The sequence below is a fragment of the Bos indicus genome, chromosome 11, assembly GCF_029378745.1.
Source record: "Bos indicus isolate NIAB-ARS_2022 breed Sahiwal x Tharparkar chromosome 11, NIAB-ARS_B.indTharparkar_mat_pri_1.0, whole genome shotgun sequence".
Classification (NCBI taxonomy): Eukaryota; Metazoa; Chordata; class Mammalia; order Artiodactyla; family Bovidae; genus Bos; species Bos indicus.
In genome coordinates, this window is record NC_091770.1 from 51,424,326 (window position 1) to 51,568,504 (window position 144,179).

Here is a 144,179-nt window from a genome sequence, read left to right on the forward strand (position 1 = left end):
AGGGACTCTTTCTTTTGTCTCTTGTCTTAGTCCCTATTACAGTGAAATTCTTCCCATTGCATGTAATTAATATTAATTGAATTAAACAATAAATAACACAAAGCAGACCATTCAACTAGTTACCCAAATTAGCTCAGTATAGACTGGAATTCCAATTAACAGGTAGATGAATTTATTTATCAGAAAAGGAAAATGAGAAGAAAGTAAGCAATGCTAAAGAAGAAATGCCTGGATAAATCCTTCAGAGCTCAGTTAAAGCTATTATTTTTAGGATTTCCATGAGGTCAAAAGTAGGGAGGGATTCATTAAATCCGCTGACCTATCAAAATCGCTATCTTGAAATCTAAATTATATTTATGTTTAAAAATTCTGCCTACATATAACTGGATTTTTCTAGTCTCTTCCCACAAAAATATCATCTCTTCTTTTAATTTTTCTATTCCCAAAGACTCACATACTGATCTTATCTTGCCTCTCAAAGTAAGTATAAGATCTTTGAAGGCAATCTTTGTGGCCAATTGACTCTTGCTTTTTCCTGTTTCTTTCCTCTACAGTGAATGGTTAGATGCCTGCCCAATAATGTGGGCACAGTCAGCACTATTGAAAATGATTGAGTTGTATGGCTACAGACCTGAGGTGGAGAGCCTGAAGACAATGCGAGAATGGGAATGGAATAGAACAAGGCAGCTTCCTAGGGAGATATGCAGTCTAGCTGCCAAGTGACCTTCAGTTACAATGATCTCCTTCTCCCCACACTTTGAACCTGAAAGGAAATATACTACCTTTGATTAGTTTTTAAGGAGTAGTCTCATAAAAAGCACGTTATGTGTGCCAAATCTTTTACATGAAACACAGTGTAACTGATGGGTTTTCATTAGCATTTTATTGATGCTCTTTAAAACTCTTACTGGACAAAACATTTCAGAGGTTCATTCTCTCTGGTGTATATCACTGCTGTGACATCGGCGTTTCATATCTCTGTAAGAATTCCTTTATCTCTTTTTCTTAGCTGGATAGATTTGCCGTGACAAGACCTCAGTGTCACTTCTAAGACATGCAAACTTACATAGAGCTAAAAAAAAAAAAAAAAGAAAATCTGTTCAGGCTATTACTTGTAAAATAAGCAGAAAAACAAAGATCTTGTTGCTGTTTTTGAAGAGATAACAAAGACCATTTACCCGGTAAATCTCAAAATAACTGAGTGTATTTTAAAGCTATTTAGAAAAAAAAAAAAAAATAAAGCTATTTAGGCTTTCCAGGTGTCTCAGACAGTAAAGAAATCTGCCTACAATATGAGAGATCCAAGTTTGATCCCTGGATCGGGAAGATCCCCTGGAGAAGGGAATGGCTATCCATTCCAGTATTCTTGCTTGGAGAATTCCGTGGACAGAGGAGCCTGGTGGGGTCACAAAGAGTCAGACAACGACTGAACAATTAACACTTTCACTGTACACACGTAGTGAAACACTAAGACTGTGTCCTTTCTGAACTTCAGATCTCCTTCACCTTATTCTTCTAGAAAGCTCAATAATACAGTTGTACAAGTGAATGAGAATTTATTTACATACTTTTGTCTGCAGCAGATAATTTTTAAGGCTCTTTAGGAAAAGAAATGCAGTGCCAGTGTCCAGGAAAATAACAACAGTGATGACTCTTGAGTTCCTTTAGATGTTTTGCCACAAGAGTACTGCCAAGCAAAATGTGCTTGTTTTATTTTATCTCAGTCACAGATCCAAATGCAAAATCCTCAAGGGCATCTTGTACATTTGCATAAATCTCTTGAGAATATAAGTGTAAATATTCAAGAGAGAATTGTTTTGCTGCTTTGATAAAATGACTGTGGATTCCATGCAGATTGAAGTAGAGAGCTGGGGTAATGAGGTTTCAAACATTAATCGAGGTTCATGCACGCAAAGGGAAGAAAACTTCCAGAATCTAGTTTTCAGAGTACATATCGGGTACTTATTTGGAATACATAGGCTTTGGAGGTACACACTGAATACTTATTCTGTTCCAGGATCTCTGTTAGAAACTTCCAGAGGTTATCTGGTGCCACTTCGACACAACCTTGTAAATCCTTTAGCTTGTCGAAAGGGCACCCAATTCTTAAGCAACTGAAGCAGATTCTGAATGTAGGAACTCAATTTCAAATTCCCCACCACTGTCTTTTAAATGCATGTCATGTCTGATTTTACTTTGCTTTTGAAGCTTATGTTAGGTAGATTCCCAACACTTAAAAATTAGATCCAACTTTTATTGTTTTTTTTTTCATAGTATCGAATGTCATCCTGGCTAAAAAATGAAGTCTAGTATGAACTTATTTCACCTTTTACTGGTTGGCAATTACTTGAATTTACTCAAATACTGGACTTTCTCATCCCTGCAGATCTAAGTTTTTAGATTTACTAATAGTTGGAAATTGCCAATTGATAACATATGTACAATAGTACTATGTCATCAAGTGTTTATACATTGCTAGAGGGTTGTTCAGCTTCTTGTAACAATATTAGAGCAGTGATTCTCAAACTTTTTCACGGATTATAATCATTTAAACCTCTTGTTTAAACACACATAGCTGGATCCTACCCAACTTTCTAATCAGCAGGTCTGAAATGGGTCCTGAGAATTTGCCTTGTAATAAGAGGTAATACTGATGTTGCTGATCCAAGGACAAGGTGTTAATACCAACTGGTATAGGACATTAAATAAATGGTTTCAAGCAAACTTTTTTTTAATCTATTTATTTTAATTAGAGGTTAATTACTTTACAATATTGTATTGGTTTTGTCATACATCAACATGAATCTGCCTCATTTTTTTAATATGGTGGGAGGTCAGGTTGATGTATGGCAAAACCAATACAATATTGTAAAGTAAAAATAAATAAATAAAAAATAATTAAAAAAAAGAAGAATGAATTGCACAAAATAATCAAAATGTCAAATCTCTCATGGACATACAGAAGTTATACTGTGTGTTGTGCCTTTGTTTAGGTCAATGCAAAGAAGTGAGAACATTACCAGCTAAAATAATGTATGTTTACCATCAATGGCTTACCTCTGAACGAGTGCCAGTTATGACAATATATGTGTTTTGTGGTGTGAACATAAGTTTATGGACTGTAGCCTGGCTAGCTCCTCTGTCCATGGGATTTCCCAGGCAAGGCTAAAGTGTTGCCATTTCTTTCTCCAAGGGATCTTCCTGACCCAGGGATCAAATCCCAGTCTCCTGCATTGCAGGTGGTCTCGTGCATTTCAGGTGGATTATTTACTGACTTAGCTACCAGGGAAATCCAATGATATCACAGAGATGCTTAAATTTAGAAACTACTACTAAATAGTTCCTGGACCAAAGAGATGCTCAAAATAAGATATTCAGTTATGTGAATGCCTGAATGACCTATGATACTGAAATAAGACCTAAACAAACTGCTCTCACAGGCAACACTATAATACAGTCTTGGCAGTGTTTCTGAGTTTCGCTAGGATTTGTTCACTCTCTGAAATCCTATCAACACTTATGGGCTCAGGAAAGAACAATATAAAATCAAGTTTCCTACTCCATACTTTCATTATTGTTCCCCCTTAAATGAAGCTTAAGAATACAATACAGAGGGACTTCCCTGGTAGTTCAGTGACTAAGGGTCCTTGCACCCAATGTAGAGGCCTGAGTTTGATCCCTGGTCAGGAAACTAGATCCCACATGCCACAAATAAGAATTTGCTTGCTGAAACTAAGAGTTCAAATGCCACAACTAAAGATCACATATGCCACAACTACAACCCAGCACAGCCAAATACATAAATACTTAAAAAAGAAGAGAAAAGAATGCAATACACAAAGTAGACAAAATTGTAGAACTTTTCCCCTGCTGAAATCAGTTCTATTTATTGAAATTCTGGGTTAAAAATAAAATATTTAGAGTATTTCTCTCACTCCCCCTACAAACATTTCTTTTCAAACAAACTCATCCCTAGGTTACAGGTCTTCTGTTTCACTTCTTATGTGAGCATAAAAAAAGTCATAACAGGACTTCAAGCCTGGTGGTCCAGTGGTTAAGAACCCATGCAGGGGACACGGGTTTGATCTTTGGTCATGGAGGATTTCACATGCCGTGGCACAATGAACGGTCTACAAGCTGCAACTTCTGAAGCCTGAGCACCCTAAAGCCCATGCTGCACAACAAGAGAAGCTGCTGCAGTGAGAAGCTCATGCCCCAAGACCAGAGAAAGCCCGTGAGAAGCAATGAAGGCCCAGAACAACCAAACATAAATACAAATCATAAGAAAACAATTCCCAATTTTCAAATACATAATGTTAACATGTCTATCTCTATAGAGAGGAAGAATTAGAACTATAATATAGGTCATTAGAAAATTTTCTAGTAATTTCCCATAACTGCAATTCCTCAGGGTTCATGTTTAACAGAAAAAGAAGCAATTCATTCAAGTCTTCATTTTCTTTATTATTTTTTTCCAATCGTATTTTCTGATTTTCCACTGTTTCTTTTGGGATATTATACCAAATGATCAAGAACACCTAGCATATAAGACAAAATCCATTTCCTCCCTTCCTGCAATCTCTTCTGGCTGCATCTCAAAATAAGACAATAAAATGTTCCTTCAAATTTTAACCTATTAAATGGCTGTTAGAAAGAGCATACCATCCATATTCAAAACTCTTTTAAAGACAAGATACATCCCAGGATAATATTTGACATTAATCTTATTTAAGGCATCAGTAAATATAGGGGAAAAAATATGCTATTCAGGTAGGAAAATATAAACAAGTAAATTAAAAACCTGGGTATTGGAGGAGATCTTAATGTACAGAGGCATTCATATGTATTTTAATGTAGAAATTATATACTAACTAATTAGAATTATGATTAGAATTTGACCTCCCAACTGCATTATTCTGTAACAAAAAAGAAGGCCTGATTAGTTAATGAAGAAAAAAATTTTCATTTCTTGAAGTTGTATTTAGCTATTGCAATTAAATTTTGAGGTCTTTGCATTTCCGTTTTTTATCTACTTTGTAAGCTTGAATCACATTGTACCAAAATTAGATTATCTAAACATATACTCTTTCTGAACTTGGAATATGATGAGCACCTAAAGGTGAGTTTTCCCCTTTTTGTACACATGTGAGTGGTCAGTTAGCAGATCTGAGATGACAAACCACTTCCCATTTATGCACCTTTTTCATATTTAAGAATTTGCAATAAATGCTTGTAATATATTGTGACTATGCTATAAAATGCTTCTTAAAATCATTTCTTTACATCAGGAGGAGTCAGGAAAGCTCTTTTAGAAAGAAATATTTTTACTAGCAATAAACCTGAAGGAAGTAATGAAATCAAAGAGAAATTCAAATAAGTTGAATTATTTAGGAAGTTTCAGGATCCAAACACACAGAGAATTTGTGATGTATTGAGAGAAGATAATGACCATGAAATAAGGCAGTAGAGAATTAAAGACTAAACTTTTGAACATTTTCATATCTAAGAAGTGAGACACAGAATAGGAGTTAGTAAAAGACATGAGATGTGGTCAGAAAGGTAAATGTGAAGGTGCATACTGCAGTAATAAGGAAGAGAGAAGGAGAGAAAAGTTAAGAAAAAATAAGTACCTTATATTACAATATAGAAAGTTCTAAACCAAGTAGATCAAAAGTGAAAAAGAAAAAAAGAATATTAAAAACTGAAAAACAGCTAAAGGAGAATATATGAGAAATCTGTACACCTTTCCCTCAGTTTTGTTGAGAATCTAAAGCTACTCTGAAAAACATTAAGTGTAACATACAAAAACACACAGCAAAACCCAAGAAAACCAGAGCCAATAGCATCCATGCTTCAGTCTTCAAAAGCAAATCACTCTCATAATATGTACTAGATGTATGCATTCAGAGAAAAGACTATCAGACTATAAGAATATCTTGGGGCATACTTTTGTAAAAAAGGGATGTGGGCAGCCATGTGAAGGATAGCCTACTTTATCTTTGTCCATTGCACATGTATTAAATAAATTTCTATTTTAAGATTTTAAAAGGCAACTACATGTTGGAGCTGTAGATAATTACTGGCATTTGAAAGAAAAAAAAAAGTATCAGTATTTGCCTCTCAAAATATAATACAGAGCTGGCAGGGGTCCTCATATTCTTTGTACTCTTATTGCTTTTCCAATCTTAATTGGGAATGGTTGCCCTTACCTTTATTCATTTTATGACATTGAAATCAACACCACTTTGAAAGTGTTCCAAAAATAATTACATAATGTAGTATCAAGTGGGAAAAATGATCTATAGGGAACATTTCACAACTTCTCTTGGCAACTGTAGTCTCATTATCTTGAGACAGAATTTCATTTACTTTCATAAAGTATGTCTCACTCAGCAACTGCATGAAAAAAAAAATCAATTTCTCAAGTATGGTTGATTCCCATTTATAAAACTTTTGAGTCCAATGTGGAATATTCTTTGCCAGAGACTAGTATTTTACTTTCCAAGTAAACAGAGCATCAGATTCAGAAAATATTTCCTATTCATAGTTGTTTCTCCTGTGAGTGCAGAAAAATGGTCCTTACCATAGCTTTGATTTGCATTCTTGCTTTCTGTCAGTAATAGAACTGGATTTGGTATTTCCAAGTTGTTAAAATGTTTATCTCTAAAAGCTTCAGAATATACTACAACTGTATCTGTAGGCCTGGAACACAAGCTGTTTTTGTTCTAAGTCTAGCCTCCAAGCTCTTGAAAAATCCCCTTGAAAATTCCAATTCCAAATTCAGCAGTCTTTTTTCTCTTTAAGACTTGTCTCCTGTTTTCTGAGCAGTTTTACCTGTGATCTTATGCCCCAGTCTGAGAATGTTATAGTTCTAAAAACTTGCAGATAGATAGAAAAGAAAGCTGGGCTTCCCTGGTGGCTCAGTGCTAAAGAACCTGCTTTTTGGTGCAAGTGTTGTGGGTTCAATCCCTGGGTCAGAAAGATCGATGCCCTGGAAAAGGAAATGGCAACTCACTCCAGTATTCTTGCCTGGGAAATCCATGGACAGAGGAGTTTGGCGGGCTCAAGTCCATAGGGTCACAAAAAGAGTTGGACAAGACTTATCAACAAAACAGCAACAATATCAACAACAGAAAAGAAAGTCCTCAAAACTGTCCAGCAGTGCAATAGTCTAGATGTCAATTAAGGGTTAGTGGGGTAGGTGGGTGCCTGGGAAGTGAAGTTGTAGGTTTGGGCATGAAGATATGGCCTACTAGTGAAGCCCAGGACAAACTGATGGTTAAGAGAACAGTGATACTCCCCCTACAAGAGAATCTGATAACAAGAGAGGTGGTAAGTCTGATGCAAACCCAGAGTAGAAAAGGAAAAGATTACAACAGAATGGTGAATAAGTACCTTAGTCATTATGACCTACTAAAGTGCCAAATAGATGCCAAATAGTGGTCTAAATTAAGACTATAGTTAGTATATGTCTGACAAGGATATTTAGTGAGGGGGCCATGCAGGCAACATCAGGCATTCATATCCTGTAGTCTTGTTTGTATGAATAGATGATTTGAGATTATTGAAGACAGAGAGGAATATGCAGGGATGGGAAAGTGGGTGGGCAGAGTAGTACATGTCTAACCTGTTATTATGGGTGGTATTTGAATTTCACAGTAAGAGGAACTTCAGATAGAAGGCAAAAGGTCTCTATTTGTGAATGACCCTGAGAACCAAGTACACAAGTGGCACTGCTTACCTTCCCAAGTAACAAAGTATGATGCAGTGAGATATAGACACCAACCTGTACATGTTTTCAAGGATATCTTTAAACACTCCTGTTCAAACAGCAGCCCTGCCATTTTACCTGGGTCTTCACCACAATAATAATGGTGAAGTAGAGCCAAAAAATTCCAAAGACCAAGAACAAGGAAGCCAGAAGATTAAGGGAGGACACACTGTTTACTCATGATGGTTATTTCTGGTGGAAGGTGAAATCTACCAACAAGTATATTTTTCAAGGCTGGCAATGCCTAGAGGTGTAACAAGTCATTGCTCAGAAGAAACTCCTTTCTATAGTATCTTCCCATTGACTAGAGAGAATAGCTCAATCTTAGCTGTATGGCATTTTCTTCAGGAGAGAGATTGGATGTTTGGGAGGGGATAGGACAGGTCATAAACTGTGATCATAAAGTAAATATAGTTTGATGCTGCTCTGACCTGTTGTTTGTGTAGGATTAGCATGATATGTTAATATTTTCCCTGCAAACACTTATTGATGATACTTGCAAGTTGAAGTTTGTCAGCTAAAAATCCAGAATGGAGTAATATGGGAAACTCTTCTCATAAGCCATCCAATATACTTTGTGAGTTTAGTAGGGTATAAATCAATGAGTCAGTTAATCCTAAATTTTGTTTTTTTGGCCACAAATATTGAATACATTATTAAATCAATATGGGATTTAATTTAACTTGAAAGTCATTCAGAGAAAATATGTATTGACTAGAACAAAACAAGTAGCTCTTTTTGGTGAATGAAACCATTTATAAAGAACTGATAACAAAAGAAGAGCAAATGACTTTAGACAGCTCAATGCACAAAACTTATAAGTTCACACTCCATAAATACTAGAACCAATAGATTAATTTTAAAATGTCAGGGAGGAATTTGAATTGAAAAATAGAGAAACAGATAAAGAGAAACAATGCTAGAGAATTTTGCTGCAATTAATGAAGATAAGTTAAAACATGAAAGAATGGTCTAGATAAAGCAGAAGAATGCATAACATATGCACTAGTGTTACAGTTTTTTGTTTGTTTGTTTGTTTTTTTAATGCTTCCCTGATGGCTCAGCAGTAAAGAATCTGCCTGCAATGTAGGAGATGTGCATTTGATCTCTGGGTGGAGAAGATACCCTGCAGAAGGAAATGGCAACCCACTCCAGTATTCTTGCCTGAAAAATCCCATGGACAGAGAAGCCTGGGAGGCTACAGTCCATGAGATCCCAGAAAGATTTGGGCATGACCTCTAAAGCATACACATACACATACACACACATACATATCTTTAAATAAATCAGGCATCCCAAGAGTTAAGGTAAATTCCTCCCCACAACCAACATATGTATTTCCTCTAACACATTAAAGGTCTTTTTCTTTTCTTTTTTCAAGTGTAACCTAGAGATGAAGAACTTATTGAAATTCACATTTTACTTACATTTTCTAAATTTTTGAAATTGTTTTCTTTTTTTCCAGGCAGTATGGGGATCAAAGGCATCACAATATTGTAAAGCAATTATCTTCCAATTAAAATAAATAAAACTTTTGAAAAATTGTTTAAGTAAGTGGATGACATTCTTCCAAGCTATGAAATTGCTATCATTTGTGTGAGGGAAGAACCTTGCTTTGTTCAACCTTTCAGTTCAGTTTAATTCAGTTCAGTCACTCAGTTGTGTCCGACTCTTTGCAACCCCATGGATCATAGCACGCCAGACCTCTCTGTCCATCACCAACTCCCCGAGTTCACTCAAACTCACATCCATAGAGTCTGTGATGCCATCCAACCATCTCATCCTCTGTCATCCCCTTCTCCTCTTAAAGATAGTCAATTGCAGTGGATGGGACCTATGAGGAAAATTTTTTCACAAATTTTAGAAATGTAGTTTTTATTTGCTCTTTTAAAAATACCTTTCCTACTTGATCATCATGATGTATGTTTGTTGACTAAATAGGCAGTCAGAAGAAACATGTTCAAAGAAGTAGCATCTTGTTTAATGGTGTCTCAGCAAATTGGTTGTCTGGAAGGAAAAAATAAAAAATGCTTTATTTTAGAGTGTTTTTCCATTTCTGTGATGGCAATACTCCCAGCATGGCAAATTTTAAAAACTCAATAGTTTAACAACCAGCTTACAAAATTTCTCAAAATTTAGCAATTAGTTTATTTCAGTTTGTATAATCCAGCTCCAGTACACCACTGTGTATGTAAGCATATTGTTGAACACCATTTCAGAAATCACACAATGGCTCATGCTATGTTAATAAATAAATAAAATTTAAAAATAAGTTTGTAAGAAAGGGCATCACGTTTTTTAAAAAGGAACATGGAATAGTTAGTAAAACTCAGATTACTGTTTAGTAACCATGAGAGCAATGCTGCCTAAAATTACCAGGTAAAATTAAGAAAAAACATTATGAAAATGATTAAGCTTTTGGTGTCATCATTTTAAAAATGTCCATATTATTAAGCAAAAAGGACTGCTTTTCTCAAATGAACAAAGTTCTTAGAATTTTAACACTTCTTTCAGTTAAGTTCAGTTCAGTCACTCAGTCATGTCTGACTCTTTGGGATCCCATGAATTGCAGCACGCCAGGCCTCCCTGTCTATCACCAACTTCCGGAGTTCACTCAAACTCATGTCCATTGAGTCGGTGATGCATTCTAGCCATCTTATCCTCTGTCATCCCCTTCTCCTCCTGCCCCCAATCCCTCCCAGCACATTAGAGTTTTTTCCAATGAGTCAGCTCTTAGCATGAGGTGGCCAAAGTACTGGAGTTTCAACTTTAGCTTCAGTCCTTCCAAAAACCCCAGGAATAATCTCCTTTAGAATGGACTGGTTCGGTCTCCTTGCAGTACAAGGGACTCTCAAGAGTCTTCTCCAACACCACAGTTCAAAAGCATCAATTCTTCGGCGCTCAGCTTTCTTCACAGTCCAACTCTTACATCCATGCATGACTACTAGAAAAACCATAGCCTCGACTAGACGGACCTTTGTTGGCAAAGTAATGTCTCTGGTTTTGAACATGATCTATGTTGGTCATAACTTTCCTTCCAAGGAGTAAGCGTCTTTTAATTTCATGGCTGCAATCACCATCTGCAATGATTTTGGAGCCCCCAAAAAATAAATTCTGACACTGTTTTCACTATTTCCCCATCTATCTGCAACGGAGTGATGGGACCAGATGCCATGATCTTAGGTTTCTGAATGTTGAGTTTAAGCCAACATTTTAACTCTCCTCTTTCACTTTCATCAAGAGGTTTTTTAGTTCCTCTTCACTTTCTGCCATAAGGGTGGTGTCATCTGCATATCTGAGGTTATTGATATTTCTCCCAGCAATCTTGATTCCAGCTTGTGCTTCTTCCAGCCCAGCATTTCTCATGATGTACTCTGCATAGAAGTGAAAAAAGCAGGGTGGCATATACAGCCTTGACATACTCCTTTTCCTATTTGGAACCAGTCTGTTGTTCCATGTCCAGTTCTAACTGTTGCTTCTTGACCTGCATATAGGTTTCTCAAGAGGCAGGTCAGGTGGTCTGGTATTCCCTTCTCTTTCAGAATTTTTCACAGTTTATTGTGATCCACATAGTCAAAGGCTTTGGCATAGCCAATAGCAGAAATAGATGTTTTTCCAGAACTCTCTTGCTTTTTTGATTTCCAGCAGATGTTGGCAATTTGATCTCTGGTTCCTCTGCCTTTTCTAAAACCTGCTTGAACATCAGGAAGTTCATAGTTCACATATTGCTGAAGCCTGGCTTGGAGAATTTTGAACATTACTTTACTAGCATGTGAGATGAGTGCAATTGTGGGGTAGTTTGAGCATTCTTTGGCATTGCCTTTCTTTGGGATTGGAATGAAAACTGACCTTTTCCAGTCCTGTGGCCACTGCTGAGTTTTCCAAATTTGCTGGCATATTGAGTGCAGCACTTTCACAGCATCATCTTTCAGGATTTGGAAGAGCTCCACTGGCATTCCATCACCTCCACTAGCTTTGTTCATAGTGATGCTTTCTAAGGCCCACTTGACTTCACATTCCAGGATGTCTGGCTCTAGGTGAGTGATCACACCATTGTGATTATCTTGGGCATGAAGATCTTTTTTTGTACAGTTCTTCTGTGTATTCTTGCCACTTCTTAATATCTTCTGCTTCTGTTAGGTCCATACCATTTCTGTCCTTTATTGAGCCCATCTTTGTGTGAAATGTTCCCTTGGTACTCTAATTGTCTTGAAGAGGTCTCTTGTCTTTCCCATTCTGTTGTTTCCCTGTATTTCTTTGCGTTTATCACGGAGGAAGGCTTTCTTATCTCTTCTTGCTATTCTTTGGAACTCTACATTCAGATGCTTATATCTTTCCTTTTCTCCTTTGCTTTTCACTTCTCTTCTTTTCACAGCTATTTGTAAGGCCTCCTCAAACAGCCATTTTGCTTTTTTGCATTTCTTTTCCATGCGGATGGTCTTGATCCCTGTCTTCTGTACAATGTCATGAACCTCCATCCATAGTTCATCAGGCACTCTATCTATCAGATCTAGTCCCTTAAATCTATTTCTCACTTCCACTGTATAGTCATAAGGGATTTGATTTAGGTCATACCTGAAAGGTCTAGTGGTTTTCCCCACTTTCTAAATTTAAGTCTGAATTTGGCAATAAGGAGTTCATGATCTGATACACAGTAAGCTCCTGGTCTTGTTTTTGCTGACTGTATAGAGCTTCTCCATCTTTGGCTGCAAAGAATATAATCAGTCTGATTTCGGTGTTGACCATCTGGTGATGTCCATGTGTAGAGTCTTCTCTTGTGTTGTTGGAAGAGGGTGTTTGCTATGACAAGTGTGTTCTCTTGGCAAAACTCTATCAGTCTTTGCCCTGCTTCATTCCGTATTCCAAGGCCAAATTTGCCTGTTACTCCAGGTGTTTATTGACTTCCTACTTTTGCATTCCAGTCCCCTATAATGAAAAGGACATACTTTTTGGGTGTTAGTTCTAAAAGGTCTTGTAGGTCTTCATAGAACCGTTCAACTTCGACATCTTCAGCATTACTGGTTTGGTGTAGACTTGGATTACTATGATATTGAATGATTTGCCTTGGAAACAGAGATCATTTGTCATTTTTGAGATTGCATCCAAGTACTGAATTTCAGACACTTTTGTTGATCATAATGGCAACTCCATTTCTTCTAGGGGATTCCTGCCCACAGTAGTAGATATAATGGTCATCTGAGTTAAATTACAAATTTTTATATTTTTTTCCAACCATGATTATTTAAATTATTGAATCATTTTGCTATAGTCATGTGACATCTTTGTTCATTAACAATGATTTTATGATAATTTCTCCATTCCTGGATTTAAAAAAGTAATAGTAATGTAATTAACCTATTGGTTTCCTGGATTTTATCACTGCTGCTGCTGCTAAGTCACTTCAGTCATGTCTGACTCTGTGCAACCCTATAGATGGCAGCCCACCAGTCTTTGCCATCCCTGGGATTCTCCAGGCAAGAACACTGGAGTGGGTTGCCATTTCTTTCTCCAATACATGAAAGTGAAAAGTGAAAGTGAAGTTGCTCAGTCGTATCACTGATGAGTTTTATTTTAATTTTTTTTTCAAGAAAGGATGATGTATAATTTTTGCAATTATACTTAAATGATATTTAAGAATTAATATCTTTTCTTCATATTTTGATTTCCCCAGAATTTTGTAGACAATGCATATGTGATTTTCTCACACTGGAAATCCACGTATTATATGAAGTATTTAAAATGAAAAAATTCAGTTATTTTTTCCCTGAAAACTCAAGTTCCTGACACTAAAATCATTCCACAAAAGCTGTATATCTCCATTGCATGAAATCTGGATTATATCCCCGCTCATTAATACACTTGAGCAGATAACACATCCAAAGAGTCTTAATAATTTTATAACATGGAAACGTTTCATTTTATAATGTATCCTTTGGTATTAGTAAGTTCTACTTCAATATATAAACATATTTTAAAAATGAGAATTTTCAACGTTTGTTATTCAACATCTTTCCTTAGTGAATCTGGTGGTACTAGTGTGAAAGTGTTGCTCACAAAACATTGCTGCAGGCAATCATTTTCCACATCAAAATCTTTTTTGTTCTTTGGCTATTACTTTTCAAAGGGCATGAGACCTCTCCCATTTCCAGGTTCTCTGTTGCCAGTTAGTGTTTGAATTAATTTAACTACTCTTTTGTATACTAATGAATTTAATTACTATAATTTTTGAAACTACTTTCTTTGGCCACCTTTAAACTGTATTTTCGGAGAAGGCAATGGCAACCCACTTCAGTACTCTTGCCTGGAAAATCCCATGGATGGAGGAGCCTGGTGAGCTGCAGTACATGGGGTCGCTAGGAATTGAACACGACTGAGTGACTTCACTTTCACTTTTCACGTTCATGCATTGGAGAAGGAAATGGCAACCCACTCCAGTGTTCTTGCCTGGAGAATCTCAGGGCCAGAGGAGCCTGGTGGGCTGCCGTCTATGGGGTCGCACAGAGTCAGACACGACTGAAGCGAGTTAGCAGCAGCAGCAGCAGCAAACTGTATTTTAAACAAATAAAGCTGTCCCACAATGGGATTTGATGACAAAGACTAATAGGCATGTATATTGCACGTGCTAAGTTGCTTCAGTCGGGTCTGACTCTGAAACCCTGTGGAGTTGGGTTCAAAGTTGGCCAAGCTCTTCTGCCCATGATATTCTCTAGGCAAGAATACCAGAATTGGTAGCCATTTCCTTCTCCAGGGAATCTTTCCCACCCAAGTATCAAACTCATGTCTCTTATATCTCCTGCATTGTCAGGCAAGTTCTTTAACTGGTTTAGTCATTAAGTCATGTCCGACTCTTGACTGTAACCATGATGTGTCACAAGAATCAGATACGACTTAGTGCCTAAGCCACCACTACTGATAAGCTAAAGGTACATTGCACATCCCTGTTCTATGCACATGCTCCATTGTGCCATTGGACTTCACTCAAAAAACACAAATTCTAGAGTAAAGTTACCGACAGTTTCAAGATCCTTAGTTCAGTTCAGTTGCTCAGTCATGTCTGAATCTTTGCGACGCCATGGACTCCAGGCTTCCCTGTCCATTACCAACTTCTGTAGCTTACTCAAACTCATGTCCATTGAGTCGGTGATGCCATCCAACCATCTCATCCTCTATCAGCCCCTTCTTCTCCCACCTTCAGTCTTTCCCAGCATCAGGGTCTTTACCAATGAGTCAGTTCTTCCCATAGGTGGCCAAAGTATTGCAGTTTCAGCTTCAGCATCAGTCCATGGACTGATTTCCTTTAGGACTGACTGGTTGGATCTTGCAGTCCAAGGGACTCTTAAGAGTCTTCTCCAACACCACACTTCAAAAGCATCAGTTCTTCAGCCCACAGCTTTCTTTATAATACAACTTTCACACCCATACATGACTACTGGAAAAACCATAGCTTTGACTAGTTGGACCTTTGTCAGCAAAGTAATGTCTCTGCTTTTTAATATGCTGTCTATGTTGGTCATAGCTTTTCTGCCAAAGAGCAAGTGTCTTTTAATATCGTGGCTGCAGTCACCATCTTCAGTGATTTTTAGAGCCCTAGAAAATAGTCTGTCACTGTTTTGATTGTTTCCCCATCTATTTGCTGTGAAGTGAGGGGAAACAGTGGAAACAGTGTCAGACTTTATTTTTGGGGGCTCCAAAATCACTGCAGATGGTGATTGCAGCCATGAAATTAAAAGATGCTTACTCCTTTTAAGGAGTAAGAAGGAAAGTTATGACCAACCTAGATAGCATATTCAAAAGCAGAGACATTACTTTGCCAACAAAGGTTCATCTAGTCAAGGCTATGGTTTTTCCTGTGGTCATGTATGGATGTGAGAGTTGGACTGTGAAGAAAGCTGAGCACCAAAGAATTGATGCTTTTGAACTGTGATGTTGGAGAAGACTCTCAAGAGTCCCTTGGACTGCATGGAGATCCAACCAGTCCATTCTAAAGGAGATCGGTCCTGGGTGTTCTTTGGAAGGAATGATGCTAAAGCTGAAACTCCAGTACTTTGGCCACCTCACGTGAAGAGTTGACTCATTGGAAAAGACTCTGATGCTAGGAGGGATTGAGGGCAGGAGGAGAAGGGGATGACAGAGGATGAGATGGCTGGATGGCATCACTGACTCGATAGACATGAGTTTGAGTGAACTCTGTGAGTTGGTGATAGACAGGGAGGCCTGGCATGCTGCAATTCATGGGGTCGCAAAGAGTCAGACACGACTGAGCGACTGAACTGAATTGAACTGAACTGAACTGATGGGACCAGATGCCGTGATCTTAGTTTTTGGATGTTGAGTTTTAAGTCAGTTTTTTAACTCTCCTCTTTCACCTTCATCAAGAGGCTCTTTAGTTCCTCTTCACTTTCTACCATAAGAGTGGTGTCATATCTGAGGTTATTGATATTTCTCCCTGCAGTCTTGATTCCAGCTTGTGCTTCATCCAGCCTAGTATTTTGCAAGATATACTCTATATATAAGTTAAATAAGCAAGGTGACCATATACAGTCTTGATGTACTCCTTTCCCAATATGGAACCAGTCCCTTGTTACATGTCCGGTTCTAAATGTTGCTTCTATGGAATATAAATTGTATAATTTTGATGAATCCTCATGTGAGTTCAATGCCCTTATATTTGGTTTCATGATGGCTAAGATGGTAAAGAATCTTCCTGCAATGTGGGAGACTCGGGTTTGATCCTTGGGTCAGGAAGATGATGTGGAGGAGGGCATGGCAACCTATTCCAGTATTGTGGCATGGAGAACTCCATGGACAGAGAAGCCTGGCAGGCTACAGTCTATGGGACCACAGAGTCAGACAGACCTGAGTGACTAATATTTCATTTCATATTCATATTTGGTTTAAATCTGACATTGTGCAATATAATGATGAACAGAAAATTCACTAAAAATTAAAATATTTTGTTTTGACTTTTCTTGGAATTACATTGAATAAATGCCATTAAAATGTATTTTTAGCCTAATAAACAATTATGTAATTCTTTTAAGCAATAAATATATTTTATCTCCTAATTTTTTTTATTTAAATGTTTTTAATTAATTAGTTTTTTTATTGAAGGATAATTTCTTTACAGAATTTTGCTGTTTTCTGTCAAACGTCAACATGAATTAGGCATAGGTATACATATATCCCCTCCCTTTTGAAACTCCTTCCCTTCTCCCTCCCCATCCCACCCCTCTAGTATCTCTTCAATATTTTAACATGTTTATTCCCCCAAAGTTTGAAATAGTTACGTAGAAACTCAAGAGAGGAACTTACATAGCAAATACTAGGTCATGAGTTTTAACATGATGGTAAAGTTTGGACTATAATTAAATGTCATATGCTCTTCATATTGTTATTTAAAGTGTTTATAAAGTTATAGAGTTTGTTAGTGATTGAGTTCATTTAAGAGATTAACCTTAATATTTGAATTGCTACATGTATCTATCCTCATAGATTAAAATAATTTAAATATTCTAGTTCAGTTCAGTTCAGTCACTCAGTTGTGTCCGACTCTTTGCGACCCCATGAATCACAGCATGCCAGGCCTCCCTGTCCGTCACAAACTCCCGGAGTTCACTCAGACTCAAGTCCATCGAGTCAGTCATGCCATCCAGCCATCTCATCCTCTGGCTTCCCCTTCTCCTCCTGCCCCCAATCCCTTCCAGCATCAGAATCTTCCAATGAGTCAGCTCTTCACATGAGGTGGCCAAAGTACTGGAGTTTCAGCTTCAGCATCATTACCTCCAAAGAAATCCCAGGGCTGATCTCCTTTAGGATGGACTGGTTGGATCTCCTTTCAGTCCAAGGGACTCTCAAGAGTCTTCTCCAACACCACAGTTCAAAAGCATCAATTCTTCAGCACTCAGCCTTCTTCACAGTCCAACTCTCACATCCATACATAACCACAGGAAAAACCATAGCCTTGACTAGATGAACCTTTGTTGGCAAAGTAATGTCTCTGCTTTTGAATATGCTATCTAGTTTGGTCATAACTTTCCTTCCAAGGGGTAAGCATCTTTTAATTTCATGGCTGCAATCACTATCTGCAGTGATTTTGAAGCCCAAAAATATAAAGTCTGACACTGTTTCCCCATCTATTTCCCATGAAGTGATGGAACCTATTTTAATAATCTAAAATAACTCTTGAAACTCAGTCTGATATAAATAAGAAGCTATCTGGTTTTTCCAGTTCCTTTACACTATTTAGTAGGTAAAAGAACTGCTGCTGCTGCTGCTGCTAAGTTGCTTCAGTCGTGTCCGACTCTGTGCAACCCCACAGACGGCAGCCCACCAGGCTCTGCCATCCCTGGGATTCTCCAGGCAAGAACACTGGAGTAGGTTTCCATTTCCTTCTCCAATGCATGAAAGTGAAAGGTGAAAGTGAAGTCACTCAGTCGTGTCCGACTCTTAGTGACCCCATGGACTGCAGTCTATCAGGCTCCTCTGTGCATGGGATTTTCCACGCAAGAGTACTGGAGTGGGTTGCCATTGCCTTCTCCGAAGTAAAAGAACTAGTGCTCATTAAATATACATCTACTGAACAGATTCAATGAATCTAGCAAGATGCAAGGGGTCATATATAAGTATGGGCATCATAACATAAGTATGGAACAAGTTAGTAACTTCTAGCTATGACATAAGTAGCAATGAATAAGCATGCAAAATTGTATATACTACTTCAAAAGAGTGGTTTAATTATTAAGTGATGTGAGAATTCAAAGAGGTTTGATCAGGACATGAGTAATTAAGGACTTTAAATCTAATGATTTGAATTTATAATACATCTTGCACTGCCACAATTTTCTAATAGTGGAAAATTGAGATTACTTTTATGACTGCAACCTTGCTAATTGTTCTAAATATACTGACTGAGCTCCTTAAAAACAACATAGAGAGATTTATTAAGACTGAATAAGAAACATGCATTTATGTGAGGTGGATTTGGGAAAACAAAGAGGGTTGGAGCAGTCCAAGGATAGCAAGACTAAACAGCTAGGTATTGTAAAGTTTCACGTTAAGTTTCCATAGTAGGACATAGAATCTATATTAGGAGTTGAAAATTCTAACTTAGGCAAGTTAATATGAGTGTGAAATTAACCTTAAGTCTCCATTGTTGTTGTTCAGTCACTACGTTGTGTCCAACTCTTTGCTATCCATGAACTACAGCACACCAGGCTTCCCTGTCTTAAACCATCTCCCAGAGTTTGCTCAAATGAATGTCCATTGAGTTGGTGATGCCATCCAACCATCTCGTTCCCTGTTGTCCATTTCTCCTCTTGTTTTCAATCATTCCCAGCATCACGGTCTTTTCCTATGAGTCAGCTCTTTACCTCAGGTGGCCAAAGTATTGGAGCTTTAGCTTCAGCATTGGTATTTCCAATGAATATTCCAGGTTGACTTCCTTTAGGATTAACTGGTTTGATCTCCTTGCTGTCCAAGGAACTCAGGTTCGATGCGCGATACTGGATGCTTGGGGCTGGTGCACTGGGACGACCCAGAGGGATGGTGTGGGGAGGGAGGAGGGAGGAGGGTTCAGGATGGGGAACACATGTATGCCTGTGGTGGATTCATTTTGATATTTGGCAAAACTAATACAATTATGTAAAGTTTAAAAATAAAATAAAATTAAAAAAAAAAAAAGTTTTTCCAACCCCACAGTTTTAAAGTTTGTAACACAAGAGGACATGTGAAGAAAATTAACAAAAGATTCGAGTCTTGTTAGAGATTCAAGGATTCTTATAAAATAGAGATTGGAACCCAACACATGGATCTACAATAGCTCAGTCACTCTACATTAGTAAATAGTGCCAAAATGTAGTTAGAGAAAAGGAGATACCAGAGGGGAAGAGACAGGATTGAAACTACAGCAGAAAGTTCAATTATCACTGTAGGGAAGATAGGTAGGATTTGCATTAGAGGACAGATTATGTATTACCCAAATTGACTTCTTGGATAACACATAATAAATTTGGAGTATTTATTATCTCCATGTACCCGAGTCTAAGTTGCAAAGCAGGATCACAAGCCAGAGTTTTAAGTAGCTCAGTTTTCTGACTGAATAGTATGAGACAAGAGAATAAAAGCTGAATTGGCCTTCAAAAGAAACTATGAGGCCTTTAGACTCAACTAATCCAAAGACTTGTGAGACTAATTTGCTGAAATCCTTGGAGATTAATTATGAAAACCTTCATTATGAACCATACGAGAGGTTTGGAAATTTGGTAGACTTTGCAAGTCGAGAAAGTGATGTCTAATATGTGGAATTCATAGTGCACTGGAGCACTCAGAACTGGGTCATGAGCATAAAATCTATCTACTGCTACAGTAATCCAGTGGAACCAGTGAGGATGTTCAGAAGAGGATGGACATGAGGCTGAGGTAGATAGGATATAATGATAGTTTGCAGAATTTTAAAATTGTACTTAAGCATCAGTTTGAGTAAGATTTGCCATATTTCTTCTGCCTTAGTCAAATATCAAAAATGAGTCACGCTCTTTATTACACCAGGCCTTGCTTTTTTAATGTAGTTTGATAGTTTCTATCCTTCTAATAGAATGTTTAGATCATTAGTGTTTGCTGTAATTATGGAATTAAATTGACCATATTGCTTTTGTTTTATGCATTTCTCATTTATTCATTGTTCCCTTTTTATTCTTTTCCTGATTTCTTTATGATTATTTTTAGCATTCCATTTCATCTCCACTACTGACTTCCTGCTGCTGCTGCTGCTAAGTCACTTCAGTCGTGTCCAACTCTGTGCGACCCCATAGACGGAAGCCCATAAGGCTCCCCCATCCCTGGGATTCTCCAGGCAAGAACACTGAAGTGAGTTGCCAGTTCCTTCTCCAATGCATGAAAGTGAAAAGTGAAAGTGAAGTCGCTTAGCCGTGTCTGACTCTTAGCGACCCCATGGACTGCAGCTCACCAGGCTCCTCTGTCTATGGGATTTGCCAGGCAAGAGTACTGGAGTGGGGTGCCATTGCCTTCTCCAACTGACTTCCTAGTGGTTGCTTTAGAGTTAATACTATCAATATTTAGCCCCTCACAGGCTATCTTAAGGAAATAGTATACTGCTAAATTTTTAACATGATGGCTTTACAAAAATGTACTTCTATTCTGTCCTTTAGTGCTATTGTAATTATAGATTTAAGTTCTATGATTCTTATAAATCCATAATAAATTGTTATTCTCTTTGCAATTAAATAATTATATTCTACCAGTGAACAAAAATGTCTTTTATATTTACTCCCCCCCCCAAAAAAAATGTATCTGTCTTAAAACTTTTCTTTCTCTAATCATTTTGGAGAATGCCTGCATATTGAACAAGACATCTATCCACCTTATGGGCTCTTTCTGAATGACAAATGAAAGATTAAAATAAGTGAAGTGTGATGTCATTCATTACCAAAATATTGACACCATTTAGACTGTAAAATAACTCATACATGAAAGATACAGACTTGACATAAAGATTAAGTTTTTATAGTCATTCTGTCCACGTATGTCACACCCAAGTATTACCTATCCTTGAGTGAGAAACTAGAAACTGAACTGGTTAGAAAGATTTCAGATAGTCTGCAATCAGGTGAGGAATTTGTATGGAATCTTAGAATCCATTCTCATCCAGGAGTCTTAAAACAAAACTCATTCGTACTCCATCAGCAGATCTGATTTTGTGATGTTATATCTTAAGAATCAACATGTAGTATGTTATCCAGACTATAAAATGTGTGTTGACTCTTAAGGATGGAAGAAATGAATACAGGATACTCAATCTAAACCATAATTCTAAATTTTAAAAAAGAATTACTGATATCACATTTGGTTTTACTCAAATTTAAAGAAAATAAGAGTTATGTTTTACATGGGTTTTAACAGTTCAGCAAGACTAAAATTAATTTTTAACAAGCTGGATAGATCAGTTGCAGTTTTCTATGGTGTGATTAAAACCTTTGTAACTCTTTAATGGATGCAGTTGGCTCTGTCAATAAAATTGACAAACTCTACAATGGCTTCCTACAGATGTCCATTTATTGACAATGAAGACAATCCAAGCCAACATCCTTCAAAGGGCTTAAATAGCTTATGCCCTGCAGGATATCTGGGTTGGCACTGGCAATATTAAGTGTTCCAATCTTATCTTATGAAAAACATATCATATGCTGAAGTTTCATTTCATCATTTTTCTCCTTGAGACTGAAAATGAGGTGGAGATCATCAGGCCCTTAGCTGTAAGCATAATCATTCTTTAAAAAACAAACAAACAAACAACGGCAACAAAATTCACAGGCAGACTTTCTAAAAGAAACTGGTATTATCAATAAAGTTATTTTAGAGAACGTAGGCTTAAATACAAGAAGCATAAAGGTATCGCATCCATGTGGGCAGAATATCTAGATGTAATGTGATATTTTTAATTAACTTGTTATCCCATAACTATATTTTTTATAATCTTAATGGGTGCAAATTATGTGATTTTGTCCTTTATAGTTTATGATATATATATGAGTCCTAAGCTGACAAGGTGTGGACTTGTCTCAAGATTAATTTAATGTATCAACTTGACTGGGACATGGTTCCCAAATGTGTTGTCAGACATTCTGAATCTTTCTGTGACAGTGTTTTTGGACAAGGTTGACTTTTAAATTAATGGACCTTGAACAAACTATTGTAGGTTACCTTCCATAATGTGTTGTTGTTCAGTTGCTCACTTGTGTCTGACTCTTTGTGACCCCATGGACTGCAGCATGCCAGGCTTTTCTGTCCTTCACCATCACATCCTTAATGTGAGTGAACTTCATCCAATCAAATGAAGGCTTGAGCAGAACAAAAGGCTGATTTCCCCCAAGCAAGAGAGGGTTCTATCAGCAGTTTTGGGACTTTTGATGAAGCATTGCCTCTTCCTGGGTCTCCAGTATGCTGGTTATCCTGCAGATTTAGAATTTACCAGTTTCACATGAATCTATGTATGCATATACACACACACAAACACACACACTTATACCTCCTTTTAATTGTGTTTCTCTGGAGAATCTTGAACTAACATAGGTGGTTCTTAGATTACAAATAGAAACAGCAAATATTTGAAAGATTTGAAATCATGTAAACTTTGGATAGATGTAATCTGTACAACAGTTTGAAATAGCAATAATTTTAAAAATAACTTAAATAACCACTAGAAATGTGTCTTAATAAAAAATGATGTGTTCATATAAATTTAAGAAACAATCAAGGAATAATGTTAGAGATACATGAATATTCAACTCTAATAATGAATTTATAATTGTGTGATTTGGGATGAATTAATTTTTTGAATTTACTATTACTGTATTACTGTATTTTTTATTTGCAGTGATAACATAATACTGGTTTAAATAACTTAATTAAGTAAAGCCTAAAAGAGTCCTATAAAATGACCATTACTACTTGTATATTGCTTTCAAATTTTCATAATTACTTGAAATCTTCATTTTCTGTCCCGAGACTACTTATTTTAAGCTTTTTTTTGGTCACAGTTTCTCCCTTCCTATATTTCCAACACTAAAATAAAGCAGTCTTAAGGTGATGAAGTCAATTTTGTCTTATCTGTAAAATTATGAAATATCAAAAACTGTCACCAGCTTTAAGAAAGTAGACTTCAGAAAATTTTAATTAACAATCTGTTTTCATAAAAACCATTTTCTTTTTACCCGGGTGAAGTGAAGTCGCTCAGTCGTGTTCAACTCTTTTTACAACCCTATGGATATAGCCTACCATGGTCCTCCATTCATGAGATTTTCCAGGCAAGAATACTGGAGTGGGTTGCCATTTCCTTCTCCAGGGGATCTTCCCGACTCAGGGATTGAACCTGGGTCTCCTGCATTGTAGGAGATCTATACAATTAATTGTCACACATAAGGACTACATTTAACCTTGATATAAGGTGTTTTTAAGTAAAATACTTCAATGTAATTAAATGTAAAACAATAAAAAAATCCTGCATGCAAATTTCCATTTTAAACACTTTAAAACTATTGATAGAATCAGAATAAAAATGCATATACAAATCAAGGGAAAGAATGACAGGTTAATTTTTATTTTGATACCTCCATTATTTGTACTAATATCAATTTCTTCAATACTTCTTTCCCAATATATTTGAATAGAACTCCTGGGAAAAGTTTACCATGGAAAACTACATTGGTATTTGAAGATCAGGTGGTTTACCTAAACTTCTCGGGTTGATGTTCTGGTATATTGTCCACAGTATGCTTGTCAGCTCTCCTTACATTCAACCCAAGCCTGACTCTTCCAACACCCATCCTGTACTTTCCACCCTCCTTTACAGTGTTCATTCCCTTCAATGAAAGATATGCTTTGTATGTATCTAATTTAGATAATGCCAGAGAATTTCCATCCTCCAAAGTCCATAGTGTTAAAACTCTTTCTGTTTCCATTCCTGTTCAGTTTTCAGCTTTCCCTAACCATTTCTTTTATTTTTTGTTTGTTTGTTTCTAGGTAAGTTCTTAAAAAAAAAAAAAAAAACACCTCTCTCAAAAGAGGGCCCATAATTCTATCATTTACTGTGTAATTGGTTGATTATTTTCTTGTACTACTCTTTCATTTTTTTTTCCAAGTAGTTAATAGTTAGGGCATGAAAGTGAAAGTGAAGTTGCTCAGTCATGTCCGACTCTCTGTGACCCCATGGACTGTAGCCTACCAGGCTCCTCTGTCCATGGGATTTTCCAGGCAATAGTCCTGGAGTGGATTGCCATTTCCTTCTCCAGGGGATCTTCCCAACCCAGGGATAGAACCTGGGTCTCCCACATAGTAGACAGAAGCTTTACCATCTGAGCCACCAGGGAAGTCCAGTTAGGGCATATATACTGTCAAATGGTCAAGCAACTGCTAAGCAGATGACTACTGACACATTAGTTTGGCTTGCAACATTCCCATAGATTCAAGCAGTAAGGAGACAATGACCCCAAATGGATGCAGGCAGTTTATTACTTACATACACAGACAAGAAAAATCAGTGTGGTGTTACCATCTTGTGACAATAGTCGTATAGGATGACAATGAACCAAAGGAATGAGATAGAAGACTATAAGCTATATGGTGGGGGAGTGAAGGCAGACAGAGGAGACAACCCTGAACTATGGACAGTTTTATAGTCTACAACTGTATCTGTATGGGAAGAGATGGACAGATCCAGGCCTTAATAGATCCTGGGAGATGAATGACAAAATGCTTCACGGGAGCTCCCCATTAGATATGCAGTCAAATTAAAAAGCTTTGAGAACCTCCTCATAAAATTGCTTATCTTGTCATTTTGTATAGAGGTTTACAGGTAGTTTACCAGTGGTTCAATCTGATTGTGGTTGAGTTTTACTTAAAGGCCTACTTAAACGCATGCAGGGTTACATGGCCGCCATGGATGAGCATTTACTCTACTAGAACATATCTGCTGACTTACTGTCCTGGTTTTTTTTTTTTTTTTTTTCTTTTTTACTATCTTCTTTAATAGTAATTAAGAGTGCAATATAATTTCTCTTTTTTAATAAAAAGGAATACTACTTTGTGTTTTTGTTTTCTAAATTTTATTCTATATTGGGGTGTAGTCAAATAACAAAAACAATGTTGTGATAGTTTCAGGTGAATGGTGAAGGGACTCAGCCATATATATGCATGTATCCATCCTCTCCGAACTCCTTTCCCATCCAGGCTGCCACATAACTTTGAGCAAAATACCATGTAGTGCACTATCCATTCTTAAAGTCTGTCATCTTGCATACTATGGGTTGTCCAAATTTTATTTGAGTTTTTCTGTAACATTTTGTCCGTCTCAATAGTAAAGCTTGTTCTTATTTATTTTATTTAAAATTATTAGAGAGAAAGTAACATGGCTTTTTGTGGGGGAGTAGCTTCTGCACCGGAGAAATAAATGGCACCCCACTCTAGTACTCTTGCCTAGAAAGTCCCATGGACAGAGGGGCCTGGTAGGCTGCAGTCCATGGGGTCCCTAAGAGTTGGACATGACTGAGCGACTTCACTTTCACTTTTCACTTTCATGCATTGGAGAAGGAAATGGCAACCCACTCCAGTGTTCTTGCCTGGAGAATCCCAGGGATGGGGGAGTCTGGTGGGCTGCCGTCTATGGGGTCACACAGAGTCGGACACGACTGAAATGACTTAGCAGCAGCAGCAGCAGCTTCTGCACAGAAAACCTTGTAGAGTGCTAGTCATTCAGAAGACTACCATAAATCCTAGTTGTTAATCTAGATAGTATGTTTGAGGGTAAGGGGGAGAAAAAAACAATGGACTTAGAGGATAACTAAGTTTGCAATTGTTCATTTCTATAAATCTTACTTTTTTTATTTGTAACCTGCCTGATGGAAGAAAGGATAGTTGGTCCAAGTGGATACTTGCTGAGTATCCTTCTAACAGTATCCTTCTATGATATAATATAAATGCAACTGGAAAGTTAAACAAATAGTTTTTATTGAATTTCTCTTGAGCATGGCACTGTCACTGGCACATTGAGCTCACAGGTCTGTGTGTGCTCACTTGTATCCGACTCTTTACCATTCCATGGACTGTAGCTTGCCTGGCTCCTCAGTCCATGGAATTTTACAGGCAAGAATACTGGAATGGGTAGCTATTTCCTATTCCAGAGAACCTTCCCTACCTAGGGATCAAACCCACAACTCTTGTGTCTTCTGCATTGGTAGGCAGACTCTTCACCACTGTTTCACCTAGGAAGGCCTATCTTTCAGTCTGGGTTCAGGTTATCATCTAAAGATTTAATTTCTTATGAGATTAAATCTTTTCAAGATTATAAACTGTAGATTCCAAATGTTATGTCTGAGAAAACTAATTCTGTGGTCATATAGAATAGACGATGCTGGCATGGAAACTGTTGAGTGATTTATTTGCTATTGAGTTTATAATCATTTTCAGATCAGATCAGATCAGTCGCTCAGTCATGTCCGACTCTTTGCGACCCCATGAATCACAGCACGCCAGGCGTCCCTGGCCATCACCAACTCCCAGAGTTCACTGAGACTCACGTCCATCGAGTCAGTGATGCCATCCAGCCATATCATCCTCTGTCGTCCCCTTCTCCTCCTGCCCCCAATCCCTCCCAGCATCAGGGTCTTTTCCAATGAATCAACTCTTCGCAGATCTTCTCAAATCTTAACCTAAGAATCCTGAAGGTCATCTGACCCTAGTCATTAAGCCAAGGAGCAAAAGACTCTTTACGGTGAGAGGAACAGAAATAACTTTTACTCTGAATTACAGCCATCTGAAGGCTGGAATTCATTCTCTATTTATTTCTTCATTTTTCACTGTCAATTTGCAACCTGTTAAAATTTAGGCAAAATACCACTTTGTTGAATATCACAAGCTGATTTTTTGGTTTGTTTTAAACATGTGTATTGTACTTTTAATGATAAAGCATAAATATTTGTAATAAATATCCTTGAAATCAATAAGCTGAAAATTCCTGTGTTGGAAAAGCAGAATGTGTCATAGGAGTGGTAGTGGTTGGCCAGAAAGGCATGGGAGGGAACTCTAACAGTGGAGGGCTTTCTCTTCCTGAATTAGTATACCAACCTCTGTACTTGGGATTATCCTGGCAAAAATACTGAAGTGGGTTGCCATTTCTTTATCCAGGGGATCTTCCCATACTAGTGATTGAATTGATGTCTCCTGCATTGGCAGGTGGACTCTTTACCACTCTGCCAGCTGGGAAGACCATCTAGAAGAAGATAATATTATTGTCAATAATGTGTCTTAAGAACATGGCTGTACAGATATTTCTTCAAGACTTTGCTTTCAATTTTGCGGGTATATACCAAGAATTGGAATTGCTGAAACTTGTGTTAACTCCACTTTTAATTTGTGTGGAATAATCATACTGTTTTCCATAATATCTGTCCTATTTTACACTCTCAGTAGTACAAAAGAGTTCCAATTTCTATACATCCTTGCCAACACTTGCTATTTTTTTATTTTTTTTTATTTTTCTGATAGTAGCCATGATAACTGGTATGAGGTGGTACCTCATTGTAGTTTTGATTTGAGTTTCCTTATTGATTAGTGATATTGAACATCTTTGTGTACTTATTGCTTACTGTGGCATATCTTTTTTGGATATCTATTCAAACCTTTTCCCATTTTAGATTCAATTTATTTGATATTTATTGTCAAGTTTTAGGAGTCTCCTGTATATTCCCAATATTAATCCCTCATCAAATATATGATTTGGAAACCTTTTTCTTCCACAGCACAGGTTGCCTTTTTACTCCACTGAGGACTTTACTTTTTTTTTTTTTTTAATGCTTTGCAAGCGGGGCCTGTGAACTGAGGGGAGATGAGTTTTGAGGGGTTAATCAGGACTATATCTCATTTTGCACAGGAAAACAGATGTGTACCACCAGTATGATCAAGGAAAATCCTGTCTCTTATTATATTTAGACTTCTAAAACCCTTAACATCTGTGGGATCCTTAGCTGGGATGAAGCTTAAGTGTTTTTTGATATACAATATTTTTAAATTTTCGTGAATGCAAATCTATTAGATCTAGTTAGTTTATCGTGTCATTTGTCCTCTATTTTCTTTTTTCTTTCTTTAAATTTATGTTTCTTTGTTCTATCCATTATTAACAGTCTGATATAAAGGTCTCTGACTACTATTGTAGTTCTGTCTTTCTTCAGTTCCATCAATTTTTATTCTATATATTTTGGCTTTCTGTTACTAGCTAGTAAATGTTTATAACTGATATATCATCTTGTGATACTGAACCTTTTATTAATATATAATGTTCTTTCTTGTCTCATAAATTTTTCTATTTAAAGTTTACTTTATCTGATGCTTAGCTACTTGTAGTAACTAACTATCTGCATGAATTTATTACTTTCTTTGTATCTAAAGTGAGGACTTTTTTTTTTCTGTTTTGTTTTTACCCATTCTGCTAATCTCTACTTTTTGGCTGGAGAGTTTAATACACTTACATTGAAAAATGACTAGCAAGCTTAAGATTCTGTCAAGATCTCTCTCTGCCATAGCTTGAGATTCTTAAATTTCAACTGTGTGTTCCATTGCTCCTTGAGGCCTTTGGAGCTCCCTTTTGTTTTGTATCACATCTGTTCTCCAAATACTTCTCATTGAGTTCTAAATTTTGCATTTATTTTGGTTTTTAGGGATAATGAGTCCTTTGTGGATCATTTTTGATTATCTGGTTAGATAGAAACGTGCCTGCTACTTAAAAAAGTGCAATCTATTTTACACATCTTTATACATCTGTTTCCCTCATTGTTTGTTGCAATTTCAAATGAAGAAGATTTTAGGGTAAAAGATGGTAATATGTCAAAAATGTCCAGCTCTCAAGATGACTTTGTGGCTGATGACTGCAAAGGTTTCCTCAGAACAGTGTATTTTATTGGTATCTCTTAAGATAATCAAGGGGCTTCCAGGTGGTACTAGTGGTAAAGAATCTGGTTGCTGAAGCAGGAGAGGTAAAACATGCCAGTTTGATCCCTGGATTGGGAAGATCCCTTGGAGGAGGGCATTGGAATCCATTCCAGTATTCTTGCCTGGAGAATCCCATGGCAAGTGGAGCTTGGCAGGCTACAGTCCATGGGGTAAAAAACAGTTGGACATGACTGAAGTGACTGAGCATCCAAGCAAGATAATTAAGATTTTTCACAGGCAATTTTTGTTCTGTCCATGAGAACATAAACCAGGGAGATTTCCTCAAATTTTTGTCTCTGTGAATTTCAGTTTGTTGGATTCAAATAGGAGATGGCTAATTATTAAGTCCAGTAGTCATGTAAAGCTATGGTTTTTCCAGTAGTCATGTATGGATGTAAGAGTTGGACTATAAAAAAAGTTGAGTGCTGAAGAATTGATGCTTTTGAACTATGGTGTTGGATAAGACTCTTGAGAGTCCCTTGGACTGCAAGGAGATCAAACCAGTTCATCCTAAAGGAAATCAGTCCTGAATTTTCATTGGAAGGACTGGTGGTGAAACTCCAATACTTGGGCACCTGATGCAAAGAAATGACTCATTGGAAAATACCCTGATGTTGGGAAAGATTGAGGGAAAGAGTAGAAGGGGATGACAGAGGATGAGATGGTTCAATGGCATCACTGACTCAGTGGACATGAGTTTGAGTAAATTCAGGGAGACAATGAAGGACAGGGATGCCTGGTTGCTGCAGTTCATGGGTCACAAGATTTGGGCATGACTTAATGACTGATCTAACAGAAAAGGTGGTCAGGATCACAAATGATGAACCATTGTTAGATATTCAATTCATGTTTTCTTTTCAGTCTGTATCCATGATCTTTCAGGACAAACTAGTTTCTTACATATAATGACTGTAATCTAACTCATGTGCTTTTTTAAAGCATAATATTAAAAAAATGGATGATAAAGAGAAATTAGAATGTATCTGAAGAAACCCTAAGAGACCCTTAATTGCTCCATAAAAATTTATGTTTAGATAATAGCAACACTCTGCTAAATGGTATACAAGATATTTTTAAGACTTGCTATTTTCAAAGGGTTTTCTGTGAAGATGGTGGAAATTTTAACTTAGAAATTAATTTAGTGGACATTAAAGAAAAATTAGGTATATTTGATACTTCAGAGTAGTCCAGTTACAACATTTCTACAATATTCTAAATTAGATTGCAAATCAAACCTGATTATGTATTATTAGTTGCTAAGTTGTGTGCAACTCTTTGTGACCCCATGGACTGTAGCCCATCCTCTGTTCATGGAATTCTCCAGGCAAGAATACTGGAGTGAGCTGCCATTCCTTTCTCCGGGGGATCTTCCTGATCTAGGGATCAAACCTAGGTCTCTTGCATTTCAGACAGATTCTTTACCATTTGAACCACCAGGGAAGCCCCATCTGATCATAGCTCTCACTTTCTTTCTTTCTTTTTTTTTTTTTCGTATCATCTTGAACCAGAAAAGTTGGGTTTAATGCACAATCTGAAATTTGACTGTCTCCTTGACAGATATATTAGTTTACTAGGACTGTCAAAGCAAAGTACAACAAACTGAGTGATTTAAGACAGAAATTTATTCTCTCACAGTTCTGAAGCAAGAAGTCCTAAATCAAGATGCTAGCAGAGCCTTGTTCTCTTTGAAGGTTCTGGGAAAGGACTGACCTTTGCTTCTTCCTAGATTTTGGTGGCTCCTATCAATCATTGGCATTCCTTGGCTTATAGATGCATTACTCCAATATTTTACCCCAGTTTTACATGCTCTTCTTCTCCTGGAGTGCATGTCTTTCCATGCCCTTTCTTATTCTTATCTTAAATATGGTATAACTGTATCTGTAAAGAATCTATTCTCAAATTCAATTACAATCACAGGTATAGAAAGTTAGGAATAGAATATATTTTTTTGGGTGGATATTCAGTCAGAGCATGATTCAGTCCATTGCAACAGATAGTCAATTCACTGTTGAGCATTTTAAATAGGATTTAGAACAAATCAGAATAAGATTTACCAAACTAATGAATTTACAGTAATATGGGCTTTTACAGTTGGTAAAAAATCTGCTTGCAGTGTGGGAGACATGGGTTTGATTCCTGGGTTGGGAAGATCCCCTGGAGAAGGAAATGGCAATCCACTCCAGTATTCTTGCCTGGAGAATCATATGGACAGAGGAGACTGGCAAGCTACAGTCCATGGGGTCACAAGAGTTGGATAGGACTTATTGACTAAACCACCACCACCAAAATGGTTAAATACTTTGATTTATTAAAACATCAGAGAAACAATATTTTGGTAAAGGGACCACAGATACTGTGAAGAGAAAGAACTGTAGGGACAGAAAAAGAAAAGTATATGTTTATCCAAGTAGGGAGACAAGTCATTCCCACAGAAAGTAAAATTCAAGGAAGACTTGTAGACTAAGATTTGAAAGTGCCCCCAAGACCAAACACACAGATCTTTCAAGAGAGAGTAAAATCTTACCAAGTTTGATGTCCAAATATGTAATAGCAATTATTTAACAAATAAGGGATTCTATTTCATAAATAGAAACTACAAAATTAGATTTTTGAGGTAGCACATACAATGACTGAATAAAATATTCACTAAGTGAATATTTACACAGCATATCTGATGAAGCAGCAATGACTCTTAAGAGGAAAAGTGAAGGTTAAAGTTGCTCAGTTGTGTCCAACTCTTTGCAAGATGAATTCTCCAGGCCAAACACTGGAATGGGTAGCTTTTCCCTTCTTCAGGAGATCTTCCCAACCCAGGGAACTCAGGTCTCCCATATTGTAGGTGGATACTTTACCAGCTGAGCTACAGAGAAAGTCTATAGCTACAAGGGAAGCCCATAGCTTAACAGAGACTCTTAAGAGAGGCCAATAAAAAAGTAATTAATTGAAATAATTGAGAGGAAAAATAAGAAAGACAAGTAGAGTCTCAGAAACCAGTGAAACTATGTCAAGAATATACATAAATGTATAATTGTAGAAGAAACAAAATTGACAAAGCTTTAGCCAGACTTCTCAAGGGAAAAAAAAAAAAAAAAAAGATAAATTCCTGAAACACAATTACAAATGAAAGTAAAGCATTAGAACTGACACCATAGAAATACAAAGGGTAATAACACCCTATTATAAATAATTAAACAAAAAGAAGTTGTACAACCTAGAAGAAATGGATAAATTCTTAGGAATATACAACCTTACAAGTACAAGACATAAGAAAGAAACTCAGAACAGACAAATAAAAAGTAAGAAGATTGAATCATTAATAAAATCTCACCCAACAAAAAGAAACCTTGGACCTGATGGATTTACTGCTGGATTCTACCAAAAAGGAAATAATCAACAAAATTAAATGGGAATCTATGGAAGAGGAGAAAATATTTGCAAACCATATATTTGATAATGGGTATGTATACAGAAATGGTATGGACCTAACAGAAGCAGAAGACATTAAGAAGAGATGGCAAGAAGACACAGAAGAACTGTACAAAAAAGATCTTCACGACCCAGATAATCATGATGGTGTGATCACTGACCTAGAGCCAGACATCCTGCAATATGAAGTCAAGTGGACCTTAGAAAGCATCACTACAAACAAAGCTAGTGGAGGTGATGGAATTCCAGTTGAGCTATTCCAAATCCTGAAAGATGATGCTGGGAAAGTGCTGCACTCAATATGCCAGCAAATTTGGAAAACTCAGCAGTGGCCATAGGACTGGAAAAGGTCATTTTCATTCCAATCCCAAAGAGAGGCAATGCCAAAGAATGCTCAAACTACCGCACAATTGCACTTATCTCACACGCTAGTAAAGTAATGCTCAAAATTCTCCAAACCAGGCTTCAGCAATATGTGAACCGTGAACTTCCAGACGTTCAAGCTAGTTTTAGAAAGGGCAGAGGAACCAGAGGTCAAATTGCCAACATCCACTGGATCATCAAAAAAGCAAGAAAGTTCCGGAAAGACATCTGTTTCTGCTTTATTGACTATGCCAATGCCTTTGACTGTGTGGATCACAATAAACTGTGGAAAATTCTGAAAGAGGAAAGGATTTAAGTAGATACTTTTCTAAACACTTGCACAACCTACAAGTTCCTGCAACGATGCTCAACATAACTAATCAGAGAAATATAAATCAAAGCCACAATATCATCTCACACCTCTTAGCATTGCCCTTATCTAAAAGACAAGACTGATGATAACAAAAAGGAAATACAAACACTGGCAAGAATATGGAGCAAAGGGGTCCCTGGTGCACTGTTGATGGAAATGTAAATTGGTAGAGCTACTGTAAAACATTATGGCAGTTCCTTGAAATGTTAAAAATAGAACTATCATATTATCCAGCAATCCCGCCTTAGGATATATATCTAAAGAAGATGAAATCACTCTTTCAAAGAAATAGTTTACTCCAGCATTATTCACAATAACCAAGATGTAGAAATCATTTACATGTCTGTCTATTAATGACTAGATAAAGAAAATGTTTTACATATGTGATGGAATATTATTAGCCATAAAAAGAAAGAAATCCTGCCATTTATAACAGCATAAGTGAACCTTTGGGGTACTATGACACTTGAAATAAGTGAGACAAAGGAAGATAAATATTGCATGACCTCTCTTATATGTGGAATCTAAAATCATTGAACTCATAGAACTCATAGAGAGAGAGTGGAATGGTGGTCACTAGGAGCTGAAGGTTGGGGGAAATGATGGGATGTTGGTCAAAGCGTTCAAACTTCCAGTTACAAAAATAATAAGTTCTAGGAATCTAATACACAAGGCAATGACACCCCACTCCAGCACTCTTGCCTGGAAAACCCCATGGACAGAGGGGCCTGGTGGGCTGCAGTCCATGGGGTCGCTAAGAGTTGGACATGACTGAGCAACTTCACTTTCACTTTTCACTTTCATGTATTGAAGAAGGAAATGGCAACCCACTCCAGTGTTCTTGCCTGGAGAATCCCAGGGACAGGGGCGCCTGGTGGGCTGCTGTCTATGGGGTTGCACAGAGTCAGACACGACTGAAGCAACCTAGCAGCAGCAGCAGCAGAGTAGAGTTTACAGTGCTGTATTGCATAATTTAAAACTTCTGTGATAGAATTTTAATGTCCTCACCATAACAAGATCAAAATGGTGATTATATGAGATAAAGGATGTTTTAAGTAACCTTATTGTGGTGAACAGTTTGCAATATTTATGTGAATCAAATCATTATGTTAAACATCTTAAAGGTACAAAATGTTGTGTATCAGTTATATCTCAGTAAAGCTGAAAAAAAGATCACCGAGTGACTTATAACATCTATTATTATGTTTTTAAAGTACAATAGTCTATATTTACTACTGCAAGCAAATTGTGTGGGGATGTGTTCTCTCAGTAAATGTATGGCTGCATTCATTGTAGTCCCTGTTATTTCTAAGATCTATTTTGTTTATCAGTTTCCTGTCTCAGAGAAAAAAGATTATTGGATCATTGGATAAGTGAATTCTAAAAAGAAGAAAATCATGTTTCAATTTGTATTCAAAATCTTTAGCAACTTAAGTAGAATTTTTCAAGTTTTCTGCTACCCTAAAGGCTTCCCAAGTGGCTCAGTGGGTAAAAAATCTGTTTGTTATTCAGGAGACACAGAAGACACAGGTTCAATCCCTGGGGCAGGAAGATCCCCTGGAGGAGGGCATGGCAACCCACTCTTGCCTGGGGGATCCCATGAATAGAGAAGCCTGGCGGGCTACAGTCCATGGGGTCACAAAGAGTCAGACATGACTGAAGCGACTGAGCATGCAAGATCTATGAACACAGCATACCCCAAACCCTTTCACTCTCTATTATGAGACACTCAAGTAGGGTGACTCACTACTTGTTTTACTGTCTAGTTGAGCAGGGACATTGAACCATGCAACTAAGGTCTTAGAACTTCTTGCCTGAGTTCCATGACAATATAAAGTACTCTTAATTAAAATAAAAGTAGACTTGTTTAGATACAATGCTGGACTCTCAATAATGGATTTTTGCTGTCTTAGAAGAAAAATGTAGCCACAAAGCTCTCTGGTAACATTTATATTATAAAAATGAATATAGAAATAAAGAGGAAATGGTTAAGGCAGTCTGAGTGCAGAATGCAAAATAATTTCCAGACACAGAGCATTTCAGAAGAGAGAGAGTTTATTAAGAACCAAGAGCAGAGATAAAGTGGGCGCTGTGAGTGTAGCGGGCCGACAACTCCTGACAGACCAGGGAGAGTCAACAGTTTTTGTGTTAGTAGCCAATTTTTATAGCCTAACGACAAAGAATATTCCTGCTGGAAGTTTGTCATTAGGTGATTGATTGGGACACTATAGGGTATTTACTGGAGTGGGCATTTTTGCCTACTTGGGACTCAGGACGCTTGTTAGTGATGACCAGGAACTTTTGGCAAGGTTACAAAGGGACTCAGTCAGCTTCAGAACCTTTGTTCTGGGCTCTGCTTCTGTGGCCATGGAGCAAAGCCTTGCACCTTTTGCCTGGGGCAAGACTCAACAGAAACAGCTAGGGAAATTAGGGTGATTCTGACTAAAACCCTCATTTCTGGTTCTATATATGCTTCAGACTGAAGACATTTAACAGTTCTGTTGGTCTAATTTGGGGACTCCAGGATTTTAAGTTCCAAATTCTAAGCTTATACAGTTTGATTATAATTTCTTTCTTAGCTTTTCTCTGGGGTGCACAGTTCATACATGTAATATGCAGAGTCTTAAATTCTGCTGTGAAATTGCTGTTTTGTCATATGACTTAACAAATCATGATAGCAAAAAAACAAAAACAAACAAACAAACAAACAAAAAAAAATTAAAACATTGACATGATGTTCTAATAACCTGGACCCCAGAACTGAAACTAATATATTTTCTACTCTCTGTGCTAAATAATACTGAAATGCTGTCTCCATGGTGAACAATTCTGAGAGTAAGTATAATAATCAGGCAAGAGTATAGGACATGTTTTTTCTGCTTTAGCACTATTGACCTTTGAGCTTGCTCAAACTCATGTCTATCGAGTTGATGTTGCCATCCAAACATCTCATCCTCTATTGTCCCCTTCTCCTCCTGCCTTCAGTCTTTCCCAGCATCAGGGTCTTTTCCAATGAGTTAACTCTTCACATCAGATAGCCAAAGTATTGGAACTTCAGCTTCAGCATCTGTCCTTCCAATAAATATTCAGGGATGAATTTCTTTAGGATTGATACCTTTGATTTTCTTGCAGTACTTAGGACTCTCAAGAGTTTTTCTAGCACCATGATTTGAAAATATCAATTCTTTGGCACTCAGCCTTCTTTACAGTCCAGCTCTCTAATCTGTACATAACTACTTGAAAAAGCATAGCTTTGACTATACAAACCTTTGTTGGCAAAGTGATGTCTCTGTTTTTTAATATGCAGCCTAGGTTTGTCATAGTTTTCCTTCCAAGGAGCAATCATCTTCTAGTTTCCTGGCTGCAGTCACCGTCTGTAGTGATTTGGAACCCAAGAAAATAAAATATGTCCCTGCTTCCACTTTTTCCCCTTTTATTTGCCATGAAGTAATAGGACCCATTGCCATGATCTTAATTTTTTTTTTAGTATTGAGTTTTAGGCCAGCTTTTTAACTCTCCCTTTTCACCCTCATCAAGAGGCTCTTTAGTTCCTCTTCACTAGTTGCCTTTACAGTGCTATCATCTGCATATCTAAAGTTGTTGATATTTCTCTCAGCAATCTTGATATCAGCTTCCAATTCATTCAGCCTGGCATTTTGCCTGATATACTCTGCATATAAATTAAATGAGAAGGATGACAATATATTGTCATAAACTCCACCAAATTCAACAAGTCTCCTGGCTCTCAGGAGCTTCTTTATTTTTCTAAAATATTTATTTATGTATTTATGTTTATTTATTTTTGTCTGTGTCATGTCTTGTTTGGGGCACAGGATCTTTGTTGTGGCATGTGGACTGTTTGTTGTGGTGCATGGGATTCTCTCTAGTTGTGGTACTTTGGTTCCAAAGCAAGTGGGCTCAGTAACTGCAGTGCCAGGGTGTACTTGAACTTTGGCATGTGTGATCTTAGTTCCCTGACCAAGCATTGAAGTTATGTTGCCTGCACTGGAAGACAGATTCTTAACCATTAGACCACCAGGGAAGTCCCAGTATCTACCTTAAAATCACCCCAAGTGAAAGTGAAGCAGCTCTGTCGTGTCCGACTTTTTGCAACCCCGTGGACTGTAGCCTACCAGACTTCTCTCTCCATGGGATTCTCCAGGCAAGAATACTGGAGTGGGTTGCCATTTCCTTCTCCAGGGGATCTTCCCAACCCAGGGATCAAATCCAGGTCTCCCGCATTGCAGGGAGATGCTTTAACCTCTGAGCCACCAGAGAAGCCCATCCCAACTACACCCTAATTTCATATAAATATCCTCTCCTGAAGTTGGCTTTCCCATGCTGCTGTAATTCGAACAAACTTAGGTTTGATTTTCCAATACTTTTAGGAAGTATCTAGCTGAAAACTCCCAATAGACCTGATGCTAAAATTTGAGTGGGTTAGAACAAAAATTCAAGTGGAGGATCACATAGTATTTGTCTCAAAAGTTAAATGTTGCAAATCAAGCCACATTCATTGTTTGCCCACATTCTCACAGAGCATTGTGAAAGCTACATCCTGGCATTGCTGCCCTGATCTAGAGGCTTAAACACTCTGGCTGTCCCTTAGAATAGCACACAGCCAATCTAGTTGGATATTAGCAGACACCTTCTAGGGGAGGGTAGAAGCTAGGTTTTTCCTATGACTCCTAGGTCATGACTGGGTCTTTCTAAACCTATCATGGGGATTAATCTACCTAGCTATACAGTGATCCAGAGAAGCCAATCCCCTTTTCCAGTTTTACCTTAATTTTATGACTCAGGATTCCTAAGCAGTTTTAAGCATTTAACAAATCTTTACCCAAATTAGAGAACAAAAGAGTACTATTAATTATCTGAGGAAGCTAGTTGGTCTACATTTCCACTTTGGGTGATTTGGAGCATGTAACTTTTAACAAAAACAACTTTCTCTGGTTTCCCAGAGGGAAATATGCCTTATGTTTAGCTCCTTGTGATAAACAAAGCATCCTAATTTCATTTTATCCAAAGTTTGCTCCATAGACTAGCTATATATATATATATATATATATATATATCCTTTGGGAACTTGATAAAAATATGGAATTTCAGGTCAGATCTATTAAATCAGAATTTCTATTTTAACAAGATCCCTAGGTAGTTTGTATTCACATTCAAATTTGAGAAAATTCTCTAGGAAGTCTACCTATAAGAAGGGTACCCTTAGCTGTTTCTTGCCCCCCACCCCCCATGTCTGTAACTGATCAGATTGAAAAATTCACAGATTACTTTAACACCAACAGAATATGCATAAAGTAGGGAAACCCAGGATATAAATTCTGATTGTCATGAACTCATTGAATGTAAAAAAAAAAAAAAAAGCTTTCCTGTGTTTGGTAGCCTTGTGTGTGTGTGTGTGTGTGTGTGTGTGTGTGTGTGTTTTAATTCTCAGGCAAATTATCATGGTGAAACTTTTCAGGGAAGAACAGTATGACATGTTTTTGTAATGTAGGAAAAGGGCTATTGCTAAAATTTCTTTTTAGACAGTTTTATCCTGGAAAAAGAGTATGTCCTGAGACATAATCTTCTGGGAGCCAGCGTGAGGAAATCTGCCCGTGGCAAAGGTCATGAGGAAGGAGGCTCGGTGTACGCAAAGGCAAGATCGAGCCTCAGGAGTCCCCCTGGAAATTCTCGCACATCTACCCCCAAGAACAGAGTCTGCCTGCTTTCTGCATTGTGCTCTCATCTACACCTCTGACTTTATGGGGGGCTGTCCTCCACTACCTCTCTCTGAAAAAAGAGTTAACTTACAGCTCCAGTTAATAAAGTTCCTGGGTATGATAGTGTTTCAACCTACAAACTCCTTTGGAAGTGCTCTCTAGCCTGCCTGAATAGGTTTCTCCAGCCACATGTGATTGCTCAGAGCCTCCCAACTGTGAGAGGCATGAGATGTTCTAAACTGTCTAAATACAGATTCTTTTGAGCAGTTAAAAGATTGATTAGAAATTGTATTGGTGAAGGGTTTTTCACTTCTTGGGCCAATGTTTGTTGCTAAGTTTCCATATCCCCTACCTGCTGTGTCCCTGGCAGTGTATTGATTAATATAATTGGTATAAGTAGTAGCTTTAATGTTTGTAACCTTGGACCCTTGAGTTAATTCTTTTTCTTGTTGTAGCCCACCACACCTTTGCCCTACAGGAATGCAACTTTATCTAATGCTTTTGGAGGGTGGTGCCTGACTAATCACCTTTAGAGAAAAATAAGTTTTCTGAAAAAAAAGATCCTAAAATGTTAACAGGCCTCTTGGCCAGAAGATGATGTAATTCACCTAAACTTTTGCATATAATAAGTTTGCAGGAAGAAAGCCTGGCTTACTGCTAATTCTACCCCTTCCCCCACTATCCTCTATGCACAACTTAAGGTATAAACACTACTTTGGAAAATAAAGTGCGGGCCTTGTTCACTGAAGCTTGGCCTCCCCATGTGGTTCTTTCTCTCACCTTCTGGATGAATTATTCAGCCTCTTTTTTCCACTGAATTTCCTCACTGAGCTATCCTTATTTAACCACTCTTTATATTCTTAATTAAAGTTTAATTAAGCAATTGTTTCCTGATCCTCGCTGACGCCATCCCCTCTTTGAATTCCCTGGATCCACCGGGGCTGGACCCCAGCAATAATCTTCTCTGAAATGGTAAGAAATGAGGTCATATCCATCAACCATACATGAAATGTAAACAGGTCAAGTATTCCAATAATCCCATAAACTTTGATTAATCTGATTGTACCCGTCAGCTGAAGCTGCCATTACAAAATACTACAGACAGAATAGTTTAAAAAATAGATACCACTTTTCTTACAGTCCTGGAGGCTAGAAGTGCACAATCAGAGTGACAGCATAGTTGGATTCTGGTGAGAGCTTGTTTTCTGGCTTTCAGACAGTTGTTTTCTGTGTCCTCATATGGTCTTTCCTAGTCACATGCACATGTGTGCATGCTCAGTTGCTTCAGTTCTGTCCGACACTTTGTGACCCCATACACTGTAGCCCTTTGTCCACTATGGACAGAGGCAAGGATACTGGAGTAGGTTTCCACTCCCTCCTCCAGGGAATTTTTCCCGACCAAGGGATCAAACATGCATCTCTTGCATCTAATGCAATGAAGGTAGTTTCTTTACCCACTGAGCCACCTGGGAAGCCCAGTTGCATGCACATTAGGGAGGAAAAAAAAAAAATCTCTTTCTTCTGCTATCAGGCTGCCAATTCTCTGGAATGGAGGGTGCATGCTAAGTTGTTTCAGCCCTGTCAGACTTTTTGCAACCCTATGGACTATAGCGCAGCAGATTCCTCTGTCCATGGGGTTCTCCAGGCAAGAATACTAGAATGAGTTGCCATTCCCTTTCCCAGGAGATCTGCCTGACCCAGGGATCAAACCCACATCTCTTATGTCTCCTGCATTGGCAGGCATGTTCTTTACCACTAGCACCACCTGAGAAGTTCACATGGGGGATAGGGGCTACAAAATCACATAGATTTCCCCCTCCCTGGGGAGTGGGAGGGACAGGAGTGGCAAAATTCCATCAATGGAACCAACAAAGTTACTCATAAAAATCAGAATTTTCATTTAGTCATAAAACCATGTTAGATAATCAAATTAAATTGTTTTGCCTCAAAAATAATTTGATAAAATATAGCTTCATATTCCTTTCTGCATTTAACAAGTTTAACAATTTGGCTTTAAATAAGGTGATGAGTTATGGTTTTTTCTTTGCTAATTGATTTGGTCAAGCTTGTAGTTTTTCTAGCTCAATTATTATTATTATTATTAGCAAAACTGTCCATTGTGGTATGTTCTTCAAATATTTTAGAATTGAAAGTATATAGTATATAGAAAATATATAGAGATAGTTTACCTGGTGGCTCAGTGGTAAAGAACACACCTGTCAATGCAGGAGATGTGGGTTCCAGCTCTCCTTTGAGAAGATCACCTGGAGAAGGAAATGGCAACCTACTGTTGCCTTGGAAATCCCATGGACAGAGGAGCCTGGTGGGTACAGTTCATGGGGCTCAAAAGAGACAGATAGGACTTAGCAACTAAACAAAGACAAGAATGTGAGAATAAATAAAATACAATAAAGAGATTAAAAGAAAAAAAAAAAAGCCACAGCATGATGCTAAAGGAAAAAGAACTTCCTGTTGTTTTCCCCTTTATTCCTTAAAACTTTTCTTAGATGAAAACAATTAACTAAGTAAAAATGCACCCAGCTGTTTGTCTATAATTATAATTTTGTTGTCGTAAGGAATTGCATCTGTAATAGTTCATGACAAAGTATTATAATTCTGATTTTACAAGCAAAATGTCTCATTTCCTTATGGGGAAGTAGAAGTTTTCTCACATGTATTTACTAAAATCCTTAGAGGGTTTCTTGACTGTCTTTAGCAACAGCATCATGACTTGGGAAATAAAGCTCAAATGAGCTTGTTAAATACTATCTTGTCTTTTGTTCTTTCTCTATTTAGTTGATAAAGTTATCCAATGGGAATTCTTAAGACTTAAATTAAATATATAGCAATTACCAAATCCACCCCTCCCCCTCTAGTTTTTTCATGCGGGCAGTTGCCAAAGAGGCAAAGGAACATGACATGACTATGAGCAAATGTAATTCAGCAAGTCATAGGAAGGGAAATCCCTGTTTTTTTTTTTTTTTTTTAAGTAGCAAAGGCCACAGAAGACTAAAGTGGGAATAAGAGACAGATGGCATAATATCCACAAAAGCCAGAGATGATAAACACCAAGACTGGAATATCACTTCTTTCCTAGATTTCTGAGAGTTTTATCTGTGATAAAACATGACTATTAATTTCTATAGTTTTAGGTACCTAGGTAAGCATGAATTATATTCTTTGTCTATCCACTGTGATGGTAGGTAACAAACTTAGGCAAAAAAATTTCCATATATTTCCTATAAAGTCAACTAACTGACATTCAGGGAGTTTAGAACTCTGTAGCATTTGAAAAACATGAGTATCATGACTGACAGAGAGATAAGTGGATTCATAGTTAGATATCATTGATTCTAAAGTAGGATCTCAAGAAAATCCTGAAGAGTGGTGGGGGAGATAACTTTGTGTACTGCTGGCAGGAAGTTTAGTCTGAAAATGAGACTGGCCCTGCTTTTTGGTAGTTAGCAGAGGCTTAGGTTCTTAAGGTGTCCATGACACAGGGGAGGAAAAACAGAAATAGGAAGCGCAGGACAACTCAAAGATGAGTCAGTGGTTTCCAGTTCCTGGGAAAGGATGGCTTAATGTTTCAGTTTTATCACAATTTTCTCAGACACTAACAAAGAGCTTAGGTCCAAAGATTGCAGCTCTTTGTTCTGTAAAAATTACTTAGGAACCTTAAGTCTTGACAGAAGTATGTGCTTGCTCAGTCACTCAGTCCTGTCAGACTCTGCAATCCTTTGGACTGCAGAGGAGCCTGGCTCCTCTGTTCATGGGATTCTCCAGGCAAGAATACTGGAGTGGGTTGTTATTCCCTTCACCAGGGTATCTTCCCAATCCAGGAATTGAATCTACATCTCTTATGTCTCCTGGTCTCCTGCATTGGCAAGCAGTTTCTTTACCCCTAATGCCACCTGGGAAGCCCTTTATAGGAAGTAGGAGATACCATTATTCGAGACCAGCATTTAAGCCTATTTGTCTCAAATCATTCTCCTACTCACAAGACCCATTCTGTCAGAAAAAAAGAAAAATATTTTGTAAGTAGTCTAAAATTGGCTTTGCAATGTTTGCTCTAAAGCACAGACCTATATGAACCATCCTCAAAATGACTTATCTTCCAAAATTCTCTAGCTGTGTCCTTCACCAGTGGAGGATCCATTTACTTTGTACTTTCTTTCTTCATTACCCAGTATCATTGGCTCTTTTTTCCTTCCAGTTTCATAATGCCCTCAGATTACCAATTTTGTCTTTCTTTCTCCTTTTTCATATGATGTAGTTCTGCCTCAGCCACACAATAAGTATGACCTACTTCTAAGAATCCACTTGCAATGTAGGAGGCCTGGGTTCAATTCCTGGGTTGGGAAGATCCCCTGGAAGAGGTCATGGCAACCTACTCCAGTATTCTTGCCAGGAGAATCCATGGACAGAGGAGCCTGTAGAGCTGCAGTCCATGACATCATAAAGAATCGGACCCGACTGAACATCTAAGCACAGAACTTCTATTGATCTGTTGTGATAAAACAAATCACTCTAAAATTTCTGGTGAAAAAAAAATGCCATAATTTATATTCATGAATTCAAAAAGGACTATGTACTTCAATGTTCAAGAACTCATCTGGCTACAATGCTTCTAAAATGGCTAATCATTTGAATCAGTTGGATGCTTCTCCATTCATATGCTTGATATCTGAGTTGGAATGACACATAATTTGGGCTCATGACATTGCCTGCTTGAGCAAATGCACTTGGATTCTCAATAGCTTGTGCTTATCAGTGCATATGATCCAGCAATCTCACTACTGGGCATATACTCTGAGAAAACTGTAATTTAACAAAATATGTGTACCCCAATGTGCACTGTAGCACTATTTACAATAGCCAGGGCATGGAAGTAAATGTCCATTGACAGATGAATGGATAAAGAACATGTACTACAAATATACAATGGAATGGTACTCAGCCATAAAAAGGAACAAAAGTGGGTCATTTTTGTGAGTTGGATGAATCTATTGGAGAAGGGAATAGCAACCCACTCCAGTATTCTTTCTTGGGGAATCCCATGGACAGAGGAGCCTGGAGGGTTACAGCCCAGAGGGTTGCAAAAAGTCAGTCATGAATGAGCGACTGGTCATCCACATTCAGATGAGCCTAGAGTCTGGCATACAAAGTAAACTAATTCAGAAAGAGGAAATCAAATATCATATATTAACATAGATATATATGGAATCTAGAAAAAATGATACTGATGAACTTATTTTCAGAGCAGGAATAGAGACACAGACATAGAGAATGAACTTGTGAACACGTGGAGCTGGAGAAGGGAAGGGTGGGAAGAATTCAGAGAGTAGCATTGACATATATACATTGCCACATGTAAAATAGCTAGCTAGTGGGAAGCTACTGTATAGCACAGAGAACTCAGCTCAGTGCTCTGTGATGACCTAGAAGGGTGAGATTAGTGGGTGGTTGAAAGGGAGGCTCCAAATGGAGTGGGTATATGTATACATTAGCTGATTCACCTTGCTGTACAACAGAAACTTACACAACATTGTAAAGCAATCAAACTCCAATTTAAAAAAAATAAAATAAGGAGGCTGAGTTTCAAGACAGACTGTCTCAAGGGAGTGAGCATTCTAGGGGAACAAAGCAGAGAAGACTTCTGATTTAGTCTCAGACGTTGTATAGCCTCTCTTCTGACATATTCTGTTTGTTGAAGCAGTTATAACCTTTCCCAGACTCAAGATGGAAAGGACCTAAACCCAAAGTTTCAACAGGAAGAGTGTCAAAAAGCATAGTAAATCTATATCACATGACTCTAAAGATGTGTCTAACTATGCAAATTATTACACTAATGCCTGTTATACAAAGTGAAGTAAGTCAGAAAGAATAAAAAAAAAAAAAACAAGTATTGTGTATTAATGCATATATATGGAATCTAGAAAAATGGTATTGATGAACCTATTTTGCTGGGCAGCAATGGAGATGCAGACACAGAGAACAGACTTATGGACACATTGGGGGCAGGAGAAGTTGGGACAAATTGAGAGACTAACATGGAAACATACATTACCATATGTAAAATAGCCTATGAAAAATTGCTGTATGAGGCAAGGAGCTCAAATCAGATGCCCTGTGACATCCTAGAGTGGGGGGAATGGGATGGGAGGAGGGAGGGAGGTTCAAGAGGGAGGGGACATAAGTATAACAATGCCTGGATGTATGACAGAAACCACAACATTGTAAAGTGATTTTCCTCCAATTAAAAAAAAAAGTCACCATTTTGTAATTTTTAAATTTCTTTTGTTTTATTCCATAGACTAAAACTTCCTAGTTACCAAGAAGCACCATTCTTGAAAGCAAAGGCAGATGATAAGAAAAAAAATGCTTTTGTTAAGTAAGAATGGTTAAGTGATAGAGAATTTAAGAATGTAAAACAAAATGTGGCGTGTGAAGTGGTTAACAATAAAAAGCTGTCTTAAATTATTTTTTATTTCCAGCTAATACTCCATCAGTGTACCATCTCAAGGGAAAAGCTTGGTTAGAAAATAACACACATGGTATTCTAGAAATGAGAGAAAATGGGAGGACAGAACAAGCAAAGTAGCTTTCTCAGTTTAGTTCCTTTTAGTCACTCAGTGGAGTCTGACTCTTTGCAACCCCATGAATTGTAGCACGCCAGGCCTCCTTGTCTATCACCAACTCCCGGAGTTCACTCAGACTCACGTCCATCGAGTCAGTTATGCCATCCAGCCATCTCATCCTCTGCCGTCCCCTTCTCCTCCTGCCCCCAGTCCCTCCCATCATCAGAGTCTTTTCCAATGAGTCAACTCTTCGCATGAGGTGGCAAAAGTATAGGAGTTTCAGCTTTAGCATCATTCCTTCCAAAGAAATCCCAGGGCTGATCTTCAGAATGGACTGGCTGGATATCCTTGAAGTCCAAGGGACTCTCAAGAGTCTCTTCTCCAACACCACAGTTCAAAAGAATCAATTGTTCAGCGCTCAGCTCTCTTCACAGTCCAACTCTCACATCCATACATGATCACTGGAAAAACCATAGCAGAAGCAGAAGATATTAAGAAGAGGTGGCAGGAATACACAGAAGAAGTATACAAAAAAAAAAAAAAAAAGGATTCTACTTAGTATAAAACCCTGACATGGAAACAGCCTGATATGGAATAATGGCATTGATGGCAGAGCAAAAAGGATGAGAACCATGCTTAAACTAATGAACACGAGAAAGAGAATTTACTGATATATTTAAAGTTGAAGGTTCGATGCAGGATACAGGATGCTTGAGGCTGGTGCACTGGGATGACCTGGAGGGATGGTACGGGGAGGGAGGTGGGAAGGGGTTCAGGATGGGGAGCACGTGTACACCCGTGGCAGATTCATGTTGATGTATGGCAAAACCAATACAATATTATAAAATAAAAAAATAATAATAGTAATAAAAATAAATAAATAAATAAAATTGAAGGAAAGTAAATGAATCAATAAAGACTTTAAAATTTCTATCCTTATACAGTAAAGCCTACACACATGTGTGCTTCGTCAGTTAGTCGTATTTGACTCTTTGCAACACTTTGTACTCTGGCCCACCAAGCTCCTCTGTTCATGGGATTTTTTCAGACAAGAATATTGGAGTGGGTTGACATGCCTTCTTCCAGGGGATCTTCTTGACCCAAGGATTGAACCTGTGTTGCCTGTGTCTCTTGCATTGCAGACGGATTCCTTACCACTGAGCCATCAGAGGAGCTCGAAAACCTATATAAGCACGCTAGGATAATAAAGAAATGGAATGTTAAGAAAACATTCAAAATTTGAAAAATGTGGTGTCCTTTAAAGGAAAGCTTTGACATTTTTTAAGAATCACCTAAGAATAGTTATCTAGAAGAACAAAACTGAGTTGAACTTTACTATTTAGTCTTTGACTTGTCAAAACAAAGTTTTATATATATATATATATAAAACTTTAATTATAAAATATAGAAGTTCTATATATAATTTATACAATTATAAATCTATGTTTAGATATATGCTTAGTCACTCAGTTGTGTCTGACTCTTTACAACCCCATGGACTGCAGCCTGTCAGACTCCTATGTCCATGGAATTCTGAAGGCAAGAATATTGCAGTGGGTTACCATATATATGGGCTTCCCAGGAAGCACTAGATCTTCCTGATCCAGGGATCAAGCCTGTGTCTCTTATGTCTCCTGTATTAGCAGGTTGGTTCTTTACCACTAGTGCCTCCTGGGAAGCCCATATATAAATTGGGGGAGGAAATGGCAACCCACTCCAGTATTCTTGCCTGGAAAATCCCATGGACAGAGGAGCCTGGTGGGCTATGGTCCATAGGGTTGCAAAGAGTCAGATATGGCTGAAGCGACTGAGCACGCACCCCACTCCAGTACTCCTACCTGGAAAATCCCATGGATGGAGGAGCCTGGTAGGCTGCAGTCCATGGGGTCGATGATGGTTGGACATGACTGAGCAACTTCACTTTCACTTTTCACTTGCACGCATTGGAGAAGGAAATGGCAACCCACTCCAGTGTTCTTGCCTGGAGAATCCCAGGGACAGGGGAGCCTGGTGGGCTTCCGTCTATGGGGTCACACAGAGTCGGACACGACTGAAGTGACTTAGCAGCAGCAGCAGTGTGTATAATATTTATATATATATACATATATATATATGTGTATATATATGTTTAGATATGTTGATCTATATAACTTGTATATTTCTTCCTAGAATAAATAATTCTAAAAATTTTGCTTTATTGCTTTTAGAACACTGGCGAATTTTATTTCTAACTTAGAACACTCATTTGCATATTCTTATTTTTATTCCTTCTTTGAAGATTGCATAAATGTTTTTGGAACCAACTTTACCATTCTACTGGTTCCCTCATTCAATAATACATTGAGTAAAAATGTTGCTATATATTCAATTTATGTTTGTAGAAGCATTTTGACCACATTTTCTAGTTTCTGAATCTGATGTTTGAAATATGGGGTCCTACTGACCAGGGATGTTCTGCCTCTGCAGGGATCATGAGACTTTGATAGGCAAGCTAATCTATCCAAGATCTCCATTTCCCACACCTGCTTTTTTTTTTTTTTTTGGTGTGGCGGGGGTGGGGATGGGAAGTGGGGGGATACTCTGCCATTCAGAAAAGTATTTCATGTCCAAACCACCTTGGGCCTTGCACTAGAAAACTAGGGGCAACTCCTGTACATTGAAACTCACTGAAATTGTTCAAACTAACCAGTTCTAAACCTGCTTGGCCTGTTTATGAAAACCACAATAATAACTTCCTAATTCCTATAGCTCCCTTGTCAAAGAGTTCTTTTGCATGACTTTGCCTATATGTGGCTCTCTTCTTGGTAGCTGTGAGTAATAAATAAAACATTTTTTGTTTGTTATTTGTTTAGCAATCCTACCTTGACCAATTGACCTCATCATGCCTAAACAGAAATAAAATCTACATTTTAAAACAAAGAGTATTCTATTTTTAACATGTGAATGAATTATTTGGGGGAAAAAAAGAATTTTCCAATGCATGCATGCTTAGTTTATTAGTCTTATGCACTTCTAACTTCTCTAAATAGAGATGTTTATATAAAGCTTTCACCATTTGTCTGGAATATTGTTTTGATCTGACATTTTTCTACTGTAAAACAAGACTTTGAGATTCCTCCAATTGTGTAGTCTATGCATCTATTTAACATAAATATTTGTTGCCCAGTTAGAGTTGATCCATTTCAACAGTGGTGCCAGTGGTAAAGGATCCACCCTCCAATGCAGGAGACAGAAGAGACACGGGTTCAATTCCTGCATCAGGAAGATTCCCTGGAGGAGGAAATTGCAACTCACTCTAGTATTATTGCCTGAAAAATTCCATGGACAGAGGAGCCTAGTGGGTCCATGGGGCTGCAGATTCAGACACAACTGAGCACACAAACACATACATTAGAGTTGATCCATTTCATTGTATTAGCTATTAACTCCCTTATCTCTCCACTATTTTTCCCCATTTCTTCTAATAACAATAACATAAAACGAGTATTAAAATTTTGTCTGTAAGAACAGAATAAGCTCACATGTGAAAAAGTTGAGTTTCTAAAGATAAAATAGTTAACCTAGGCAAGCATTTATTATATACTTGTTTTGTTACAGGCATTGAGAATATAAAGATAATCAAGGCACAGTTTTTGTACTCAAGCAGTGTTGGGGTACACATAATCCCAACTTTTACATTTCCTCACCAGAAACTTTAGGTACCATCTGATCAGTTCTTTTTGGAAACATGCTATTTTCAAGACATTTATTATCACTCATCTTATTGACAGGGGTGGATCTTGGCTCCTTTATCTAAGAGCTTGCTTTTATAAATTAATAAAAAATAAAATAAATATAAACCCCTTTTTTATGACTGGTAAGTCTTGAGAGGTCCACATATTAGCACACAGTATCTTTATTTAAAAACTTGGTAGATAAAGACTACTTTTCTTAATCTAAAGAAGACTGGTGATAGAAATTTCAAGAAACTTGATGGACTTACAAGGGACATGATTCTGGTAACATGGGCAAAAAAAGCAAAAATCTGATAATGTTTTGCAGTGGTCACCAACTATGCTATTTGGCTGAGAGACAATTGTACTGAGATCTAATGAGAGCTGAATTGGAAGGCTGTGAATAGGTAGGAGAGACCATGTGGTTGGCAAGGAACAGTGAAGTCAGGATTGAAATTCTGTGATTGGGCAAAATGAAAAAACCAGTATAATTTGTTAAACAAATATGGTATGCAATAGTTTTTCTTGTGTATCACATAAGGGTAAATAAGAAGGAAATAAAAACAAGTACAAGAGATAAGGCAAGAAGGTAGCAATTCAGATGGCCTTGGGTTCTGATATTCAAATTTGTGTCCCACTTTCTTCAATAGACATTTTTTCATGTGTCACAAATTTAAGAAGGTCTTTAATAAAAAACATAAAATCATTGAAGTCTAGTGACTAATATTTCCATTGGTTAAAATGCATTTGTTTTGCAATTTATAGGCAAACAGAAACAGTTCTGTGTCTTAGATGAGATTTGCTGTTACAACTAATCAGATGTAAAAGCAAGTAAAATGCCACTCTGTACATTGGTTTGGCACTACACAGGGCAAATAAACTAGATTACACTGCAAAACTTTATTTTTCTACATTCCATTCCCCATCCTAATAGCAAAAAGGAGCTTTCTATCAGAAACTATCTATTATATAATTTGAATGTGATTTTCCAAAGCACCATTCTATTTGCAAAAATAAAAATAACTAACATTTTTCCACTTACCTGCTATTTCTGCTTTATTGACTATGCCAAAGCCTTTGACTGCATAGATCACAATAAACTGTGGAAAATTCTGAAAGAGATGGGAATACCAGATCACCTGACCTGCCTCTTGAGAAACCTGTATGCAGGTCAGGAAGCAACAGTTAGAACTGGACATGGAACAACAGCCTGGTTCCAAATAGGAAAAGGAGTACGTCAAGGCTGTATATTGTTACCCTCCTTAAACGCTGGGCTGGAGGAAGCACAAGCTGGAATGAAGATTGCCAGGAGAAATATCAATAACCTCAGATATGCAGATGACACCACCCTTATGGCAGAAAATAAAGAAGAACTAAAGAGCCTCTTGATGAAAGTGAAAGAGGAGAGTGAAAAAGTTGGTTTAAAGCTCAACATTCAGAAAACTAAGATCATGGCATCTGGTCCATCACTTCATGGCAAATAGATAGGGAAATAGTGGAAACAGTGGCTGACTTTATTTTTCTGGGCTCCAAAATCACTGCAGATGGTGATTGAAGCCATGAAATTAAAAGACACTTACTCCTTGGAAGGAAAGTTGTGACCAACATAGATAGCATATTCAAGAGCAGAGACATTACTTTGTCAACAAAGGTCCATCTAGTCAAGGCTCTGGTTTTTCCAGTGGTCATGTATGGATGTGAGAGTTGGACTATAAAGAAAGCTGAGTGCTGGAGAATTAATACTTTTGAACTGTGGTGTTGGAGAAGACTCTTGAGAGTCCCTTGGACTGCAAGGAGATCCAACCAGTCCATCCTAAAGGAGATCAATCCTGGGTGTTCATTGGAAGGACTGATGTTGAAGCTGAAATTCCAGTACTTTGACCACCTGTTGGGAAGTGCTGACTCATTTGAAAATACCCTGATGCTGGGAAAGATTGAGGGCAGGAGGAAAAGGGGATGACAGAGGATGAGATGGTTGGATGGCATCACCGATGCAATGGACATGGTTTGGCTAGACTCTGGGAGTCAGTGATGGACAGGGAAGCCTGGCATGCTAAGGTTCATGGGGTTGCAAAGAGTTGGATATGACTGAGTGACTGAATTGAACTGAACTGAAAAAGAACTGAGAAAATTTAATTTGAGGTCCAGCTGTTGTATCATTTTAACACAGGCATTTATATTTATTTGTTTTTGATGTGCAAACAGCCTCTTGAGGAAATCATTTATTTGGTTTACTTTTTTAAAAATAAAATCATGCAGGTTTTTTTTTTTTTTAAATTACCTATGTTAGCTTTTGAGAATATTTGATTCCCTTTCTCACTCCATTGAAGTGGGCACCTATGTGACTTCTCGGGCCTGAGTATAAGGATGAGTAGAAGAGATATTTGTGCCTTTCAATTGTAGTCTGCAAGAGCAAGTCTGTGCTTCTCCATATCTTTTTTCCTTTGCCATAGTCGTAATAATGTTCTGTCAATTAGGGTCCCTGAAGTGAGGATGATAATGTGTGATAATAATTTCAAGGCAGCACAGAATAGTCTGATGTTTGGCAGGAATAATGGACCTTGGTTCTTGTAAGACTTAGAAGTGAGAGGTATTAATCTGGTATAGACTGACTAATACAGTACCTATTGGTTTAAAGTAGCTTTTTCTATTATTAAAAAAAAATAACATATATTTAAATGACCTGCCCTGGTGGCTCAGATGGTTAAGAGTCTGCCTGCAATGCAAAAGACCTGGGTTCAATACCTGGGTTAGGAAGATCTCCTGGATGGCAATGGAATCCAGTGTTGGCATACAATGGCAATGTACTCCAGTATTCTTGCCTTGAGAATTCCATGGACAGAGTAACTTGGTGGTGGGCTACAGTCCATGGGGTTGCACAGAGTTCAACAAAACCGAGCAACTAACACACAAACATGTACACACAAGAGAAAAGTCAAACTTAAAATGAAAACCTGTCTCTATCTAGATGGTTAGGGATAAAGGAACGTTAAACAGATCAACTCTGTGAAGAGTAGGCATTACATTCCAAGGGACAAGAAGGAGTGCATCATCTAGGTCAGAGCTTCAATCATTTCTGAATTATCTACATTTCTGAAGTGTTCATCCACTATTTGTTTATTCATTGCTGACCTTCTTTATTAGTTTTTCATAGCATTTATTTCTTCATGTCATTATTCAATAAGAATTTATAGAATGTTGGATTTACCCAACATTCTTTTAAACAAAACAGTAGGTACATATCTCAAGCCACATAGATTCTAATTATTGTGAGAGGATATGCAAGCGTTTGGACTTCCCTGGTGGCTCAGATGGTAAAGAATCTGCAGCCAAAAAAAACTTTATGACATTAAAATGTAAAAAAAAAAAAATAAGTTTCAATTACAAATAAAGGTCATAAATAATTTACTCCAGAAAACAAGTGGTTTAAAAAAAAAAAAAAAAAGAATCTGCTTGCAATGCAGGAGACCTGGGTTTGATCCCTGTGTTGCAAAGATCCCCTGGAGAAAGGAATGGCTACCCCCTCTGATATTCTTGCCTGGAGAATACCATGGACAGAGCCAACCTAGTTGGCTACAGTCCATGGGGTTGTAAAGAATCAAACATGACTGAGCAACTAACACATACACACATTTGAATTAGGAGGCAAAATAACATGCTGACCCTGTTGAAATGTGGAAAAATTATTGATTATAATGAGAAGATGAGAAGACATAGTATTTAGAATAAATATAGTAGAGGAGGATTTTGGTGGGAAAAAAAGAATGCTGCTTATGTATTGAGAAACCATAATCAAAGAAGAGTAATAGCTTTAATTCACAGCTAGTCTAAGGAATTGTGAGTCATTTGATTGTTTAGTGTATAAGATAGTATTGGAAAACATGTGGTATAAAAAATGCCAGGAGAGTAGTGCAGTTCCAGGGAACTAGAGAGGAATTGTCTCTAGTTACAGAGAGTAGAGACTAATTAAAGTCTCAAACTTCTGTTGACACACAATCTCTTGTAACTTTTTTTTTTTTTTTAAGAAAAGATATCTGCAGTGGAATCCAGTCCTATCACTTCATGGAAAATAGAAGGGAAAGAAGTGGAAGCAGTTGAGAGATTTTCTTTTCTTGGGCTCTAAAATCACTGCAGATGATGATGGCAGCCATGAAATTAAAAGATGTTTACTCCTTCAAAGAAAATATATGACAAACCTAGACAGTGTATTAAAAAGCAGTGACATCACTTTGCCAACAAAGGTCTGTGTAATCAAAGTTATGATTTTTCCAGTCGTCATATATGGATGTGAGAGTTGGACCATAAAGAAGGCTGAGTGCCAAAGAACAGATGCTTTCAAATTGTGGTGCTGGAGAAGACGCTTGAGAGTCCCTTGGACTGCAAAGAGATCAAACTAGTCAATTCTAAAGGAAACCAACCCTGGATATTCTTTGGAAGAACTGGTGCTGAAGCTCTGATACTTTGGCCACCTGATGCAAAGAGTTGACTCACTGGAATCTTTCCTGATGCTGGGAAAGATTGAGGGCAAGAGAAGAAAAGGGCAGTAGAGGATAAGATCTCTGGATGGCATCACTGACTCAATGGACATGAGTTTGGGCAAACTCAGGGTAATAGTGAAAAACAGGGAAGATTGGCATACTGAATTTCATGTGGTTCAAAGAGCTGGACACGACGTAGCAACTGACCAACCACAATTTATTTTATACACATATGATACAGTTTATTGAGTGCCATTCAACCAAATGGCACAGTAAATTTTATTGATATCCTTCTCATACAAATAATTACAGATATATGTAACACCCTAATCACTTTTTCCTCACTGTGTTGAATTTTAAAAGTATTTCATTATGATGTATAATCTTTGAAACTTTAAGGATTATAATTTTAAGCTATAGAATGTGTCTCCAGAAAGAATTTGACTTTTAGCTCAGTAATTGTCAAGCTTTAACTTGCAAATAGCTATTATACTAATCCCTATGTATAGGGATTAGTAACAATAAATTCTTGTTAATATGTTTTCTTCCTATTGTTATCTTTTTGCATGTGTTAAATGAACACATACAAGCATTTTGTATTTGGGGGAAAAAAAAAAAACAATAACACAGGAACTAAATATAATTATTTTCTTTAGCAGAAAAGTTTGTAAAACTCTATTCTGTACTGTGAAATGGATTTTCAGCAAAATCCCAAAAGTGGTTGCAGTTTTACAAAAATGAGAGCAACCTTAAACAAGAGGCATTTGTACAGGCTGTGTGTAGAAGTCAATCTAAGTGTCCAGATCAAAACTGTATTTTTGAAAAGGCTTTATGAAGTAAGACTCCTAATAACTGGACTATTCTCCCTTTAGATGCTATGAATACAAAAATACTCCTGCTGTGTAGACTATGAACAATTTACGCACTTGAGCTGAACTGTGTGTGATTACTAGCTTTCCTCAAATCTCTCAATGCTTTACCTAAAATAAAAATAGTTTAAAAAAATAAAATATCTGAATAATTTCCTTTTTATCAAGTTATTCCGGATAACTTTAATGATAAACTAAGAAGTGTATATGATTATAATCTGTGAAATGCCCTTTTACATTTATTATTTCCTTCTCTGTTATTGGTAGAGTAAAAATTTCATGCAAGCCATCCTTAAGTTACCAAGGAATTAAAATATCAAATCTGGTGTATGCCAAATTATTTTTTTAAACCAAGACTAAGAATAATGCAAGAGTAGGTCTTTTCCTGAAAGCCATTTTGTTGTGATTTGTTTTAATACTTAAATCTTTCAGTTTTATTTTTTTAATGTAAATTTATTTATTTTAATTGTGATTTTTAAATTATTTGCCTCACAAACATAATTGTATGAATTTGTGTGTATGTATTTTAGCTATCTCTAGTTCATTAGTGTTAGTCACTCAGTCATGTCCAATTTTTTTGTGACCCCCATGGACTGTAGTCTGCCAGGCTCCTCTGTCCTTGAAATTTTCCAGGCAAGAATACTGGAGTGGGTAGCCATTCCGTTCTCCACAGGGTAGTCCCAATCCAGGGATTGAAAACAGATCTCCTGCCTTGCAAATTCTTTATCCTGTGGGCCACCAGGGAACCCCATTAATTGGTAGGTCTCTATAGATAGAGAAGATAACCATAAAGTTTTGGCTCTAGAATAATAAACTTCTGTTGTGTCTATTAGCAATGTTATTTCAGCACTTTATGATTGTATATATAAATTTCTCTTTCCTCAAATTCTTATCTAACTAGCTTTATTTTCTCACAGATTTCCTCATTAATTACTATGTTGAATAGCATTATTGACACATGTGGTTTTTATATTTAATTAAAACCATAGTTTAACTCTTTGAAAGCTATTTTAATAGAATAATTGTTTAATACTGCCAAAACATTAGTAATAACATCCACTTAGATACTACACTAGAGATGGAAGTTCTGGGTTTATTCTATATGAGAAAATTCTCTTTTAAAAAAATTAGTTCAACATTGATCACAAAAAAATGTCTTTATCTGGATACAAGGAAAATTTCTCTCATCTCAATATCCAATTATTTAACCCAAATTAGATCATTAAATATTCATTAACTAAAAATAAATGTGTGTTTACCTATCTACTAACAGAACAAAAATGATTATTATTTAAAGTTCTGACCTGGAAACTTTTATCATCAAATGAAGAAATGCTTCTTTTCTTAAAAGAGTTCAAAATCAACTTTATAATACAACTTTTTGTGTTTTTTAAAATTAATTAATTTATTTTAATTGTAGGCTAATTACTTTACAACATTGTAGTGGTTTCTGCCATACATTGACATGAATCAACCATAACTGTACATGTTTCCCCCATCCTCAGCGCCCCTCCCACCTCGCTCTTCATCCCATTCCCCAGAGTTGTCCCAGTGAACTGGTTTTGAGTGGTCTGTTCATGCATCGAACTTGGACTGGTGATCTATTTCACATATGGTAATATACATGTTTCAATGCTATTGTCTCAAATCATCCCACCCTCGCCTTCTCCCATAGAGTCCAAAAGTCTGTTCTTTACATCTCTTTTGCTTTCTCGCATATAAGATCATCATTACCATCTTTCTAAATTCCATATATATGCATTAATACATTGTATTGGTGTTTTTATTTTTCTGACTTACTTCACTGTGTATAATAGGCTCCAGTTTCATCCACCTCATTAGAACTGATTCAAATGCATTCTTTTTAATAGCTGAGTAATATTCCATTGTATATCTGTATCCCAGCTTTCTTATACATTCATCTGATGGTGGACATCTAGGATTGCAGGGGTCCAGCCCTGGTGGAACCAGGGAATTCGAAGCGGGGACGGCGTCAGCAAGGATCAGGAAACAACTGCTTAATTAAACGTTTATTAAGGATATAAAGAGTGGTGAAATAAGGACAGCTCAGCGAAGAAATTCAGAGAAGAAAAGAGGCTGAATAAAATTCCAAAGCAGGGAATTTACGTCACCTATGAAGGCCGCAGGCGTCCTCCCATTCTCCCGAAGGAGAGGAGACACTAAGGCCTCCCCGGTCAGATCTTAGAAGCCCAGGCAAAATTAGTAGGCTTGACAAGCTTCCCCGCCTCAGAGGAAAAGTTCAGCCAGAAGGTGAAAGAACGAACGACATGGGGAGACCAAATTTTGGTGAACAAAAGGGAGTACTTTATTTTCCAAAGTAGTTTTATACCTTAAGTTGTGCATAGAGGATACTGGGGAAAGGGGTAGGGTCATGCAAGGACAGCAGTTCCAGATCCTAATTGAAGCCAGGCTTTCAAACTTATCATATGCAAAAGTTTAGGTGATTTACATCATCTTCTGGCCAGGAGGCCTGTTAACATTTTAAGAAACTTATTTTTCTCTAAAGGTGATTATTCTAAAGTCAGGCGCCAGCCTCCAAAAAGCACTGGATAAAGTCACATTCCTACAGGGCAAAGGTGAGGTGGGCTCAATCAAGAAAAGAATTAACTCAAGGGTCCAAGGTTACAAACATTGAGGCTACTACTTACATTTCTATACACCCATTATATCAATAAATACACTGCCAAGGACACAGTAGGTAAGGGATATGGAGACTTAGCAGCAAACATTGGCCCAACAAGTGAAAAACCCTTCACCAATACAATTTCTAATCAATCTTTTAACTACTCAAAGGAATCTATGTTTAGACAGTTTAGAACATCTCTTGCCTCTCACAGTTGGGAGGCTCTGAACAATCACATGTGGTCGGAAAAACCTATTCAGGCAGGCCAGAGGATTTCCAAAGGAGTTTGTAGGTTGAAACACTGTCACACCCAGGAATTATTAACTGGAGCTGTAAGTTAACTCTTTTTTCAGACAGAGGTAGTGGTGGACAGCCCCCCGTAAAGTCAGAGGTGTAGGTGAAAGCACAAAGCAGAAAGTAGGCAGACTCTGGTTTGGGGGGTAGATGCTGGAGAATTTCCAGGGGACTCCTGAGGCTCGATCCTGCCTTTGTGTATGCCAAGCCTCCTTCCTCATGATATTTGCCACGGGCGGAGTTCCTCACGCTGGCTCCTGGCAGTGATAGACTTCCAGTTAAGCTATTCCAGATCCTGAAAGATTATGCTGTGAAAGTGCTGCACTCAATATGCAATATGCACTCAATATGCAATATGCCGGCTCCCGGCATAGGATGTTTCCATTTCCTAGCTATTTTAAACAGTGCTTTGATGCACATTGGGATACACATGTCTCTTTCAATTCTTTTTTCCATGGTGTGTATGCCCAGCAGTGGGATTGCTGGGTCATATGATAGTTCTATTTCCAGTTTTTTAAGGAATGTCCACATTGTTCTCCATAGTGGCTCTACTAGTTTGCATTCCTAACAACAGTGTAAGAGGGTTCCCTTTTCTCGGACCCTCTCAGGCAATTATTGCTTATAGACTTTGATAGCAGCCATTCTGACTGGTGTGAGATGGTACCTCATTGTGGCTTTGATTTATATTCCTCTGATAATGAGTGATGTTGAGCATCTTTTCATGTGTTTGTTAGCCATCTGTATGTCTTCTTTGGAGAAATGTCTGTTTAGTTCTCAGGCCCATTTTTTGATTGGGTCATTTATTTTTCTGGAATTGAGCTGCAGGAGTTGCTTGTATATTTTTGAGATTAATTCTTTGTCAGTTGCTTCGTTTGCTATTATTTTCTCCCATTCTGAAGCCTGTCTTTTCACCTTGTTTATAGTTTCCTTTTTTGTGAAAAAGCTTTTAAATTTATTAGGTCCCATTTGTTTATTTTTGCTTTTATTTTCAATACACTGGGAGGTGGGTCATAGAAGATCCTGCTGTGATTTATGTCAGAGAGCGTTTTGCTCTATGAGTGTTTCTCTATTATGTTTTCCTCTAGGAGTTTTATAGTTTCTGGTCTTATGTTTAGATCTTTAATCCATTTTGAGCTCATTTTTGTGTATGGTGTTACAAAGTGTTTTAGTTTCATTCTTTTACAAGTGATTAACCAGTTTTCCCAGCGCCACTTTTAAAGAGATTGTCTTTTCTGTTAAAGAGATCGTGTTTTTTCAAAACCTCATTGTGGTTTTGATTTATATTTCTCTGATAATGAGTGATATTGAGTATCATTTCACGTGTTTGTTAGCGAATATTGAAGAATCCTTGCATCCCTGGGATAAAGCCCACTTGGTCATGAATGTATGATCTTTTTAATATGCTGTTGGATTCTGTTTGCTAGAATTTTGTTAAGGATTTTTGCATCTATGTTAATCAGTGACATTGGTTTCTAGTTTTCTTTTATTATAGCATCTTTGTCTGGTTCTGGTATTAGCGTGATGGTGGGCTCATAGAATGCATTTGGACTTTACTTTCCTCTGCAATTTTCTGGAAGAGTTTGAGTAGGATAGGTGTTAGCTCTTCTCTCAATTTTTGGTAGAATTCAGCTGTGAAGTCATCTAGTCCTGGGCTTTTGTTTGTTCAAAGATTTTTGATTATGGTTTTGATTTCCATGCTTGTGATGAGTGTGTTAAGATTTTCTATTTCTTCTTGGTTCACTTTTGGAAGGTAATACTTTCTTAAGAATACATCCATCTTTTCCAAGTTGCCCATTTAATTGGCATATAGTTGCTGATAGTAGTTTATTATGATCCTTTGTATTTCTCTGTTGTCTGTTGTGATTTCTCCATTTTCATGTCTAATTTTATTGATTTGATCCCTTTTTTCTCGATGAGTCTGTCTATTTTATCTGTCACAAAATCAGCTTTTAGTTTTGCTGATTTTGCTCTAGACTAATTTCTTTTTCATTTCTTTCTGCCCTAGTTTTTAGGATTTCTTTCCCTCCACTAAACCCGGGGTTCTTCATTTCTTCTTTTTCTAGTTGTTTTAGGTGTAAAGTTAGGTTTTTATTTGATTTTTCTCTTGTTCTTTGAGGTAAGCTTGCACTGCTATGAACCATTCCCTAAGCACTGCTTTTACTGAATCCCATTGGTTTTGGGTTGTTGTGTTTTGATTTTCATTCGTTTCTGTGCATATTTTGATTTCTTTTTTTATTTCTTCTGTGATTTGTTGGTTACTCACAAGCGTGTTGTTTAGCTTCCATATATTTTTATTTTTAATAGCTTTTTTTTTTTCCCCCTGTAGTTGACATCTAATCTTACCACATTATGGTCAGAAAAGATGATTGGAATGATTTCAATATTTTTTGAATTTACCAAAGCTATATTTATGGCCCAGAATGTGATCTATCCAGGAGAATGTTCCATGTGCAATTGAGAAAAAGATGAAATTCATTGTTTTGTGGTGAAATGTCCTATAGATATCAGTTAGGTCTAACTGGTCCATTGTATCATTTAAAGTTTGTGGTTCCTTGCTGATTTTGCTTGGTTGAGCTAGCCACAGGTGTGAATGGGGCATTAAAGTTTCCCACTATTACCGTGTTACTGTTAACTCCCTTTTCATACTTGTTAGCATTTGCCTTATATATTGCGGTGCTCCTATGTTGGGTGCATATATATTTATAATTGTTATATTTTCTTCTTAGATTGATCATTTGATCTTTATGTAGTGTCCTTCTTTATCTCTTTACACAGCCTTTATTTCAAAGTCCATTTTATCTGATATGAGTATTGCTACTCCTTCTTTCTTTTGGTCTCCATTTGCATGAAATATATTTTTCCAGCCCTTGCTTTTCAGTCTGTATGTGTCCCTTGGTTTGAGGTGGGTCTCTTGTAGGCAGCATATGTAGGGGTTTGTTTTTGTATCCATCCATCCAGTCTTTGTCCTTTGATTGGGGCATTCAATTCATTTATATGTAAAGAACCTGGAATATTAGGTCCATAAATCAAGGCATATTGGAAGTGGTCAAAAAGGAGATGGCCATAGTGAATATTGACATTTTAGGAATCAGCAAACTAAAATGGGCTGGAATGGGTGAATTTAACTCAGATGACCATTATATCTACTACTGTGGGCAGGAATCTCTTAGAAGAAATGGAATAGCCATCACAGTCAACAAAAGAGTCCTAGAGCCAGACATTGCAGTTCTTGGATGCAATCTCAAAAATAACGGAATAATCCCTGTTCATTTCCAAGACAAACCATTCAATATCAGGGTAATCCAAGTCTATGCCACGACTAGTAATCCTGAAGAAGCTGAAGTTAAATGATTCTATGAAGACCTACAAGACCTTCTAGAACTAGCACCCCAAAAGATGACCTTTTCATTAGAGGGGACTAGAATGAAAAAGTAGGAAGTCAAGAAACACCTGGAGTAATAGGCAAATGTGGCCTTGGAGTACAGAATGAAGCAGGGCAAAGGCTAATAGAGTTCTGGCAAGAGAACACACTGGTCATAGCAAACACCCTCTTCCAACAACACAAGAGAAGACTCTACACATAGCCATCACCAGATGGTCAAAGCCAAAATCAGATTGATTATATTCTTTGCAGCCAAAGATGGAGAAGCTCTATACAGTCAGCAAAAACAAGACAGAGAGCTGACTATGGTTCAGATCATGAACTCCCTTTGCCGAATTCAGACTTAAATTGAAGAAAGTAGGAAAAACCAATGGACCATTCAATATGACCTAAATCAAAACCCTTATGATTATACAGTGGAAGTGAGTACCAGATTGAATGGATTAGATCTGATAGACAGAGTGCCTGAAGAACTATGGACAGAGGGTCATGACATTATACAGGTTGCAGTGATCAAGACCATCCACAAGAAAAAGAAATGCAAAAAAGCAAAATGGCTATATGTGGAAGCCTTGCAAATGGCTGTGGAGAGACGTGAAAAGCAAAGGAAAAAAGGAAAGATATACTCATTTGAATGCAGAGTTCCAAAGAATAACAAGGAGAGATAAGAAAGCCTTCCTCAGTGATCAATGTAAAGAAATAGAAGAAAACAGTAGAATGCAAAATACTAGAGATCTCTTCAAGAAAATTAGAGATATCAAGGGAACATTTCACGCAAAGATGGTCTCAATAAAGGGCAGAAATTGTATGGACCTAAGAGAAGCAGAAGATATTAAGAAGAGGTGGCAAGAATACACAGAAGAACTGTACAAAAAAAAAAAAAATCTTCACAATCCAGATAATCACGATGGTATGATCACTTACCTAGAGCCAGACATCCTGGAATGTGAAGTCAAGTGGACCTTAGGAAATATCACTATGAATAAAGCTAGTGCAGGTGATGGAATTCCAGTTGATCTATTTCAAATCCTGAAAGATGATGCTGTGAAAATTCTGCACTCAATATGCCAGCAAATTTGGAAAACTCAGCAGTGGCCACAGGCCTGGAGAAGGTCAGTTTTCATTCCAATCCCAAAGAAAGGCAATACGAAAGAATGCTCAAACTACTGCACAATTGCCCTCTTCTCACATGCTAGTAAAGTAATGTTCAAAATTCTCCAAGCCAGGCTTCAACAGGACCTGCATCATGAACTTCCAAATGTTCAAGCTGGACTGAGAAAAAGCAGAGGAACCAGAGATCAAATTGCTAACATCTATTGCATCATCAAAAAAGCAAAAGAGACCCAGAAATATATCTATTTCTGCTTTATTGACTTTGCCAAAACCTTTGACTGTGTGGATCTCAACAAACTGGAAAATTCTTAGAGATGGGGATATCAGACCACCTGATCTGTCCTGGAAACCTGTATGCAGGTCAGGAAGCAACAGTTAGAATTGGACATGAAACAACACTGATTCCAAATAGGGAAAGGAGTATGTCAGGCTGTTTGTTGTCACCTTTATTATTTAACTTATATGCAGAGTACATCATGAGAAACACTGGGCTGGATGAAGCACAAGCTGGAATCAAGATTGCTGGGAGAAATATCAGTAACTTCAGACATGCAGATGACACCACCCTTATGACAGAAAGTGAAGAGGAACTAAAAAGCCTCTTGATGAAAGTGAAAGAGGAGAGTGAAAAGTCAGCTTAAAGCCCAACATTCAGAAAACTAAGATCATGGCATCTGGTCTCATCACTTCATGGCAAATAGGTGGGGAAACATGGAAACAATGATAGACTTTATTTTGGGGGGCTCCAAAATCACTGTAGCTGGTGACTAGAGCCATGAAATAAAAAGACACTTACTCCTTGGAAGAAAAGCTAGAACCATCCTATACAGCACATTAAAAAGCAGAGACATTTATTTGCCAACAAATATCAAACTAGTCAAAGCTATGGTTTTTCCAGTAGTCATGTATGGATGGGAGAGTTGGACATTAAAGAAAGCTGAGCACCAAAGAATTGATGCCTTTGAACTGTGGTGTTGGAGAAGACTCTTGAAAGTCCCTTGGACTGCAAGGAGATCCAACCTGTTCATCCTAAAGTAAATCCTTCCTGAATATTCATTGGAAGAACTGACACTGAAGCTGAAACTCCAATACTTTTCCTATCTGATGCAAAGAGTTTAGTCATTTGAAAAGACCTTGATGCTGGGAGATATTGATGAAGGGAGGAGAAAGGGACAACAGAGAATGAGGTGGTTCGATGGCAAGACTGACTCAATGAATACGAATTTGAGTAAACTGTGGAAGTTCGTGATGGACAGGGATGCCTGACATGCTGCAGTCCTTGTGGTTGCAAAGAGTCAGACAAAACTGAGCAAATGAAGTGAACTGAACTGATAAGTGTGATCACTTTGCCACATACATTGTTGTTTTGGATTCAAGTGTATAAACCTTTTCTGTGTTTCCTGTCTATAGAAGATCCTTTAGCATTTGTTGAAGAACTGGTTTCCTGGTACTGAATTTTCTCAGCTTTTGCTTGTCTGGAAAGCTTTTGATTTCTCTTTCATATTTGAATGAGATCCTTGCTGGGTATAGTAATCTGGGTTGTAGGTTTTTCTCTTTCATTACTTTAAGTATATCCTCTTCCCTTCCAGCCTGAAGAGTTTTTATTGATAGATCAGCTGTTATCATTATGGGTATCCCCATGTGTGTTATTTTTTGCTTTTCCCTTGCTGCTTTTAATATTTGCTCTTTGTGTTTGATCTTTGTTAATTTGATTAATATGTGTCTTGGGTTTTTTTGCCTTGGGTTTATCCTGTTTGGGACTCCCTGGGCTTCCTGGACTAGTGTGGCTATTTCCTTTCCCATTTTAGGGAAGTTTTCAACTATTATCTCCTCTAGTATTTTCTCATGGCCTTTCTTTTTGTCTTCTTCTGGGACTTCTATGATTCAAATGTTGGGGCATTTGACAGTCCCAGAGGTCCTTGAGGTTGTCCTCATTTCTTTTCATTCTTTTTTCCTCTCTGCTTCATTTATTTCCACCATTCTATCTTCCACCTCACTTATACTACCTTCTGCATTAGTGATTCTACTGTTGGTTCCCTCCAGATTGCTTTTGATCTCAGTTATTGCATTATTCCGGAGAAGGCAATGGCACCCAACTCCAGTACTTGTGTCTAGAAAATCCCATGGACGGAGGAGCCTGGTAGGCTGCAGTTCATGGGGTCGCTAGTGTTGGACATGACTGAGCAACTTCACTTTCACTTTTCACTTTCATGCATTGGTGACGGAAATGGCAACCCACTCCAGTGTTCTTGCCTGGAGAATCCCAGGGATGGGAAGCCTGGTGGGCTGCCATCTATGGGGTTGCACAGAGTCGGACACGACTGAAGTAATGCAGCAGCAGCAGCAGCATTGCATTATTCATTATTGACTGACTATTTTTTATTTCTTCTAGGTCTTTGCTAAACATTGCATCTTCTCAGTCCTTGTTTCTAGTCTGTTTATCTGTAGCTCCATTTTGTTTTCAAGATTTTAGATCATCTTTACTATCATTATTCTGAATTCTTTTTCAGGTAGACTCCCTATCTCCTCCTCTTTTGTTTGGTTTGGAGGTCATTTATCATGTTCCTTTACCTGCTGAATATTTCTATGCCTTTTCATTTTGTTTATATCGTTGTGTTTGGGGTGGCCTTTTTGTAGGCTGGAAGTTTGTGGCCCCTCTTTATTGTGGATGTTCCTCCCTGTGGGTGGGGTTGGACTAGTGGTTTGTCAAGGTTTCCTTGCTAGGGAAACTTCTGTTTGTATTCTGGTGGGTGGAGCTGGGTCCCTTCTCTCTGGAGTGCAATGAAGTGTCCAGTAATGAGTTTTGGGTGACTATGGTTTTGGCATGGTTTTGGGCAGCCTGTAGTTTAAGGCTCAGTGCTGTGTTCCTGCATTGCTGGAGAATTAGTGTGGTATGTCTTGCTCTGAAACTTGTTGGCTCCTGGGTGGAGCTTGGTTTCAGTGTAGGTATTGGAGGCATTTGGATGAGCTCTTGTCGATTAATGTTCCCTGGAATCATGAATTCTCTGGTGTTCTCAAGTTTTGGGTTTAAGCCTAATGACTCTGGCTTTCAATATTTTTCTTACAGTAGCCTCAAGACTTCTCTATCCATATAGCACAGATGATGAAACATCTTTGTTAATGGTGAAAAAACTCTCTACAGTGAAGGAACCAAAGAGGTTCACAGAGTTACATGGAGAAGAGAAGAGGAAGGAGGGAGATAGAGGTGACCAGGAGGAAAAGAAGGGCAATCAAAAGGGGAGAGACCATTCTAGCTGGTAATCAGTTCCCTAAGTGTTCTCCACAGTCCAGAACACCCAGAGAGATTCACAGATTTAAGTAGAGAAGAAGAAGGGGGAGGGAGGAGATAGAGGTGACCTGGGGGAGAAAAGGGAGAGTCAAGGGGTGAGAGAGCAATCAAGCCAGTAATTGCACCCCTCCTTTAGAAGAGAATGGGCTGCCTTTCTCAGTGCCTGGTGTCCTCCACCAGCATTCAGAAGTTGTTTTGTGGAAGTTGCTGAGCCTCAGCATCCAAATGATCTTTTGATTAATTTTGGGGGGAGAAAGTGGTCTCCCCTTCCTATTCCTAATTGTAACAAATCTTTATTCTTTTACATCATAAGTTCATTTATTTCTATCAGAGTAAATACTGCCACAGAAAGAAAGTGAGAGACAAAATTAGGATAAAGTAACGAATGTTTTATTAACAATGTCTGCTCAATGTTTTCAATGTTATTTTGAAATATATTTGAAGAAATTTCAACTAAAGTACTCAGTAAAGAAAACAGGATTAATTTCACTGTGTAGTGTCTCAAATACTCTGCCTCTGGCAATCAGGGAAAAAGACACCAAAATTTTTGTTCTCTAAAACTATTTTTATATTGACTGCAATTGTCAAATCTTGTCTGACTCTCTTGATTAAAATTTCTGTGGCATGTAGCAGCTGCTGTTGTTAAACCTTACATATTTTTTTTTTTTTTAGCATAAATCTTTCCGTTCTAAATTGTTGTTTTTATTTTCTTTTTTTTTTTTCTTTTTTTTTTTTTTTAAATTTTATTTTATTTTTAAACTTTACATAATTGTATTAGTTTTGCCAAACATCAAAGTGAATCCACCACAGGTATACATGTGTTCCCCATCCTGAACCCTCCTCCCTCCTCCCTCCCCATACCATCCCTCTGGGTCGTCCCAGTGCACCAGCCCCAAGCATCCAGTATCGTGCATCGAAGCTGGACTGGCAATTCGTTTCTTACATGATATTTTACATGTTACAATGTCATTCTCCCAAATCTTCCCACCCTCTCCCTCTCCCACAGAGTCCATAAGACTGTTCTATACATCAGTGTCTCTTTTGCTGTCTCGTACACAGGGTTATTGTTACCATCTTTCTAAATTCCATATATATGCGTTAGAATACTGTATTTATGTTTTTCCTTCTGGCTTACTTCACTCTGTATAATAGGCTCCAGTTTCATCCACCTCATTAGAACTGATTCAAATGTATTCTTTTTAATGGCTGAGTAATACTCCATTGTGTATATGTACCACAGCTTTCTTATCCATTCATCTGCTGATGGACATCTAGGTTGCTTCCATGTCTTGGCTATTATAAACAGTGCTGCGATGAACATTGGGGTACACGTGTCTCTTTCCCTTCTGGTTTCCTCAGTGTGTATGCCCAGCAGTGGGGTTGCTGGATCATAAGGCAGTTCTATTTCCAGTTTTTTAAGGAATCTCCACACTGTTCTCCATAGTGGCTGTACTAGTTTGCATTCCCACCAACAGTGTAAGAGGGTTCCCTTTTCTCCACACCCTCTCCAGCATTTATTATTTGTAGACTTTTGGATCGCAGCCATTCTGACTGGTGTGAAATGGTACCTCATAGTGGTTTTGATTTGCATTTCTCTGATAATGAGTGATGTTGAGCATCTTTTCATGTGTTTGTTAGCCATCTGTATGTCTTCTTTGGAGAAATGTCTATTTAGTTCTTTGGCCCATTTTTTGATTGGGTCGTTTATTTTTCTGGAGTTGAGCTGTAGGAGTTGCTTGTATATTTTTGAGATTAGTTGTTTGTCGGTTGCTTCATTTGCTATTATTTTCTCCCATTCTGAAGGCTGTCTTTTCACCTTGCTAATAGTTTCCTTTGATGTGCAGAAGCTTTTAAGGTTAATTAGGTCCCATTTGTTTATTTTTGCTTTTATTTCCAATATTCTGGGAGGTGGGTCATAGAGGATCCTGCTGTGATGTATGTCGGAGAGTGTTTTGCCTATGTTCTCCTCTAGGAGTTTTATAGAACAAAACCAAAAGCTGGTTCTTTGAAAGGATAAATAAAATTGACAAACCATTAGCCAGACTCATCAAGAAACAAAGGGAGAAAAATCAAATCAACAAAATTAGAAACGAAAATGGAGAGATCACAACAGACAACACAGAAATACAAAGGATCATAAGAGACTACTATCAACAATTATATGCCAATAAAATGGACAACGTGGAAGAAATGGACAAATTCTTAGAAAAGTACAACTTTCCAAAACTGGACCAGGAAGAAATAGAAAATCTTAACAGACCCATCACAAGCATGGAAATTGAAACTGTAATCAAAAATCTTCCAGCAAACAAAAGCCCCGGTCCAGACGGCTTCACAGCTGAATTCTACCAAAAATTTAGAGAAGAGCTAACACCTATCCTGCTCAAACTCTTCCAGAAAATTGCAGAGGAAGGTAAACTTCCAAACTCATTCTATGAGGCCACCATCACCCTAATACCAAAACCTGACAAAGATCCCACAAAAAAAGAAAACTACAGGCCAATATCACTGATGAACATAGATGCAAAAATCCTTAACAAAATTCTAGCAATCAGAATCCAACAACACATTAAAAAGATCATACACCATGATCAAGTGGGCTTTATCCCAGGGATGCAAGGATTCTTCAATATCCGCAAATCAATCAATGTAATACACCACATTAACAAATTGAAAAATAAAAACCATATGATTATCTCAATAGATGCAGAGAAAGCCTTTGACAAAATTCAACATCAATTTATGATAAAAACTCTCCAGAAAGCAGGAATAGAAGGAACATACCTCAACATAATAAAAGCTATATATGACAAACCCACTGCAAACATTATCCTCAATGGTGAAAAATTGAAAGCATTTCCTCTAAAGTCAGGAACAAGACAAGGGTGCCCACTTTCACCATTACTATTCAACATAGTTTTGGAAGTTTTGGCCACAGCAATCAGAGCAGAAAAAGAAATAAAAGGAATCCAAATTGGAAAAGAAGAAGTAAAACTCTCACTATTTGCAGATGACATGATCCTCTACATAGAAAACCCTAAAGAGTCCACCAGAAAATTACTAGAAATAATCAATGACTACAGTAAAGTTGCAGGATATAAAATCAACACACAGAAATCCCTTGCATTCCTATACACTAATAATGAGAAAACAGAAAGAGAAATTAAGGAAACAATTCCATTCACCATTGCAACAGAAAGAATAAAATACTTAGGAATATATCTACCTAAAGAAACTAAAGACCTATATATAGAAAACTATAAAACACTGGTGAAAGAAATCAAAGAGGACACTAATAGATGGAGAAATATACCATGTTCATGGATTGGAAGAATCAATATAGTGAAAATGAGTATACTACCCAAAGCAATTTATAGATTCAACGCAATCCCTATCAAGCTACCAACAGTATTCTTCACAGAGCTAGAACAAATAATTTCACAATTTGTATGGAAATACAAAAAACCTCGAATAGCCAAAGCGATCTTGAGAAAGAAGAATGGAACTGGAGGAATCAACCTACCTGACTTCAGGCTCTACTACAAAGCCACAGTTATCAAGACAGTATGGTACTGGCACAAAGACAGAAATATTGATCAATGGAATAAAATAGAAAGCCCAGAGATAAATCCACGCACATATGGACACCTTATCTTCGACAAAGGAGGCAAGAATATACAATGGATTAAAGACAATCTCTTTAACAAGTGGTGCTGGGAAATCTGGTCAACCACTTGTAAAAGAATGAAACTGGACCACTTTCTAACACCATACACATATTTTTTATAGCTTTATTTTAGACTTTGTGATTCTTCATGTCCAAGTAAAAAGTATGTTTTGTGAAACATTATTTACCAGAAGTATCAGATGCTTTATCACAGGGTAAGTCTCAGAGAAGATTTGGAGCTGGATTTTGGCATCCCAGGTGGCTCAGTGTTAAAGAACCTGCCTGCCAATGCAGGATATGCAAGAGACCTCAGTTCAATCCCTAGTTTGGAAAGATCCCCTGGAAAAGGAATTGGTAACCCATTCCCATATTCTTGACTGGGAAATCTGATGGACAGAGGTGCCTAATGGGCTACAGTGCATGGGGTCGCTAAGAGTCAGACATGACTTAGTGACTGAACATGCATCACACAGTCAGGGTTTTAAGGCCAAGAACAATTCATCATTTTTATTGACTTTCAGGAAAATTGCTAAAACACACACAAACTTTTACACAAAACAATTCTCAAAAGCTGTTTATTCATATATGAAATATTATATACTGATATTTAGAGTCACACAGGAACAAATGTGATTGTATATATGTAAGTACATTTTATTTTTAACCCAATACCTTTTACAAATATCATTTTATATTGACAAGATAATTGTAATTTGGTGGCAAGAACTTGTGATTTCTTCCATATTATGGCAGAGGTATGCCAGTTGTACTTGTAATCAATCACTGATATGAAGCAAGCTTACATTTAAAATAAAATGTAAAACAATTAAACATAGTAAAAAGTGATTTGCATTCCAAGGTTTTTAAATAAATAAATAAATATTTATTTATTTATTTTATTTAAATTTATTTATTTTAATTAGAGGCTAATTGCTCTACAATATTGTATTGGTTTTGCCATGAATCCGCCATGGGTGTACACGTGTTCCCAATCCTGAATCCCCCTCCCACCTCCCTCCTTATACCATCCCTCTGGGTCATCCCAGTGCACCAGCCCCAAGCATCCTGTATCCTGCATCGAACCTGGACTGGTGATTCGTTTCTTATATGATATTATACATGTTTCAATGCCATTCTCCCAAATCATCCCCTCTGTCCCTCTCACACAGAGTCCAAAAGACTGTTCTATAGATCTGTATCTCTTTTGTTGTCCCACATACAGGGTTATCGTTACCATCTTTCTGAATTCCATATATATGCATTAGTATACTGTATTGGTGTTTTTCTTTCTGGCTTACTTCACTCTGTATAATTGGCTCCAGAAAAATTTGCATTTTTAGAGTCAAAAGTGGAGAAGGCAATGGCACCCCACTCCAGTACTCTTGCCTGGAAAATCCCATGGATGGTAGTTTGCAGTCTATGGGGTCATGAAGAGTCAGACATGACTGATCAAGTTCACTTTCACTTTTCACTTTCAAGCACTGGAGAAGAAAATGGCAATCCAACTCCAGTGTTCCTGCCTGGAGAATCCAAGGGACAGGGGAGCCTGGTGGGCTGCTGTCTGTGGAGTCACAGAGTCAGACATGACTACAGCGACTTAGCAGCAGCAACAACAGTAGCAGCAGTAGCAGAGTCAAAAGTAATGTCTTTATTCTATAAGGTTCTTCCATGATTTGTTGTTGTTGTTTGCTAAACTCCATGAAAAAAATCTAATGAAATAAAAATATGTGCACTCTTTATCTACTTTTCTTCCAAACCTAGGATTTGGTTTCAACCATAAAGTCTCTTGCTTTGTCAGCACATGTGTCTCCTCAGACAATTCATTTCCAAGTGTTAGACAAGAGCCCAGTTTCGGGCCCTGGAGGGGTCCGCCTTCCTGCAACAAATGGCGACTCTGGTGGGGACTCTTCTTCGCTGAGATTGACATCCTGACCACTCGGGGTACTCAGGGGCCAGCTTGCCTGCCAATGGACCAGACCCAGCGGCCACAACTTGGACCCTTTTGTCCCTGATCTCCTCCTAACACGGACAACTGGCCAGAGTGCCCTGACCGGCCCCTACAGTGGATTGGTCTATAGAGAAGACAGCTGACCTGATCTCACCTTAAAATGATGCTCAAGCAGGAGAAACTATACTACACCAGGATGAGAAGATGATGAGATCAGAGGTAGACAGTTTGCTCAAGATGCTGGACCTGATTTGTATGATCATTTATGTTTTCTTGACTTCTTAGACCTCTGCATATAAATCAAAAGCTTTTCTATCATAGGCCTGATTCTATGCTAGTTTTAGAAATCAATTCAATTGTTGGGTTTGTGGCCAATTACCTGTGTCTAGTTCTGGGTTACCTTGTTAAATTTCTCTACTAAAAGACTCTAACTGGTTGGCCCTGAGAAAATTTACTTAAAAAAAAAATTATAGTCATATTCAGGTTACTGTGATATCACTAGATGTGATCCCCTCACTGGGCCAATTAATTATGCCTGCTCTGACTCTGGCCATAAATTTGAGCTTTTTTCTATTACTCAAGCTCAATCAGAGCAACAAGAAAAGTTTCAGCAAAGGAGGAAAAAATCTCCCACAATTACGGGATGGATTTATATAGATAACACCAGGCTATGGTAACTTAGGTTTAAAGTCTCCTCTGTGTTGGAAACAATTAGATCATACTAAGGGCAGACACACTGAAACCATACTCACAAAAAACTAGTCAATCTAGTCACACTAGGACTACAGCCTTGTCTAACTCAATGAAACTAAGCCATGCCCGTGGGGCAACCCAAGACGGGCGGGTCATGGTGGAGAGATCTGACAGAATGTGGTCAACTGGAGAAGGGAATGGCAAACCCCTTCAGTATTCTTGCCTTGAGAACCCCATGAACAGTATGAAAAAGCAAAATGATAGGATACTGAAATAAGAACTCCCCAGGTCAGTAGGTGCCCAGTATGCTACTGGAGATCAGTGGAGAAATAACTCCAGAAAGAATGAAGGGATGGAGCCAAAGCAAAAACATTACCCAGCTGTGGATGTGACTGGTGATAGAAGCATGGTGTGATGCTGTAAAGAGCAATATTGCATAGGAACCTGGAATGTCAGGTCCATGAATCAAGGCAAATTGGAAGTGGTCAAAGAGGAGATGGCAAGAGTGAATGTCAACATTCTAGAAATCAGCGAACTAAAATGGATTGGAATGGGAGATTAACTCAGATGACCATTATATCTACTATTGTGGGCAGGAATCCCTCAGAAGAAATGGAGTAGCCATTATGGTCAACAAAAGAGTCCGAAATGCAGTACTTGGATGCAATCTCAAAAACGACAGAATGATCTCTGTTCATTCCAAGGCAAACCATTCAATATCACAGTAATCCAAGTCTATGCCCCTTCAGTAATGCTGAAGAAGCTGAAGTTGAACAGTTCTATGAAGACCTACAAGACCTTTTAGAACTAATACCCAGAAAAGATGTCCTTTTCATTATAGGTGACTGGAATGCAAAAGTAGGAAGTCAAGAAACACCTGGAGTAATAGGCAAATTTGGCCTAGGAATACGGAATGAAGCAGGGAAAAGACTCATAGAGTTTTGCCAAGAAAATGCACTGGTCATAGCAAAAACCCTCTTCCAACAACACAAGAAAAAACTCTACACATGGACGTCACCAGATGGTCAACACTGAAATCAGATTGATTATATTATTTGCGGTCAAAGATGGAAAAGCTCTGTACAGTCGACAAAAGCAAGACCAGGAGCTGACTGTGGCTCAGATCATGAACTCCTTATTATCAAATTCAGACTGAAACTGAAGAAAGTAGGGAAAACCACTAGACCATTCAGGTATGACTTAAATCAAACCCCTTATGATTATACAGTGGAAGTGAGAAATAGATTTAAGGGCCTAGATCTGATAGACAGAGTGCCTCATGAACTACGGAATGAGGTTCAGAAGACAGGGATCAAGACCATCCCCATGGAGAAGAAATGCAAAAAAGCAAAATGGCTGTCTGGGAAGGCCTTACAAATAGATGTGAAAAGAAGAGAAGTGAAAAGCAAAGGAGAAAAGGAAAGATATAAACATCTGAATGCAGAGTTCCAAAGAATAGCAAGAATGGATAAGAAAGCCTTCCTCAGCGATCAATGCAAAGAAACAGAGGAAAACAACAGAATGGGAAAGACTAGAGAGCTCTTCAAGAAAATTAGGGATACCAAGGGAACATTTCATGCAAAGATGGGCTCCAAAAGGACAGAAATCTTAGGGACCTAACAGAAGCAGAAGATATCAAGAAGAGGTGGCAAGAATATACAGAGGAACTGTACAAAAAAGATCTTCACGTCCCAGATAATCACGATGGTGTGATCACTGACCTAGAGCCACACATCCTGCAATATGAAGTCAAGTGGGCCTTAGAAAGCATCACTACGAACAAAGCTAGTGGAGGTGATGGAATTCCAGTTGAGCTCTTTCAAATCCTGAAAGATGATGCTGGGAAAGTGCTGCACTCAATATGCCAGCAAATTTGGAAAACTCAGCAGTGACCACAGGACTGTGAAAGGTCAGTTTTCATTCCAATCCCAAAGAAAGGCAGTGCCAAAGAATGCTCAAACTACCCCACAATTGCACTCATCTCACACGCTACTAAAGTAATGCTCAAAATTCTCCAAGCCAGGCTTCAGCAATATGTGAACCGTGAACTTCCTGATGTTCAAGCTGGTTTTAGAAAAGGCAGAGGAACCGGAGATCAAATTGCCAACATCTGCTGGATCATCAAAAAAGCAAGAGAGTTCCAGAAAAACATCTATTTCTGCTTTACTGACTATGTCAAACTGTGTGGATCACAATAAACTGTGGGAAATTCTGAAAGAGATAGGAATACCAGAGCACCTGACCTGCCTCTGAGAAACCTATATGCAGGTCAGGATGCGACAGTTAGAACTGGACATGGAACAACAGACTGGTTCCAAATAGGAAAAGGAGTTCAAGGCTGTATAGTGTCACCGTGCTTATTTAACTTGTATGCAGAGTACATCATGAGAAACGCTGGGCTGGAAGAAGCACAAGCTGAAATCAAGATTGCTGGGAGAAATATCAATAACCGCAGATATGCAGATGACACCACATGCAGATGATATGGCAGAAAGTGAAAGAGGAACTAAAAAGCCTCTTGAGCAAAGTGAAAGAGGAGAGTGAAAAAGTTGGCTTAAAGCTCAACAGTCAGAAAACAAAGATCATGGCATCCGGTTCTATCAGTTCATGGGAAATAGATGGGGAAACAGTGGAAACAGTGTCATTCTTTATTTTTTGGGGCTCCAAAATCACTGTAGATGGTGACTGCAGCCATGAAATTAAAAGACGCTTACTCCTTGGAAGCAAAGTTATGTCCAACCTAAATAGCATATTCAAAAGCAGAGACATTACTTTGCCAACAAAGGTCCGGCTAGTCAAGGCTATGGTTTTTCCTGTGGTCATGTATGGATGTGAGAGTTGGACTGTGAAGAAGGCTGAGCACCAAAGAATTGATGCTTTTGAACTGTGGTGTTGGAGTAAACTCTTGAGAGTCCCTTGGACTGCAAGAAGATCCAACCAGTCCATTCTGAAGGAGATCAGCCCTGAGATTTCTTTGGAAGGATTGATGCTAAAACTGAAACTCCAGTACTTTGGCCACCTCATGTGAAGAGTTGACTCATTGGAAAAGACTCTGATGCTGGGAGGGATTGGGGGCAGGAGGAGAAGGGGACAACAGAGGATGAGATGGCTGGATGGCATCACTGACTCGATGGACGTGAATTTGAATGAACTCTGGAATTTGGTGATAGACAGGAAGGCCTGGCGTGCTGGGATTCATGGGGTCACAAAGAGTCGGACATGACTGAGCGACTGAACTGAACTGAATAATGAACATATGTTTTATATCATCAATTCTGGACTTCAGTCTCATCTCTGACATGTTCAGATAACTTATTTACTTTCTTAATGTAGAACCATTACAAATCAAATGAGAAACAAATAGAAAAAGAGATAAAAGCATACCAGACCTTTACAGCCTTAGAAACCTACCCCTAAAAACCTTAATACTTAAAACAAATCTAAATCTAAATTTAAAAACAGTGCTTAAAAGTCAGGGGATATAAAGTTTCAATCAGTTCAGTTCACTTCTCCTCCTGCCTTCGATCTTTCCCAGCATTATGGTCTTTTCAAATGAGTCAGCTCTTTACATCAGGTGGTCAAAGTATTGGTGTTTCAGCTTCTACATCAGTCTTTTCAATGAATACTCAGGATTCATCTCCTTTAGGATGGACTGATTGCATCTCCTTGCAGTCCAAGGGACTCTCAAGAGTCTTCTCCAACACCACAGTTCAAAAGCATAAATTCTTTGGCACTCATCTTTCCTTATAGTCCAACTCTCACATCCATACATGACTACTGGAAAAACCATAGCCTTGACTGGATGGAGTGTTGTTGGCAATATGAAGTTTAGGCTCCACTGATTAATTTGTATCCTACACTAATAATAACCAAAATGTCTGGCCTTATACATGCTGTGACATTGCTAAATTTTCCACTTTGTTCAATTTTCCTATATGTATTGCCTCCTCTCCTTTCCTTCTTATATCTCACTCTTTATTTTCTTGCATTGAAAGATACTGAAACTGATCAGCCTTTCCCACTACTCAGAATTTATACTGAGTGTGTTAGTGAAACCACTGACTAAAACCGCCCAACCTGGCCAGGTCCCAATGTAACCACTTGTATGAGTCATCTTAAGTAGAGGTCTTGGTACGGAATGTGGAACCACCAAGCTTCTATCAACCAGAATTCAAGAAAAGTCAAAAGGAGAGAAGAAACTTCAGTCCATATGTCCTAGCAAACTCCCAGAATCCTTCTCACTGGCGTCCATCTTGGCAGAGCAATGCAAACACTACCAGGAAGCACTCTGACTCATAGTAATTAGCCAGAGACAACCTAGAAAGCAATTTAATTACCATAAAACCAAAGACTGCAAGCCATATGGCAGAGCAATTATCCTGAGCTCCCTCCTCCTGCTGCTCTCTGTTTAGGCACCCCTTCCCAATAAAATCATTTGCTCAATCAGAAAATCTGTTTCTTTGAATAATTCATTTTTAAGTGTTAGACAGGAGCCCACTCTTGAGCCCTGTAAGGGGTCCCCCTTCCTGCAAGAACTATAGAAACAGGATTAGAATTTTCTTTAAAATAAATTATTTTGGAAAGAATTATTGCCTATAGATTTGATCCCCTACTTTTTAAAAATTCTTTTGTTAGTATGAATTTTCAGGAAATAAGATTTTTGAAAGCAGAATTATTTGGCATTCAATATATTTAAAAATTGATCTAACCTTTAAGTCAGAAATGCAAAAACCTTCTTAAAAATTTATAAGAACTTTTATTTCCTTGTTTCTGGCCTTAATTTCTATGCCAAAGCACTGTTAAATAATAAATTGTGTAACAATTACCTTTAACTTTATTAGCAATAACTTTCTACATAAACAATTGACTTACATCTACAGCTACCATCTGCATCTTACTTAACATTATTGTAATGAGTTTTTCTTTGCACATGGAAAACTTCAATAATTTTACATAAATTTCCTGTATATATTATTTATTCTAAAGGCAGAGGGAGAGTTGAAGTGATCTGACATGTGAATGATCCCCTGTCACAAAAATGTTTCTGAAAAACTGAAAACAAAATTTCAAATTTTATCTGACTGAGATAGTTACTGATTTACATGAATTGCAAAGTACCATTTATAATTATTTGAAGTTTAAATATTTACTAACATGCTTTTGACCCAGTTTTAACATTTCTGAAATTATCGAATATTTCAAAGTGCTTTCTCTTTCAGAAGCACATATTAAAACGAATGTTCCTTGGAGACCTTACATTTCTCTTAGCTATAATTCTACTACTGACACTACATTTACTGCTGTGCACAGTCAATAATAAAATAAAATATAATGAAAATAATGAAATAAAAAATATGTGCTCTCTTTATCTACCTTTCTTCTAAACCTAGAGTTTGCCTAATTTGCCTAAATATTTGCCTATTTCCACCAGTATATTCTGGCAGCTAAGAGAAGTTTTCCCTTTTCTCCAATAAAATTTTGCATTTTGATATTTTTTGTTTTGGTGGTCACATGCTTGATTCCTCACCTAAAGGTCAGACCTCTGAGTTGTAACTGGAGTTGATTGATTGTGTCACAGCAATTAGATTTTAATCTCTGTTTGGTCTGGACTTTTGAATATCCCAGTCACTTGTTCTGGCTTTGTCATCTCCATTTCACTGACTGAGCTATAATCAGGAGTGGGCTTACTTCATGAGTGCATGCTAAGCTGCTTCAATTGTGCCCAACTTTTTGCAACCCCATGGACTGTAGCCCGCCAGGCTTCTGTCCGTGGTATTTTCCAGGCAAGAATACTGGAGTGGGTTGTCATGCCCTGCTCCAGGGGATCTTCCCAACCTAGGGATCAAACCTGCATCTCCTGCATTTCAGGAAGATTCTTTACTGCTGAGCCACCAGGGAAACAGAGGTCTACTTCAGGGTCTCTTATTGCTTCAATTCCTGGATTCCCCAGTGTGTTCTACCCTCCATGCTCATGGTGTCCAGTTATTTGTTTAATCAACACATACCTTTGGAAACCTCTGAACCAAAAGTGTATTTGTGATGGGTTGTTGTCTATCATTACAAATGATACACGAAGTGAAGAGTGATTTTTCTAACTAGATTTCTAGGCACCAGCATTTGCTTGACAAGGTTTCCATCTGTGACGGGAATACCAGCCACTTCCTGGGCATGGACATGCCCAATTTCCTTGCCCCTGCATAGATGTGAAACCACGTAACTCAGACTGGGACTGGAACCCATGCAGTCAGGGCTCAGACTGGCCAAAACCCAGATTGGGAATTAAACCAATGATCTTTTAACTGAGATCACACACCTAGTTCCAGGACTTAATGAAACTTGGGTTTTTGATGTCTCATGGCAGGGAGAATTCAGTGAGAGACAAAGTGACAGGTAAGAAGTGGATTTATTTAGATAGAAACAGACTCCATAGATGGAGTGTGGGCCATTTCAGAGAATGAGAGCAGACTGTAAATATGGCATGGTTAGTTTTTATGTGGGAATTAAAAAAAAAAAAAAAAAAACTATTCCTGGATAGCTCAGCTGGTAAAGAATTGCCTGCAATGCAAGAGTTCAGTCAGTTCAGTCACTCAATCATATCCAATTCTTTGTGACCCATAGCCTGCAGCATGCCAGACCTTCCTGTCCATCACCAACTACTTGAGTTTATGCAAACTCATGTCCATTGAGTCGGTGATGCAAGACCCTGATTCAATTCCTAGGTTGGAAAGTTCCCCTGGAGAAGGAATAGGCTACACACTCCAGTATTCCTGGGCTTCCCTGGTGGCTCAGATGGTAAAGAGCCTGCCTGCAATGCAAAGGACCTGGGTTGGATCTCTGGGTTGGGAAAGTCCCCTAGAGGAGGGCATGACAACCCATTCTAGTATTCTTCAATGGAGAATTCCTGCAGACAGAGGAGCCTGGCAGGCCACAGTCCACGGGGTCACAAACAGTTGGACATGACAGAGAAACGAAGCACAGCACAGTATAGTTTTTATGGACTGAGTAATTTCATAAGCTAAAGAGTGAGAGGATTATTCCAACTATTTCAGGTGAAGGGAAGATTTCCAGGAACTGGGAATTTCGTCTTTGATGCTTGGCCTCAGAACTGTCATGGCACTGGTGGATCTGCCACTTACCTTACTTATATGGCACTAAGGGCATATACTGAGGCTCAGGGTCAAGTGAAAGTAGAATCATCAACCATCTTGAGCTTATTTGTTGCTAATCAGTTTATATTATGTCCTCAACCTTTGTCATTCATTTAAATAAATGTTGTACCCTGCCCTCTTCCCTCCTGTTTCAGCTGGAGGACATCTTATGTTTTCACATCTAAATCTTCAAGATTTTGGTTGCAATTCAAGTCAGATTTAACTCAATATTCAAAACACTAAATTATGACATACTGTCCCATCACTTTATGGCAAATGGGGAAAAATATGGAAACAGACTTTATTTTCTTGGGATCCAAAATCACTGTGGACAGTGACTGCAACCACAAAATTAAAAGATTCTTGTTTCTTAGAAAACAAGCTGTGACCAACATAGACAGCAGGTTTATTAAAAAGAAGAGACATCACTTTGCTGACAAAGGTCCATAGAGTTATATATGATTTTTCTAGTAGTCAGGTATGGATGTGAGATCTGGACCATAAAGAAGACAGCACCAAAGAATTTATGCTTTGAACTGTGGTGTTGGAGAAAACTCTTGAGAGTTCCTTGGACTGCAAGGAGATCAAACCAGTCCTTGGTGAAGGACAAGGAAGTGTGGCATGCTGTAGCTCGTGGGCTTGCAAAGAGTCTAACACTACTGAGAGATTGAACAACAACAAATCAGATTCTAATCCCAGGGCACAAATCAATAGAAAATAATGCCTTAGAAAATGTGCCACAAGCTGCAGCCTCATTGTATACTCTGTTTATTCTTATGCTGCAAGTTTATCATCTTGGGTTGAAAACATAACAAAGATATCATACTTAGACATAACTCAAGGGCACAAGCAAAGGAATATTAAGGAACTTTTAGGAGCTAATCATTAGGTATTATCTAGTCAAAGACCTCAGGGAGTTCTTCCAACTTCCTTTCCTCTTACTGAATTCAGGAACAGTGTGCAAACATAATAGAGATGTTTCTAATTGAGTTTCTAACTAATACCAATCAGACCTCTTGAAAAATATAAAAGTCTGGAGGAAGGAATGGAAGTATGAGGTAAGGAATAAAACTCACAAAGAAATAAATGGCTTGAATAAACACAATCAGGTAAATGTGAATCATTTTGCTTAGTAGGCAAAAGGTCAATGCAAATGGAAAAAGATGGAAAGTTGTTCCCTACAGCTGGCTAGAGTATGTTTCTTATATGGGAAGACAGAAAGTGATGAGTTTACAATCTGCAAATGAGATTTTAGCTATTGTCTATCTGTCTTCTGGACATGAATGTTGCATTCATTCAATTACTTATTTATTTTCTTGAACATATTCTTTGAAAACTTACCAAGCATTAGACGTCGTGATCAGTCTTGGAAAGCAAATGATTAAGAGGCCACAATCAAGTTTTTTATATCAGAAATAAGCACATGTTTACAATAGAGTGAGATAAATACAATAAAGATAAAATATTGGGAAATCAGAGAAGAAAAGAGCTAAATGTTTTTTGACAAGTCAAGGATGGTTTTGCAGCTGAGGAGATAAATAGGCTGTGTCTTAATGACTATACACGTGCATTCTGTATGGAGAAAACAAATGATAAAGATGTAGAGTTAGAAATTGCAGACATCCATTGGATCATAGAAAAAGCAAGAGAATTCCAGAAAAAAAAAATCTACTCCTGCTTCATTAACTACACTAAAACCTTTAACTATGTTGGAACAAAACAAATTGTGGAAAATTCTTAAAGTGATGGGAATACCAGACCACCTTATCTGTCTCCTGAGAAACTTCTATGTAAGGTCAAGAACCAACAAAACAATGGACTGGTTCAAAATTGGGAGAGTAGTCCATCAAGGGAGAAGGCAATGGCAACCCACTCCAGGACTCTTGCCTGGAAATCCCATGGATGGAGGAGCCTGGTAGGCTGCAGTCCATGGGGTCGTCAAGAGTTGGACATGACTGAGTGACTTCTCTTTAACTTTTCACTTTCATGCATTGGAGAAGAAAATGGCAACCCACTCCAGTGTTCTTGCCTGGAGGATCCCAGGGACGGGGGAGCCTGGTGGGCTTCCATCTATGGGGTCGCACAAAGTCGGACACGACTGAAGGAACTTAGCAGCAGCAGCAGCAGTCCATCAAGGCTACATATTGTCACCTTGCTTATTGAACTTATATGCAAAGTACATCATGTGAAATGCTGGGCAGGATGAATCACAAGCTGGGATCAAGATTTTCAGGTGAAATATCAACACCTCAGATATGCAGATGATACCACCCTAATGCCAGAAAACAAAGGGAAATTAAAGAGCCTCTGGATGCACCATGGGTGTACACGTGTTCCCAATCCTGAACCCCCCTCCTACCTCTCTCCACATACCATCCCTCTGGGTCATCCCAGTGCACCAGCCCCAAGCTTCCTGTATCCTGAATTGAACCTGGACTGGCAAGGCAAAACAATACAATATTGTAAATAATTAGCCTCTAAATAGAATAAATACATTTAAATTAAAAAAAAAAAAAGAGATTCTGGATGAAGGTGAAAGAGAAGAGTGAAAAGGCTGGCTTAAATCTCAAAGGAAAAAAAAAAAAAAAAAAGACCATGGCATCTGGTTCTATCACTTCATTGCAAATAGATGGGCAAAAAATGGAAACAGTGACAGAATTTATTTTCTTGGTCTTCAAAGTCACTGCAGACAGTGATTACAGTCATGAAATTAAAAGATGCTCACTACTGGAACAAAAGCTATGACAAAGCTAGACAGCATATTAAAAAGAAGAGGCATCACTTTGCTGACAAAGGTCCATATAGTCAAAGCTATGATTTTTCCAGTAGTCATGTACGATGTGAGAGTTGGGCCATGAAGAAGGCCGAGTGCTAAAGAATTGTTGCTTTTGAACTGTGGTACTGGAGAAGAGTCACTTGGACTGTAAGAAGATCAAATCAGTCGGTTCTAAAGGAAATCAACCCTGAATATTCACTGAAAGGACTGATGCTGAAGCTGAAGCTCCAATACTTTGGCCACCTGATACAAAGAGCTGACTCATAGGAAAAGACCCTGCCTGATGCTGGGAAAGATAGAAGGCAGGAGAAGGGGATGACAGAGATGGTTGAATGGCATCACTGACTCAATGGACATGAGTTTGAGCAAACTATAGAAGATAGTGAAGGACAGGGAAGCCTGGCATGCTGCAGTCCATGGGGTCACAAAGATTCACATATGAGTTAGAAGTTAAATTGTAATAGAGTTAGAAGTTCGTGTAACTTGTATATAATACATGTGATAGAATTTGACGTGGATGAGAGAAAACCCTGGAGTTCAAAAATATGTAATTTAAACTATTTACATGAGAAATTTTAGAATGTATAATAAAACATATAACTCACACCTGAAACTGACTTAATGTTTTATGTCAACAATTCAAATTCAATGCTAGTTGCTCAGTTGTGTCTGCCTCTTTGTGACCCCATGAATTGTAGCCTGCCAGGCTCCTCTGTCCATGGAAGTTTCTAGGCAAGAATGGTGAAGTGAGTAGCCATCCTTTTCTCTGTGGGATCTTCTTGACCCAGGGATCGAATCCATGTCTCCTACATTACAGGCAGATTCTTTACACATCTGGTCCACCAGGAAAGCCCAAGCCACCCTATAATTCAATTAAAAAAAAATACAATAAAGCAAATGCATCTGAGAAGAATAATCAGTTTGGTAAGCAAGCATTCCCAGAAAATCAAACACAGACACCTTGTAAGTTACTAAATTTTAAACATAATTATAGAAATACAAAATCTGACTAGTCATTAAATAAATCTCAAAATCACACTTTCTAAGGTTTTTGCTTACATTGTACCTTTTCAGAGTGATTCTACTCAATCCATGTAAAAGTAGAAAGCCACAACCTCCCATCCTTTTAAATTATTTTATTTTTTCTTTGAAGTTTTATACAGAACTTATCACTAAATTACTCATTCCATTTCATCATTATTTGTTCAGTCTTTCTCCTCCTTGAAGCTCAGTGAGAACTGTATTATTTTGCTTACCACTGCATCGTAACTGCAAAAATTGTGCCTATCAACTGATAAACATACCAAAAATGTTTGTTGGTGAATAAAATCCATACAGAAATTAAAACATCTTTTACTCATAATATTGATAAAAATTAAAAATAATGATAATGATGTCAACTATTAAAATAAACTATGTACTCATATAATTAATGTGAGTTTAAGCTGAAATATCTACTTTGGAGTTGAACTTTCTCTGTCAAAATTAAAATATATAACCCTCTTAAGAATATTTCTTCAGTTATATTTGTACAAATGAGAGAAAAGATATAAAAATTCTACAAATTGAAGTAACATTGTAGTATCAAAATACAACTATTCATCTGTGTGGGTAAAGAAAGATAAATTAGAGTATATTTTTAAATATTGGGAAAACATTACAAATAACGATAGCTACAAATAAAACTGTTCATAGTAATTTTTAACAAAAATTGCAAATTCAGAAATAGCATTACCATTGAAAAATGAAGTTTGCTTTATATAAATGTCATGGCATAAAATTGTGACATTTCATAAACTAAGGAAAAACAGATTCCTTCTAGGTAATGATGTGCCTACATATATTTGAGCCAGAACACAAGAAATAAGATTTAAAAACACAACCTGGGAACAACATTGGCAGCTCCAGCTACTTCACACTTTATCTGTGCCTTAGGATTACTAGGATTCTTGATACTATTTGAAAAGCTTTATATTGGATAAGATGTCAGATTGTTGTAAAATTGAATTTTACTTGACAATCTAACCCTTTTTTGTAATCTCATATGCATCTTCATATGCATAGGCATAAATACCTATGCAACTGTGCATAAACTGTGTGTTTGTGTGTGTGTGTGTGTGAGTTTAGAATATCTTTAGAGAGATTCACGGGAAACTCTCAAAAGTGATTACCTCTAGGGGATTTGACCAGCAAAGCAAATTGTGAGAAGGACGTTTTTTCTTTACTTGAGTGTGTTATGTGTTTAAATACGCTTGAATTGAATTTGAAACAATAATAACAATGATAGCAAAACTGAAGACAATTAAAATATATTTGAATTAAGAGTATATTCAGGAAAGAAATTTTTTCAGACGGTGTAAATACATCTGAATTTTAGAAAAAACTATTTTGGAATTGAAGAATATGAAGTAAAGAGGTGAGGTGGTGGTAATAACATCATAATATAAAAAAATTGGTCCATAAAACCAGGGATGAGCATGAGGAAGAAGTCAAGCTCTTGTAGGAGACACAGAACTATGGACTTAATGAGTTAGAAATGTAAAATATTAACTGGCTCCCTGCAGTGAATGAGAACACAGAAAATACTAAAAAAGGCTTTTAAATTTCTAGAGTGAGAGACAAGAAGAATTATTTAGTAACTCAGAAAAATGCAGGCTAGTTCTGTCAGTTGTCTGGAGAAGAGGCAAATCTTTCAGGAGGAAAATTACAATAGAAAAGCATCAGTGCCAAGATTAAGCTACAAGGTAAAGAAAATGCAGTTAAACTGATTGTGTTCAGAGGTTATCTGAAGTCATTAAAATGATGGAAATCCTAGGTTAAATTAGATCAAGAGATATTAAACTGACAACATTAGGTTAAGCAAACCTTATCCTTGAGCAAAAATCTTGATTTTTATTACTGATGATATTAATATGAGTGATAGTATGGTTCTTCTTATAGTCAAGTTCATACATCTTCTATCATTTGCTATATACAAAATTTACTTTGTAATAGGCATAGTTAAATTATAGATGGAAAACTGAGGCTCCAAAAGAATATCATGTAACATATGCAGCAAAATTACTGAGTGGTTAAACTGGAATTTGAACTTAAGCAATGAAATCATCCCACACTTTTAAGCCTTATGCTCATGATTGCATTTGGATTTAGAGTTATTTTGGATACCTTCAAATGATATTAGAATATTTCTATCATCTCTATGTAAGGATAAACCATTCATGAGTATTTAGACAGTGGCCTGAGCATCAAAGTCCTTTGGGGATCTCACTCAGGTCTGAACTCAATGGGCTGGAGTGTAAAGGGAATTATTTTATTCTTGTCTCTAAATTTCATTTTTAATAGCTTTCTTTCAAGGTTTATATGCCTCCAAGAAACCTCAAGTCAACAAATCCAAAAGTCAACAATTGTCCACTTGTGATAAGGACAATGTGACAAACCACAAAATCATTCAATAGGAAGATAAAATGAATCATTATACTTAATAGGATTTGTTTGAAACATGCAAATTTCAGCGACAGCAAAACTTCTAGATTGTCCTTGCTAATGAGAGTAAAAGGGAACTGCATTATAAGTTTTGCCAATATATCTCTTTTTGATCTAATTCTGATATTTTGTCTTGTTTTTATCCCATTTTTCAAATGTTAGTTCACAATTTTTACCCTAAGTTTTATTTTTTGTTCTCTCTCATTTTTATTGGCCTAGCGTTACCTTTAATTCATATTTATGAATAACACATAATTTGAGATATGAATGAAACAAAAGTGAAGCTTCCAGAATGTTTCATATAAATCTTCTTGAGGAAGATAGGCATATGGAAATTGAGACATCTCTGAAATTAGTTATTAATAAGTAACTAGATCTCTAAATTCAGAAAAGTGGCCTGGCTCTCTACTAACAACTAAAATAAATTATTTTTCCACTTACAGGGTAGCGTGAAAAAATTATTTTCTATTCAGAGTGTGTTTTCTTCTATGGAATATCATTTAAATTAGATTATAGACCTCCAGCTAGGGAGTCTTCCTTTTGGAATTTAGGAGTCTGAGTTTAAAAAGATGAAGATAAATCTATAAAACCTCTAGTGACAGTGCTTTAAAAAGTGGCGTGTGTGCTTTGCATGCTAAGTCGCTGCTGTCTGTCTGACTCTTTGCGACCCTCTGGACTGTAGCCTGCCAGGCTCCTCTGTTGATGAGATTTTCCAGGCAAGTGTACTGGGGTGGATTGCCATGCCCTCCTCAAAGGGATCTTCGATCATACCTATATCTCTTAAGTCTCCTGCATTGGCAGGTGAGTCTTTACCACCTGGGAAGTTGACAACATGGGAAGCCCATAAAAGAGTGGTGGTTACTTTTAAAGATGGACTTGATAGCTAATTTGAGACTGTAAAAGAGAACAAAGTTATCCAATTCCCAGAAACTTAAATTTACATTAGCTTCAGTGAACATCTGAGTTAACTAATCTAGCAATAGACTCTGTTCAGAGGTACCCTAAGTTCTCACCATAATATGAGTACAACATTTGATTATCATCCTGATTTTTAACTTATTCACAGATCACATCATGTGAAACACGGGGCTGGAAGTGTTACAGGACGGAATCAAGATTGCCGGGAGAAATATCAACAACCTCAGATATGCAGATAATACCAGTATGATGGCAGAAAGCAAAGAGGAACTAAAGAGCCTCTTGATGAGGGTAAAGGAGAAGAGTGAAAAAACCAGCTTAAAACTCTATATTAAAAAAAAAATACTAATATCATGGCATCTGGTCCCATCCACTGCATGGCAAACAGAAGGGGAAAAGATGAAAGCAGTGTCAGATTTCCTCTTCTTGGGCTCTAAAATCACTGTTGATGGTGACTGCAGTTATGAAATTAGAAGACAATTGCTTCTTGGCAAGAAAGTTATGAAAAATCTGGATAGTATGTTAAAAAAACAAGGATATCACTGTGCCTACAAAGGTTCAAGTAGTTAAGGCTGTGGTTTTTCCAGTAGTCATGTACAGATGTGAGAACTGGACAATAAAGAAGGCAGTGCACTGATTAATTGATGCTTTCCAACTGTGGTGCTGGAGAAGACTCTAGAGAGTCCCCTGGAAAGCAAGGGGATCAAACTAGTCAATCTTAAAGAAAATCAACCCTGAATACTCTTTGGAAGGACTGTTGCTGAAACTGAAGCTTATTACTTTGGCCATCTGCTGCAAACAGCTCATTGGAAAAGACCCTAATACTGGGGAAGATTGAAGGCAGAAGGAGAAGAAAGCAACAGAGAATGAGATGGTTGGTTGGCATCACGAATTTAATGGGCATGAGTTTGCGCAAACTCTAGGAGATGGTGAAGGACAGGAAAGCCCAGTGTGCTGCAGCCCATGGGGTCAAGAAGAGTCAGACATGACTTGGCAACTGAACAGCATCATTAAAATAATGAAAGATTTGTTTTTAATAATATGTTGAAGAAGGTTATTATGATAGTTAACTATGAACTTCATTAGAAAAAAAGCATGAAGTGTTTTACTCATTCAGTTTAAAATTATAAGTTAACACTCAGTTGAGTGAAAATCCAGAAGCATGTAATATCATCTTATAATGAAAGGTTATATTTTATTTAAGAAAAACCCAGTGACCTCAAATGTGATGGTGTCACAACTGATAGAAAATTTCCTACTTAGAGATGCTTCCCTTGTGGTTCAGAGGGGAAAGAATCCACCTGCAATGTAGGAGATCCAGATTCGATCCCTGGGTCAGGCAGATCCCCTGGAGTAGGGAATGTCAACCCACTCCAGTATTCTTGCCTGGAGAATTCCATGGGCAGAGGAGCCTGGCAGGCTACAATCCATGGTGGCACAAACAGTCAGACACAACAAGTAACTAACACTTTCACTTTCAGAATGATATATGATAAATATGGCAATTCAAATTGTTTTTCAATGAAGCCTAGACAGTTTCATATTCAATATCTTTCCTGATTTCAGAGACATTTGAAGTAGAAAATTAATATAGTAGATGAACAATCAAAATCTGCATATTGCTTATTTTTTGTTTTGAGTTTCACAAGTATAAATTAATTTGATAGTACCAAGTGAGTATGAAACTGGTGTCTTTTAGATTAAAAAATTATCAAAAATAAGATGATAATTGCATCAGTTAAGATGAGATATGAGTCAACTGATCTTATGTGTGGAAATTGTACATCTTCTTTATATGATTATGAAGGATGGGAATATCAATTAAGGGAAGAAAATGGTTGGCATATTGCTTGACACAAATAACAGAGTGTATAACACACACATGTGTATTACGGATAACACGGTATTATTTATTCAAAGACATGTACAGTAAATAAATCCATGTTCTTTTAGTATTATTGGCTCAGTTCAGTTCAGTCATTCAGTCATGTCTGACTCTTTGCGACCCCATGAATTGCAACATGCCAGGCCTCCCCGTCCATCACCAGCTACCGGAATTCACTCAGACTCACTTCCATCGAGTCAGTGATGCCATCCAGCCATCTCATCCTCTGTCGTCCCCTTCTCCTCCTGCCCTCAATCCCTCCCAGCATCAGAGTTTTTTCCAATGAGTCAACTCTTCGCATGAGGTGGCCAAAGTACTGCAGCTTCAGCTTTAGCATCATTCCTTCCAAAGAAATCCCAGGGCTGATCTCCTTTAGAATGGACTGGTTGGATCTCCTTGCAGTCCAAGGGACTCTCAAGAGTCTTCTCCAGCCCCACAGTTCAAAAGCATCAATTCTTCGGCACTCAGGTTTCTTCACAGTCCAACTCTCACATCCATACATGACTACTGGAAAAACCATAGCCTTGACTAGACGGACCTTTGTTGGCAAAGTAATGTCTCTGCTCTTTAATACACTATCTAGGTTGGTCAAAACTTTTCTTCCAAGGAGTAAGCGTCTTTTAATTTCATGTCTGCAATTACCATCTGCAGTGATTTTGGAGCCCAGAAAAATAAAGTCTGACACTGTTTCCACTGTTTCCTCATCTATTTGCCATGAAGTGATGGGACCAGATGCCATGATCTTCATTTTCTGAATGTTGAGCTTTAAGCCAACTTTTTCACTCTCCTCTTTCACTTTCATCAAGAGGCTTTTTAGTGCCTCTTCATTTTCTGCCATAAGGGTGGTGTCATCTGCATATCTTAGGTGATTCATATGTCTCCTGGCAATCTTGATTCCAGCTTGTGCTTCTTCCAGCCCAGTGTTTCTTGTGATGTACTCTGCATATAAGTTAAATAAGCAGGGTGACAATATACAGCCTTGATGTACTCCTTTTCCTATTTGCAACCAGACTGTTTTTCCATGTCCAGTTCTAACTGTTGCTTCCTGACCTGCATACAGCTTTCTCAAGAAGCAGGTCAGGTGGTCTGGTATTCCCATCTCTTTCAGAATTTCCCACAGTTTATTGTGATCCACACAGTAAAAGGCTTTGGCATAGTCAGTAAAGCAGAAATAGATGTTTTTCTGGAACTCTCTTGCTTTTTTGATGATCCAACTCTATGTATATTATAAAAATCTATGAAACTGATATATTTTGAAGCTGCTTGATATAAAAATATTATATTAGCATGATTTACTTAATACAATTTATTAAAAGTAGATAATTTTTTTATATATTTGGATATAGAGTTTATAGTGTTTTTTAAAAAAAATTACAGGATCACAAACCTGAGATATGAAATTCAAGTATCATAAATATAATAGTTTTATAGATGTTTCTGAGGATTAAAATATCAGTGCTACTAACTGAAATAAGCATTGAATACAATAACATATCTATTATATATGCAAATTATTTCTTATGGCAGAAACTGAAGAGGGATTAAAGAGCCTCTAAAATGAAAGAGGAGAGTGAAAAAGCTTGCTTAAAACTCAACATTCAAAAAACAAAGACCATGACATCTTGTCCCATCACTTCATGGCAAATAGATGGGGAAAAAATGCAAACAATGACAGACTTTATTTTTTGGGGCTCCAAAATCACTGCAGATGGTGATGGCAGTCATGAAATTAAGACACTTATTCCTTGGAAGAAAAGCTATGACCAACCTTGACAGCATATTAAAAAGCAGAGATATTACTTTGCCAACAAAGGCTCCTCTAGTCAAAGCTCTGGTTTTTGCAGAATCATGTATAGATGTGAGAGTTGGACTATAAAGAAAGCTGAGTGCCAAAGAATTCATGCTTTCGAACTGTGGTATTGGAAAAGACTCTTGAGAGTCCCTGGACTGCAAGGAGATCAAACCAGTCAGTCCTAAAGGAAATCATTGCAAAGACTGAAGCTGAAACTGCAATACTTTGGCCACCTGATGAGAAGAACTGACAGTTGAAAAGACCCTGATGCTTGGAAAGGCTGAAGGCAGGAGGAGAAGGGAACGACAGAGGATGAGGTGGTTGGATGGCATCACCGACTCAACGGACATGAGTCTGAGCAAGCTCCGAGAGTTGGTGATGGACAGGGAGGCCTGGTAGGCTGCTGTCCATGGAGTTGCAGAGTCAGACATAACTGAGTGACTGAGCTGACTGAGCATTAGCTTCTACTTCTGAAAATATGTACCATTATTCCTCTTTTCCTCCCTATAAAAGGTGCAAAAGATAAAAGCAAAAACAATGCAGTCAACTGATGAAACAAAATTTATGCCTTTAAAGTCTTAGTTTTTCAAGATTCTATCCACTCTCACTCATTTTCCCAATAAACAACAAATTGCAGGTCCTAAAATAATGCAAGAGTTTATTAAATTTCATCTTTGCTCTGGTGTCCTTCTATTTAATCCATCTTCAATATTCTATTGTTAAAATAAATTAATGCATTCTTAGAGTTAGGATAAAGCCAAACCTCTTTTCTGGCTTAGTTTATTTCTTTTTGTTTGTTTGTTTGTTTTTCACGAGCCAACCATCCTCTGTTCACTTTACTATTTTTTTTTTTTCTGGCCATTAATGGATATCATGCAACATTACACACATGCCCTGATATTTGAATTTTGCTATCCATGTCTTAGACTTTCTTTTTAATTTTGAGGTATCGCTTTTCCTTCAAGGTCTTCCTTTTTAAGCTATTTTAATATTCTTGGTCTAGTTATTAGTTTCTCTTTGGATAACATAACACAGGTTACTTTTCTTTTTAGCATAGAATATCACTTTTAAAAAGCTCAACTCTCTCTCCCCTTATTTCTAAAGTACGTATCAAAAGCAAAGACAGTAGTTTCTTTCATCGTGGGGTTTTTATTAGCTAGAACAATGATTGGCTTTTAAGATGCATTTCATAAATGTTACCTGGCTTAAATTAATCTTAAATAATCACAATAATAATCTGTTAACTTCTCTAACAAAAGTCTCATACTAATCATTTCACCAAGAACTTATATGAAACTTGAAAAACCTCTGTATTTAATTATCCAAACTGTGACTAATAATGACTGATTTTTGTTACAAGATGTCATGCTAAGACTTCTTATAAGACTCCAGGAAAAATAATAAAAAGAAAAGCATTTTTATCCTTCTGTTACACAAGTTTTTATCTTAATTAGTGCTTTCTATTTGGAGACATACACAAATGTTTACCTTGTTCATTTAAAGGAATACATGAGCATGCCAAGATATTTTAAATAAGTACAAAATAGTACGGAATATAATAATACTTTTTGTTTCTTCAAACTTTAGTCACATTATCTGAGGATGGTGAAATGATGAAACCATATTTCCAGCTTTATTCTATTTGTAGTTCTCTAATAATACCAAATGTGGCATTTATATTCCTATTTCTTGATGTATGAACTTAAAACTGATATTCTGAGATATAAAATGAGAGCCAATGAAATATTAGCACATGCATGGCTTATTCTTGGTATTTTCTGCATTCCATATTATTTTAAATATATAAAATGGCTATAAATATCATTAATAATATGACTATAAAATTGTAGTCACTCAAAATGATTGGTTAAATTGATTCTGTAGAGAAAAGACATGATCCTGAATTATTAAACCTGTACCTTCTAAAGAAAGGTGTGCAAAGAATCCAATTCTATCTATATACTCTATTTTCAAACATAATTCTATGAATTTTAAAGGCAAATAATAAGCCTTCTCTTGGAGTTCTCTTTAGAATCTTAAGAATAAAAGATGTTGGAGATGACCCAAGTTGGGATAAATAGCTTTCTCACTTATCCAGCAAAAGACCTTTTTTTGAGAATTCTATTTTATGAAATTATTAAATACTTCCTAACTATGTAACATATTTAGCCACCACTCCAATCACCTTAGTGTAGTAATATATACCCATAATGGAAAAACAATTTTATTTTTCAAGCTTTATTTGTTGATATAAAATATTATCAGCAAGTCCTTCTAGATATAATATACCTATGTCATAGTAAAGAGAATAAAATAGTAGATATACATCTCTATGTTTTATTAAAAAAGAATGTTTTAATAATTCCAAGCTAAAGGAATGACAAATTTAAAGAAATGTGGATCTCAGAGGACACCAATAAAGTGAACAACAGAAAGTAGAGAAAGGCAGAATAGTTGCAAAATCTTTATATTATAGTTCCGCTGAGTTCACCTTAACTTTAATAAAAATTTGATTCAATAAATCAAGTATTAAATAATATAGGATATATAAAATGCTTTGAAATATAATAAAATTTTATTTAATATCATAAATTCTTCATTCCCCTCTCATAGATATAACTGAAGTTTTCCAACATTAGCACCAACCCCTGTAACTAGAAGTAAATAAAATGTATGTATATGTGTGAGCATATGTGCTGTTTGCTAGCATGTATATATATATATATTTGTGATTTAGTCAATTGCCTTAAACAGAGAAATTAGATAAAATTAAAGAAGATTCAAATGCCAGTCAAAATGGAATAATTCTACTTCAAGTTTTCTTTCTAAATGATTATTATTAAAATCTGTAGAAAGATTACAACAAATCACCAGCAGTTCAGTTCAGTTGCTCAGTCGTGTCGGACTCTTTGCCACCCCATGAACCGCAGCATGCCAGGCCTCCCTGTCCATCACCAACTCCTGGAGTCCACCCAAACCCATGTCCATCGAGTTGGTGATGCCATCCAACCATCTCATTCTCTGTCATCACCTTGTTCTCCTGCCCTCAATCTTTCCTAGCATCAGGGTCTTTTCAAATGATTCAGCTCTTTGCATCAGATGGGCAAAGTATTAGAGTTTCAGCTTCAACATCAGTCCCTTCAATGAACACACAACACTACTCTCCTTTAGGATGGACTGGTTGGATCTCCTTACAGTCCAAGGGACTCTCAAGAATCTTCTCCAACATCACACTTCAAAAGCATCAATTCTTCAGTGCTCAGCCTTCTTTTTAGTCCAACTCTCACAACCATACATGACCACTGCAAAAACCATAGCTTTGACTAGACAGACCTTTGTTGACAAAGTAATGTCTCTGCTTTTTAATATGCTTTCCAGGTTGGTCATAACTTTCCTTCCAAGGAGTAAGCATTTTTAAATTTCATGCTGCAATTGCCCTCTGCAGTGATTTTAGAGCCCCCCAAAATAAAGTCAGCCACTGTGTCCACTGTTTCCCCATCTATTTGCCATGAAGTGATGGGACTGAATGCCATGATCTTAGTTTTCTGAATGTTGAGATTTAAGCCAACATTTTCACTCTCCACTTTCACTTTCATCAAGAGATTTTTTCATTCTTTTTCACTTTCTGCCATAAGGGTGGTGTCATCTGCATATCTGAGGTTATCGATATTTCTCCTGGAAATCTTGATTCCAGCTTGTGCTTCCTCCAGCCCAGCGTTTCTCATGATGTACTCTGCATAAAAGTTAAACAAGCAGGGTGACAATATACAGCCTGGACGTACTCCTTTCCCTATTTGGAACCAGTCTGTTGTTCCATGTCCAGTTCTAACTGCTGCTTCCTGACCTGCATAAAGCTTCCTTAAGAGGCAGGTCAGGTGTTCTGGTATTCCCATCTCTTTCAGAATTTTCCACAGTTTATTGTGATTCACACAGTCAAAGGCTTTGGCATGGTAAATAAAGCAGAAACGGATGTTTTTCTGGAACTCTTTTGCTTTTTTGATGATCCAGTGGGTGTTGGCAATTTGCTGTCTGGTTCCTCCACCTTTAGCCAGGACATGGAAGCAACCTAGATGTCCATCAGCAGATGAGTGGATAAGAAAGCTGTGGTACATATACACAATGGAGTATTACTCAGCCATTAAAAAGAATTCATTTGAATCAGTTCTAATGAGGTGGATGAAACTGGAGCCTATTATACAGAGTGAAGTAAGCCAGAAGGAAAAACACCAATACAGTATACTAACGCATATATATGGAATTTAGAAAGATGATAACAATAACCCTGTGTACGAGACAGCAAAAGAGACACTGATGTATGGAACAGTCATGGACTCTGTGGGAGAGGGAGAGGGTGGGAAGATTTGGGAGAATGGCATTGAAACATGTAAAATATCATGTATGAAATGAGATGCCAGTCCAGGTTCAATGCATGATACTGGATGCTTGGGGCTAGTGCACTGGGACGACCCAGAGGGATGGTATGGGGAGGGAGGAGGGAGGAGGGTTCAGGATGGGGAGCACATGTATACCTGTGATGGATTCATTTTGATATTTGGCAAAACTAATACAATTATGTAAAGTTTAAAAATAAAATTAAAAAAAAATAAAGACAGCTTGAACATCTGGAAGTTCACAGTTCATGTATTGCTCAAGCCTGGTTTGGAGAATTTTAAACATTACTTTACTAGTGTATGAGATGAGTGCAATTGTGTGTTAGTTTGAGCATTCTTTGGCATTGCCTTTCTTTGGAATTGGAATGAAAAGTGACCTTTTCTAGTCCTGTGGCCACTGCTGAGTTTTCCAAATTTGCTGGCATATTGAGTGCAGCACTTTCACAGCATCATCTTTCAGGATTTGAAAGAGCTCAACTGGAATTCCATCACCTCCACTAGCTTTGTTCATAGTGATACCTCCTAAGGCCCATTTGACTTCACATTCCAGGATGTCTGGGTCTAGGTGAATGATCACACCATCGTGATTATCTGGGTCATGAAGATCTTTTTTGTACGGTTCTTCTGTGTATTCTTGCCATCTCTTCTTAATATCTTCTGCTTCTGTTAGGTCCCTACAATTTCTGTCCTTTACTGAGACCATCTCTGCATGAAATGTTTCCTTGATATCTCTAATTTTCTTGAAGAGATCTCTAGTCTTTTCCGTTCTACTGTTTTCTTCTATTTCTTTGCATTGATCGCTGAGGAAGGCTTTCTTATCTCTGCTTGCTATTCTTTGGAACTCTGCATTAAAATGAGTATATCTTTCCTTTTCTCCTTTGCTTTTCACTTACCTTCTTTTCACAGGTATTTTTTAAGGCCTCCTCAGACAGGCATTTTGCTTTTTTGCTTTTCTTTTTCTTGGGGATGGTCTTGATTCCTGTCTCCTGTACAATATTATGAACCTCCATCCATAGTTCTTCAGGCACTCTGTCTATCAGATCTAGTCCCTTAAATCTATTTCTCACTTCCACTGTATAGTCATAAAGGATTTGATTTAGCACATACCTGAATGGTCTAGTGGTTTTCCCTACTTTCTTCAATTTCAGTCTGTATTTGGGAATAAAGATTTCATGATCTGAGCCACAGTCAGCTCCCAGTCTTGTTTTTGCTGACTGTATAGAGCTTCTCCATCTTTGACTGCAAAGAATATAATTGATCTGATTTCGGTGTCAACTATCTGGTGATGTCCATGTTTAGAGTCTTCTCTTGTTTTGTTGGAAGAGGGTGTTTGCTATGACCAGTGCCTTCTTTTGGCAGAACTCTATTAGCCTTTGCCCTGCTTCATTCTGTACTTCAAGGCCAAATTTGCCTGTTACTCCAGGTGTTTCTTGACTTCCTACGTTTGCATTCCAGTCCCCTATAATGAAAGGGACATCTTTTTTTGGTGTTAGTTCTAGAAAGTCTTGTAGGTCTTCATAGAACTTTTAAACACCAGCTTCTTTAGCATTACTGGTCGGGGCATAGACTTGGATTACTGTGATATTGAATGGTTTGCCTTGGAAACAAACAGAGGTCATTCTGTCATTTTTGAGATTGCATCCAAGTACTGCATTTCTGACTCTTGTTGACCATGATGGCTACTCCATTTCTTCTAGGGGATTCCTGCCCTCAGTGATAGATATAATGGTCATTTGAGTTAAATTCACCCACTCCAGTCCATCTTAGTTCACTGATTCCTAGAATGTCGATGTTCACTCTTGTCATCTCCTATTTGACCAATTCCAATTTGCCTTGATTCATAGACTTAACATTCCAGGTTCCTATGCAATATTGCTCTTTACAACATGGGACCTTGCTCCTATCACCAGTCACATCCACAACTGGGTATTGTTTTTGCTTTGGCTCTATCCCTTCATTCTTTCTGGATTTATTTCTCCACTGATCTCCTGTAGCATATTGGGCACCTTCTGGCCCGGGCAGTTCATGTTTCAGTGCCCTATCTTTTTGCCTTTTCATACTGTTCATGGGGTTCTCAAGGCAAGAATACTAAAGTGGTTTGCCATTCCCTTCTCCAGCGGACCATATTCTGTAAGTGGATCAATTCCACTTCAATTTTTCTCTCTAAATGATTATTATTAAAATATGTAGAAAGATTACAAAACAAATCACCATAGGACCCTAAAAAGTAAATAGTAACAGACAATTTGTGAATGAGTTAAGTCAAAACTCGGAAACTACCAATACAGTGGTGGTGATTTTTTCTTTCCTTTCTTTCTTCTTTTCTTCCACCTTCACTCATGATTGGGTAGAGTGAGCATTTGTGTATCAAGCAAGGGTGTTAAAATCTCAAAAAATTAAACTATATTTTTAGCAAATGAAAACTGAACATCTGTAAGCCCAAGGGTTTGAAAAATATCATCATTTTTGTGTGTACTTTTTGTTTGTTTGTTTTTTAGTTTTTTTTTTTTCTCATGTTCCTGCCCCAGTTACACAAAACATAAAAACATTGCTGTCATAGTGAGAAAGACACTTAAAAATCTAAGAGAAAACATATATATGTGGATTGGGGGGCGGGGGGAAAGGAAGAAAGAAAGTCATATGATGAATGCCAGGAAAATGTCTATGTTTCTTTCTTTATTTTAGCACCATTAACCTGAGAGCTATTCAGTATACAGTCTGTTCATGGTTAAAACTGAAAGAACCTCATAACTGTAGCTAGATGACTCAGGAAAAGGTACTGTGGAAACAGAGAGGAAGCCACTTGAGAAATCAATCCCTTAAAACAGTATATGCAAAAAACACAATTTATTTAAGCTTTTCCTTAGCATTATATACATAAAAGAGTTTCCTAAAGCCTCTGATAATAGAATTTAAACAGCTATCCAAATTTAAGAATGAACACAGAAGTGACACATAAGAGGGACAACTGCAAAGATCATAGCAAAAGATTTGGAAACTGAACTGACATTGTAATCCATCACCCATAGTAGATGAGACACAAGTGACTGTTTGAAGTTAGGTCTGATTCCTTGTTAAAATAAACAAAAGAATTCAAGATTCTCCAGATTAATTATTACAAAATGAAAAATCAAAACATACTTTCAAAGCTAGATGATATGTTATCTAGTATACAATTCAAATTTACTTAGTGTACCAACAACCAGGAAACCTGACCAATTCAAAAGGGAAAAGACAAAGAGAGTGGCCAAGAAGACCTTGAGCTTATCTCCTCCCAGGGACACACAAAAATTACAACTATTTACAGGATAACATTTACAAGAGCAACCTAGAGAGTAGCAAAAATATTTTCTGCAGCCAGATATAAAGAAGCAATCATGATTAGATGAGTGAGAGGGTCAGAGACGAATGCAGTAAAGATCCACAAATGAGAGGGTAATTTCAAGGGCAGAGGTTCTCCCCAAGGAGCAAGGGTTCCAGGCCCCACATCGGGCTTCCCATCCCACAGGTCCTACATCAGGAAGATGAGCCCCCAGAATGTTTAGCTTGGAAAGTCAACTGATTTAATCTTGGGAGAGTCAGATGGCTGGGGGAAATAGTGACTTCAGTTTTAAAGGTACACACAAAATCTCACATGTTCCAAGACCCAGGGCGGAAATAGTTACTAGAATGGACTCTGGAAGAGTCCCATCCTCACCTGCTGACCTTTGAGAATCTCAGGGAGAAGCCAGAGACACCTGAGCCTCACCCTGCAGAACACAGATGCTGACAACATCCTTTTGGGACAGCTCATCCCATGTGAGTACATTGTTGCTGGTGAGTGCCATTTTAGCATTTTATTCCCAACTTATCAGTGCCAGGTCCTGGCCCAATCATAAGTCAGTCAGCACCAGTCCTGGAATACCCCAGGCTAGACAATTAGCTGGTTAGGCAAATATCACCACCTACCAACAGACCATCTCGCCTGGGTACCCCTGAATTCCCAACTGTTGGGAAATTCATGTCCACACACCAGAGGGCAGTCAGTAACCCTGAGACCCCCAGAACTCCTGAAGCTGGACATCAGACGCAATCCAGCCCACCAGCAGGCTGGCACTAGCCCAATCACTGGCTTCATACACCAGGGGCTGTGAGTTGCTGGGCCCTGGCCTCACCTATCTGCAGACCAGCACTGACTCCAGGAACCCCAGGGCCCTACAGTAAAATATCCTGGGCCTCACTCTGTACCAACACTAGCCCTGAGTCCTTCTAGGCCTCAGCACTGCCTACCAATAGGTAGACATTAGCTCCAAGACCCTCTACCCTTCTCTATAGCCAAAGAACTTAGGCACAGCGCACCCCATCAGTGAGCTGACACTAGTCCCAGGACTCAGCTTCACCTACTACTGTGTGTACACTACCCTGGCACTTCCTGGATTCTGACCATGCCTGCCAGTAGACTGCCACCAGACTCAGACTCAGTCCTATGACCAGCCATGTCAAGCCCTGGTCGACCACTGGCCAGAAGCAACCTAGCAGGTACCCTGGATCCCAGTCTGCTCAACAACAGGAAAAATACAGTTTGGGTCTGTTAGTCTTGTCAGAATTTGGCCCTGCCTACTGGAAGCCATAATCAGCTGTAGGTGATGCCAGACACCATAGCCAACCTTGTCAAGAATTGGCTCTATCTAGCAAAAAGTTGGTTTAAGGCCTGGGATCCTCAGGACAGGATCCCACACAACAGCAGGCTGACACTAGCTCTGGGAACTTCAGCCTTCATAGCCAGTTGCCTTGTGACCTGAAAGTGTTCACCTGTGGACTGGCATCAGGATCAGGACTCCCCTGGAAGTGCAGCCAACTACAGAAGGTGCCTTACCCATCAGTGGTCTGCATTTGCTGCACAATCTCTGACAATCAACCAGACCAGGGCCCAGCTACATCTGTTAGTATGCCCATAGTAGTCAGCCCACCAAAACAAACATGCAGCCTCTAAAGCAGGAATATAACCTTGTAACAAAAAAGGAGTGTGTTACTGGGCCCCATCGGACATTTCTTACAGAAGAGTCTTTCTGCAGGGTCAGGAAATTAACAATTTTCCAAATGAAAACAGTATATAGGCCAAACGAGGTGACAGAGGAATACAAATTCCAAAAGAAAGAATAAATAAGGCTCCAGAAGAAGAACTAAGTGAACTACAGATAGGCAATCCACCCAATAACAACTTTTAAGGTAATTATCCTAAAGATGCTTTAAAAACTTAGGAAAATTATGGATAAACAGAATGAGAAGATGAAAGTTTTTAGCAAACAGAAAATATAAAGAACAACCAAATAGAACTGAAGAATACAATTACCAAAATTAAAAATATGTTAGAAAAAATAACAGCAAATTAACAGATAGAGAGGACCAGAGCAGTGAACAGGAAGACAGAGTAGTAGTTTAGTAGTTCACTAAAGTAGTTCACTAAAATGAAAAAGAATATGATGAGGGCAGTTTAAGAGACCTCTAAGACAACATCACAATAAACTGTGGAAAATTCTGAAAGAGATGGGAATACCAGAACACCTGACCTGCCTCTTGAGAAACCTATATGCAGGTCAGGAAACAACAGTTAGAACTGGACATGGAACAATAGACTGGTTCCAAATAGAAAAAGGAGTATGTCAAGGCTGTATATTGTCACCCTGCTTATTTAACTTACATGCAGAGTACATCGTGAGAAACTCTGGGCTGGAAGAAGCACAAGCTGGAATCAAGGTTGCAGGGAGAAATATCAATCACCTCAGATATGCAGATGACACCACCCTTATGGCAGAAAGTGAAGAGGAACTAAAGAGCCTCTTGATGAAAGTGAAAGAGGAGAGTGAACAAGTTGGCTTAAAGCTCAACATTCAGAACACAAAGATCATGGCATCTGGTCCCATCACTTCATGGGAAATAGATGGGGAAACAGTGGAAACAGTGTCAGACTTTATTTTTTGGGGCTCCAAAATCACTGCAGATGGTGACTGCAGCCGTGAAATTAAAAGACGCTTACTCTTTGGAAGCAAAGTTATGACCAACCTAGATAGCATATTCAAAAGCAGAGACATTACTTTGCCAACAAAGGTCCATCTAGTCAAGGTTATGGTTTTTCCAGTGGTCATGTATGGATGTGAGAGTTGGACTGTGAAGAAGGCTGAGCGCTGAAGAATTGATGCTTTTGAACTGTGGTGTTGGAGAGGACTCTTGAGAGTCCCTTGGACTTCAAGGAGATCCAACCAGTCCATTCTGAAGGAGATCAGCCCTGGAATTTCTTTGGAAGGAATGATGCTAAAGCTGAAACTCCAGTACTTTGGCCACCTCATGTGAAGAGTTGACTTATTGGAAAAGACTCTGATGCTGGGAGGGATTGGGTGCAGGAGGAAAAGGGGACGACAGAGGATGAGATGTCTGGATGGCATCACCGATTTGATGGACGTGAGTTTGAGTGAACTCCAGGAGATGGTGATGGACAGGAAGGCCTGGCATACTGCGATTCATTGAGTCTCAAAGAGTCGGACACGACTGCGCGACTCAACTGAACTGAACTGAACTGAACTGAAAACAACATCAATACTAACCATTACTTTATGAGTCCCACAAAGAGCAGAGAGAAAGAATATTTGAATATATAATAGCTTGAAACCTCCCTAACCTGGGAAGAAGCACAGAGTCTAAATTGTATCATCTTAAAGAAAAAACAAAAACAAAAAACACCAAGACACATTGTAGTTAACATGACAAAAAATAAAGATAAAGATATACTATTAAAAGCAGCAAGGGAAAAACGCAACACATACAAGGGGATTTCCTTAAGGCTATCAGCTGACTTTTCAGCAGAAACTTTGCAGACCAAAAGGGAGTGACATGGTATATTTAAAATGATGAAAGAAAATATAACCTACAAGCAAGAGTTCTCTACCTGACGAGGCTTTCATTCAGATTTGTTGAAAAGATCAAAAATTTTGACCAGCAAAAGCTAAAAGAGTTTAGCACCACAAAAGCTGCTTTAAAAGAAACAAACAAGCAGCAACAACAAGAAAGGAAATATTAAGGGCATTCTTTAGCTCTTTTTTATTTATATTTCAGTGCAAATTAATTTCAGATTCTCTACTGAGAGTATAATCTGACAATTCCAGTAGTACTATGTGGAATAGGGGTGGCAGAACACCAAGGAATTGATGCCTTTGAAAGGCCATGCTGTCCAGCCATCTCATCCTCTAATGCCCTCTCCTCCTTCTGCCCTCGATGGTTCCCAATATCAGGGACTTTTGCAATGTGTCATCTGTTCACATCAGATGACCAAAATACTGGAGCTTCACTTCAGCATCAGTCCTTCCAGTGAATATTCAGGGTTGATCTCCCTTAACATTGACAGGTTTGATATCCTTGCTGTCCAAGGAACTTCAGGAGTCTACTCCAGCATCACAGTTCAAAGGCATCAATTCCTTGGCATTCTACCTTCCCTATTCCACATAGCACTACTGGAATTGTCAGATTATACTCTCAATAGAGAATATGAAATTAATTTGCACAGAAATATAAATAAAAAGAGCTAAATAATGCCCAACCTGTGTAGAATTTCTGATTACTTCTTACTGTTGTTTCAAGTATTACTCATTATATACATTTTATTTAAGATACTTAATAGGAAAATAAAGTGCCTGAACCCTTCAGAAATAATTTGATTTTAGTGATAAACTGAGATGGTTCCAGTATAATTTTAGAGTATTTCAGCTTTATTTTTACATCCTGTAAATCTTTTATTTTCTCCTCATATTTCCCAATTTATTAAAGATATAGAAGAACACATACAAGTTAGAATCAAAGCATAACTTAGCTGTAGATGTCAAAGTATTTGATATTTTAAAAATACCTGTTCCTAGAAAGACAACAATCTTGATAACGAATGTTGATCCTCAAAAGAGAAGTAGAGAATCTATTGATCAAACAAAGTTAAGCCGTTAAGCCTTACTGCAGTACAGGAGCAAAATCCCTTAGTAGAGAATTAGTAGAATTCTTCCTAGAAGGAGAAAATCAGGAAAGGGTATTATTAGAGTTTAATTTAGGATAGAGGGGAATTTGTAAAACAATACTTTTGGATTGTGAGCCCAGGGAGGCTAATGTCTTGAAGCTTGTGGATTATTAAGCTGTTCATCTTAGCACATCAGTAATTTAGATACTTCATATTCTTATCTTTCAGGAGCAAGTGTTAAACTTACTTAACTGTAGCAACCTTTTTTTTTTTTTTTTTTTAATCTTCTGTGCTGTTTAGCATAAAGACAGGAAAGGTTGCCTAGTCCCAGGGATAGGAAAATATGTTGGTTTCAGTTTTCACAAGGCTTTATTGAGAGAAAAAATTATATGAATTCTCTGTTTTTCCCTTTCATAGGTCAAATGGCAGACCAGAGGACTCTATCATTATCATTATTATAATTCAATGGACAAAAACTCAAGATAAAGTTTTTAAAAATCCAGATTATTTTGAACAGGATAAGGGAAAATTAAGTAGGGAAACTAGACAATGGGGTTTATTTTGTTTTCTTGGTTTACTCTGCATTTCCCTTGGATAGACAAGACCCTGTATGAAGTAAGTACAGTAGTGAGTGCTGAATCACAACATCTTTTTGCTGGCTAGAAAGAGAAGCTAAAGGATGCTCAATATTTTCATTAATAACAAGTCATTCAATATACTCTGTACCCAAGGGAATAAAAGTTTGCCCCCATCTCTTGAAAAAGGAGTGTGAAAAAAATTTAGATGTGTTTCAAAATCATCACAGAGGTTAAATATTTCAAGAACAATGACTGAGAATGATGAAATCTATCATGACTCAGGGAATGAAATTTTATTCATACTTACATGTAAGTTTATACCTTACTGTCATGATATCATATGATATATCATATGATTAATGATATGTCATGGGTATGCAGTCAATATATACGCATTTTCTACATTGTTATAAAGACAGAAAGCTAATTTCAAAGAGAATGCATTTTTATTTTTTAAACTTTTTTAATAAAAATGAAGCCATTTATTACAAACACAATTAAAATAGGTTTCTGACTCAGAATTGCCAATTAGAACAAAATTGATGAAAATAATACATCTCAATTAAACTAAATTATAATTAATTCAAACCTGTTTGAGTATAAATGCCTAAAGTATAAACTGAAGAAACTATACTGTACATCTTCCTTTTTTGTTGTTGTTGCAGCAATAAAAGGATTATCATTGTAAGTCAAGTAAGTCAGACAGAGAAGACAAACTTTATATAATATGACTTATATGTGGAATCTAAAATTGTGATACAAATGAACTTTTTTATAGAACAAAACAGACTCGCAGACATATAAAATAAATAAACCAAAGGAGAAAGGTGTGTGAGTAAGGGATAAATTAGGAGGTTGGGACTAAAATATACACACTTTTATGCATAAAATAGATAATCAAGGACCTATTGTACAGTACAAGGAACTCTACATAATACTCCATAATAACTTAAATGGCAAAAAATCTGAAAAAAAAAAGATATAGGTATATGTGTGACTGAATCATGTTGCTGTACACCTGAAACTAGCACAACATTGTAAATCAAATATACTCCAATACACAGTAAATTTTTAAATAGGAAATACACTTTTAAATGTTTATATTTTATCACAAATTTCTCATTAATCTCCATCTTAATATGTAAGTAATTTGGGGAAAACAAAACAAAACAAAAACTAGACCTGGGGTGCTGGAAAATATGGTGGGTTGAATACAAGCATTAAACTCTGACCCTTCTCAAAACTCCATTATCATAATATTAAAAAGCATTAAATGACATAAATTCACTAAGTGAAGAGGAGGGGACAAGAAAAATACAATTTAGGAAATGGGGAAAAGAAAAATAAGAATAAAAAGATATAACCCAGAGGTTTAGATAACAATATTAAAAATGATTAGCATAAAAAATGCTCAACATCATTAGTTATTGCATGCTAAGTCGCTTCAGTTGTGTCTGACTCTTTGCAACCTCATGAGCTGTGGCCCACCAGGCTCCTCTGCCCATGGAATTCTTCAGACAAGAATACTAGAATGAGTGTCATTTCCTTCTCCAGGGGACCTTCCCAACCCAGGGATTGAACTCCTGTCTCTTAAGTCTCCTGCATTGGCATGTGTGTTCTCTACCACCAGTGCCACCTGACTCATTAGTCATTAAGGAACTGCAAAATCGAGACCACAATTATAGGCATTGACATATCCATAACAATTGCTAAAATTGAAAAGCTGATAAAACTAAGAGTTGCACAGGATAAAGAAAAACTTTCATTGTGTGTGTGTGTGTGTGTGTGTGTGTGTGCAAATGCTAAATAAGAAGTGATTTGACAATTTCTACAAAAGTTAAATACATAATTATATGACCTAAGGCAGAAGCTATGTTGCAGATTTGTAGGGTTCCTGTAATAAATTACTATAAACTAGGTGGATTAAAACAGCAGAAATGTGTTTTCTCATTGTTCAATAGACTAGAAGTCCTTCTTTGTAGGTTCTAGGAAAGAATCCTTCCTGTCTCCTAGCTTCTGCTGGTTGCCAACAGTCCTTTGCTTTCCTTGGCTTGTAGCTGTGTCACTCTAACTTTTGTATCTGTTGTCACATGACCTTGTGTCCCTTCAGTCTTTTGTGTCTCTGCATACATAAATCCCCCACCCCGACATAGAAATCATTCATTAGATGTAGAACTCTACCATAATCCAGCATGACCTCATTTATCTTGATTACATAATACAAAGGCCCTCTTTTCAAATAAGGTCACATTTACAGTTTCTCAGTGAACATTAATTTTTGGAGGACACTATTCAACATATGAAAGTTCTATTTATAATCATTCAAAATTGGGAACAACTCAAATATTCTTCAATTGAAGATTGAATAAATCTGCTCTGCATACTGAAAGAATTGCTCTTCACTTCTAAGAAATCCCAGGCAGGATTAATATTAAAATTGTCTTTCAACAACTATGATTATTATGTGTGTGTGTGCATGTTCAGTTGTGTCAACTTTTGCAGCCCCATGGACTGTAACCCACCAGGCTCCTCCGTCCACAGGATTTTCCAGGCAAGAATACTGGAGTGATTACTTCCTAGTCCAGGGGATCTTCCCAATCAAGGGATTGAACTTGCCTGTCTTATGTTTCCTGCATCGGAGGCAGATTCTTTACCACTAGCACCACCTGAGAAGTCCCTATGATTATTATTTAATGACAATTCATTTAGTAATTACCAAATGGAGAGCATTGAGAGACAAACTAGAGGATAAAATCTGAGTAAGGCAAACATCCTTGATTTCAAAGGAGTTTAAAAGATAGTAGATAAGGTGGATTATTTTTTTTTCCAGTTTTTTTGGGGAAGAAAAAGAGTGACACCAGTCTTTGCAAAAACATCTTATAATAGGATGTGTATAGAAATCCATGCTTTCAAGGTTCCAAGTTAATATTTGTATTTCTGCACATAATACCACTACCTCAATTCTAAACTCCACTGCCTGTCTTTTAAAAACTCCTTTGAAAGGTTGTACCTTTCTGTTCCACTGTTCATAAACAAGGAATTCCTAAGCTAGGTGACTTCTTTAAATCCTGTGGATATTTCTGGTTGCTTCTAATTCCATGATTTTGTTATTTCTTTTTCCTAAGTTATCTCTGTCTTCTAAACTATTGTATAAATCCCATTTGAATCACATTTCCTTTGCACAACTCTCATCTTGATATATAATAATTTCTCCTTTCTTAAAAAATTAACATAATAGAATATTACACTTCCTTTAGGCCTGTCATTAAACGTTGTGGAGTCCAGGAAGGAATACATGAAGATGTACATCTGAATTTACATCATAAATCTAAATGTTTAAAGACATAAATTTAGCTCATAAATCATTGAATGTACTATATTCTAGTGTCCTATTTCAAAACTATTTTCACATTGGCACAATTGAAAAATATGTGTAAAGCTTTAGTTTTATGAGTAAAATAAGCAAAGTCTCAAAGACAAAACATTTAATTATTTTTAAGTCTTTTTGAATATATCTGTATGCGTTTATCCTGAATACTGTTAAAGTTTGGATTAGTAACCTAATAAAGTGAAAGTTTCTCAGTCATGTCCAACTCTTTGCGACGTCATGGACTATACAGTCCATGGAATTCTCCAGGCCAGAATACTGGGGTGGGTAGCCTTTCCCTTCTCCAGGGGAATCTTCCAAACCCAGGGATCAAACCCAGATCTTCCACATTGCAGGTGTGTTTTTACCAGCTGATCCATAAGCGAAGCCCAAGAACACTGGAGTGAGTAGCCTAATTCTTCTCCAGCGGATCTTCCCGACCCAGGAATCAAACTGGAGTCTCCTGCATTGCAGGTGGATTCTTTACCAACTGAGCTATGAGTTAAGTAAAAATATAAGAAAACTAGTATATTCTGCTATCATATAAATTGGCTTCTTTACATTCTTTTTAGCAAAATTTCAAATGTTATAACCAATACTTTAGATATGGTTTATTGAAAATAATGGCAAGTACTATGACCTTTGGTCTTCCCGGTAGCTTAGCTGGTAAAAAAAATCCACCTTCTATTCAGGAGACCTTGGTTTGATTCCTGGTTTGGGAAATTCCCCTGGAGAAGGGATAAGTTACCCACTCCAGTATTCTTGGGCTTCCCTGGTGGCTCAATGGTAAAGAACCCACCTGCAATGTGGGAGACCTGGTTTCAATTCCCAGGTTGGGAAGATCCCCTTGGAGAAGGGCTTGGCAACACACTCCAGTATCCTTGCCTGGGAATCCCTATGGACAGAGGAACCTGGTGGGCTACAGTCCATGGGGTCACAAGAGTCAGACACTACTGAGCAGCTAAGCACAGTACAGCACTATGACCTTTATGAATCATTGTGGATAATCTGCTCTCTGAGGAAAATAATGAACTTGTAAATTAGAAAGTATTGTAAGCAATGTGTTATTTATTCTCTTCAAACATTGGAATGGAGAAAGAAATGGCAACCCACTCCAGTATTTTTTTCTGGGAAATCCAATGGACAGAGGAACCTGGTGGATTACAGTCCATAAGGTCATAAAAAAGTTGGAGAAGACTTAGAGACTGGGCAAACATTGGAAAGGAGTCTGTAAATATCTCAAATATTGGGTTGGCCAAAAAGTTAATTTGTGTTTTTCTTTAAGATATTATGGCCAACCCAATAATTTAATTCCATCACACAAAACTTAACCATTTGCATCACAATTTTCACTCTCTTAAAAATAATACATGGGTCCATATAGTAATAAAAGAAAGGGTATTAGGCTTCATGTATGGTTTGCCAACACATACACACATTCAAATTAAAGACTGAATTGTTTGACTCTACAAAATTGTTTGACTGTACAAAATGCTCCTCATATTCTATGTGCAACTGCCTTAAATATTGAAATAAATTGTATTTCTGGAACCAGAAATTAAAACATAAAGAAAAGATTATTTGTCTTTTTTCTTTTCAAAGAATTTCCACCACTCAAATCTTCCTTGTATTCAGAAGCAGTGTCATCAGACACATGGGCTCGTGTCTATCCTGGCTTTAATCAGCACTCACCTGCCAGAGGAGGTTGAACACAAGTGGAGGAGAATTCCTGGGGGCTGAAGATGTTGCTCATGAGCAGGAATGTTGAAGGATACAGAGCAGCCTCCCTAGCACCAAGTTCCAGATCCCCAGGCTTGGACCCCATATGTTTTTAAACAACTTGATCTTTGTTTGCCATATACAGACTCTTTCTAAATAAAATCAGAGGCCCTTTTGTTTAAGAGTTGCACTGCATTTGATTATTCTTTATTTTTCCCACTTTATGGCCTTTGATGAGGTCACATCAGGAATACATAATTTCTGTTAACTGGGTTGCAAGGAGACCAATATTTTGCTATGATACTACAATATAATATTCAAAATATTGCATTTCAAAATTAATATTTAATAAGAAAAACATATATATTTCTATGAAAAATGAGCTCAACTTATTTATTCACACTTCTTAAAATCTAACTTTTTTGTTTTAAAAAGTTAGATTCCTTAAAAATTACCAGGACCTGTAAATTTTCTTCAAATTATGAAGTGCTCATTTGTACTACTTGCAAAATATTCTTTAGTGCCTAGTAGTTGCAAAGGGCTGAATAGCAATAGTGTGGCCAATGTGTTCTGGATGGAAATGTCTTAACTACATATGTGACATTGTAGTAATCTCTTTCCCCACGCTTAGCTGTTGGTCATGATCTAGGTAATGAATATTCTATTAGCTGATGTACATTAGTGACTATGATCAGACCACATTGGGTGATTCATAATGGAAGTGTAGAGTCAATTAGAAATAAGCTCTTTTAATCCCATATCTTTCTTCATTACCCCTCTTTCTCATTATTGACATAGCATGATTTCATTGTATATAATTAATCAGTTGTTATTTTTCTGTATCAAGACATCATTTAATTGTATCAGGACATCATTTAATTGTTATCATTTTTAACCAGTAGATAGCTCCACTCAGTTTATAGGGAGGGGTTGATATATATAAAGCTGAATTTAACATTTGGCAGCACTGTTCACAAAAATGATTCCTTAAAAATATGTATGACTAACTGACGTGAATTAACAGAAAAGTAGAAAAATATATAAATAGGGCCTTTGTTGGTAATAGAGGGCTTCCCTGATAGCTCAGTTGGTAAAGAATCTGCCTGCAATACAGGAGATCCTGGTTCAATTCCTGGGTTGGGAAGATCCTCTGTAGAAGGGATAGGCTACCTACTCCAGTATTCTTGGGATCCCTTGTGGCTCAGCTGGAAAAGAATCCTCCTGCAGTGTGGGAGATCTGGCTTTGATCCCATTGTTAGGAAGATCCCCTGGAGAAGGGAAAGGCTACCCACTCTAGTATTCTGGCCTGGAGAATTCCATGGACTGTATAGTCCACAGGGTACCAAAGAGTCAGACACAGATGAGTGACTTTCACTTTGTTGGCAATAGAGTATATATTAATAATGTATCATTTTTTCTGATATTTCCAACTAGAATATATTTCTCATTCTATCATCAAATAGTCTAATTACTCTCATTCTTAAGAAAACTAAAGACAATTTTAGCAAAATACACATGGTTGAGAAAAAGTACTTTAGCTAATTTATCTCACTTTCTTGCTTTAAAGAAATGGAAAAAAAAATGTACACCATTAAAGTATATGCTTTCTTTTTTTCTTCTGTTTGTTTTAACTTAAAACAACAACAACAAAAAAATAGGTTTTCTGGCCACACTGTTCTGCATGTGGGAGCTTAGTTTCTGACCAGGGATCGACCCTGAACCTTCTGCAGTGGAAATGCTGTCTTAACCACTGGACTGCCAGGGGAGTCCCTATATATATTTTCTGATTTTATGCATACATAAATCAGAAATATGAGTTAAATATACCAATCCAGTTGTTGGTAGCCATTACTAAGAAAAAAACATAGGAGAAATTTGTTGAATATACTGAAGTCATGGTACTGCTATTGAAGTACATTATCATTAAAAAAAATGTTGGTAAGAATTTAGTGAGAAGGAAATATCTCTTTTTCTATAATGATGAAACATAAAAATCTAAAGAATCCAGTTTTCTCATTATTAACACATTAACATATAAAGGGTTAATAAAATGTTATGTAAAACATTATTATCATCTTTTATTTTACTAATTTCTTTTTATGTAACACTAGTGCAAAAAACAGTGCTAACTGGACTGCTGGTAAATCTGTGGTGAATTCTAAAAAAACATCTTACCATCACCAGAAGAAAGGTTCAAATATTAAAGAAACAGTTTTGAATTTTGTTCCTAATGATCCAAACTTCCCCTTCAAAGCTATTTGCTAAATAAGCTAAAAATCAATAGTGAGAATTAACTCTCACAAATATTGGACATTCTTAAGTCTAACATGTAGAAAGAAGACACTAAAGAAAAATAAATCATATTTGTGTGGTAGGGAACTGATAAGAATCATTACTTATTCATGGTAAATGGCAGAAAACCCAGCAAAGGCTAACTTAGATGGTGGAAAACATGGTTCACATAACTAAAAAATTCAGGAGAGACTGGATTCAGACTTCATTTTATTCTGATGCTCAAACACACTCTTGTGGAATTTGCTTCTTGTCTTATGATTTTGACATTCGTTCCAAATTTCACAGCATTTCCCATTCTCAGAAAGTTTTTGTCTTGTGTTCACCAGTTAGATATAGCAGTGCTGGCCTACCATCATCCCAATTTCAAGTTGCAAAGACTAAAAAAGTCTGGTTCATTTAGAACAAACAGCCCCAATATAGCATAATTTTGAATAGGCTGATATAAAAAGGATTTATATACAAATGAAAATTAATTTTTTTTGTATTTCTATGAAAAATGCATTGAAACTTTTCCACTTTTAAAATGATAAATTTGGCCAACTCCAAATCTGCTTGCTAATGGATGACTACAAGTGTATCCTCATAAGGTGATAATCAAATGCATGTGTGTTCTCAGTCACGTCATACTCTTTGGGTCCCCTTGTAGCCTGCCAGGCTCCTCTGTCCATGGGATGTTCCAGGTAAGAATACTGGAATGGGTTACCATTTCCTCCTCTAAGGGGTTTTCCTGACCCAGGGATTGAATTTGTGTCTCCTGTGTTTTCTGCATGGCAGGCAGATTCTTTACTGCTTGAGCCACTGGGGACGCCCCATAAGGTGATGGATATGTGCTTTTATGTGTGTTACAAAATACATGGATACTATTTGTCAAAATTTGGAATATTTTATTCATTAGTAATTTCCCATAAAATTTGTCTCCTAATCTCTCCATTTCAATAATTATAGTCATATGAATTATTATGGAAATTGCTTCTGAGGTCTTGGGGCATAACGGGGAATTAAGATCCTTAGGATATTGAAAGACTGAAGTTAAGGACAAAAATGCAAAGTAGGAGATCATTTATATTAAAAAAAAATTGCCCACTTTTCTGGTTATCCATGAAGCTATCTTTTGCTGATGATATTTTCTTTTCTTCACACCTGGTGCTGCTGCTGCTGCTAAGTCCCTTCAGTCATGTCCAACTCTGTGCGACCCCATAGACAGCCCACTAGGCTCCTCTGTCCCTGGGACTCTCCAGGCAAGAATACTGGAGTGGGTTGCCATTTCCTTCTCCAATGCATAAAAGTGGAGGTGAAAGTGAAGTCGCTCAGTCATGCCCAACTCTTAGTGACCCCACGGACTGCAGCCTACCAGGCTCCTCCGTCCATGGGATTTTCCAGGCAAGAGTACTGGAATAGGTTTTTCATGCCTAGGGCTGCTCAAATGTGAGGAGAATTTTGTCATGGCATCTGCTCTTTGTAGAAAATTAAATCACTGTACTGATTTTATATTATGCAATTGCACCATTATAATATATTGAGAATAGAGAATTTTAACCAATTCAAATCGTAACTAACCACAAATTCTTATTTTATTTTGTGTTACAATAAAGCATATATATCAAAGGGGAGAATGCTCTGTATAAGATAGAGTCAAGGCTAACACAGTTAATAAACCATGCTGGGTGATACTCTGTCAAATACGAGCATGGCAGACAGAGAGTTTTAAAGTATTGCCACAAAAAAATGAAATTTTAAACATTGGTCACTTTTCCTGTTTTTGTTACATTCAAAGCACAAATATTTAAAGGAGTAAATTTCAGTAGGACAAAAATGGTTTCGATATAAAATTTATAAAAAGCTGAGGCATACTGTATTGGTGTTTTTCTTTTTGGCTTACTTCACTCTGTATAATAGGCTCCAGTTTCATCCATCTCATTAGAACCGATTCAAATGTATTCTTTTTAATGGCTGAGTAATACTCCATTGTGTATATGTACCACAGCTTTTTTATCCATTCATCTGCTGATGGACATCTTGGAATTTAGAAAGATTGTAACAATAACCCTGTATACGAGACAGCAAAAGAGACACTAATGTATTGGACTCTGTGGGAGAGGGAGAGGGTGGGATGATTTGGAAGAATGGCATTGAAACATGTATAATATCATATATGAAACGAGTCTCCAATGCAGGTGTGATGCACAATACTGGATGCTTGGGGCTGGTGCACTGGGATGACCCAGAGGGATGGTATGGGGAGGGAGGAGGGAGGAGGATTCAGGATGGGGAACACATGTATACCTGTGGCAGATTCATGTTGATATATGGCAAAACCAATACAATACTGTAAAGTTAAAAAATTAAATTAAATTAAATTAAAAAAAAACTGAGGCATTTCTAAAGGGAAGGTAATCTACTGAAAATGAAATATGTATGTATTTATTTAACCAATTTAAATTTATGTACTAGAACTACTGTGTCCAAGATGAAAACCATTACATTAGTGTGTCTTAAGGACTAAATTTTATTTAAAATTTAAATTTAAATGTATAAGCTGTTAATTAAGTTATAACATATAACATATAATACATATATCCAATGTGCATTAGTGTGACCTAAGGACTAAATTTTACTTAAAATTAAATTTAAATGTATAAGCTGTTAATCAATTAAGTTACTAAAAACTAAGTGTGCTCAGAAGAACTTGAGCATGTTAATCTACATTTTTAATATTCAATTTTATAAAATCTGAAAACAAATGCATTCTGATGAAAATTTAGTACAAAACTTAAAATATGTAAATATTTCAAATAGTACAAAAAAACTTTGTACTAAGAAAACAGTGTAAAGCATCATAAATACTTTTATATTTATTACACATTGAAACAATATTTTGAATATATTGGAGTAATTAATATTCTATTAGAATAGGTATCTGTTATAGATATATGAATATGCAGTAATAAATTGGATATATGTATTATGTTATTTAAGTGAACTTTGTTTCTGTCATTCATTTAATATAGGTACAAAAAACTCAAAAGTGCATATGTTTCTTATATTTTTATTGGACATCAGTATCTTAAAATGATGAATGATACCTATCATGCACTTGCAACTAATTTTTTCTGCCTTTCCTCCTTCTTTTTCCTCCCTTTTTCTTTTTTTTCTAAATGTGATTTCCTAGACAGCATATTAAAAAGCAGAGACATTACTTTGTTGACAAAGGTCCATCTAGTCAAAGCTACAGTTTTTCCAGTAGTCTTGTATGGATGTGAGAGTTGGATCATAAAGAAAGCCGAGTGCTGAAGAATTGATGCTTTTGAACTGTGGTGTTAAAGAAGACTCTTGAGAGTACCTTGGACTGCAAGGAGATCAAGCCAGTCAATCCTAAAGGAAATCAATCCTGAGTATGCATTGGAAGGACTGATGCTGAAGCTGAAGCTCCAGTACTTTGGCCACCTGATGTGAAAGACTGACTCATTGGAAAAGATCCTGTTGCTGGGAAATATTGAATTCGGGAGAAGGGGAAAACAGAGGGTAAGATGGTTGGATGGCACCAACGATGCCACTGTTGGACATGAGTTTGGACAAGCTCTGGGAGTTGGTGATGGATAGGGAGGCCTGGCATGCTGCAGTCCATGGGACTGCAAAGAGTCAGACACGACTGAGTGACTGAACTGACCTGAACTGAGAGATAGTGGAGGACAGAGGAGCTTGGTGTGCTACAGTTCTCAGGGTCCCAAAGAGTTGAACACAACTTACCAACTGAACAACAACAATATAGATTTATATCTTTCGCTAAACTTTGCACGTTTTTAGCTATTATTTCTTCAGTTCAGTCTTTCAGTCATATCTGACTCTTTGCAATCCCATGGACTGCAACACGCCAGGCTTCCCTGTCCATCACCAACTCCTAGAGCTTACACTTACTCATTGTTTTATTTCTTCAAGTACATTTAAATACATTCAAGTACATTTCTTCAAGCTCATTATTTCTTCAAATACATTTTAATCATGGCTCTCTTTCTCCTTTTCTTCTGGAAACTCTGCTAAAACAAGTATCAGAAGTTTTGTGTTTGTCTCATAGATTCCTGGAGCTCTGCTCATTTCTTTAATTTTTCTCTTTATTGCTTATATGAAATTATTTCTATTGTCATATTTTCAAGTTCAGTCTTTATTCTACCATTTTTATTTTACCATTTGTCTTAGCAAAGTTTTCATACCTATCATTATACTCTCTCTTCTAAAATTTCTATTTTGTTCTTTCTTATAGTCTTTGTTTCTTTGTTGATATGTTGAATGTGTTCACTTTTTCAAGTGTCAGTGACTGTTAGAGCATTTCTGTAATGGCTAAACACTGTGTCCTAAAGTTACAATATTGGTGCCATTTCATTACTGAGCCAGCTGATTGTCTATTCCCATATTAGTTGAAATTTTGCTGAGCAATTTTGGAGTATATTCTGGACACTGATTATTATGCAACAGGATGTTGAGTTACTTCAAGCCACAAGTTTTTACCACCCTTCTATGAGTTGTGATTTCAATATAAGTTTATTTTTTCATATTTTTTTCATTGATTTTCAGATCTGCCCTGGTTTCACACCACCTGTGTTCACCCTAGGTCATTGATGTCGGTCAGTTATCACAGTATGTATTATGGTTGTTAAGATAATGTCAATGCATGCGAAAGTTTGGATGAATCCAGTGTTTCATACACAACTTCATGGGTTTGATTTCTTGAGCTTATCCCTCAGTGTGATCTTCTAAGTACTTTATGACTCCCTGTGACTCCCTTTTATAAATACAAAAGGACAAAGGTTTTTTTGTTGTTGTTGTTTTTGAAGTGATGGGTTGGAGTGGAGTTGCTGATTGTAAACAAAGCTCCCCACTCTCAGAGTTTTGCTTCTTGTGCCCTACCTCACTACTTGACATGTCACTATTACTTGACATTTAACTGAAAGCTGGAATGTGAGAGAATATAGAGAAATAAAATGTGGGAGGGAGGAGAATCCCACACTGTTACTGAGAGTCAAGAATTTCTTGCTTAACTCCTTGGTTTAGAATTAGGGAAATTCTACTGGATCTCTCTATGATTGTTTGTTGTTGCTCACTTATAGGTTTTATGCTGCATTCTGATTAAGGGGCATTCAAGAAAAATAAATGGCAAACTCATTATTTAGCTACTTTTGGCAACTTAAAAAAGTTACTGCTGGTATCCTTCTTTAATCTCCTGTTACTACTTTCAGTTTAGAGCTCTAAAATGCTTCTGAATGCATTAGGATCTCTTTGCTTGGATAGAATCAATAAAGGATGCTTAGTCTATCATATCCAGAACTGAAATTGAACAATGACACACATTTTTAATCTCTGTCCTCTCAGATTCTGTGCCTTCCTTGTACCCCAAGATAGATGACACTTTCAGCTTCCCTCTGATTTCAGGCACCCTACTTGAACATCATCTTTTGCCGGTTTAAGTCTTATATCTACTAAATCTTCTTTTATATGCAGTAAATTTGACATGATATTTGATCATGGAAAGTTCAAAATGATTGAATAGTCTTCTCTACCAAATTTAATTCTTTAGTTTCTGTGGGAAATAGATGACAATTATGGCCTGCAAGGGGAAAAGTATGACTATATTGGGCTTGAATTCAACCCCAAATGGAAACCCTATCCTGGAAAGCTAGATTGGCTGTTGTAGGTGTTAAAAGGAAGGATTTAATGCTATTTCTCCCAGACATTATTCTCATTTATTTGATTTTCAATAAGCTGTGATTTTCTATCAATGTGAGAGCTATGCAGAACAGTTTCTCACTTGAAGAGTATAGAATAGGCACTACTTAAACTAAACTTGGACTTCTTACTACACAGATAACAAGCATTAAGAAGGATTTTTTTTTTTCTATTGTTGCCTCTTAGTTAGATTATTCATCATCTTTCAGATTTTGAAACTCAATGAACAAAGAAACGAGTGATTCTCCATCTGTACGGAAATAATTTTAAATGCTTGCTTTGCTGAAGAGGATATACAGAAACTGATCTTCAAACAGAATATTGTAGAAAGTAAATTTTATTTGAAGACCATTTTCCATATTCCACTTTTATTGACAAACATTTTTCTAAACAAATGTTAAGAGTCTTACTTCCTATCTTTCCCTTACTTATTTCAGTGTTAAAATGTACTGTAATACTTTATTGTAATAAAGACATTTTGGGGAGATCCAAACATCACAAAGAAGGTCAACTTGATTGCCGTTTTGATGGCATATCACATAATTAAAGTTGTTGCAGTCTGCCGGGCATAGAATAAGGATGCTTTAAGTCCAGAGAAGTAATAGCCTTAAAGAATTTAGTCATTTAATAGCAGAATTTGTGTCCCAGAAATGTGGAGTTTGGGTTGGACTTTGATTAAAAAGAAGGAAGCTGAAATAGTGCAAGAGAGTAAAGCTGAAAATCTATTTTTCTAAAAAATTTAAATGCAACTACAGTATTTAAATCCCTTTCCTTTATTTGAAGAATATGCAAATAAATATCACTATTTTGTATTTTTGAAATCTTTATTTTTATCTTCTTCAAATGCCTTCCTTCCACAGTTAAAGGTAGCTGCTGAATTAGACAGGTATGCCCTCATGCAAGACATTCTGAGTCATGAATCAAAATACTGATGGCGTTTCTGACTCTCCCCCAGTGTTTTTTTAACGTGCTGACTCTTAAAGGAGTTACTTTCCTACTCAGCAATGGAATGGAGTTTTTAATGAATAACTTATACAGGATTTTCCACATTTCAACTACATTTGGAGAGCTGATGCATAAACTCATTATTGACTCAGGATCCCTGGGTTTTAAACTAGTTTGCAACGTATTTTTAAATAATGTTTAAATTGTACCTTTTTGATGTCACTGCAAGTATTTTCAAAGTGCCCATATTTTACCTGGATTTCTGTTCTAATTTCTTATTCTGCATTTCCAAACAGCTGTTCCTTCCTCTTTCAATTGCTCTTGTTTCATAAGTACCACTAATAAGCCAATGAGAAGTCTACTAAACCCCCCCAAGCTGTACCAAATGTGAAGACAGAATTTGAAAACTTGCTTTATTTGTACACCATTTAAATTCTAATGTCAAAATTAAACATACACATGCAGATTTCTGAAGCTGATTTTCCTCTTTTTTCTCTTATGCATGAAAGGTAATACTTGGTTTCTCTAAGAACATGTAAGCATACACTACTTTGGAAAATATTAATAAATACACAGACTCCTCTGTCCATGAGATTTCCAGGCAAGAATACTGGAATGGATTGCCATTTCCTCCTCCAGGGGACCTTCCTGACCCAGGGATCAAACCAAGTCTCAAGTCTTCTGCATTTGCAGGCAGGTTTCTTTACAACTATTGCCACCTGGAATGCCCAATAAATACACAAATTTATACTGAATCAGTTGTAAAGTTTCATGTGTACATAGAAATATAACACTGATGAGTGTATCAATAAAAAGTAGGCAGTTGACTACATATAATGATTCAAGAGATTATAGTCTTTGTATGGGTCCAGATATACACTTCCCAGGTGTGCGTATGATAAAGAATCCAGCTGTCAATTCAAGAGCCACAGGGAAATGCCATAGGTTTGATCCCTGGTCAGGAAAACCCTCTGGAGAAGAAAATGGCAACCCACTCCAATATTCTTGCCTGGGAAACCCTGTGAACAGAAGAGCCTGGCAGGCTACATTCCATAGTATTGCAAAGAGTCAGACCTGGCTAAGGATGAGCACAGTGTGACATTCAAAGGAGCAAAAGACTAATAACTTTAAGTTAAAAATATGAGAGAGTTACTGGACACAGCTAATAATATCTTCCCTATTCACATTTAAAAAAAAATTGAATGGGAGAGAAATATGGAGTTATTGCTAACAATCAGAGCATTGTGGATTGTTCTCATCAAACAAATTTTAAAACTCTTTTGTTGTTCAGCAAGGTTTTAATCCAAGTTGTAACAGAAAAAAGATTCCACCACAAAGTATAGATGACTAAGAGGTAGGTCAGAGGTCAAGGCCCATCCCTTGCAGATAGTAACCCTTTAGCCAACAGAGATACAATAAAAACTGTCAGATCAGATCAGTCGCTCAGTTGTGTCCGACTCCTTGCGACCCCATGAATCGCAGCATGCCAGGTCTCCCTGTCCATCACCGACTCCAAGAGTTCACTGAGACTCACGTCCATCGAGTCAGTGATGCCATTCAGCCATCTCATCCTCTGTCGTCCCCTTCTCCTCCTGCCCCCAATCCCTCCCAGCATCAGATTCTTTTCCAATGAGTCAACACTTCGCATGAGGTGGCCAAAGTACTGGAGTTTTAGCTTTAGCATCATTCCTTCCAAAGAAATCCCAGGGCTGATCTCCTTTAGAATGGACTGGTTGGATCTCCTTGCAGTCCAAGGGACTCTCAAGAGTCTTCTCCAACACCACAGTTCAAAAGCATCAATTCTTTGTCGCTCAGCCTTCTTCACAGTCCAACTCTCACATGCATACATGACCACAGGAAAAACCATAGCCTTGACTAGATGGACCTTTGTTGGCAAAGTAATGTCTCTGCTTTTGAATATGCTATCTAGGTTGGTCATAACTTTCCTTCCAAGGAGTAAGTGTCTTTTAATTTCATGGCTGCAGTCACCATCTGTAGTGATTTTGGAGCCCAGAAAAATAAAGTCTGACACTGTTTCCACTGTTTCCCCATCTATTTCCCATGAAGTGGTGGGACCAGATGCCATGATCTTCGTTTTCTCAATGTTGAGCTGTAAGCCAACTTTTTCACTCTCCACTTTCACTTTCATCAAGAGGCTTTTGAGTTCCTCTTCACTTTCTGCCGTAAGGCTGGTGTCATCTGCATATCTGAGGTTATTGATATTTCTCTCGGCAATCTTGATTCCAGTTTGTGTTTCTTCCAGTCCAGCATTTCTCATGATGTACTCTGCATATAAGTTAAATAAACAGGGTGACAATATACTGTGTTGATGAACTCCTTTTCCTATTTGGAACCAGTCTGTTGTTCCATGTCCAGTTCTAACTGTTGCTTCCTGACTTGCATACAATTTTCTCAAGAGGCAGATCAGGTGGTCTGGTATTCCCATCTCTTTCAGAATTTTCCACAGTTTATTGTGATCCACACAGTCAAAGGCTTTGGCATAGTCAATAAAGCAGAAATAGATGTTTTTCTGGAACTCTCTTGTTTTTCCATGATACAGCATATGTTGACAATTTGATCTCTGGTTCCTCTGCCTTTTCTAAAACCATCTTGAACATCAGGAAGTTCACGGTTCACATATTGCTAAAGCCTGGCTTGGAGAATTTTGAGCATTACTTTACTAGCATGTGAGATGAGTGCAATTGTGCAGTAGTTTGAGCATTCTTTGGCATTACCTTTCTTTGGGATTGGAATGAAAACTGACCTTTTCCAGTCCTGTTGTCACTGCTGAGTTTTCCAAATTTCCTGACATATTGAGTGCAGCACTTTCATAGCATCATCTTTCAGGATTTGGAATAGCTCAACTGGAATTTCATCACCTCCACTACTAGGTACCAACAACTCCACTTGCTGTGAGGAGACATTTTTTTTTTTTAATAAATGTGATAATAATTGACTATCACTCTTTATACCTGACTAGCATTTTTAGCATCACTTTTAAATTTAGGACATCAAAATCATGTCTAAATCCCCTGTGTTGGTTTGTAGAGATTATACATGATTATACATCAAAACTGAAACCCTTTGGAAACTTGAAGGTTTGTTTCATAACTTTATATATGTTATTTTACAAACGTGTGAGTTTTTTTTTTTTAATATTTGTACAAGTTTAATAACACTGCTGTTACTAAGTTGCATATTATAAGATTACTGTATTTCCTGGTATTGATACTCACATAGTTCAATATTCCTTTGTTTAGTTATAAGCATGTTTTATGAAAAATCACTTGGAAAATCATGGTTTTATTTATTTGAAGAATTAGTTCTCATTATTAAAGATTATTCACATTTCAGCACATTTTTTACGTCTTATAAAATGGAAATTGCTTTGTAATGCTGGAAATCTGGAGCAGACTTTGTTATCCATACTGGTGAAACGTTTGAAACTCAGTCCTTACAACTTACCATTTTATCGACATTTGGAAAATATTAGTGACTTGTCTTGGAATCACTATAATCACTGCTGGATTAGATTAAATGAAACACGCACACACACACAAAGATCTTGACCTGTCTAATACAAATCAGGATATATGTGAACATGTGTGCAAGTCCACTCATGTCTGACTCTTTGTGACTTCCTGGACTGTAGCCCGTCTGGTTCTCCTGTGCATAGGATTTCCCAGGCAAGAATACTGGAGTAGGCTGTCATTTCCTTCTCCAGCAGATATTCCCAACCCAGGGATTAAACTGTGTCTCTCATGTCTCCTGCATAGGCAGGTGGGTTCTTCACCAGCTGAGCCACCAGGGAAGCCCCTACAAATCAGGATCAATTACTTCATCTGACTCTAATTAAATATTACCCTAAGATTAGGAACTCATCTAATAGTTTAGTGTTCAAAGTTATTTTGATGGGTGGGAGATTTAGAAATATATAAAAACTATCTTCAAAAAGAAGTAAAGTTGTTAGGTACTTTAAAATTATCACATCTCTGATAATGAGTGATGTTGAGCATCTTTTCATGTGTTTGTTAGCCACCTGTATGTCTTCCTTGGAGAAATGTCTATTTAGTTCTTTGGCCCATTTTTTTTTTTTTAAGCTTTTTCTTTTTTTTTTAAATTTTATTTTATTTTTAAACTTTACATAATTGTATTAGTTTTGCCAAATATCAAAATGAATCCGCCACACGTATACACGTGCTCCTTGATTGGGTCATTTATTTTTCTGGAATTGAGCTGTAGGAGTTGCTTGTATATTTTTGAGATTAGTTGTTTGTCCATTGCTTCATTTGCTATTATTTTCTCCCATTCTGAAGGCTGTCTTTTCACCTTGCTTATAGTTTCCTTTGTTGTGCAGAAGCTTTTAAGTTTAATTAGGTCCCATTTGTTTATTTTTACTTTTATTTCCAATATTCTGGGAGGTGGGTCATAGAGGATCCTGCTGTGATGTATGTCAGAGTGTTTTGCCTATGTTCTCCTCTAGGAGTTTTATAGTTTCTGGTCTTACGTTTAGATCTTTAATCCATTTTGAGTTTCTTTTTGTGTATGGTGTTAGAAAGTGCTCTAGTTTCATTCTTTTACAAGTGGTTGACCAGTTTTCCCAGCACCACTTGTTAAAGAGATTGTCTTTAATCCATTGTATATTCTTGCCTCCTTTGTCAAAGACAAGGTGTCCATATGTGTGTGGATTTATCTCTGGGCTTTCTGTTTTGTTCCATTGATCTATATTTCTGTCTTTGTGCCAGTACCATACTGTCTTGAGACTGTGGCTTTGTAGTAGAGCCTGAAGTCAGGCAGGTTGATTCCTCCAGTTCCGTTCTTTCTCAAGATAGGTTTGGCTATTCGAGGTTTTTTGTATTTCCATACAAATTGTGAAATTATTTGTTCTAGCTCTGTGAAGAATACTGTTGGTAGCTTGATAGGGATTGCATTGAATCTATAAATTGCTTTGAGTAGTATACTCATTTTCACTATATTGATTCTTCCAATCCATGAACATGGTATATTTCTCCATCTATTGGTGTCCTCTTTGATTTCTTTCACCAGTGTTTTATAGTCTTATATATATAGGTCTTTAGTTTCTTTACGTAGATATATTCCTAAGTATTTTATTCTTTCCATTGCAATGGTGAATGGAATTGTTTCCTTAATTTCTCTTTCTGTTTTCTCATTATTAGTGTATAGGAATGCAAGGAATTTCTGTGTGTTGATTTTATATCCTGCAGCTTTACTATAATTATTGATTAGTTCTAGTAATTTTCTGGTGGAGTCTTTAGGGTTTTCTATGTAGAGGATCATGTCATCTGCAAACAGTGAGAGTTTTACTTCTTCTTTTCCAATTTGAATTCCTTTTAAAAAGAATACATTTGAATCAGTTCTAATGAGGTGGATGAAACTGGAGCCTATTATACAGAGTGAAGTAAGCCAGAAGGAAAAACACCAATACAGTATACTAACACATATATATGGAATTTAGAAAGATGGTAACAATAACCCTATATACGAGACAGCAAAAGAGACACTGATGTATAGAACAGTCTTTTGGACTCTGTGGGAGAGGGAGAGAGTGGGATGATTTGGGAGAATAGCATTGAAATACGTATAATATCATATATGAAATGAGTCACCAGTCCAGGTTTGATGCACGATACTGGATGCTTGGGGCTGGAGCACTGGGATGACCCAGAGGGATGGTATGGGGAGGGAGGAGGGTTCTGGATGGGGAACACGTGTATACCTGTGGTGGATTCATTTCAATATTTGGCAAAATCAATACAATATTGTAAAGTTTAAAAATAAAATAAAATTAAAAAAAATAAAATTATCACATCATTTACCATAGCGTCTAAGATATATGTCTCCTGATGTCTCTTTTTACAGATTAGGTAAATGAGGCTGGGAAGTGATTTTAGCATTACCCTGAATCAAGCAAATTCATAAGGGAGTTGGGAGTTTGTAATGGAGTTGTGATTTGAACTCTTGACAGAAAAAGCACTCATACAAATTTGAGATCCACAAAATGATTTCCTTTTTCTACTCTACCTGTGAAATTATATATTTCATGAGAAATACTAGATGCTACACTCATTATTATGCCCCTAAGAAATATATATTATGGACATTGGAAACTGATAGGTTAGGCAAGGAGATCTTTGAATTATTAAACTTTGAATTATGGAATATTAAAAATTAAAAAAATAAAATAAAACTTAAATGCCAGTGAGAAAAAAGAACTGAATAAGGGCAGTACATTTAACAATCATCCACAAACAACGACAGCCCACATAAGAAAACCATAAGCAGGCTATGTAATTGTGAGTGGGGAGTAGAATAAAAGATTTAAAAAAATTGTTATTTAATTTTGATGTGTTATAATAATAATCATAGCTAAGCGTTGTCACTTTTGTAGCACCTCTAATTTTCTCCTCCCAGTATTAATGTACATTGGTATAGAATGCTTTGTAGAAACAAAATAATTGAGTAATAAAGTGCAATTTCAGTTCATGAGTTAAAGGCATGGTTGTTTAGAGGAAAATGTTTACCATGGGGCTATATTTAATGTACAGCTCTGCAATTTTAACAGATCAGTTTTTCATTTTCCTTCTTCTCCCTCATTTATATTACTAGTTTAGAGAAGCAGGGAGAAAAATGGTTTCAAGAAAGAGTAGAAACTACATGTTAAAGAGCTCTACTGTCAAACATACATGTATAAAATATGACTGAATCTCATTTCCTCAAACTCCCCATGTACATTGTAATTAAGTCAGTATTAAGTCCCCAAATTACTGTTAATATGCCTACTAATTTTGATTTTTTTAAATAGTAATTACTCCATGTATTTTAACATCAAACTCTTCCTTCTTTGTTTTTTTCCCTTGACTTTTAATGTCTCTTGTTTTAACAGTGATAAAAAAAAGTGTTTGGAGTGCAAATGGACACTCTTTACAGGGCTGAATTTGACTGAGTTGAATTACTTTCATGTTGGGGCCATCATGTTGTTGAAGTTGCTACTCTCTTTTATCGGGGTTTTTGTGAATATTATTAAGTTTATGACACCAAAAATTTTAAGAATGTTTCAAATTATCTGAATCACTAAGAATTATAAAGGCCTCAACTTAAATCATGATTCAATGCTGTTTCAAAATACTTTAGCATTTTTATATTTATTAAATGAACATTTTATAGTTATTTAGACATTGTCATCTTACACCACTCTTGTGCATAAATAAAAATAAATTCTCAGCAAAATAATTCACTTCAGTGTTTCTAAAACCTCCTCACATTCAAAATCCAAATCTCCTGACTGGGAACATTTGTTGTGCTTGTCTTGCTCATGATAGCATCATCTGTTCCATCAGTACTATTAGAGATTCAGCCTTTGTTATTATTTTTGAAACATTATTCTTCCCTATAAAATAGTGTCATTTGTAGTCATCCAGGTATCTGAATAATTCCCACTATCATATTCTAGATCTAAAGGAAAACGTTTCACTGGAGAAGCTGGAAAGCTATAGTTACCTAAAGATGTGAAGAATTAAGTCTCTTAATTCTCCTGTTGTCCTACTGAGAGGAGAATCAGTAGCACGCTCTTCTGCTAGACATGGAGGACAGGATTGCAACCTAATGGAGACAACCTGCTCCATCTTATTATTTCCATTTTTCAGAGAACAATAGTGACAAGCAGCCTTGCTAGTGGGAACATGAACAAACTACTTCAGGACTAGACAGTCAACTTGGATATTATCTCACATATTGTCTGAGAAGGCCACCTGTCCATCATCCGGGAATAAGAAGCAACAAAAACCATAGAAATCTTGCCATTCCTAAACTCATAACATTGAGATAAAAGGGAGTCCCATGACTCAGCTAACCAATTTTCCAATCACCAAACTGGGCAATTTTCAGAAGAATTTTACTGTAGTCTGATCTCTGTATCATATCTTTCAAGATGCTAACATCTCACTCTGTGACTTTTGGTGCTGACATCTAAACGTTATGGATAAAAATTAGCACTCAGATTCCATTCTCAAAGGACCCTTAAATGGTTTGTTGACTAATTCATTGGTGGGATGCAGTTGTCCTGTCTTGTCACCAGGAATATCAACCAAGTGCAGTCAACTATATCAGGGCTGCTTCCTGGCCCTCAGCAATTGTAATAAGCCATATATTGTTGGATTTCTGGGTTGGGAAGATCCCCTGGAGAAGACAATGGCAACCCACTCCAGTATTCTTGCCTGGACAATTCCATGGACAGAGGAACCTGGGGAACTAAATTCCATGGGATTGCAAAGAGTTGGACAGAACTGAGCAACTAACACTTTCTCTTTTCATATATTGTAAGATACAGACAAATTTCAATTATGACAAACTGTGAATAATAGAAATATTTTAGAATGTTGAAGGTATTTGCTTTTCATGCACTCTCTTCCTTTTCTCTTCTCAATTCAAACCGAGAAAAGATAAAAAAAATACACTCAGTTCAGTTCAGTCATTCAGTCGTGTCCAACTCCTTGCGACCCCATGAACCTCAGCACACCAGGCCTCCCTGTTCATCACCAACTCCCAGAGTCCACCCACACCCATGTCCATTGAGTAGGTGATGCCATCCAACCATCTCATCCTCTGTCATCCCCTATTCCTCCTGCCCGCAATCTTTCCCAGCAGCAGGGTCTTTTCCAATGAGTCAGCTCTTAGCATCAGGTGGCCAAAGTATTGGTGTTGCAGCTTCAAAATCATTCCTTCCAATGTACACTCAGGACTAATCTCCTTTAGGATGGACTGGTTGGATCTCCTTGCAGTCCAAGGGACTCTCAAGAGTTTTCTTCAACACCACAGTTCAAAAGCATCAATTCTTTGGCACTCATCTTTCTTTATAGTACAACTCTCCCATCCATACATAACCACTGAAAAAACCAGAGCCTTGACTAGACAGATCTTTGTGAACAAAGTAATATCTCTGCTTTTTACTATGCTGTCTAGGTTGGTCATCACTTTCCTTCCAAGGAGTAAGCGTCTCTTTTAATTTCATGGCTGCAATCACCATCTGCAGTGATTCTGGAGCCCCAAAAAATAAAGTCTGACACTGCTTCCACTGTTTCCCCATCTATTTCCCATGAAGTGGTGGGACCGGATGCCATGATCTTAGTTTTCTGAACGTTGAGCTTTAAGCCAACTTTTTCACTCTCCTCTTTCACTTTCATCAAAAGGCTCTTGAGTTTTTCTTCACTTTCTGTCATAAGGGTGGTGTTACCTGCATATCTGAGGTGATTGATATTTCTCCCAGCAATCTTGATTCCAGCTTGTGCTTCTTCCAGCCCAGCGTTTCTTGTAATGTACTCTACATATATGTTAAATAAGCGGGGTGACAATATACAGCCTTGATGGACTCCTTTTCCTATTTGGAACCAATCTGTTGTTCCATGCCCAGTTCTTACTGTTGCTTCCTGACCTGCATACAGAATTCCCAAGAGGAAGGTCAGGTGGTCTGGTATTCCCATCTCTTTCAGAATTTTCCACAGTTTATTGTGATGCACACAGTCAAAGGCTTTGGCATAGTCAATAAAGCAGAAATAGATGTTTTTCTGGAACTCTCTTGCTTTTTCCATGATCCAGCGGATGCTGGCAATTTGATCTCTGGTTCCTCTGCCTTTTCTAAACCAGCTTGAACATCAGGAAGTTCACAGTTCACGCACTGTTAAAGCCTGGCTTGGAGAGTTTTGAACATCACTTTACTAGCATGTGAGGTGAGTGCCATTGTGCAGTAGTTTGAGCATTCTTTGTCATTGCCTTTCTTTGGGATTGGAATGAAAACTGCCCTTTTCCAGTCCTGTGGCCACTGTTGAGTTTTCCAAATTTGCTGGCATATTGAGTGCAGCACTTTCACAACATTATCTTTCAGGATTTGAAATAGCTCAACTGGAATTCCATCATCACCTCCACTAGCTTTGTTTGTAGTGATGTTTCCTAAGGCCCACTTGACTTCACATTCCAGGATGAAGATCTTTTCTGTATAGTTCTTCTGTGTATTCTTGCCACCTTTTCTTAATATCTTCTGCTTCTGTTAGGTCCCTGCCATTTCTGGCCTTCATTGAGCCCATCTTTGCATGAAATGTTCCCTTGGTATCTCTAATTTCCTTGAAGAGATCTCTAGTCTTTCCCATTCTGTTGTTTTCCTCTATTTCTTTGCATTGATTGCTGAGGAAGGCTTTCTTATCTCTTCTTGCTATTCTTTGGAACTCTGCATTCAAAAGGGTATATCTTTCCATTTTGCCTTTGTTTTTCTCTTCCCTTCTTTTCACAGTTAAAATACACTATAGACTCATTTGTATTCGTGAATCAGAGACTTAATATGTTTTAAAACCAGTGGCCTACTAAAATTTGAAAGGAGAAAGTAATAGTGTTCTCTAAAAATTATTCATTAATTTTGCTATTTTAAGGTATTTGAGGACATAAGTATTTTGATTCTCCCTCAAATTTTGAGGATTTCAATGGGAAAATTTTCTCTAGTTTAGAATTTCACGTCTACCATGCTAATTTGCATTTACAAAGTTTTACATTGCCAATGAGAGTGATAATCACCTGCTATTGTTCCTTCAAAAATCTACCTTGTGGGTAGCTTACAAACGAAGTTTCTTCTCAGATATGATTTAGATGAATCATGCTATCTTCATTCCATAGACAAAGATATAGAGGTTCAAAGAGATTAATTTCACAAGGACATGCAGATATTAAAAGGTTAGATTAGCTTACAACCCGTGCCTAGTTAACAATGTCATATCATCAGTGGTTCACAATCTCCAACTTCTAAATTAACTTTACTGACAAAGGTTAAGGATTTGTCCAGGATCACACACAGAAACTGTTGGACTTTGAATACCAATCTACGTTCTGTCAGTCCAAAGTGTAGGCTTATTTTATATTTTTCTATCAATTCTAAGCTACCTCTATGTTATGCCTGAATGTGTTCAGCCATCATTCTTATATGGAGTGGCTTTCTCACCTTATGATTTTTTGTAGTTAAATCATAGATAAATCTGATAGCTCCTTTATTCCCTAAAATCCATGTCTATTTGTCCTCTGTTCATGCCCTACCTGGACAGGACAGTTTATAAAAGCCTGATAAATTGATTTTTAAATTTATTAATAATCTAAGTAGTTTAATTATGGCCATGGTGATTATGTACGTTTTTGTGAGATATAAGATATACAGCGGACATGAAATTTCTCTATCGATTAGTTTTGTTATGATATTAACTACTTTCATTTTTTTCTCAAATATTCCTTTTTAGCTGAAATGCTATAATTAGATATTTCTCTAGTTTAAAATTTTATTTACAATTAAAATAAGATTCCCTTGAAAGTAATTATGTGACAATTGAAGGTGACAATCTCTTAAGAAGCTCATATCTCTAATAGAAAGATCACCAGCTCCATTCTACACACAGTTTTGAGAGTGAGAAGCTGATGAGACCCCAAAAGAGTAAAAGTCCTTTATCAGTGATTATGGAGTCACTGCTGAGAACATAGAGAAGAGGCCTGGGGAATTACACATATTACATGACTGCTGCATTCTGAATAGGTTCTGTGGATAAGCACCAATTTACAGTGGAGGGAGCTTTAATGTTATGTCAAAGTCATGTATATTATTAAGCCCGACAGACAGTAAAAATCATGTATTCTGATTCCTTTCATTTGTACCTCCCATGCAAATATTTCATTAAGGTTTAATTTGCAACCAGATTTTAAAATACTACAATTTTTGTTAAGATTTTCTTGTTTGAATTACATCTAGAAAAATAAAAATATTGAGTTCAATAAAATGCTTCGTTGAAAATTAATTTAATTTGAGAGAGTGGAAGAGTCCAGGTGAAATACCAGGGTCCCTAATTGCTATACTTTTTGTTATAACTGGCTGTGACTGTCTTAGTCTCCCCATATATAAACGAGTCTTCCTACAGTTATTACAATTAGATGGTCATCTTCGGATTTGAGAAAGCTAACATATTTTATGACTTCATTGTTTTCTATTTTCAGAGCAAGACTGTCCATTGTACACATATTTAACATGGAAAAAATGATAGAGGTTAATATGATCTTGATTTTGTTTGCATAATAATTTGTATTATAATATAAAAGCCCCAGAAGAAAGAATATAGGGAAATTAATCAGTGAGAACAAGGGGAAATTTCTGCATTTGAATAAAAGCTTGTATCACAGAGTACAGCTAAACTTTACCTTCTTTTAAAGTATTTAATATGTCTCCCAAACATAAATAATTCTTAAGGATACACATCACACAATAGGCATCCCAAAATACAGAAGATTATCCAGTATAAGTAAGTTCTTAAGAATACCAAACATACCAATGGTTGAAAATGATCACCAGGGAGGGAGAATGCGAGGCAGGCAGAACATGTGATAGATATGAGTCTTCATTTCTGAGAATGATTTATGCTAAGCAGAGTTATTTTCAGTAATGAGCTTTTATAATCAATTATATTCATTTTAAATATGGTGATTATGTAAAGCACATTTATGCTGGCTCACTCCAAGCTCTTTAAATCCCCTGAACCTATCTAATAACTTTCTTGTCCTTAGACACAAAGAAAAAACTCAGTGTCTGTCCCTACTAAGCAATCACACACCCAGTATCCTATCTCCCTGAATTCAGTCTTCTTACTTTTATTTTGTTGTTGTTGTTGCTTTTTTCTTATTTTAATTGGAGGTTAATTACTTTACAGTACTGTGGTGGTTTGTGACATACATTCAAATGAATCAGCCATGGGTGTACATGTGTTCCTCATACTGATCCTCTCTCCCACCTCCCTCCCCATTGCATCCCTCAGGGTCATCCCAGTGCACCAGCCCTGAGCACCCTGTCTCATGCATTGAACCTGGACTGGCAATCTATTTCACATATGACAATATACATATTTCGATGCTATTCTCTCAAATCATCCCACCCTCGCCTTCTCCCACAGAGTCCAATAGTGTGTTCTCTACATCTGTGTCTCTTTTGCTGTCTCACATAAAGGGTCATTGTTACCATCTTTCTAAATTCAATATATATGCATTAATATACTGTATTGGTGTTTTCTTTCTGACTTACTTCACTCTGTATAATAGGCTCCAGTTTCATCCACCTCATTAGAACTGATTCAAATGCATTTTGAATAGCTGAGTAATATTCCATGGTGTATATGTACCGCAGCTTTCTTATCCATTCATCTGCCAATTGACATCTAGGTTGCTTCCATGTACTGCCTGTTGTAAACAGTATTGAGATGAACATTGGGACACATGTGTCTCTTTAAATTCTGGTTTCCTCGTGTGTATGCCCAGCAGTGAGATTGCTGGGTCGTATGGGAATGAAGAAAGCTGAGCGCTGAAGAATTGATGCTTTTGAACTGTGGTGTTGGAGAAGATTCTTGGGAGTCCCTTGGACTGCAAGGAGATCCAGCCGGCCCATTCTAAAGGAGATCAGTATTAGGTGTTCTTTGGAAGGAATGATGTTACAGCTGAAACTCCAGTACTTTGACCACCACATGCTGACTCATTGGAAAAGACTCTGATGCTGGGAGGGATTGGGGGCAGGAGGAGAAGGGGACGGCAGAGGATGAGGTGGCTGGATGGCATAACGGACTCTATGGACGTGAGTTTGAGTAAACTCCGGGTGATGGACAGGGAGGCCTGGCGTGCTGCAATTCATGGGATCACAAAGAGTCGGACACGATGGAGTGACTGAACTGGACTGAACTGATGGGAATTTTATTTCCAGGTTTTTTAAGGAATCTCCACACTGTTCTCCACAGTGGCTGTACTAGTTTGCATTACCAAAAACAATGTAAGAGGGTTCCCTTTTCTCTGCACCCTCTTCAGCATTTATTTTTAGTAGCCTTTTTGATAACAGCCATGCTGACTGGCTTGAGATGGTATCTCATTGTGGTTTTAACTTGCATTTCTCTGATAATGAGTGATGTTGAGCATCTTTTCATGTGTTTGTTAGCCATCTGTACGTCTTCTTTGGAGAAATGTCTGTTTAGTTCTTGGGCTCATTTTTTGATTGGGCCATTTATTTTTCTGGTATTGAGCTTCATATGCTACTTGTATATTATTTGTCAGTTGCTTTGTTTGCTATTATTTTCTTCCATTCTGAAGTCTGTCTTTTCCTTCGTAGTTTCCTTCATTGTGCAAAAACATTTAAATTTAATTAGGTCCCATTTGTTTATTTTTGTCTTTATTTACATTACTCTGGGAAGTGGGTCATAGAGGATCTTGCTGTGCTTTATGTCAGGGAGTGTTTTACTTATATTTTCTTGTAGGGGTTTTATAGTTTCTGGTCTTACATTTAGATTTTTAATCCATTTTGTATTTATTTTTGTGTATAGTGTTAGAATGGAGAAAGCAATGGCACCCCACTCCAGTACTCTTGCCTGGAAAATCCCATGGATGGAAGAGCCTGGTGGGCTGCAGTCCATGGGGTCGCTAAGAGTCGGCATGACTGAGCGACTTCATTTTTCACTTTCATGCATTGGAGAAGGAAATGGCAACCCACTCCAGTGTTCTTGCCTGGAGAATCCCAGGGATGGGGGAGCCTAGGAGGTTGCCATCCATGGGGTTGCACAGAGTTGGACATGACTGAGGTGACTTAGCAGCAGCAGCAGCAGCAGCTTGATAGAGATAGCATTGACTCCATAGATTGCTTTGGGTAGGATACCAATTTTCCCTATTTTGATTCTTCTGATCCATGAAGATGGTATATTTCTCCATCTATTTGTGTCCTCATTGATTTCTTTCACCAGTGTTCTATAGTTTTCTATATATAGGTCTTTTGTTTCTTTAGATAGATTTGTTCCTAAGTATTTTATTCTTTTTGTCACAATGGTGAATGTAATTTTTTCCTTAATTTCTCTGTTTTATCATTGTTAGTGTATAGGAATGCAAGGGATTTCTGTGTGTTAATTTTATATCCTGCATCTTTACTACTCTCACTGATTAGCTCTAGTAGTTCTCTGGCTGTGTCTTTAGGGTTTTTGCACAATTGCACTCATCTCACACGCTAGTAAAGTAATGCTCAAAATTCTCCAAGCCAGGTTTCAGCAATATGTGAACTGTGAACTTCCTGATGTTCAAGCTGGTTTTAGAAAAGGCAGAGGAACCAGAGATCAAATTGCCAACATCCGCTGGATCATAGAAAAGGCAAGAGAGTTCCAGAAAAACATCTATTTCTGCTTTATTGACTATGCCAAAGCCTTTGACTGTATGGATCACAATAAACTGTGGAAAATTCTGAAAGAGATGGGAATACCAGACCACCTGATCTGCCTCTTGAGAAATTTGTATGCAGGTCAGGAAGCAACAGTTAGAACCGGACATGGAACAACAGACTGGTTCCAAATAGGAAAAGGAGTTCATCAAGGCTGTATATTATCACCCTGTTTATTTAACTTTTATGCAGAGTACATCATGAGAAACGCTGGACTGGAAGAAACACAAGCTGGAATCAAGATTGCCGGGAGAAATATCAATAACCTCAGATATGCAGATGACACCAGCCTTATGGCAGAAAGTGAAGAGGAACTCAAAAGCCTCTTGAGGAAAGTGAAAGTGGAGAGTGAAAAAGTTGGCTTAAAGCTCAGCATTCAGAAAACAAAGATCATGGCATCCGGTCCCACCACTTCATGGGAAATAGATGGGGAAATAGTGGAAACAGTGTCAGACTTTATTTTTCTGGGTTCCAAAATCACTATAGATGGTGACTGCAGCCATGAAATTAAAAGACGCTTACTCCTTGGAAGGAAAGTTATGACCAACCTAGATAGCATATTCAAAAGCAGAGACATTACTTTGCCAACAAAGGTCTGGCTAGTCAAGGCTATGGTTTTTCCTGTGGTCATGTATGGATGTGAGAGTTGGACTGTGAAGAAGGCTGAGTGCCGAAGAATTGATGCTTTTGAACTGTGGTGCTGGAGAAGACGCTTGAGAGTCCCTTGGACTACATGGAGATCCAACCAGTCCATTCTTAAAGAGATCAGCCCTGGGATTTCTTTGGAAGGAATGATGCTATAGCTGAAACTCCAGTACTGTGGCCACCTCATGCGAAGTGTTGACTCATTGGAAAAGACTCTGATGCTGCGAGGGATTGAGGGCAGGAGGAGAAGGGGATGACAGAGGATGAGATGGCTGGATGGCATCACGGACTCGATGGACGTGAGTCTCAGTGCACTCCCGGAGTTGCTGATGGACAGGGAGGCCTGGTGTGCTGCGATTCATGGGTTCCCAAAGAGTCGGACACGACTGAGCTACTGATCTGATGCAGATGATCATATCATCTGCAAACAGTGAGAGTTTTACTTCTTTCCCAATCCGGATTCCTTTTATTTCTTTTTCTTTTCTGATTGCTGTGGCTAAACCTTCCAAAACTATGTTGAATAGTAGTGATGAGAGTGCACACCCTTGTCTTGTTCTTGACTTTAAGGGGAATGCTTTCAATTTTTCACCAATGATGATAATAATTGCTGTGGGTTTATCATATATGGCTTTTATTATGTTGATGTATCTTCCTTCTATGCCTGCTTCAGTTCAGTTCAGTTCAGTCACTCAGTCGTGTCCGACTCTTTGCGACCCCATGAATTGCAGCAAGCCAGGCCTCCCTGTCCATCACCAACTCCTGGAGTTCACTCAGACTCACATCCATCGAGTCAGTGATGCCATCCAGCCGTCTCATCCTCTGTCGTCCCCTTTTCCTCCTGCCCCCAATCCCTCTCAGCATCAGAGTCTTTTCCAATGAGTCAACTCTTTGCATGAGGTGGCCAAAGTACTGGAGTTTCAGCTTTATCATCATTCCTTCTAAAGAAATCCCAGGGCTGATCTCCTTCAGAATGGACTGGTTAGATCTCATTTTTTTTTTTTTTTTAATCATAAATCAATGTTGAACTTTGTCAAAGGCTTTCTCTGCATCTATTGAGATCATATGTGTCTTTAAATTTGTTAATGTGGTGTATCACATTGTTTGATCTGGGAATGTTGAATCCTTGCATCTCTGGGATAAAGCCCACTTGGTCATGATACATGATCTTTTTAATATGTTGTTGAATTCTGTTTGCTAGAATTTTGTTAAGGATTTTTGCACCTATGTTCATCAGTGATAGTGGCCTGTAGTTTTCTGTCTGTTGTGTGTGTTTGTGTGCGTGTGTGTGTGTGGCATCTTTGCCTGGTTTTCGCATTAGCGTGATGGTGGCCTCATAGAATTAGTTGGGAAGTTTACCTTCCTCTGTAATTTTCTGGAAGAGTTTGAGTAGGACAGGTGTTAGCTCTTCTCTAAATTTTTGGTAGAAATTAGCTGTGAAGCCATTTGTTCTTGGGCTTTTCTTTGTTGGAAGATTTTTTATTACCATTGTGATTTCTGTGCTTGTGATGAGTCTGTTATGATTTTCTATTTCTTCCTGGTTCAGTTTTAGAAGGTTACACTTTTCTAAGGATGCATCCATTTCTTCCAAGTTGTCCATTTGATTGACATATAGTTGCTGATAGTAATCTCTTATGATCCTTCGTATTACTGTATTGTCATGATTTTTCAATTTTCATTTCTAATTTTGTTGATTTGATCCTCCTCCTTTTTATTCTTGATGAGTCTGGCTAAACTTTTTTCTTTTTCTTTTTCTTTTTAATCTTCTCAAATAACCAGCTTTTAATTTTGTTGACTTTTGTTATAGTCTCCTTTGTTTCTTTTTCATTTATTTTTGCCCAAATTTTTATGATTTCTTTCCTTCTACTAGCCCTGGGGTTATTCATTTCTTCCTTTTCTAGTTGTTTTAGGTGTAAAACTTGGTTATTTATTTGATTTTTCTCCTGTTTCTTGAGGTAAGCTTGTATTGCTATGAACCTTCCCATTAGCATTGCTTTTACTGAATCACATAGCTTTTGAGTTGTTGTGTTTTCATTTTGACTTGTTTCTATGCATATTTTGATTTAATTTTTTATTTCTTCTGTGATTTGTTGGTTATTCAGAAAAGTGTTGTTTAGCCTCCATATGTTTGTATTTTTAATAGTTTTCTTTTTCCTGTAGTTGACATCTAATTTTACCACATTATGATCAGAAAAGATGATTGAAATGATTTCAAGTTTTTTTTTTTTTTTTTTTTAATTTACCAAGGCTAGATTTATGGCCCAGGATGTGATCTATCCTGGAGAAGGTTCCATGTGCACTTGAGAAAAAGGTGAAATTCATTGTTTTGGGGGTGATATGTCCTATAGATATCAATTAGGTCTGACTGGTCCATTGCATTATTTAAATTTTGTGTTTCCTTGCTAATTTTCTGTTTAATTGATCTATACATAGGTGTGAGTGGGGTATTAAAGTCTCCCACTACTATTATATTACTGTTAAATTCCCCTTTCAAACTTGTTAGCATTTGCCTTACATATCGTGGTGCTCCTATGTTGGGTGCATATATATTTATAATCATTATATGTTCTAGGATTGATCCTTTGATCATTATGTAGTGTCCTTCTTTGCCTCTTTTCATGGCCTTTATTTCAAAGTCTATTTTCTGATATGAGTATTGCTACTCCTGCTTTCTTTTGGTTTCCATTTGCGTGATCTATCTTTTTCCTTGTTCTGAGGTGGGCCTCTTATAGAAAACGTATATAGGGGTCTTGTTTTTGTATCCATTCAACCAGTTTTTGTCTTTTGGTTGGGGCATTCCACCCATTTTCATTTATTTTTTTATTTTATTTTTTAATTTTACAATATTGTATTGGTTTTGCCATATATCAAAATGAATCCACCAAAGGTATACATGTGTTCCCCATCCTGAACCCTCCTCCCTCCTCCCTCCCCATACCATCCCTCTGGGTCATCCCAGTGCACCAGCCCCAAGCATCCAGTATCATGCATCAAACCTGGACTGGCAATTCGTTACATATATGATATTATACATGTTACAATGCCATTCTCCCAAATCATCCCACCCTCTCCCTCTCCTACAGAGTCCAAAAGACTGTTCTATACATCAGTGTCTCTTTTACTGTCTCGTACACAGGGTTATTGTTACCACCTTTCTAAATTCCATATATAGGCGTTAGTATAGTGTATTGGTGTTTTTCTTTCTGGCTTACTTCACTCTGTATAATAGGCTCCAGTTTCATCCACCTCATTAGAACTGATTCAAATGTATTCTTTTTAATGGCTGAGTAATACTCCATTGTGTTTATGTACCACAGCTTTCTTATCCATTCATCTGCTGATGGACATCTAGGTTGCTTCCATGTCCTGGCTGTTATAAACAGTGCTGCGATGAATATTGGGGTACATGTGTCTCTTTCAATTCTGGTTTCCTCAGTGTGTATGCCCAGCAGTGGGATTGCTGGATCATAAGGCAGTTGTATTTCCAGTTTTTTAAGGAATCTCCACATTGTTCTCCATAGTGGCTCTACTAGTTTGCATTCCCACCAACAGTGTAAGAGGGTTCCCTTTTCTCCACACCCTCTCCAGCATTTATTGCTTGTAGATTTTGGGTCACAGCATTCTGACTGGTGTGAGATGGTTCCTCATTGAGGCTTTGATTTATATTCCTCTGCTAATGAGTGATGTTGAGCATCTTTTCATGTGTTTGTTAGCCCTCTGTATGTCTTCTTTGGATAAATGTCTGTTTAGTTCTCAGGCCCATTTTTTGATTGGGTCATTTATTTTTCTGGAATTGAGCTGTAGGAGTTGCTTGTATATTTTTGAGATTAATTCTTTGTCAGCTGCTTCATTTGCTATTATTTTCTCCCATTCTGAAGGCTGTCTTTTCACCTCGCTTAAAGTTTATTTTGTTGCGCAGAAGCTTTTAAGTTTAATTAGGTCCCATTTGTTTATTTTTGCTTTTATTTCCAATATTCTGGGAGGTGGGTCATAGAGGATCCTGCTGTGATGTATGTTAGAGAGTGTTTTGCCTATGTTCTCCTCTAGGAGTTTTATAGTTTCTGGTCTCTTACATTGAGATCTTTAATCCATTTTGAGTTTATTTTTGTTTATGGTGTGAGAAAGTGTTCTAGTTTCATTCTTTTACAAGTGGTTGACCAGTTTTCCCAGCACCACTTGTTAAAGAGATTGTCTTTAATCCATTGTATATTCTTGCCTCCTTTGTCAAAGATAAGGTGTCCATATGTGTGTGGATTTATCTCTGGGCTTTCTATTTTGTTCCATTGATCTATATTTCTGTCTGTGTGCCAGTACCATACCGTCTTGAGACTGTGGCTTTGTAGTAGAGCCTGAAGTCAGGCAGGTTGATTCCTCCAGTTCCATTTTTCTTTCTCAAGATTGCTCTGGCTATTCGAGGTTTTTTGTATTTCCATACAAATTGTGAAATTATTTGTTCTAGCTCTGTGAAGAATACCGTTGGTAGCTTGATAGGGATTACATTGAATCTATAAATTGCTTTGGGTAGTATACTCATTTTCACTATATTGATTCTTCCAATCCATGAACATGGTATATTTCTCCATCTATTAGTTCCCTCTTTGATTTCTTTCACCAGTGTTTTATAGTTTTCTACATATAGGTCTTTAGTTTCTTTAGGTAGATATATTCCTATTTTATTCTTTCCATTGCAATGGTGAATGAAATTGTTTCCTTAATTTCTCTTTCTGTTTTCTCATTATTAGTGTATAGGAATGCAAGGGATTTCTGTGTGTTGTTTTTATATCCTGCAACTTTACTCTATTCATTGATTAGTTCTAATAATTTTCTGGTGGAGTCTTTAGGGTTTTCTATGTAGAGGATCATGTCATCTGCAAACAGTGAGTGTTTTACTTCTTCTTTTCCAATTTGGATTCCTTTTATTTCTTTCTCTGCTCTGATTGCTGTGGCCAAAACTTCTAATACTATGTTGAATAGTAATGGTGAAAGTGGGCACCCTTGTCTTGTTCCTGACTTTAGAGGAAATGCTTTCAATTTTTCACCATTGAGGATAATATTTGCTGTGGGTTTGTCATATATAGCTTTTATTATGTTGAGGTATGTTCCTTCTATTCCTGCTTTCTGGAGAGTTCTTATCATAAATGGACAAAGGCTTTCTCTGCATCTATTGAGGTAATCATATGATTTTTATTTTTCAATTTTTTAATGTAGTGTATTACATTGATTGATTTGCAGATATTGAAAAATCCTTGCATCCCTGGGATAAAGCCCACTTGATCATGGTGTATGATCTTTTTAACGTGTTGTTGGATTCTGATTGCTAGAATTTTGTTAAGGATTTTTGTGTCTATGTTCATCAGTGATATTGGCCTGTAGTTTTCTTTTTTTGTGGGATCTTTGTCAGGTTTTGGTATTAGGGTGATGGTGGCCTCATAGAATGAGTTTGGAAGTTTACCTTCCTCTGCAATTTTCTGGAAGAGTTTGAGTAGGATAGGTGTTAGCTCTTCTTTAAATTTTTGGTAGAATTCAGCTGTGAAGCCGTCTGGACCTGGGATTTGGTTTGCTGGAAGATTTTTGATTACAGTTTCAATTTCCGTTCTTGTGATGGGTCTGTTAAGATTTTCTATTTCTTTCTAGTCTAGTTTTGGAAAGTTGTACTTTTCTAAGAATTTGTCCATTTCTTCCATGTTGTCCATTTTATTGGCATATAATTGCTGATAGTAGTCTCTTATGATCCTTTTTATTTCTGTGTTGTCTGTTGTGATCTCTCCATTTTCATTTCTAATTTTATTGATTTGATTTTTCTCCCTTAGTTTCTTGATGAGTCTGGCTAATGAATGGTTTGTCAATTTTATTTATCCTTTCAAAGAAGCAGCTTTTGGCTTTGTTGATTTTTGCTATGGTCTCTTTTGTTTCTTTTGCATTTATTTCTGCCCTAATTTTTAAGATTTCTTTCCTTCTACTAACCTTGGGGTTCTTCATTTCTTCCTTTTCTAGTTGCTTTAGGTGTAGGGTTAGGTTATTTATTTGACTTTTTTCTTGTTTCTTGAAGTATGCATGTATTGCTATGAACTTTCCCCTTAGGACTGCTTTTATAGTGTCCCACAGGTTTTGGGTTGTTGTGTTTTCATTTTCATTCATTTCTATGCAAATTTTGATTTCTTTTTTTATTTCTTCTGTGATTTGTTGGTTATTCAGCAGCGTGTTGTTCAGCTTCAATATGTTGGAATTTTTAATAGTATTTCTCCTGTAATTGAGATCTAATCTTACTTCACTGTGGTCAGAAAAGATGCTTGGAATGATTTCAATTTTTTTGAATTTACCGAGGCAAGATTTATGGCCCAGGATGTGATCTATCCTGGAGAAGTTTCTGTGTGCGCTTGAGAAAAAGGTGAAATTCATTGTTTTGGGATGAAATGCCCTATAGATATCAATTAGGTCTAACTGGTCTATTGTATTGTTTAGTTTGTGTTTCCTTGTTAATTTTCTGCTTGGTTGATCTATCCATAGGTGTGAGTGGAGTATTAAAGTCTCCCACTATTATTGTGTTATTGTTAATTTCTCCTTTAATACTTGTTAGCATTTGTCTTACATATTGCGGTGCTCCCGTGTTGGGTGCATATATATTTATAATTTTTATATCTTCTTCTTGGATTGACCCTTTGATCATTATGTAGTGACCTTCTTTGTCTCTTTTCACAGCCTTTGTTTTAAAGTCTATTTTATCTGATATGAGTATTGCTACTCCTGCTTTCTTTTGGTCTCTATTTGCATGGAAAATCTCTTTCCAGCCCTTCACTTTCAGTCTGTATGTGTCCCCTGTTTTGAGGTCGGTCTCTTGTAGACATCATATACAGGGGTGTTGTTTTTGTATCCATTCAGCCAGTCTTTGTCTTTTGGTTGGGCCATTCAACCCATTTACATTTAAGGTAATTATTGGTAAGTATTATCCCGTTGCCATTTACTCTATTGTTTTTGGTTAGAATTTATACACCTTTTTTTGTGTTTCCTGTCTAGAGAGTATCCTTTAGTTTTTGTTGGAGAGCTGGTTTGGTGGTGCTGAATTCTCTCAGCTTTTGCTTGTCTGTAAAGCTTTTGATTTATCCTTCGTATTTGAATGAGATCCTTGCTGGGTACAATAATCTGGGCTGTAGGTTATTTTCTTTCATCACTTTAAGTATGTCTTGCCATTCCCTCCTGACTTGAAGAGTTTCTATTGAAAAATCAGCTGTTATCCTTATGGGAATTCCCTTGTGTGTTATTTGTTGTTTTTCTCTTGCTGCTTTTAATATTTGTTCTTTGTGTTTTATCTTTGTTAATTTGATTAATATGTGTCTTGGGGTGTTTTGCCTTGGGTTTACCCTGTTTGGGACTCTCTGGGTTTCTTGGACTGGAGTGATAATTTCCTTCCCCATTTTAGGGAAGTTTTCAACTATTATCTCCTCAAGTATTTTCTCATGGTCTTTCTTTTTGTCTCCTTCTTCTGGGATTTCTATGATTCGAATGTTGTAACATTTAATATTGTCCTGGAGGTCTCTGAGATTGTCCTCATTTCTTTTAATTAATTTTTCTTTTTTCCTCTCTGATTCATTTATTTCTACCATTCTATCTTCTAATTCACTAATCCTATCTTCTGCCTCTGTTATTCTACTATTTGTTGCCTCCAGAGGGTTTTTGATCTCATTTATTCCATTTTTCATTATATATTGACTCTTTTTTATTTCTTCTAAGTCCTTGTTAAACCTTTCTTGCATCTTCTCAATCCTTGTCCCCAGGCTATTTATCTGTGATTCCATTTTGATTTCAAGATTTTGGATCAATTTCACTATCATTATTCAAAATTCTTTATCAGGTAGATTCCCTATCTCTTCTTCTTTTGTTTGGTTTGGTGGGCATTTATCCTGTTCCTTTACTTGCTGGGTATTCCTCTGTCTCTTCATCTTGTTTATATTGCTGAGTTTGGGGTGTCCTTTCTGTATTTTGGCAGTTTGTGGTGTTCTCTTTATTGTGGAGTTTTCTCACTGTGTGTGGGTTTATACAGGTGGCTAGTCAAGGTTTCTTGGTTAGGGAAGCTTGTGTCGGTGTTCTGGTGGGTGGAGCTGGATTTTTTCTCTCTGGAGTGCAATGAAGTGTCCAGTAATGAGTTATGAGATGTCTATGGTTTTGTAGTAACTTTGGGCAGCCTGTATATTGGAGCTCATGGCTGTGTTCCTGTGTTGCTGGAGAATTTGCTTGGTATGTCTTGCCCTGGAACTTGTTGGCCCTTGTGTGGTGCTTGGTTTCAGTGTAGGTATAGAGGCGTTTGATGAGCTCCTGTCAATTAATGTTCCCTGGAGTAAGGAGTTCCCTGGAGTCAGGGTTTGGACTTAAGCCTCCTGCTTCCAGTTATCGGTCTTATTTTACAGTAGTCTCAAAACTTCTCCTTCTATACAGCATCATCGATAAAACATCTAGGTTAAAGATGAAAAGTTTCTCCACCGTGAGGGTCACCCAGAGAGGTTCACAGCATTACATGGAGAAGAGAAGAGGGAGGAGGGAGTTAGAGGTTACCCGAATGAGATGAGGTGAAATCAGTAGAGGAGAGAGTGGGCTAGCCAGTAATCACTTCCTTATGTGCACTCCACACCTGGACTGCTCAGAGATGTTCACGGAGTTATACAGAGAAGAGAAGAGGAAGGAAGGATACAGAGGTGGCCAGGAGGGTAAAAGGGGGGAATGAAAAGGAGAGAGACAGATCCAGCCAGTAATCAGTTCCCTAAGTGTTTCCCACCGTCTGGAACACACAGAAATTAACAGAGTTGGGTAGAGTAGAGAAGGGTTAGGGAGGAGACACAGGCGACCTGGTGGAGAAAAAGGAGAATCCAAAGAGGGAGAGAGCAGTCAGGCCAGTAATCTCACTCCCAAGTAAAAAATGGGTACTGAAGATTGGGTTCTTAAAGGTACAAAATTGGTAACAAATGCCTAAAAGCAAAAAATTAAAAATCTAGAGTAGAGTTTGGAATTTCAAAAATACAATGTTAAAGAAAGGAAGAAGGAAAAGAAAGAGAGAAAAAGAAAAAAAAAGTCACAAAAATTATAAAGAAAATATAGGTACAAAATTGATAACAAATACCAAAAAGCAAAAGTTAAAAATCTAGAGTAGAGTTTGGAATTTCAAAAATACAATGTTAAAGAAAAGAAGAAGAAAAAGAAAGAGAAAAAACAAGCAAACAAAAACAAACAAAGTCACAAAAATTATAAAGAAAATATAGGTACAAAATTGATAACAAATACCAAAAAGCATAAATTAAAAATCTAGAGTAGAGTTTCAAATTTCAGAAATACAATGTTAAAGAAAAGAAGAAGAGAAAGAAAGAGAGAAAGAAAAAGTCACAAAAATTATTTTAAAAAATATAGGTACAAAATTGATAACAAATACCAAAAAGCTAAAATTAAAAATCTAGAGTAGAATTTGGAATTTCAAAAATACAATGTTAAAGAAAAGAAGGAAAAAAAAAGAAAGAGAAAAAGAAAAAAAAAAAAAACCAAGGTTACAAAAATTATGAAGAATATACATATGAAGTTTGCTTTAAAAAAAAAAAATAGGGTCTTTTTTTTTTGCAAAGTAATAGTAGGTTATAAAAGTGAAAATTAAAGGAGTAATAGAGGACTTAAATTTTTTAAAAAAATTAAAAAAAGAAAGAATGATCGTAAAAATAGTAAAAATAAATCTAGGACTTTCTCTGGTGTTGTGGGTATTGTGGGGTCAGTTCATTTTCGGCTAGTTCCTTGGTCCGGCTTATATTTCTCAAGATCTATAGGCCCTTTCCTGTGTAGTCAGTACTAACGACAGGGTTTTAATCTATTGTCTGTCACTTCCAAGGCAGTTCCCTCTGTTATAGCTTCTTGTGTTTGCTGGTCTCTTCAGTGTCTGATTTCCACCCTGATATAAAGGGGGAGGTGTTGGACACATTTTTTTTTTTTTTTTAGGCTCACTTGTTCAGTCGTGCTGTGGGGAGGGAGGGATGCTGCAAACAAATAACACTGGCATGTGCTCGCAGTGCTTCAGCCACACTGGGCCTGCCCCCGCTCATGGCACATGTAGCCTCCCTGCCCACAGTGCTCAGGCTCTAGGTTGCTCCACCAGGAACCATCCGAGGCCGGCCCTGGGCTGCTTGCACCTCCCAGGTCTAAGCTGCTCAGGTTCAGGTACTCAGGTAGTCCTCAGAGGCCCAGACTCGGTTGGGCCTGCGTTTTGTGCCGTTCCCAGGTCTGAGCAGCTCAGGTGATGAGGTGTTTGGCGAGCACGGTCGCTGTGACTTATCGCCTCCCTGCCGCTTGGTTTTCTGGGTGTACAACCAGCGCACCTTCTCCAGTGGATGTTGACCATCCAGAACCCCAAGAAGTCTTAGTTAGCAAAGAAGCCTGCTTACAGTTTCGTAGATAATGTCTCTCTGGGGCTGCGATTGCCCCCTTCCAGTTCTGGCTGCCTGTCACCGGAGGGGCATGGTCTGCAGCCGGCTATCTCTGTTCAGTCCTTTGTTCTGTGGGTGGGCCTGGCGGTGTCTTAGGTTAGGGCTGGTTTTCGCGTGGTAGTTATCCCACAGTGTGGTTTGGTAGCCCAAATTAGTTCACTCAGATAGTGCTTGGGGCATTCAGGTCAGATCCTTACTCTAAGCGATGCAGCCCGCGCCTCCCTGCCCAGCCCCCGCTTGCTAGTGGTGGGTGCAGGCATCTGCGCTGCTTCTCCACTGGGGGAGTTACTGTTGGGCTCGTAATCTGTGGGTTTTAATTGTTTATTTATTTTTCCTCCCTGTTATGTTGCCCTCTGTGCTTCCAAGGCTGGCACAGGCTTGGCCGTGAGAGTGTTTCCTGGTGTTTGGAAACTTCTCTCTTTTTAAGATTCCCTTCCAGGGACGAGCTCCGTCCCTCCCTCTTTTGTCTCTTTTTTTGTCTTTTATATTTTTTCCTACCTCCTTTCAAAGATAATGGGTTGCTTTTCTGGGTGCCTGATGTCCTCTGCCGGCCTTCAGAAGTTGTTTTGTGGAATTTACTCGGCGTTTAAATGTTCTTTTGATGAATTTGTGAGGGAGAAAGTAGTCTCCCTGTCCTATTCCTCTGCCATCTTAGCTCCTCCCCCCCATCCATTTTCATTTAAGGTAATTATTGATAAGTATGATCCTGTTGCCATTTACTTTGTTGTTTTGGGTTTGAGTTTATACACCCTTTCTGTGTTTCCTGTCTAGAGAAGATCCTTTAGCATTTGTTGGAGAGCTGGTTTAATGGTGCTTAATTCTCTCAGCTTTTGCTTGTCTGTAAAGCTTTTGATTTCTCCTTCATATTTGAATGAGATTTTTGCTGGGTATAGTAATCTGGGTTTTAGGTTTTTCTCGTTCATCACTTTAAGAATGTCCTGCCATTCCCTTCTGGCCTGAAGTTTCTATTGAAAGATCAGCTGTTATCCTTATGGAAATCCCCTTGTGTATTATTTGT